The 144,179-nt window shown below is 42.9% G+C and overlaps 1 protein-coding gene and 1 long non-coding RNA gene across 2 annotated transcripts; both read right to left on the reverse strand.

Annotated features, from left to right (window-relative positions):
- Positions 1-8,976: 8,976 nt before the first annotated feature.
- Positions 8,977-30,922, reverse strand: TSPAN1 (tetraspanin 1). The gene is made up of 8 exons (XM_087719732.1): positions 30,812-30,922; positions 28,629-28,693; positions 21,146-21,352; positions 19,762-19,836; positions 17,929-18,027; positions 17,078-17,236; positions 13,232-13,315; positions 8,977-9,845 (listed from the first exon to the last, which is right to left on the reverse strand). Exons 2-8 carry the CDS (start codon positions 28,683-28,685, stop codon positions 9,792-9,794), a joined length of 735 nt encoding a protein of 244 aa, XP_087575858.1. The 5' UTR covers positions 28,686-28,693; positions 30,812-30,922; the 3' UTR covers positions 8,977-9,791.
- A 20,130-nt stretch (positions 30,923-51,052) lies between these two features.
- On the reverse strand, positions 51,053-118,818 carry LOC148044610 (uncharacterized). The gene is made up of 4 exons (XR_015697389.1): positions 118,640-118,818; positions 58,539-58,704; positions 57,837-57,891; positions 51,053-51,332 (listed from the first exon to the last, which is right to left on the reverse strand). It is a non-coding gene; the product is annotated as an uncharacterized LOC148044610 (long non-coding RNA).
- Between the last annotated feature and the right edge of the window lie 25,361 nt (positions 118,819-144,179).

Raw genomic sequence — 144,179 nt, forward strand, 5'->3', positions numbered from 1 at the left:
CCACATAACACCTATCCTCCGCGAGCTGCACTGGCTACCTGTTGATCTCCGTGTGCGCTTCAAGGTGCTTCTTACTACCTACAAAGCCCTTCATGGTAGTGGATCTGTGTACTTGGGAGACCGCCTCCTGCCAATTACCTCCTCTCGACCCATAAGATCGCATAGATTAGGCCTCCTCCGAGTGCCATCTGCCAGCCAGTGCCGGCTGGCAACTACGCGGAGGAGAGCCTTTTCAGTAGCAGCTCCGACCCTCTGGAACGATCTCCCCGTGGAGATTCGTACCCTCACCACCCTTCAGACCTTCCGCACAGCCCTCAAGATCTGGCTATCCCGTCAGGCCTGGGGGTAAGACCATAGTCCGCCCCCACCCGAATGTTGTATGAATGTTGCTTGGTTTTAATTATACATTGTGTTTTTTGTTATTGTATGTCTTCCCCTTCCATACAAGTTGTTAGCCGCCCTGAGTCCCCTCAGGGAAAAGGGCGGCCTATAAATAAACTCAACTGAAACTGAAACTGATTTGTCAGCTGTGACCAGGGGAACATTTGCCCAGGTTCGCCTGGTGCACCCTACCTGAACCGGGAGGCCCTCAGTACAGTCACTCACGCCCTTGCAACCTCAAGACTGGACTACTGTAATGCGCTCTACATGGGGCAGCCCTTGAAGACATTCGGAGACTACAGCTTGTCCAGAATGCAGCCGCGCGAGCGATTGTGGGTGCACCTCGGTACACCCACGTTACACCTATCCTCAGCGAGCTGCACTGGCTGCCTATTGGACTCTGGACGCGTTTCAAGGTACTAGTCGTTACTTTTAAAGCCCTACATGGTATCGGACCTGGGTACTTGAGAGACTGCCTCCTGCCAATTACCTCCCTTCGACCAATCAGATCCCACAGATTAGGCCTCCTCCGGATACCATCAGTTAGCCAATGTCAACTGTCGACCCCGCGGGGGAGGGCCTTTTCTGTGGCTGCTCCGGCCCTCTGGAACGATCTCCCCGTGGAGATTCGGACCCTCACCACCCTTCAGGCTTTCCGCAAAGCCGTCAAGACCTGGCTGTTCCGGCAGGCCTGGGGCTGATGAGTTCCCAGCCCCACTCAAATTGTTGTTTAGTTTTTAATTTGTCTTTGTATCCTGTTTGTCTCGTTTGTTTTTGTATTGCCCCCTTCCCCATGTGTTTGTTCGCCGCCCTGAGTCCCCCCGGGAATAGGGCGGCATACAAGTATAATCAATACAATACAATACAATACCAGGTGAACCTGGGCGAAGGCCCCCCTGGTCACAGCCGACAAGTGATGTTCTAACCTCAGCTGTGGATCCAGGAGGATTCCCAAATTACGAACCGGCTTCTAATATCCAAATAGATCTTCAATTAATAGCAATTACTCAGATCAATCTTTGCTATGCTTTAAATTGGATTGAAAAGAGTTGGGATCGTTGCCTGGAAGAACATGCTAAGCAGAAGCTTCTTAAAGTAATGAGAAAGATTGTTCAATATACCAGTTGGAGACACCTATTCAGTGATTCAATAATAGCAATAGCATTTAGACTTCTATACCACTTCATGGTGCTTTACAGTGGTTTACTCTAAGTGGTTTACAGAGTCAGCCTATTGCCCCCAACAATTTGTGTCCTCATTTTACCCACCTCGGAAGGATGGAAGGCTGAGTCAACCTTAAACAATTAATGTGTAATTGTGGTTTAGTGGGTTGCCTAAATTCAATACTTGTAAAGTAATAATTGTCCAACTTTAACATAGTATTAGAATATTGTGGAAATTTTATAGGAAACATGGCTAATTATTATTTTTTATTCATTCAGAACTTTTACACTAAATTCCTTTGACTTTGATATTCTACTTAAAAAGAGTAGGCACAAGAGAATGATCTGTCAGAAGCAGAAATATTTAGGGAATCTTATTCAGCTGATGTCCGATCAGAAATAATTACATTTGACATTTTAATAAGAGAATTAATACATCTGTTGCTGAATCTGGCAGTTTTTCTGGGTGGAATAGTCATATTATGATATCTAAGAATGCCATTGTGCAGTGCTCAAGTCTGATGACTACCCAGACATACTTATTTGATTTCCTTGGCAACAGCACAACTGGGTTTTCTTATCTTAATAGGAAAATTTATTCTATCTATCTATCTATCTATCTATCTATCTATCTATCTATCTATCTATCTATCTATCTATCTGTCTATCTATTTATCCATCCATCCATCCATCCATCCATCCATCCATCCATCCATCCATCCATCCATCCATCCAATTATCTAGCTATTTACCTAAAATAATCATCATCTAGCTAACTATATAGCTGCCCATCTCACCAAATATTTCTTTTGGTGGCATATAAGAAAAACCCCTATAAAACAGTAATATAAAAATCAATCAACAATTAAAACAATAATAATTGGTTAGAAAGGCAAGACGAGAGCATCAGATCTTACAGATAATGGAGTTATCTCAGTACTTCACTTTTTCCTTGAGACCCCCAAGTTACAACCACATTTTGAGGAGACTTAAGGAAAGTTAGCATTCACTTAAGGGAGGAGGTCAGGAGGATAAAGTTCCAAAGGTTAGGTGCCATAATAGAAATGGGCCTGTCTCCTGGGTACTACTAGATATAACTCCTTAGTAAATGAAACTTGTAACCTATCATTTCTCCCCAGACCTGATGGAATGAGCAGATGTAATTGGGAAGAATTATACGTCTGTCCTTGCCATGATGTGTTTTAAAGGTCAAAAGCAGCATCTTGAATTGCATCCAGAAGCAAACTGGTAACCAATATAGTTCATGGGGCAGAGATGTAACATGCTATTCTAGGGGCATACAATAGCTGCCTGTGCCACTGAATTCTGTTACCAGTTGAAGCTTCCAGTCAGCCCCATTAGAACACATTATGGTATTCCATGCAGCAGATTACAGTAGTCCAGTATGATCAAGTTTGATAATTATTTTATAAACACCGTCTATATACACAACACTTTGCAAAGTCAAGCACAGTACTCCCTCCCCCACCCCTAGTCTTCCAAGTGCTTAAAATTAATTTTTTTAAAAAAGATCAAGGCAGGGAAGCCTCTGGGTAGCTAGAGAGAGAAAAAACAAGTGATGGAAATTGAGTGTGAAAAAATATGTGTCAGCCTGAGATGAGGCTATATAGTTTAAAGACCACTTGATGTACTTGATGTAGTGCCTCTACAGTTGAACAACCTGGGCCTGAATTTTGTTTAAAAAATGCTTTCTTTTCCCCATGAAATGATAAGAGATTGGGGAAGAAAAGGTATAGAGTCATTGATGGTTGGAGGTCCAGGAAAGTTGACAATCGTGTGCAAAACAGTAGCAAATAAAATGCGGCAACCTCTTAACGTTGGCACTTGATGGTCTTGGTAAGTATGTAAGTATACAAGATAACCAGACTTTGTGAGATTGTTGGAGCAAATCCAATTCACTCTTAGAAGATGAAAAACAACATTCTTGTCAGTGCTCCTGCCTTTTCTTTGGCATACACAGGCCTGGCAGAGAGGTATGTTAAGAAACACAAAGGAAGATGAAACTTTGGAAGCTTGTACTACCTAGCCCAGTGATAGCGAACATTTGTCTGCTCGGATGGTAAAAGGGCATACACCCATAATGCAATGCCTCCCCCCCCCAGTGCATGCGTACCCAGCCCTGCCCCCCCCCCAGCACATGTCTCAGGCCTCACTGAAGCCTCTGGACTTCCGGTAGGCCTGTTGGGCCATTTTTCATCATCCACAGGCTTTGGAGGCTTTCCTGAAGCCTGGGGACAGCGAAAACGGCCTTCCCCGCCAGAGGTGGGTTCCTACCGGTTTGGCCGAATAGGTAGTAACTTGGCCTGCCATGCCCCCGAACCGGTTCTCTCAGCAGTGCTATAAGTACCGCCATCTTGTTTTTTACTTCTGCGCATGCGCAGAAGCATTTTTTAACTACTGTGCATGCGCGCATGCATCCCTGAGCAAACTGGCAGTAGCAGCAGCAGGAGCCCACCCCTGTCCTCCATCCTCCAGAAGGCCGAAAATCAGCTGCCCAGTGCATGCATGCATGCTGGAACTGACATAGGGCAATGCCTCGCATGCCCTCAGATATGGCTCCACGTGCCACAGGTTCGCCATCATGGAGATAGCCTTATCATGTAGTCAGTCAGTCCCTCTGTATGCTTTACGATGAACATGCCTTTATTGGTGCCTTTCCTAAAATGTGGTACCTAGGTATGGCCACTATATTCTAGGTAATGTCTGATCAACACAGAACAGACACAAACAATTGCTTTTCTTTGTAGCTTCTGAAATCATTTATAAATATCTTGAAAAGCATAGGGATACAATGGAGCCCATGACATGTTAATCAATTTATCCCTCCCACTTGACGTGAAGCCATTGACATACATTTGTTGGGTATCTCTTCAATTGTCAAACATTTAGTAGCTGCCTGAACTGAAAGAGCTTTCTTCCAAGCAGAAATCTTCCCAAGTTAGCTAATTTTGTTAAGATAACAGAGTTGGTAGGGACCTTGGAGGTCTTCTAATCCAACCCTCTGGTCAGGCAGGAGATCCTAAACCAGGGATGGCAAACCTTTTTGTAAATGTGTGCCAAAATTGTGTTTGCATGCACAATAGCATGTGTGCTCATGCCCACACCCACAATGCAATGCACCCCACCCACTAGCACACGTGTGTGTAGCCCCTATGCATGCATGCAAGACACCACCCCATGTGCGGGGAAGGATTTTTATCCTACCCAGACTCCGAGGCGTTCCTGAAGCCTGGGGAAGGTGAAAAATGGGCCCAACAGAGGCCCTCTGGAAGCCGGAAACAGATAATTTCCGAACTTCCGGTTGGCCCGTTGGGGGCATTTTTCATCCTCCTCAGGGTCCGGAGGCTTTCCCGAAGCCTGGGGAGGGCAAAAACAGCCTCCCCCAGCCCTCTGAAGGCCAGAAATTAGCTGGCCGGCACATGCATATGTGCTGAAGCTGATGGCTCGCATGCCGGCAAATATGGCTCTGCGTGCCACCTGTGGCACGTTCGCCATCATGGTCCTATACCATTTCAGACAAATGGTTGTCCAATTTCTTCTTAAACAATTCCAGTGTTGGAGCATTCACAACATCTGAAGGCAAGTCGTTCCACTGGTTAATTATTCTGTCAGAAAATTTCTCCTTAGCTCTAGGTTGCTAGATAGGTATATATTGCTCCCCATATAATTAAATGAATAGAAGCACATATGGATATATGGATATATGCATAAGTACATAGTACATAAGGACATAAGTCTTCTTTTCTGATAAAGGAGGAGCCTAAGCAGGGGTGAGTTCCTCCCAGTTCTAACCTCTTCTATAGAAGAGGTTCCACAAATCTACAGTGCCATTTAGAACCAGTTCCAGCTCCCTCCCTCCACCTGTCCGCACATCATCAAGATGAAGAGCGAGAGGAGGAATTCTGGGAATTGAAGTCCACAAGTCTTAAAGCTGTCAAGTTTGAACACCCCTGGGGATTTTTTTATAGAGGGTTAGGAATGCAAGGATCTTGTAACTTGACAGCTTTAAGACTTGCGTGCTTCAAATGCCAGAGTTTCTGAGCCAACATTTTGGTTGCTAAGCAAGAGCGTTGTTAAGTGAGTTTCACCACATTTTACAAGTTGGCCACTCCCACCCAGTCACATGGCTGGCAAGCCACTCCCACCCAGTCACATGGCTGGCAAGCCACTCCCACAAAGTAGGCCACACCTACACAAGAGGTTCTAAAAAAATTTGAAACCCACCACTGAGCCTAAGATGTATATGGTTTACATAAAGGTTGCTTAAATTAGACAAAACCAAATCTCACAGTATTCCTCTAACACAGTGTAATCCATAGCCCACATTTTGCCATATTCTGTGGTGGGATCTCATGAACAATTTAGCTGAATGCTTTGATGAAGCAAAAATACATTATGAATATAGTATTCCCAAGGCCAATTAAACTGGACAATCTAACAAAAAGGAGAGCAGGTTGATTTTACATGTGCAGAAATAAACTGTAAGAGATTGAAACCTTTAGTTTTATGCCCAGAGTAGTAAGTCATATTCAGGCAGTCCTCGACTTACAATAGTTCATTTAGAGACTGTTGAAAGCTATAACAGCACTGAAAAAAGTGACTTATGACCTTTTTTTCACAATTATGACTCTTGCAGCATCCCGCCTGTGCTCCTTACTGGTATTTGAGCTGTTCGGGGCTTCCACACACGGAGCTTACGGCGCCTGTGCGATGCTCTGTCAAAGCAGCTGGAGTGTCATGGAGACATCGCAGAGGCGTTGCAGGCGGTAAGTACGCATGAGCAGGCTATGCGCATTCATGTGGTGACCATACCGGTTGCAACAGGATCCGGAACCCACCACTGGACTACATATAAGGAAATAACTTCATCAATTGTCAGTATGCATCAGTGGTGAAATGCAAATTGTTTTACTACCGGTTCTGTGGGTGTGACTTTGTGGGCATGGCAGGGGAAGAGTACTGCAAAATCTCCATTCCCATCCCACTCTGGGACCAGCCAGAGGTGGCATTTGCCGCTTCTCCAAATTACTGAAAATTTCTGCTACTGGTTCTCCAACCAACTCAAAATTTCCACTACCAGTTCTGCAGAACCTGTCAGAACCTGCTGGATTTCACCCCGGTATGCATGTCAAGGAGGGTTCCAGATTGAGAAATGATCATTTGGGGTTTTTTAAATGACAACCCAGCTTTTAAAATGTCTTCTTAAGAAACTTATATGAACGATTTACTGCTTGGCCATTCATATTAGATAGCAGTAGCCAATGAAACAGATGTGTTGTGAATCTAATAAATACTGTAACCTTAGAACATGACTTACAAGACACGCAACAGAGTTAAATAATTTGTTCCAGAGTTTCGCTTAGTACTGATGTCAAACTGACTAATCTCTAGTTACTTGGGTCTGCCTTTGTCCCATCCCCACCCCACCCCTTTTTTTACTGTTGAATAGAAGGAAAAACATTTGACCTCCACCAGTCCTCTGGCCCTGTGCCACTCAAAAGTCTTTTTTCTTTGCCTGGCTAAATCCGTTCATTGTGTGCTACCAGGTACATAAGCTGAACATACAATATGCATCCTTTCTTTCAAGACAATACAGTAGTCTTTGTTTCTTACCTCCTGGACTTTTAGAAGAAAGATAGGTATAAATGCAATATGTACATTAAGTTAAATTGTTTGCTTTAGCTATCAGAGACTGCTTTTGAATAGGGATCCAGCTGTCATTACAAAGTTTATTGAGAAGTTAAGGGAAGGCGATTGCTTGCCCTATCAGTCTTGACTGACATTTCAAAAGGGAAAGATACAGCTATGGTGCCTATGTTTGAACACTTTGTTCGACTAGCATGGTGTACCAAGAATGCCTCCTTTCAGACCTGTTACTTAGACAATCAATCTGACATACAGAACCTTTTGAGTTAAATTATTTTTGACAGTCCATTAAGGAATAGATACGAACACCAAAATGACCATCACGATTGCCAGCCAGGTACAGAGACTAGTCTTTATCAATCAGTGTAGATCACCAGCATAAGTCACTTATGCATACAAGCACAATGGTGTTGATTTAGCTAATAGGATATGAGAACTCAGTGATGTTAAGAAAGATATTATGGGAAGGCATGCTCTAAATCCAAAATATCTTCTTGGTATTAATAGCAAGAAAGAAATATTGTGATCTTTAGAAACATACTGTTTGTGGACACCTCTAATATTTGCACCAAAGGAGAAAACAGATTAAATTCCGGTTCTGTATTCAAAGTAATTTCAGAAGTGGAGCGATTGCAAAACCAGAGTGACCTTTGTCCTTAAGCCTTGTATTTTTTTTTCTCCTGGTACTGCTTGTTGTGAAAATAGTTTTGATTAGGGTAACAATTCTTCTGTTTCTTAAGTTTATAGATAGAATAAGCATCTCAGCATATTATTTTATAGGGTGTAAAAAGAATTGATAATCTGCTTACTCTTGAAAGCTGCCATAATAATTATAATTAATGAAGAAAGTATTGTTTCTTGGGGGGAAAGCATTTTGGTTTCTTGTAGAGAAAGAATGTTGTATGGCTTTTTGGCTACTGTCTGAAATGATGGGACTCTGCAAAATTTGATTGGTTTCGTATGAACGAGGCTATAGTAGATAATTCCAGCAGCTGTGCTACAATTATCATCTTTGGGACCAGCAATGATTCCATTTTTCAGGTATGCTTGTATCTTCATCAAGAAAATATGTTGACAATTACTCCCTGATGCCTCTTGAATGTTAATACAATATAGGCAAGGTTGAGATCTATGTTAAAAACTGTATAATGAAAAAGGTCACATTACCTTTTACTAATTATTTTAAATGTAATTAGAATATGTGGGTTTTTTTGAATAATCAGATTATTTATATTGAAATTCCCATTTTACTATTACTCAATCTTGAAATTAATAAAATTTCAAAAGTAAAGTAAAAAATAAAAAATGCCATTTTTTTTGCCAAAAATAAAATCAGTTCCAAGTCTGTGGCATCCTGAAAGAATTATTATTCTCTCAGCAAAGGATGGTTTTACCTACAGAGCTAGCTTGGCTTTTATCTATCAGCTGGAATATTCATAAGTATCAGGAGTGACAGAAATAACCTGAAGGGCATAAGTCAAATGCCCACACACTTATACCTAGTCTTGCCTATTTCTATTGGGGATCTTTGCTGCAAGATATTTAGCCAGTGATGTAATTCAGGCAGTTCTATCTGGTTCAGGTGAACTGGTACAGGTGGCGGTGAGAGGTTCCGCCCACCCACCCAGACATCATCACGTCCCATTTTTGATGCTCTGCGCATGCACAGAAAGTCCTGCGCATGCGTGGAGGTGGCACGTGTGCTCACATTTGTGAACCGGTAGCGAAGGTAAATTTATTTCATCCCTGTATCCAGTGCCACAAGTTGTAATTCAAAAGTAGATTTTATTACAATAGTCCAATCCAGGCACAAATAATATGATTCCTTAGTTACATTATTATAAATTAAAGTATATTCACACAGAATAAAAAAATAGAGAACTACATCATGTACAATCACATTAGTTACAAAGGGAATTCCTTTCATACACAGCCAGCTCAATCAGACACCCTTTCAGTCCTTAGCAAGTGGCATATAACCAATTCTGTGGGGACAGAAAGGCAAAAGGGCTAAAAGGCCTCCAAGAAAGTCATTTTCTTTCCTATCAATTTTTACAGCCATGTTTTGCTCCAACAGGAGACCACAAGTGCTCATCTATTATTTTACGTCAAGAACAAAAACAATGTTGATTCACCATTGGAAATACACAGGTATTTCAATTAATCAACCCCAAACTTTTCAAACAAATTGTTCCATTCTGGATCATTTATTCTTAGAGATTTTCTACAACCCAGGGTGACCAATGTCAAAGCTAGCAGAAATTTTCACACTACATATATTAGAAAAGGCCATTTTTGAAGGCACAAACATTTCCAGGTTTACTTGTGTTCCCCCCCCCTCTCAATTTCTGCCTTTCAATACAAAGGGCCTTTCTGTTAATAGAGTTTTCTTATCATATTGCTTTTCACAATTTCATTTATGTACATGCTAAAGATTCCATCTGGGTAGAGTCAATAGGTTAATTATACATTCAGGCTTCAGGCCCATTAAATGTTTAATTGCTGTAGATATGGGTTAAGAAAGTGTTGTGTCATAGGCTTGGCTTGTGGGAAGGTAATCCTTTCCTTTGCCTATCCCAGTCATTTTTCATCCATTTTGCAATAAAGGTACATTGCCACTGCCATCGCTCCAATCTGAGAAAGAGGGAAATTAAATAAAAAGTGAGTTTATACTCTTTCCATTAGCACAGAATTAAACAGTTCTCATTATCTTCTTGAAGAAGTAGGCTATACTTTAAATAAAATCTAGCTCAATTGTAAAAGAAAAAATAAATCATCAAAACACCACCCTGCAAAGGAGTCTCCCTAGGTATTAGCTATTTTCTAGGTCAGTGATGGCAAGCCTTTTTCTTATGGCATGCCCACTCAATTTCCCCGCCCACCTGCGCATGCATGCGTGATTCCCCACGCATGCTTATATGACCCCTCCCCAATCTTCAGAGGCTTTCCTAAAGCCTGGGGAGGGTGAAAACGGCCTCCCCCAGTCCTCCAGAGGCCCTCAGGAAGCCGGAAATGGATCATTTCTGAACTTCCAGTTGGCCCATTGGGGCCGTTTTTCACCCTCCAAAGCCACTGGAGGCTTTCCTGAAGCCTGGGGGAGGGAGAATGATCAGTTGGCTAGTGTGCGCATGTGCACCGGAGCTGACGGCTGGTGCCATATGTTCACCATCACAGTTCTAAGTTGTACAAGGTTTGGTTTTTTTTGTTTAATATGATTTACAAGACAGCCAACTACGTCATGAACTATGTCATCCCAGTTTACGATGTTAAAAAGCATCAAGATTTAGCATTATGCATGAATGAAGTCATTGAAGGCCAAATCTACCATCGAAATGAGGAGTACCTCCCAAATTCTTCAATGTTTTTCCCATTGGCATGCCTATGCTAAGACAGCCTCTCCTGCAAGGGAAAAGAGCAGGGAGATTGGTTGCTCTTTACAGGTAGTCCTCGACGTACGACCACAATTGAGCCCCAAATTTCTGTTGCTAAGTAAGGCATTTGATAAGTGAGTTTTCCTCCATTTTACGACCTTTCTTGCCACAATTGTTAAGCGAATCACTGCAGTTGTTAAGTGAGTAACACAGTTGTTAAGTGAATCTGGCTTTCCCATTGACTGTCTGTCAGAAGGTCGTAAAAGGGGATCACATGACGCTGGGACACTGCAACCACCTTAAATAAGAGTCAGTTCTCAAGCATCTCAATTTTGACCACGTGACTGTGGGGATGCTGCAATGGTTGTACATCTAAAAAGTGGTCATAAGTCAATTTTAGTGCGTTTGTAACTTCAAACGGTCACTAAATGAACTGTTGTAAGTTGAGAACTATACTTGTTTGCACTTCCTATAAATTGCCTACTTGATATATTCAACAGTAATAATAATTTATTTATTTAGAGTCTTAGAGTGAACATCATCTTCCTCTTCTTGTGCCATATTCGTCATTGGATGTTGGCGATCATGTTGGCAATCCTATTTTTGTCAACAGCTCATGAAAAAGTGCTGCTGAGTTTTGGCCAAATTAGTCCCTTAGGTTTTGAAGCCATGATGTTCTTTTTTTGCCTGGATGTCATTTGTGAACATAATTCTCTAATATTACCTTTTAATAGCACACGGCAGATAGGACACTTGATATTCTTTGGACTACAGTTCGCATAGATCCTATCAGTATTAATGTAAAATCTAGACCTTAAAAAAATCCTGCTATGTGGGAAATAGGTAACCAGTGCTATTTCCCACATAGCAGGATTCAAACTAGAATATTTAAAGATACTACTCTTTACTACTACTACTACTACTACTACTACTACTACTATGCAAGATTCTAGACTTGTACGTAGTGGCTCTTTCAGTCCTCAAAGTTTACCACCTAAGAAAGATAGATGCTTTGGTCTACTAACTACTACTAGTAATAGTTCTTTTAGACCCAAGTGTCTATCTTTCTTAGGTAGTAAACTTTGAGGATTGAAAGAGCCACTGCATGCAAGAGTAGAAACCTATCTGGAAGTGATGTGCCAGTGCCTGGAAGCTGTCAGGGTCTGGATGGGAGTGAACAAACTTGCACTCAATCCTGACAAGACCGAGTGGCTATGGATGTTGTCCCCCAAGGACAGTCCAGATATTCCATCCCTAAGCCTGGGGGGGTGAAACTTTGCACCCCTCAGAGAGGGTCCACAACTTGGGTGTCCTCCTGGACCCGCAGCTGACATTAGAACATCACTTGTCAGCTGTGACCAGGGGGGGCCTTTGCCCAGGACCACCTGGTGCACCAGTTGCGGCCCTACCTGGATCGGGAGGCACTTCAAAAGGTCACTCACGCCCTCGTCACCTCAAGACTTGACTACTGTAACGCGCTCTACATGGGCTGCTACAATTGGTCCAGAATGCAGCCGCGCGAGCGATATTGGGTGTAGCAAGATACACCCATGTTACACCTACCCTCCGCGAGCTGCACTGGCTTCCTATCGGTCTCCGAACGCATTTCAAGGTGCTGGTTATTACCTTTAAAGCCCTACATGGCCTAGGACCCGGATATCTGCGAGACCGTCTTCTGCTGCATACCTCCCAATGGCCGATAAGATCACACAGGGTGGGCCTTCTCCAGATGCCGTCGACCAGACAATGCCGTCTGGCGGCTCCCCGGGGGAGGGCCTTCTCTGTAGCTGCTCCAACCCTATGGAATGATCTACCCCCAGAGATCCGGATCCTTCCCACTCTCACGGCCTTCCGAAAGGCTACCAAAACCTGGCTATTCCGGCAGGCCTGGGGCTGTTGACCTCATGAATGAGGTCCAGCCCCGCCTAGATTGAGTGCATGAAGTGATCTTTTAATCTGTTTTTTTTCCTCTATTTTTAACTCTTTATTTTTTTAAAAAATGTATTTCAGTAAGCCGCCCAGAGTCCTTCGGGATTGGGCGGTCTATAAATTTATTAAATACTTAAATACTATCTTGTATCTGTGCATACAAGAGCATCAGCAGAGAAGACACAACATGTGCTCAAATCCTTGTCTCTTTTTACAGGTCCTTCTCATGGCTGCCATCTTGACCTTTTTGACTCCACCTGAGGATACCCATGGATGCATGCTATCATAGGGTGCATATCATGAGAAAGTTTTGTTAAAGAAAAGGCATCTATTTAAAGCCCATCACGAATAGAACAGAAAAGAACAGAACAGAACAGAACAACAGAGGTGGAAGGGACCTTGGAAGTCTTCTAGTCCAACCCTCTGCTTAAGCAGGAAACCCCATTCCATTTCAGACAAATGTTCTCCAATGTCTTCTTAAAAACTTCCAGTGTTGGAGAATTCACAACTTCTGGAGGCAAGTTGTTCCATTGATTAATTTTTCTAACTGTCAGGAAATTTCTCATTAGTTCTAAGTTGCTTCTCTCCTTGATTAATTTCCATCCATTGCTTCTTGTCCTACCCTCAGGTCCTTTGGATAATAGTTTGACTCCCTCTTCTTTGTGGCAGCCCGAGATGGATTAATGCTAGATGTCTTCTTACAAAGTTCAATGAACATACCTCTAAGGCCCCAATTCCAGCTGCAACTCCACCCACTACAGCTGCATTCTTATGAATTTCAGACAGCATCTGTTCGAAGCAGCCCTGGAATTCAAACAACAACAAAAATCAGTTAAATTGAAAAAGAACTAGTTATCTCTAGAAATTCCAAACCCCATTTGCCTTGGAAGAGTTCAAAGGTGCCATTGAATTTGGCTGGTATTCATCACAGTTCTTTGTAGAAGAGTAAGTCCTGAACTTATTTTTTAGATCCAAATTTTTAAAACTATGCTATACTGCGGCAGAACTTTATTCCCTTCGGGAACTCCCCCTTTCCCCGGGATGGCCTTCTTGCCTGTCAAGACGCTTCCTTAATAACAGATTTTGGGATCCCGAGAAGTGGCATGCGAAGAAGAGATTTCTTAGGGGTTTTTTACAGGGTTTTTTAAATCAAATTTTAAGGGGAGGGCGGGTGGGGTTGATACGGATTGCTCAGACAGGCTTGGGGAGGATCTGCCAGGGCACAGGCCAGAGCTAACTAATGGGCATGGGTCAGGAGTGCTGGGAAGGGTTGGGATTCCAGGGGAGACATTAAGCCATTCAATTGGGGGGGTTCACCATCTTTACTGTTTGTGGGAGAGGCAGATATGGTGGGGGCCAAGGGCCAAATTATGTTTGGGGGACACAGGTCCGCTGTTTAAGAGCGATCGCGCATTCCGACCATCATCACCCTTCTCACACCCCTGGGTGCTCGGGACTACAGACCCTGGTCTCCGGCTGGTGTCGCTTAACGCCAGGTCCATGGTACATAAGGCTCCCCTCATTTACGACCTCATACAAGAGGGTAGAGCGGACCTGGCGTGCATTACGGAGACCTGGTTGGGCCAAGAGGGGGGTGTTCCCCTTAGTGAATTATGCCTTCCAGGCGTTTCACCAGCCGAGAGCCCAGAGCAGGGGGGGCGGGGCGGCGGTGGTTATTAGGGAAAGTCTCAGACCTCAGGAGGTCACTGTGCCTCAGATAGGCGGGTGTGAGTCCCTTTTTGTGAAATGGGGCCTTGGAGTTCAGATGGGCCTTTTTGTTATGTACCTGTCTCCCTGCTACGTTTCATCGGCCCTGCCAGAGCTGCTGAATGTGTTAGCTGGATTGGCGGTTGATTTCCCCAGGCTTATGATCCTGGGGGATTTCAATCTGCCTTCCATTGGCGAGACATCTGAGTCAGCTCGGGAGTTCATGGCTTCCATGATGGCTATGGACCTAACTCAGTTAATTCAAGACCCCACCCATAATGGGGGACACACGCTCAACCTGATTTTTGTCTCTGGGCAGTGGATGAATGATCTAGATTTAGGGGGTATTTCTATCCAACCCTTGTCATGGTCGGATCATTTCCTCATCAGGCTTGACTTCCATACTGCTACCCTTCACCGCAGGGAGGTGGAACTGACTAGATGGTTCTGCCCCAGGCACCTGATGGACCTTGAAAGGTTCCTGATGGAGCTTGGGACTTTTCCTGAATCCCTTGCTCACAACTCGACCGAAGCCCTAGTGGAAGCCTGGGATAGGGTGGCCACTGAGGCTTTGGATCGTGTTGTCCCTTTGCGGCTTCTGACCAGGTGTCAATCCCGGGTAGCTCCCTGGTTTACCGAGGAGCTCCGGGAAATGAAATGCCAGAAAAGACGCCTAGAGAGTGATTGGAGGGCCAGCCGGTCTGAATCTGATCGAACGCTAGTAAGAATTCATATTAAATCCTACTTAGTGGCGATAAAAGCGGCAAAACGGCAACATTTTCCCACTCTTATCGCGTCCGCAGATAACTGCCCAGCCGCCCTGTTTAGGGCAATCCGCTCCTTACTTAACCAAGGAGCTGGGAAAGACCCATTGCAGGGTAGGGCTGAAGAATTTGTTCAGATCAGATCCGGACAGGCTTGGACTCTGACTGGGTAGATTCGGGGGAGTTGACGGGGATGAATCTTGTGGAGACCATCTGGGATGAGTTTGATCCTGTGATCCCCGAGGGCATGGACAGGATTATGGGGAGACTCAGTGCTGCCACTTGTGTGCTGGACCCGTGTCCCTCTTGGTTAGTCTCGGCTTCCCGGGAGGTGACACGAGGCTGGCTCCAGGCGATTACCAATGCTTCGTTGAGAGAGGGGTTCTTTCCCACTGCCTTGAAGGAGACGGTGGTGAGGCCCCTCCTTAAGAAGCCTTCCCTGGACCCAGGTTCTTTAGCCAAATATTGTCCTGTCTCCAACCTTCACTTTGTAGCGAAGGTTGTTGAGAATGCAGTAGCACATCAGCTTCCCCAGTCCCTGGATGAAGCTGTCTACCTGGATCTGTTTCAGTCGGGTTTCAGGCCCGGATACAGCACGGAGATGGCATTGGTCGCATTGGTCGATGATCTCTGGCGGGCCCGGGACAGGAGCTGCTCCTCTGTCCTGGTCCTATTAGACCTCTCAGTAGCTTTCGATACTATCGACCATGGTATCCTACTACGATGACTCGAGGGGTTGGGAGTGGGGGGAACCGTTTTATGGTGGTTCTCCTCCTACCTGTCAGATCGGTCGCAGTTTGTGTTGACTGGAGGGCAGGGATCGACCCTGAGGCGCATCACTTGTGGGGTGCCCCAGGGGTCAGTTCTCTCACCCCTCCTGTTCAACATATATATGAAACCAGTGGGTGAGATCATCCGTGGTTTTGGGGTACGGTATCATCAATATGTTGATGATACCCAACTTTTCATCTCTACCCCAAACCACCCAAACAATGCCCTCGATGTGATGTCCCAATGCCTGGAGGCTGTGCGGATCTGGATGGGGAGGAACAGGCTCAAGCTCAATCCCTCCAAGACAGAGTGGCTGTGGTTTCCGTCATCCCGATTTGTGCATCTTGTTCCATCTTTGATGATAGGGGGAGAAATTTTAGCCCTCTCAGAAAGGGCCCGCAATCTGGGCGTCCTCCTGAATATGCGGCCTAGTTTAGAAGAACACCTGACGGCCGTGACCAGGGGGGCCTTTTACCAGGTTCGCCTGGTACGTCAATTGCGCCCCTTCCTGGATCGGGATGCTCTGTGCACAGTTCACTCATGCCCTCGTCCTTTTTCGCCTGGACTACTGTAATGCTCTCTACATGGGGCTGCCCTTGAAGAGCACCCGGAAGCTTCAACTGGTCCAGAATGCTGCTGCGCGGGTTATCATGGGGGCACCTAGGTGCTCCCATGTTACAGACCTTTTAGGCGGCCTGCACTGGTTGCCGGTTGTCTTCCAGGTGCAATTCAAGGTACTAATTATGACCTTTAAAGCGCTCCACGGCTTAGGCCCAGGGTACCTGCGAGACCACCTACTGCCACCGGTAGCCTCCCATCGTCTAGTGCGATCCCACAGAGTTGGCCAGACAGTGTCGGCTAGTGACCCCCAGGGGGAGAGCCTTTTCTGTGGGAGCGCCTTCCCTCTGGAATGAGCTGCCCCCCGGAGCTTCGTATAATCCCCGACCTCCGGTCCTTCCGATGCGCCCTAAAAAGTTGGCTTTTCCAGCAAGCCAGCCTGGCCTGAACATAACAAAATAAATTATTGATCACTGTTAATTTTAATTCAAATTTTTTAAAAAAATGTCATTGTCAATTTTAATTGGGTTTGGGATATTCTATTTAATTTTTTTAAACTTTTGTATTATGTGTTTCTTTTAATGTTGTACGCTGCCCTGAGTCCTTGGGAGAAGGGTGGCATATAAATCTAATAAACCTAAACCATAAACCTAAACCTAAAACACTGCATCAAAAATGCCAAGTATAGAATCTGGGTACTAGATCACTGAAGGTTATTCCACTCAAAATCAGTGCACTTTCCTCCAGAATAGACATGCTTTCATACCGTCACATTAAATCTTTCAGCCATAGCTGTATTGCAAAAAGTGTCAGAGAGAGACGAGATGGAAGAGTTGCAGCATTGCCCTGGATAAAAGTTCTTTGATTCCTTGTAGAAATAGGAGTTGTTAAAGTCTGTGTAATTTGATAAACCGCAGCACTTCAGCTAAGGAGAAAAACATATATTAAGATTAGAGTTCACATTTACCCTCGGGGAATTGCATTAGAAGACCTTCAAGCAGGGGGGAGGGGTCCTGCAGTTACTACTGCGGGTTCGCTAGTGGCCACTCCATGCATGCCTGATGCGCACAATGCATGCATGTGCAGTGCAATAAAAATTATTCTGTGCATGCACAGAAGCAAAAAACAAGAAAGCAGTGCCTATGGCCAGGACAACCAGAACAGGAGCGTGGCAGGCCTGGGTCATTACCGGTTCCAGAAACCCAAGCTGCCAAACCACTACCAGTTCAGTTGAACCAGTCTGAACTGGTAGGAACCCATCACTGCCTTCAAGGATCCTTCCAATTCTATTACCTATTCTGTTATTTATTTATTCTATTTCAACATACAATTTTCAATAAAAACTCCTTACCCACTAAGAATCCCACTGCAATTATCTTTTCTTTTATATTAATGCTTGTCTGTTTATAAGCAAACCTTACAAGCATTAAGATGACCCTCAATAAACTATCATACAACTATTAAATTTCTGAGATGAAGACAATCTTCCAGCTTTGAGGTAAAACTAACTGGCAGCTGTAAAGAAAGCAACATCGTTTCTGCTTAGGCATAAGGGAGATTTCTACCTTTTCTCATAAAAATCTTGCATATAACATGGAGATTGGAATACCAACTTACATTAGTCATTGTAACGTTCCATGCTTCAGTAAGTGGGTTAGGTTTCCCATAGTCATCTTTTAGTATTTTTGCCACTGTTGATTGCAATATAGTCTGTGCCTGAAAAGAAGAAAAGAATTATACAAAACATATGAAAACATATAATAAGCTTTCCATATAATTAAAGGTGCAAGGCCATCCTTTCATCTCAGCATCTGTGGAATTATTAAGATTCTACTTTCCCTTCTGTAGGCCCTTTATATAGGAATAGATGGCCTTTGTGGGTTGCTAAATGCATATGGAATTGGGGAAATATCACTGTCACATAATGTCTTCCATAATGGGTACTCATGTAGTGATAAAGCTCACCGCCAACTTTTTTTAGGCATTCTAGCATCTTTGCTTATCTTGGGTGTCAATAGATACAAAATATGCAGCCATTCACCAATTTTATTTTCTAAAAATATTTATTGAGTCTATGTGGGAAAAGCCAGAGGTGGAGATATGGGTTGTGTTTTTATAAAATGATATTAAAGGTCAAGACAATACAGTATACCGGCTTCATTTATTCTGTTTCAATGAAAAAAAATATTTTTAAAATAAGGCCAAATACTCAAGGAGCCTGGCAAGTGGTCAAGGAAATTAACCATGGATGCACTGGGGCTAATGGGTTGCCTAGCCCTTTTCTTCCAATAAAAACCAAAATTTTGAGACACCTGAAAACATCTATTTTCTCTGCACTGTTGTTATTCAGTGATGAGCTTCTTAAGGTGATTCCATTTATCTCTATGTCACTTGGACATGCAGTATTGAGCTTCCATTCATAGCTATGTCACTTTTTTATCAAGTCAATCTCCTCTTAACATCACAGAAGAATGCAACGGGCACTGAAGAAAAAAGACTACTCATAACCCCTTAGGTATCACAGATGAGAGTGCTTGGAGTTCCAAAGATGTAATTCTACAGCAAAGAATTCAAGTCTGTGCTACAACTCGTTTTGTTACTGCCCATATCATGTTGTTAGTTGCGAAGTCATCATGACCCCATGGACAATGTTCCTCCAAGCCTTCCTGTCCTCTACCGTCCTCTGGAGTCCATTTAAGCTCACGCCTACTGCTTCAGTGACTCCATCCAGCCACCTCATTCTCTGTCATCCCCCTCTTCTTTTGCCCTCAATCTTTCCCAGCATTAGGCTCTACTCCAGTGAGTCCTTCCTTCTCATTAGGTGGCCAAAGTATTTGAGTTTCATCTTCAGGATCTAGCCTTCTAAAAAGCAGTCAATCCTCTAGGAGATCACATATCTTCTCACATATCATGGTGAGTGCCAAAAAAGGCAATAAAGCAAGACATCTTAATTTTCAAAAAGAAAGTAAAGAGCAAACCACAAATAAGTATCTATCGGGTTTTTCACAAATCAATGCTTTGTCAAATGGGGAATAGCTATTCTTCTCTACATATTTCTAAAGAATTGCTATTGGGATACATAATGCCAAATCTCCTTTACAATGCAGAGGAGACACTTGTTCAAGTCATGCAGCACAATCTTGCTTGTGCCCTGCTGCATTCAATAAACTTTCTTCCTCACCATTCCCAAGCCAGTGTGTTTAGGTCTCAATGGGTCTTGGGTGCAGAGCAAACATATGGTATAAGAAAAATAAAGATTTGGGGGAAAATAATAATAATAGCACTCTTACTGTATGCATTTTCCCCTAACAAGGACAGACCAATATTACACAAAAGCTAAGACATAAGCTACCTTAACCTAACATTTAGGGTACACTAAGCGGAATGTCAGTATTTACTTGAGATCCTGAAATACTGAAATAAACCTATCTTCTACTCCATGATACTTACGAGTGATGTGTAAACCAAAGCTACCACCGCACCAGCAATTTCAATTATGAAGATGATCAGGATAATGGTGAAGAACTAGGAAGGGGGACAATATAGTAATGAGTTTGCTTATTCCACAAAGTATTAATACAAAAATGAAGCATTGGATGCTCTTGGCCAAGTGTGTTCCATCTCTGGGAAAATAGCTGCTTATAAGGAGCTTTCTCAGTCTGAAAGACTGCTACGAGCAGATTTTAAAGGGAATTAGCCCATTTCATATGGGGTTTCTCATATAAAACAAGCTCCCTCTTCATATTCCTTCTTTTACTTTCACTGCACCTTCTTATTTGGATTCCTAGATTTTTCAGAAGAACTTTTTACTAGCCTAAATTGTTATTGTAGTGGCGGTGTAGAAGACCATTGATATTTTCATGAGTTTAGTGACATCATTTTGATTTATCCTTCATATTAAGAAAATTATTTCGAGCTCATTCTGAGCTAAGCTGTCTTTTGCTCTTGTTTACTAAACAAAGGAGAAGGGAAGTGGAAATCTTCATATAACTTCAAAGCTTTTCTTGCTGTTAAAGTCTCAGACTTGCAATTCCCATCCCTGAGTTATTTGCCATCAAACCAAGGTCAAAGTTTGTATTCTCCTGACCATACCAGGGCCTTGAAGTCATGGTGTCGTTTTAATAGAAAACTTGAAGTTGTTGTTTGTTGGGAGCTTCTGCACAAAACTGGTGGTGTTATTAAAGAGTTCCTAACAATCTGTAAGAGATCTGGATATTATCTTTCTTGCTATGCATGCTTTTTGTGTTATGCTTTTAAATCTGTTTGCTTGAGCTAATAATCAGGCTTAAAATCCCTTTATTTACTCGAGTGTTCATTGTTTCTGAGTCCAAAACAATCAATTGCCTGGGCAACCAATCGCTGCCCTGACACTTGGCAAAACAGTTAAGATTTAGCATGTTGTTTGAACAAGACCTTATTTCCTTGTTAAGTTATCTAACCGGGAAATAAAAATCAGCATTTACCAGCAATAGAACTGGAACTGGAACATGCACTTTCAAAAAAACCAATAACAACTTAGTTTTATGATACCAAACAGGAGGAAAAATATAATCACAAATAAGGAAAGATTGTATTTAAAAATATTGACTTGTTTACATAAAAATTAAGGGATCAAGAAAATAACTTTTTTAAAAAAAAAACGAACTTGTTACTAACAAAAAAAGATAGAAATTTTATCCCTAGATTAATGACTTCGGATCTTTTCCTTTAAAAAAAAGAGACCTCAATGAATAGCTTTCAATAATGCCTTCATCGTGCTGGGTTTCATTAATATACTTTAGCATCAATCAACACTTTTATGCAGCAAACAATGAAAATGCTTTGCAGAATTTACCATGATCAGAAGGCACTTGCTCTCTTTCTGAGCGCCACAGCATCCTAGGAAACCCAGCAGGAACAGAACGGCTCCAATGGCAATGAGAAGGTACCCAACATGCACAAATTGGAGGACAGTGACAGATATTGCACCAAATATATTGAGGAAGGATTTACTGTCAACAGTAACCCAGATGCCGATGCCCAGCAGCGTTGCTCCGCCAAGCTAGACAAAAAAAGAGAAAGACATATATGTCCACGTGTAGATAGTGGAGGTGTACGTGCACATCCATACATCCAGAATGGTTATCCTTTAGCTCTTGTATCTCATGTGATTCACCATATTGAAAAGACTTCAGACAAGTACAGGTGAAACTCAAAAAATTAGACTATCCTGCAAAAGTTCATTTATTTCAGTAATACAACTTAAAAGGTGAAACTAATATATGAGATAGACTCATTATATGCAAAGCAAGATAGTTCAAGCCGTGATTTGTCATAATTGCGATGATTATGGCTTACAGCTCATGAAAGCCGCAAATCCACAATCTCAGAAAATTAGAATATTGTGAAAAGGTGCAATATTCTAGGCTCAAAGTGTCCCACTCTTATCAGCTAATTAAGCCATAACACCTGCAAAGGGTTCCTTAGCCTTTAAATGGTCTCTAAAGTCTGGTTCAGTAGGAATCACAATCATGGGAAAGGCTGCTGACCTGACAGTTGTGCAGAAAACCATCATTGACATCCTCCATAAGGAAGGAAAGCCTCAAAAGGTAATTGCAAAAGAAGTTGTGTGTTCCCAAAGTGCTGTATCAAAGCACATTAATAGGAAGCTATGTGGAAGGGAAAAGTGTGGAAGAAAAAGGTGCACAAGCAGCAGGGATGACCGTAGCCTGGAGAGGATTGTCAAGAAAATGCCATTCAAAAGTGTTGGGGACTTTCATAAGGAGTGGACTGAGGCTAGAGTCAGTGCATCAAGAGCCACCACACACTGAGTACATATGCATGCTTATACTTTTCAGAGGTCCAATATTGTTCTATGTACAATCCCTGTTTTATTGATTGCATGCAATATTCTAATTTTCTGAGATTGTGGATTTGGGGTTTTCATGAACTGTAAGCCATAATCATCACAATTATGACAAATCACGGCTTGAACTATCTTGCTTTGCTTGTAATGAGCCTATCTCATATATTAGTTTCACCTTTTAAGTTGCATTACTGAAATAAATGAACTTTTTCACGATATTCTAATTTTTTGAGTTTCACCTGTATTTGGAGGCTTCAGTTTTCCCACATCCACAACTCTGCAGTCAAACATGCTTCTCAAGTTCTTGCTAGTCATTGCATATAACTAATAGACTGATTTCAGCAAGAATTATTATTATTCACCAGAAACAACTGTTTGTAATTAGGAATTTTTCATTTTTCATCAAAAAGTGATGTGAGAAAGCCAAAATATCATCTTAAATATCACCTTAGTCATAAGACTATGCATTTTATTTATGTATTTTTATTAAATTTATATGGCTGCTCATTTCCCCAGGGGCAACTCTGGGTGGCAAACAACAATCAATATAAAAGTATACAATGATTATTATTATTTTTTTTATTAAAAATCAATAAAAAATAAAATATAGAAACCATAAGATGGAAAGATAGTAAATATATCAACTCCAATAGCGGAGCGATCTTAGAGTACAGGTAGCCCTTGACTTACAACAGTTCATTTAGTGACTGGTTGAATTTACAAAAGTTCTGAAAAAAATAACTTATAATTATTTTCCACATTTAAAATTGTTGCAGCATCCCCATGGTCACATGGTCAAAATTCAGATGCTTGGCAACTGACTCGTATTTATGATGGTTGCAGTTTCCAGGATCATGCAGCCATCTTTTACGACCTTCTGACAAGCAAAGTCAATGGGGAAGTCAGTTTCACTTAACAACCATGCTACTAAGTTAATAACTGCAGTGATTCACGTAACAACTGTGACAAGAAAGGTCATAGTTGTTACGTGAATCACTGCAGTTGTTAAGTTAGTAACACGGTTGTTAAGTGAAACTGACTTCCCCATTGACTTTGGGGCAAAACTCATTTAACAATTGTCTCGCTTAGCAACAGAAATTTTGGGTTGAATTGTGGTTGTATGTCGAGAACTATCTGTGTATTACTAATTCCCTGGGATCCCCAAACCTAGTGACATAACTAGATTTTGAGGAACTTCCAGAATGTTAACAGAGATTGAGCTAAACTAACTTCAGGACTGAAGAATGTTCCATAAGGTGGGCACCATAGCAGAGATGGCCTACCTCCCGGGACATATCAAATATTTTTAGCAACTGATCTTATGGTCTAATCCCCACATACACAGTTGAACTAGAATTATGTCTAACTATAATCACAGCCTTACAGCTTGACAACTACATTTTAGACTGCATTTTGACATAATCCTTATGAAAACTACACTTATCCCTTAAAACGTTTTGCAATATTTCTTGGGCAGCTTCTTTTTACTTATTAAAGCATCACATTTATGTCCTTTAGTGTAAACATGAAATTAGCTTTTAAAAGGTTTTAAAAGTGAAAAGTTAAAATTGGAAAATAAGCTTAATATTTAAGCTAGGTTTATCATGGCCTACTCTGGAATCCTGATTTATTTCCATTTCTTATAAACTGGAGATACTTTCCTATTTGTGATTCTATCAAAAAATATTTAGGACCCAGACAAATATGCTTTAAAATTGCTAACATATTTAATCCAGTACTAAATATCATCAGACCTGTATGATTACTTTAAATTTAATTCTATTTAAGGAAGTTATATAGATTTTACTACTACAGTGAGACATGTACATATCTGAGAAACCAAACAATCACTTCAGAAACGCATAACACAACATAGGAGAACAATCCCATCAGGTCAAGATTCAGCTCTCCATCTGTATTTGAAACACAAAATTATACTTTTGAAGCAGCGAAGTCCACATTCTGGACAGAGAAGACCACTGGTTTAAAAGAGGGTCAAAGAGACCATCTCCATTGAAATTGATCAACCCTTTCTCAACAGAGAGGGAGGGATACACCACCTATCTTCTGTTTACAACATAGTCCTTTCCCGTAGTTCCACACCTATATGCACTGTTCGGGTGACCCTGAGGGCACAGATAAATCTCCAAGTGGCCTCAATGACTCAGAGAGATTGCTAATAACTAGATGACTGCAAGGAATATAAATCCTTCAATTTTCCACCATTCAGTCTGAAAAACCTTCTTGGATGAGAAATGAAACATCTTCAAGGAAAAACAAAGAACGTCCAGTTGCCCTTTGAAAAAAAACCACCTTTGGGACTATGATTCTATAGTACTAGCACAGGAAGAATCATTGAAAATTTCCCAGCCTTTCAAGGTGGTGTTATCAGAAGCTATCAAGCATTTCAACTGTGTAAATATTCCATTTTAAGTGAACAATGCCTGTAACATAATTCACAAACATTCCTAAAGAGGTCAAAGTAATTGTCCTTGAACACAGGTGCAGATTTTATTTGCCTTCAAACAAAAGGACAAGCCACAACCTGTATCTAAATATTGGTGCCAGGCTGAATACATGGTGTCTTTGGGATGAAAAGTCATTTCCTTTCTAGAAAAACCCAGATTTGTAGAACAGATTTAGAAAACCTGAAACCACGTTGCTAAAAAAAAGTTGCTGCCAGATTCATTTGACCTCTCAGAATTATTATCCAATAAACACCATGAGCTAATACACTAATTGCTGAAATAGTTGTATATACAGCTTCTCTAGGAAAGAAATGAGCATTGCCCTATAAAAATAATTCAGAAATGCAGGATTTTAGGATAGATCTGGCACAATTACATCTTCCTAAAAATGGGGGGAAAACAAGATATGCACTATTGTTCTAAATTAGTATTTTTTAAAGTGTCTAGGACTTTACACCTTCATCCTTATGAAAGCCCTATTTCAAGGAACTGACCTTTATTAAAAAGTAGGTAAATAATTCCAGTGATCCTAATTTTTCTAAGGAGAATTAGAAGGCAACCTTGCATTGTAGATTAATGTTGTTTTGTATTTTGTAGGCTGCTTTTTTTGTGTAATGAACAAACATAGGGTGAAGGTAAAGATGATTGTAGTCTCATTTTTTCCCCATAAATCTCTACTGCATAACAGTCTGAGAGGGGGTAAAATAAATCTCTCATTTATTTCTGATATTATCTTTTTTCTCACTTTTCAGTATATTTTCTTCTCAATCTTTCTGTTCCTGACAGTTTTCTCTCCTGTCGTCATCCCTCCCCCCCAAAAAAGGTAGATCATTAAAAGGCAGAGGTCTAATTTAAATGTTTTATAACATATTAAATTAGAACTAAACTGTAGGCCCACAGTTTACTCAGATTAAAACAGGGAAAAGAAACACAGGGATAGGGAGTTACTGGGGAGGGGCACAAAATGAATGCCACATTTTGAATTATGTCACAGATTAAAGAGACTAAGGGTAAGCATCTACAGACAATGCAAATATGTTGCAGCTGCATATGTGAGCCATGTAAAGGACAGTTGCATATATACTGCCTTGTTTCAAAGGGGTGCTTTGATTCAACAAAGAATCAAGCCAAGCCAACCAATCATAGTAAGTTGAAGGAGAGATCCAGTTTGAACCAAGTCCTATAGCCTAATCTCAACTCCATAGAAGCATACATATAGGAAGTGTATACAGCACAACAAAACTTAACTTGTTTAACCATGGTTTGTTAACCAAGTCATAATGACCTGTTCAAACATACAACTAAGTCCTAAACCACAATTTACAAGCCACATATTTTATCTGTACTTTTTGTGTTTTATTTATTTTATTGTACTTTCTTGTCAGATTGTTGTGAGACACTCAAAAGTTATTTAAACTAGGGCAGCCTACAGGTTTACTAAATTATTATGATTTGTCACACAATCACCCAGATGTTCAGACTGGATGTGACATTTTTGTCTACCTGTCAAGTCCTTTCCGAGGATCCGGGATAAGGCAGATACGGATGTTTTATAGTGTCACAGATATTGTTGCAGGATGAAAACTGTTCAGAGTAAAGACAGTTTTTGCAATTGACTGATGTTAATGCCAATTGTGTTCAAGTGGTGCTCCAGTTATTGTATTATGCCTTGATGCGATTGTATGGTTTTGGTGTAATATAATTTATGAGACTGGTCACCAATTACCACATATTATTATAATATAATTGTCATCACTTGGCCACATATCAAGCAGGCATAGTCAGGAAGATATGCCCTTCTACCTGCAGTCATCAAAAGTTTCTCAGACATTAATTTATATTGTTCCCCATAGAAGCCAAGTATGTGCTAGTGGTTAAGGTGTTGGAAAAGAAGTGAAAAGATCCCCACTTCTTCAACCGTGAAAATCCATTGGGTAACTTAGGGCAATCTTTCTCTGAGGCCAACGTACCTACTTAGCCATTGTTCTTGGGGGGGAATAGCTCTTGCTCCATGCTGAATTATAGCACCAAATAAAAATATTATGTAAATATTTCTTTTTATTTGCATTTTGATTTTCATAGTCAGATGAGTTTCCTAGTAAGCAGCAAGGACAGGAGGGAGAGGAGAAACATCCAAATATTAGCTCCAAACTGCATTCTTTCCCTTCAGCACAATATACACATGAACTACTTGCTTGCTCTATATAACCCTTTTGGAGGGATTGTAAGAGGGGGCTGAAACACCAATCTTTTTACCCTTTTAGTAGTCCAAACCCTTTGCAAATGGGAAGCATATGCATCTGTAGAATTAAGTGGGGGGGAAAATCAACCTGCAATTCTGGGACCCAGCCATTGTCCCTAATACTTTTCACCCCTCAAGGAATATTTTTTACTACTACTAAAAAAAATCAGTGGTACCCTTTGAGACTCAATATTTCACCATCTGAGGCAAGACCATTGTAATGTAGATCCTAAAAATAGTTTCAATGATGTTTCTTACTGCCCTCCCTTCAAAACACCCTTGTAAAAGACCAAGAAAAACTTCAAATGTATCACATTTCATTCATACCTGGGATACAGTTCCTTCCAAAGAAGGTCACTTGTGACTCCTGGCCTCTAAAAGGTAGCACACCCTTGTTATGGTTCTTAACAGTTTTGTGACCTCATTGATCTCCACTGTACGGTATATATCTGGGCCTCCTAACAGAGTTTACTTCAAATACAGCCACAGGATGTTTAGCAAGAGCTGTATGAGCAATTGCTCTTTCTTCAAGCTTTGAAATTAAGTGTATGCTAAAGGTATCAGTTCAAGTTGACATTCAAGACTTCCTTGAGAACATTAGCCAGGTATGGAGAAAGACGACTGCACTGCTTTTTGAAATAACATTTATAGAACAAGTATGACATCAAAGCCACACCCACAGAAACCATAAAACTGACTCAGTTTGTCCGAGAAACATGAACAGGTTTTAATGACTACCTTTGTCTTGAGCCACAATTGTACTCAAGTTGTCCATTATCAATTTGAGGCTTGGCCTTTCTTTGCAGAAAAGCATATTTCCTTAGAAGGACTTCCTGTAATACAACCTAAAACAACTTCACAGCAACACTTCTAGTTGTTCTACCAGTATTGCAGCCCAAAAAACCAGCTAGAAACACAGAAAAAAAATCCTACAAGCCAACCATACTATTAAATGACTTTCATGTTATTTTGAAATAGTTTAATCTGTAACTACAACTAATATTTGCAGGCAATCTTCAGTTTCACTGAATATATGATGCAACCTATACCTCATTAGAAGCCGCAACATACAAGTATGAAGAGGCCAGCAGATCATCTAATACAGCTTCTAAGACTGTTTACCATGAATTTATGGGACAAGCAGATAAAACAATAGTAGAATCATGACTAAGGGAGAAGAGGTTTGGGCACTGATCCTTCCTTCCTTCCTTCCTTCCTTCCTTCCTCATACTGTATGTATGTGTTCTTTCCCAAGGACTGTCACAATTTTGTCCCCCAGAAAACTTCCTATTTTGCTAACCAGGGATTATACCTATATTGTAGTTGTACCATCTCCTACCACATATTTTATAGTACCCAATGATTATTCACATGCTGCATCTTGTTTCTATTAAATCATTCATAGTTGACTGGTAGAACCGAGTTGGCAAAGGTTGCTACAGCATATGATCACCAGAGATTAATTGTAAGATAAAGACACAACTTGCCATAAACATGCTAATAATGTGCTGTAAACCGATACCTGCCTGATATGCTCTTATAGAGAAGAATAAACTTGATGGCCTAATCTGTCCTTCATTAGAATTCTAAATATGTTGCTTTGAGTTTGGGTTTCAGCTTCACATATGTCTTGTTTCATACCTATTAAACATACAGACATGGAGCTAAAAGGAGGTGAAAAAGGTTCTCTCATCCACTCATTCTTTTACAAGAATGCAAAGCATCTCACTGCTTATTTATAAAAAAAGAGGTAAGTACTCACAAATATGAGCAGGTTAAACAAAATCATCATGACCTTCAGGAATGTAAAGCAGCTCATCTTGACAGCTGTAAAAACAAATAACGAAGAACTTAACAAACAGCAGATCAAGAAACTTTTAGAAAACTAAACCCAACCAATATTCAAAAATATGGACACAAATTTCAACTTATGGTCTGGTAATTTACAAACTCTCAGTGTGACATTCAAAGGGGTTTCTTTGAGAGTAAAAGCCAATTCTTAATTTTATTATTATATGGATACTAGCTGGATACCCATGCTTCGCAACAAAACTATGTGATTGGGCTATGCAGGAGAAATTCAGTTCACAATCTGTTGGCTCAGTGGTGGTTGTTGATTGAAACACATAAGGGAATATTGCTCCCACTGTCTTGAGCCCAGACGTATTTCCATGGGTGGAAGGCATAGACATTGGTGAGGTACCAAGGTTTAATACTGTAAGGAGCCCCAGACCACTCCTAAGTGAAAGAGTGGAATGTCTGCCAGTTTGAACTGAGGTAATGGAATGTGAGGCAACGGACAGTTGGAAGAGTTCTTTTCAGGTGGGGAGGTGTAGTAGAATGTCTAACTCCTTAGCATCAGAACATGTTAATATAAGGCAACTGGCATTGGAACAGAGTTCTTTTCAGGTGGGGAGGGGAAGTAGAACTCCTTAACATCAAAGCATGTAAACTACTGTATAAGAAATACTAATGATCTCATGGTCATTTCAAAAAATCCTTTCTTAGTGAACACCCAGAAGCCAAGATAAACATATGTGCCAAATTTCAAGCTTGTAGGCATTACAGTTCTGGAGATTTTGTGATGAGTGAGTGGTACTTGGCTTTTATATATATAGATTGTTGGGCAATATTGGGGTAAGAGGCTTATGCATTGATCTAAAAGTAAAGATGTGTTGGCCTAAAAGGCCAGTGTCCCATTAATTCACATCACTTCCTCCTGGAGCCACAATGACCAAATTTATAGAAGCTGAGCTCCAGTATATGGAGCTCTGGTTTAGACTACAATCTTTTTAGACACCCTTAAGACCAATATCCATTCTGCAGAGCACTAGAAAGATATGCTAATTTAAAAGGAAATAATAAGAAAAACCCAGCAGACTTTATCCACTAATCTTTTTTTCTTCACCTGATGATTTTCATAGCAGAAGCTAGTTGATGCCATTGTCCCAGGTCAGCACTGGCAGTATCAGAATTGAAAAGAGCTTAACTCCCACTTCTTGCCATAATCCAGATTAAAATATCCCAAAAAGATTCTTGTCTAGACTCTTCTTGACCCTCAGAATTTGGTTCAACACTAAATTGTTCTTATTGTTAAGACTTTTCTTTCCAACATTTAATTGGAATCACTTGTCTTAAATCTAGGATTTGAAAGAGTGGGTTTTGCCTTTTTCAAGTATTATTGCATCATCTTTATCTTCTCAGTTTAAGGCTAAATTTTCCCAATATTACCAAGCTCTGTTTTTAGGACTTAATTTCTAGTCTCCTGATCATTCTTGTTGCCTTTCCTTGAAACTGTTCCAGTTTGTTTGACTGGTGTAGTACTCAAGGCAGGATCTTGTCAGTACAGAAATAAAACAGAACTATTCAAATCAAATCAAACAGTTATTTTCCTATGATTTAGAAATTATAAGTATAAAGTCTAAAACAACATTTGACTTTTTACATCAGCAGCAACAACACATTATTGATTCATATTCAGTTGCTGATCAATTATTATATCATATTTTTTTACAAGTTGAATTGCTGAATCTCCAGTTGCATTAATGGAAGTGACAAAGTGGTATGGACAAATAAGGTTAAAACAGATATGTTCCCCTACAACCTCACCTTTAGTAGCCTTGGTGTTACTACAAAAGAAGTTATTCTGGAGCTGATTTTTAAATCTTTAGAATTGTTTGATATATTGCAATAACAACAACAAAACAAAAGAAATTAGATATAATATCAGAGTAAATAGCACAGATAAAAAGGCAGTTAAAAACAACAAACAAGTCCTTTTGTTTTAAAGAAATAAATATTAAATAATCCTCACTTCCTTTTACTGAGGTCAAATTAAAAACTGAGGCTATGTCTTATGCATATCAATCTTCTTTTTCAAATATGCAAGAATTCTTAGAAACAAAGATCCTTTGTCATAAGTTCATAAATACACAAGGAACTTACCTTTAAGGGCACCAACTAACTCCAAAATCAATCTGGACTAGTCTCAATATCTTTACACTTGACAAAGCACTTTACACTCTTAAGTAATATGAAGAAATTGTTTCAGCCTATTAGATGAATCACCTTTTCAAGCCAATCAAATCTCTATAAGAGCTAAGGCCACACCTCAGAAATTCATTTCTTTAAAAAAAAAACACCACCCTATAGGACTACTAAACCATGTTCCTTTATTCTTTACTGCTCCCTTGTGGTTATAGGTGAATGGTTTTTTTTAGCTTTACAGCTGGTTTGAATAATTTTGTCTATAGGTATAATACAAGATTGGAGACAAAATAATTGGAAGTAGCCATGTCTGTGTACGTGCAGAAGAAATTGAAACTGATGCTATAAAGTTGCTTGGCTTCCGAAAGTGGAGATAATAAGGAGATAACCCAGACAGCACTGTGGGATGGGATGGTTTTGTCCAAACTGGTGCTGCCATCTCACTTCCACTCATAGTGCTCCCCAAACCTCCCAGGGATCAAAAAAACATTGAATCCAGATTAATATATATGCATTTCCCTTCATGCAAAAAACAATTGCAAAGTAAAGAAGTTGTTGTCCAAAAGAAGTTCTTACAAAATTTGGATGGGAGGAAGGTAGGCATGCATTACTCTTGACAGGATGCAAGGTACGGCAGCCATTGTGGTGACTTCCTCTGTCTTTCTCCTGGAATCACAACTCTAATAGCCTGGAATTTTCTTGGCAGCTAAGTTCTTTCTATTGATTAGCATCATGGCTCCTGGTGGCCAGAATGAGAAGATCATAATAATCAAGGATGATTATTTAATGGTGTTTTGGAGTGTGGGCTAGATGAGGTTGGCTCTGCCTTTTGCCTTCAACTGAGGAGTGGGGCGGGGAGGAAATTCTCCCTGCTGGGCCTGAGGTAACTCTGTAGTTTGGTTGAGGTGCCCCTATGCAGTAGAGGGCAGGATTGATAGTTGGATCAGACCAGCTCAGCTCTGGATGTCTTGCTCAGTGATTATTTTTCTCAGACTATGGTTCTAAAGAGAGAAGAATCTGGAACCAACATCTGGATCTTTGCTTACTTTTAACTGCATTAAAAAGAAATTGAAATAATATACCACAGGATATCTTGTCGGGTTCTTTTCCAACTGACAAGGTTTTTGTTCCCAGTTTTGAAATAAACGACCTTTTTTTTTCCTCTTTTCCAGATGAGGCAATGATTGAGTAATTGCCATGCCTGTGATATGTAATTTTATGGAAGATTCAGACATCATCCTTATCCTCATCATCTATTTCCTTTTTTTTTTTCATTTTGTCTTATTTTTCTTAAGGGGAAAAAATCTATTTAGGAGAAATATTTGGAATAGCTGCCCATTGACCTCTGATTATTAGAGCTTTTCTTTGCTTGTATCTAATTGCAGCACAAATATATATCAGCAACATCTTTTTTTATGCTCTTCTTCATGACATAGTCTTATTTGATTCCCAGCCTAAACAAATAGATTTACTTAGTGACCACATTTGTGACTGGAAACTCAATCTTAAGTAGTCACTAAATAAAATTACAGCTGTACTTTAACTTTCCTTTGCTTCACAGACCTTGAAGGGTCATAAATAAAAGAATACATTTTCATCACCATTGTAACTGCGAATTGTTGCTAAATGAAGACTACCTATACAGTATCTAAAGCAGCCTTAAGTTGTCTTTGTTTCAGAATTCACTGTACCAGTACTACTGTTTTCTTCCCATTCCAACATAATCTTTGTTATGGGTGCAGACTGACAGGCTTCACCAATCAATCTGTTGGTGGCACAGCTAAGTGACAATCACCGATGAGAGCATTCTATAGGCATATCATCTGCTTTCTGGTCTCTAACTTCCATGGATTCTCTGTAATGAATTCTTCCTCTGTAGCCTCCAGGTCACCTGAAACTGCTTCATTTTTATTTATTTTGAATTAAAAGTGGGTTGAAAATTACAGAAATGGACGACTTTTTGAAGAATATTAACCCTGCCAGATGTAAAACAATTACCTTGAAGAGTTTCAACACAATGCATATCTCCATACAGGTTTCAAGACCTGGATGCCAACTATTGTATGGAGAAAGGGGAGCACAGCAGTCTATAATTAACCAGAAAAAAACTGAAATTGTATTACCTTAGCAAATGCAGAAAGCGTCTTTCTCCAAATTAAAGGGAAAAAAATCCATGAAAAGGCAATCTCTTGCTTTTTGTATGCCAGACCTCTCACAAAGATAGAGAATACCCAATGTTTTGCTGCCTCTGATCATTGAGGTTGGACGCTGCTAGGAGGATTGGCCTATCTAAATAGCAAACTTGGTCCCTCCTGGGAAAAAGTGACTTATCTCTGGTTTCAGTTGGTTATCTTACTGGGTCAGATACATTGGCAGATCTTACTTTTTCTAGCCAGGATTTGAAGAAATCTCTATTAATATGCACCTGATTTTTTTAATTTATTTTTTAAAATACTATGTGCATCTTTTGACACCATTAATAGTCTTACTATTTTTAAAAAATATGCTGCCATCTAGAGGTCAAAACATTTCCCACTCGCTCCCAGCTCCAGCACTACACAGAATATTGGCTGAAACAATGTAGGCAGGTTCTACTAATTTTTCTTCACATGTTCTGTTTGCCTCCATTTGGGTAGAAGATGAAATTCCTGGTCAAAGACAGAGCCACGTGTTAGCAGTCCAAGCCCTGGTTGCTTTTATTTGAATGGTTGTCTTTGTTGATCTTTACCAAGCGAATAATGCTAATAACTTTGTTAATGTTATGCATGCAGCACAGTTTAAGAGAATCAGTTACAGTTTTTCCACTTATTCTATCATAGTTGGAGTCCATCAGGGACAGCAGAACCCTTAAGTAGCATGAAGGAACCTTCTAAAGGTAGACAAACACAATGACATTTCTTGTGATTTAAAAATGCTCTGACATAATGTGGTTTGTATGCCTTGTCACGTCATGCCATCTCCAAGAATTTTACAAAACACATCAAGAAATTGTAGCTTCCTGCAATAACACCAGTGGAACTAAAAAAAACTGTGCTATTTGGAACATCATATATTTTAAGAAGATACTTGATTGATACCTAGTACACTGGCAGCAACCTGTATCCACCATTAGCACCAGTCAATGGTATTTGTGACACATTTTTAAATATTCAGTTGACTGATTTTCATGTTTAATGAATAAAAGAGATAATAATAATAATAATAATAATAATAATAATAATAATAATAATAATATTAATAAAATATAATATAAATTATATATAAATAAATATATATAAATAAATAATATATATATAAATATATATAAAGTATAATAAAGATCAAAGGCGATTTATTATACGGAATAAAGTGTTTAGTGAAGTTGAACTAGAGGAAATTCAGGCAAATTGCAAAACCAAAAAAACAATATCACAAGCAGAAATAACTGATATTCAAGACACAACTAAAGACATTATAGTAGAACTCCCAGAAGAAGCTCTCGGGGAGGAAATAACACCACCACCACTAGAACCAGTTATCACTGAACCAACTGATGAACTAACTCAAAAACAAAAAGAATTGAAGGATAAGATCATGGAGCACTTTCTGCTTAATGAGGAAAGGCAACGTTTACCATCACTAAAAACTGTGCCTAAGAAAATTTTGGCCCCTATCATGAAAATGGTTAATGCAGTGTTTTCAACAATTGAATCGGGATCCATCTTGGAAACGAACTAGTTAATGTACAGCGCAGCTGTAATAGTCACTAATGAATTAGGCATTAAAATCAAAGTACCTAGTCACACAACAGAAAAAGCATCAAAGCCAAAGTGGAAAATCCGATTAGAACAAAAAGTCAAAAAATTAAGGGCAGATGCTAGTAACTTAAAGAACATGCATGAGCAACGGCTTAAAAACAACAAAACCATAGATCGGCTAATCAGAAGATATAGATTGGATACAAGAAACATCAATGAAGCTGTAGAGATTGTAAAACAGCGGATAACAGCAACAGCTAGAAAAATTGAAAGATATGAGGCATGAATCATCCAATATAAACAAAATCAGCAATTTCAGTTAAACCAACGGCGTTTTTATCAAAGTCTTAATGTGAATGGTGACACCAAAAGTGAAAAACCAGAAAAGCAGGCCACAGTTGAATTCTGGAAAGAATTGTGGGAAAATGCAAAGGACTACAATAAGGAAGCAAAGTGGATACATGACTTTGAGAAAAGCATTGGCAACAAACAAATGCAAGTATTAGAAATAACAACTGAGATGGTCAAAAATCGAGTTAAAAAGGTAAAGAATTGGACATCACCTGGAAAGGACCAATTACATGGTTTCTGGCTCAAATATCTGACCAGTTTACATGCAATATTGGCCAGGCAACTGAATGAAATTTTACAAAAGGGCCAAATTGATGAATAGTTGACAACTGGAAAAACATACTTGATTCAGAAAGATGCAACTAAAGGAACAACACCTGAAAACTACAGACCAATAACATGCTTGCCAACAACCTTCAAATTACTCACAGGCATTATTGCAGATAACATGATGGATTATTTGGAAACAAACAACATCTTGCCAGTAGAGCAAAAAGGCAACAAAAGAAGGAGCAGGGGCACAAAAGATCAGCTTCTAATTGATAAAATGATATTAGAAAATTGTAACAAAAGAAAAATGAACTTGAATATGGTCTGGATTGATTACAAAAAGGCATTTGACTCACTGCCACATAGTTGGATCATAAAATGCTTAGAAACAATTGGCATTAGCAAAAATATTACATCCTTTACTGAAAAGGTGATGAAACAATGGAGAACTGAGTTGGCAGTAGGGAATGAGATCTACGGAATGGTTAATATCAAGCGAGGAATTTTCCAGGGTGATTCACTTTCACCTCTTCTCTTCATCATCGCAATGATCCCACTATCAGTAATCTTTAAAAAAATGAAATTAGGCTACCAAACAGCCAAAGAAGCTGAAAAAATTTCGCATTTACTATATATGGATGATTTGAAACTCTATGGAAAGTCAGAAATAGAAATCCAATCATTGACAAACACAGTCCGAGTATTCAGCACCGATATTTCAATGCAGTTTGGCATGGAAAAATGCGCCACTGTATCCATAAAAAGGGGCAAAATCACTGCATGTGAGGGAATTGAAATGCCCAATGGCCAATTAATTAAATGCAAAGAAAATGAAGCCTACAAATACTTAGGCATTCTGCAGTTGGATAACATCAAGCATGGAGAAGTAAAAACTATTGTCAGGCGAGAGTACACCAACAGAGTTAGGAAAATTTTGAAATCTAAATTGAATGGTGGAAATACAATCAAGGCCAAGATCTTGTGGGATTTCTGTATACAAACCGACAAAATACTGGCGCATAATACACCAGACATCACACTGGTTGAGAAAAATAAGGTCACAATCATAGACATCGCAATACCAGGTGATAGCAGGGTCGCCGAGAAGGAACATGAAAAAATCGCAAGATACCAGGACTTAAAAATCGAAATTCAACGACTATGGCACAAACCAGCAGTGATAATTCCAGTGGTAATTGGCACACTGGGTGCTATACCAAAAGCACTGGAATTACATTTAAAACAGTTAAAAATTGACAAAATCACCATCAGTCAAATGCAAAAAGCCGCACTGCTTGGATCTGCACGCATATTACGAAAATACGCTACGACGTCCTAGGCCTCTGGGTGGGGCCCGACTAGTAACCAATGCCAAATCTGGCGAAACAACTGGCCGCTGTGATACAATTGTATAATAATAATAATAATAATAATAATAAATCAGATTTCTGGAAAAAATAAAAGATAAAGTGGACAGTGAACAAACTTGGTTATGGTTAACAACAGGTACATTAAAGAAAGAAAGAACGAGAGTCACTAATCCTGGCTGCGCAAGAACAAGCTATCCGCACAAATGCCATTAAGTCCAAAATCGAAAAATCCTCTGATGATGCCAAATGCAGACTTTGCAAAGAAGCTGATGAAACTGTTGATCACATACTCAGCTGCTGTAAAAAAATCGCGCAGACTGATTATAAATTGCGGCACAATTCAGTAGCACAAATGATCCATTAGAATTTGTGCAAAAATTATAATATTAAAACAGCAACAAACTGGTGGGAACATCAGCCTGAAAAGGTCACCGAAAATCAGATGGTCAAGATCTTGTGGGATTTTTGCATACAAACAGACAAAATACTGGCGCATAATACACCAGACATCACATTGGTTCAGAAAAATAAGGTCACAATCATAGACATCGCAATACCAGGTGATAGCAGGGTCGCTGAGAAGGAACATGAAAAAATCACAAAATACCAGGACTTAAAAATTGAAATTCAACGACTATGGCACAAACCAGCAGTGGTAATTCCAGTGGTAATTGGCACACTAGGTGCTATTCCAAAAGCACTGGAATTACATTTAAAACAGTTAAAAATTGACAAAATCACCATCAGTCAAATGCAAAAAGCCGCACTGCTTGGATCTGCACGCATATTACGAAAATACGTTACGACGTCCTAGGCCCCTGGATGGGGCCCGACTAGTAACCAATGCCAAATCCGGCGAAACAACTGGCCGCTGTGATACAATTGTATAATAATATGATCAAAAAATTTCATGGAAACGTGAGCAACTTGAAGAACCTAAGGCAAGGTCAGCTAAAGAACCAGCAGGTCAAAAGCAGCTTGGAAGTAAGATACGATTTGGAGAATAAGTGTCAGCCTCTGCTTTGCTGCTGCTTCGGCTGCCATTGAAACGGGGAGGGGGGGCATGATATTTGGGAAGGGAATCATTATGTGCTGAGGAAGATTCTAGATGCTGGTCTGACCATCTTATTGCACATGCGGAGGTAGGGAGTTTCCCGCCAAGGTTAACTGTCCAGCATTCCATCCTGTTGATGTTTTTTGAAGATATCTCCCACCTGACAGTTGGGTGAATTATAATTGGACTATGACTGGGGTGCCAAGGGGAGGGGATTGAATTATACATGATATTCTTTGCTTTCACGCCTAATTAACCAGATTCAGCTTAGCTTCACTACTGTTCATTTGTAATTAGTAAAAGTACACTTAATTTCAATCAAATGGAGTTGAGTGGTTTCTTTCCTGATTATTAAATGAAGTCGCACCTGACAATAAGCTGAATCTCACCTCGCCCCCAACCCAGAGCGAACAACTACTGAGGGGGATGCCCTCACAAGAAGAAAAGAAAATGTCTTTGCATGAAAGCGACCAGGAGGAAGAAGTGGGGGCAGCGGCGGGACCATCTCTAACAGAAAGACTAGCCAAACTGAGAGTGGAAGAACCTGCCATCCATCCCAGATGGACTTGGGGTATGGGACAGAAAGAGGAACCTGAGGAATTACAAACTGGAGTCACGAGAAGGAGGCCAAAGAAAAAGCCAGCTGCTGACTGGAGTGGCTCTGGAGAGGAAGAGTACAAAATCTCCCATGCCATGAGACTCCTCGAAGAGGCATGGAGTGAACGCCAAATTCGAGAGAGAGATGTGGAAAGGGAACCAGCAGAGGAACTGGAAAAAAGGTACTCGCTGCATAGCTTAAGGGAGACTGGAGGGGCCGAAGGGGGGTGTGCGCAAGAAAACCCAAAACCAGCCTCCCCCCCTGTGGCTAGAGACATTCCGAGAGCAGGGGGGGCAGGCGACGCCGGATGGCTAAGGTCCCACCCTTAAGCGTAAAATATGATGGAGAACCCAGAGGTCTCGGGTTGTTTATTATTCAGATCTGGAATTATATGGAAATATATGGGCCTGATTTAGTCACAGATGAATCTAAAGTAAGAATGGTGTTAATGGCCTTGGAGGAGAAAGCAGCCAACTGGATGGTCGGATTACATAATAGTAACTCCCCTTTCCTGAGGAACTTTGATGACTTTATGGCAGCCATGAGGAGAAGGTTTGACGACCCTTTGACCGAGCATCGCGCTAGGCTGAAATTAGACAGGGGAAGAAAACTGTGCCTGAATATGTGCAGGAATTCCAGGAGTTGTCGGCCTATATGAAGGGGTGGTCGGAAGAGGCCTTGCTGGATCGATTCGCTGATGGCTTGGATAAAGATGTTTACCAGCAATGCATAAACAGATGCCTTCCCCGTCGTTTGGAACCTTAGTATGAGAATGCTGCAGACATTGAGTTAGACTTAATCAGGCTTCGTTGCAAGGAAGAGGGAGAAGTTGAGAAATCCCCCCCACCAACCCCTAAAGCCCCCCGCCCAAGAAGTGAGGGCAGGGGAGGTTTTGCAGGCAAACCCAAGCCCTCCGCTTGTTTCCGCTGTGGAAAGGAGGGGCATCGTGCTGTGAATTGCCGAGTCAAGCTGACCCAGCCCGCTCCACCCCCCCGGATAGAGAGGAAACCTGAGAAGGCCCCAGGCAAGAGGAAGGAGGCCTCCTTCACTGCAGAAAATGTTTCTCGACGCTTCGAGCCAGAGGAGGGGGGAGACGGAAACCCCAGCTTGTCTGACCACACTGATGATGGGGATTCTCATCGCTGGGTAAGTTCCCGCTCTGGCCCTATGCTTATCCCAATCGAGTGCCCTCTTCTGGCGCAAAAGAAAAACTTATGGCTCTATTAGATTCTGGGTGTTCCCGTTACATGATAAGCCCTAAAATGGTTGAGAAGCTAGGTTTGAAACTAAAGACTTTAAAAATCCCTGTTGCTTTTTGCCAAATAGATGGCTCTATTGCGGGGTGGTGGTCCTGCTCATTTTTCCACTGAACCCATCGAGAGGTGGATGGGTACCCAGCAAGAAATAATGACTTTTATTGTGGCACCTGGCATGGACCGGCCCCTTATTTTGGGACTCCCCTGGCTCCATAGATGGAACCCACGCATAAACTGGAGGGAGGGGTGGTTGCGGATTCGAACATCCACACCCCCGGAGGGAAGAGTTGAAGCTCCAGCCTCTGATACTACTACCCCCTCACTGGCAGCCAGGGGGCAGGAGAAGATTGAGGGGGAGGAAAGGATACCAAGGGAATATTGGGACCTCAAGGATGTTTTCAGTGAAAAATCTTGTGATAAATTACCCCCTCACAGACCCACAGATTGCACCATTGATATTTTACCTGGAGTAAAGCTTCCAAAGCCCCAAATTTATTCAATGACCCCTAGAGAGATGGAGGAAATGAGGAAATTCATTGATAAAAACTTGGAAAGGGGCTTCATTGAACCAGCAAGGCCCAAGGTAGCAGCTCCAGTATTGTTCAGGGAAAAGAAAGATGGCTCTTTCAGATTATGTGTGAACTTCAAAAACTTAAACTGCATGTCTGCTCAGAACCTGTACCCCTTACCACTGATGAAGGACATGCTGGCCCAACTAGGGAAGGGCCGAATTTTCACTAAATTGGACCTAAGGGAAGCATACTATAGGGTCAGAATTAAAGAGGGGGACGAATGGAAAACTGCTTTCAACTGCCCCCTTGGTTGTTTCCAATTTCGAGTAATGCCATTTGGCCTCCAGGGGGCGCCAGCAGTCTTCATGCAGTTGATTAATGCGGTTTTACATGACCATCTTTACAAAGGCGTAATGGTCTATTTAGACGATATCCTTATTTACACGGAAACACGTGAAGAACACATGAAGCTTGTTCGCACAGTTCTGAAAAAACTCCGGGCGGCAGAACTGTACGCCAAATTGTCCAAGTGCAAATTTCATCAGGAGAAGGTTGACTACCTGGGCTATCGAATCTCTCACAAGGGAATTGAAATGGACCTCGCTAAGGTCAGAGCTGTCACCGAGTGGGAGGCCCCATGTACACGTAAGCAATTACAGAGATTTTTGGGTTTTGCTAACTTCTATCGTCAATTTATTCCCTCCTTCGCTAAGATAGCTCTCCCTATAACTAACCTCCTTAAGTTGAAAGGGGAGGCCAAGCCTAAACCTAGCAAACCATTGGACTGGACTATGGACTGTCAAGCTGCTTTCGAGAAGTTGAAACGCCTCTTTGCGGAGGAACCAGTCCTCAAACACCTAGACATGGATAGCAATAGCAGTAGACTTATATACCGCTTCATAGGGCTTTAAGCCCTCTCTAAGCGGTTTACAGAGAGTCAGCATATTGCCCCCAACAACAATCCGGGTCCTCATTTTACCCACCTTGGAAGGATGGAAGGCTGAGTCAACCCTGAGCCGGTGAGATTTGAACCGCTGAACTGCTGATCTAGCAGTCAGCTGAAGTAGCCTGCAGTGCTGCATTTAACCACTGCGCCACCTCGGCACCTTTTGTGGTCCAGGCTGACGCCAGTGATGTGGCAGTAGGAGCTGTACTATTTCAAGCTAATAGCCAAGGTAAATTATAACCCTGCGCTTACACCTCTCGCAAACTGACTGACACGGAGAGACGTTGGGCCATTTGGGAAAAAGAGGCTTTTGCTGTTCGCTGGGCTTTATCAACATGGCGCCATTTTCTGGAGGATGCGAAGCACCCTTTCGAGGTGTGGACTGACCATAAAAACTTGGAGGCATTGAGAACCCCCAGAAAAATTTCTCCTAAGCAGTTGCGCTGGGCTCAGCATTTCAATAGATTCAATTTTACCTTGAAATACATTCCAGGAGGGAAAAACTTTATGGCTGATGCTTTGTCCAGACTCCCTCAGTACAACTGTTCAAAGCTCAGTGTTGTCCAGCCTGTCATTCCCACAAAGAGCCTGGCTGCTCCTGTTGTTACTAGAAGTCAAACAGCTTCTAAATGAGAAGTCACTGAGGACTTTCTATCTAACCTAAAAAAGGCCCTTACTGAGGATGACTGGTTCCAGCAACACATGGATGAATGCACTATGAAAGATGGATTGGCTTGGATTGGGGCAAAATTATACATCCCTGTGTCCATTAGAACTATTGTACTTCAATGGGCTCATGACTCCCGGATGGCTGGACACTTTGGATTCATGAAGACCCTGCACCTTGTCAAGAGGCAATTTTGGTGGTCCTCACTGAAAAAGGACATTGAGGCTTATGTTGCTAGTTGTCCCATTTGTGCCGCTGCTAAACGCCCTCCGGGTAAGCCCCAGGGGTTGCTCCAGGTGGTGGCTCAGTAGCCCCGTGGAAGGAGATCTCCATGGATTTCATTGTTGAACTTCCGGAGAGTCAAGGAAACACAGTAATCTGGGTTGTTACTGACTTGTTCTCCAAGCAAGTTCATTTCATCCCTTGCTCCAAGATCCCTTCAGCTAAATCTCTTGCTAAGATGTTCATCTCGCATATATATCGCTTACATGGGGTGCCCGACCACATCATTTCAGATAGGGGAATTCAGTTCACCTCCCTGCTCTGGAAAGAGTTTCTGAAGCGGATTGGCTCCGCCCAGGGGTTAAGCTCCTCCCACCACCCTCAAACTAATGGGGCTTGCGAGAGGACTAATTCTGTGCTGGAGCAATATTTACGTTGTTTCATCAACTACCAACAAGATGATTGGGTGGAATTGTTGCCTCACGCTGAGGTGGCTTACAACAATTCCGGGCACAGCAGTACTGGTTTTACCTTTTCGTGTGGTGTACGGCCAAGATTTTGTGCCCATTCCTGAGATTCCTTGTGAGCAGCCGCAAGTGTCTTCGCTGTCCAAGTGGAGTGATCGCCTTCGGAACGTTTGGCCTTTGGCTCTCCAGACTCTAGATGCTGCGCACCGCGCTCATAAGAAACAAGCTGATAAGAAGCGGACTAAACCCCACGAATACAAAGTTGGTGATCAAGTTTATTTATCCACTAGATTTCTTCAAACGATGCAGAAGTCGAAAAAGTTGGGCCCCAAGTATGTTGGCCCGTTTCCAATTGTCAAGATCATCAACCCTGTCTCCGTCCGTCTCCAGTTACCTAAGCATCTCAACCGAGTTTACCCTGTTTTTCATGTTAATCTCCTGAAGCCTCACCTCACTTCTTCCTTGAAAGCACCTCTTCCTCCTCCACCTGCTCCACTTTTGATAGAGGGAGAGCAGCATTTTGAGATCCTTGAGATTTTGGACTCTCGTAAGCAGCGGAACCGTGTCCAGTACCTGGTGGCTTGGAAGCATTTTCACCCATCTCACGCTGAATGGGTTGACGAGTCCCATGTTTGAGCTCCTCATCTGCTCCGCAAGTTCTACTCTGCCCATCCTGACAAGCCCTGATTCTTGGACAGTCTGCTAATTTTGTGTGTGTGTGTGTTTTCTCCCTTCCCCTTTCTCTCTTTCATGTCTTGTTGTTTGTCTGTTTGTTTGTGTTCTTTTCGTTTCTGCAGGTCTGACCACCCTTTTCTGGAGGAGGGCCGGATGTCAGCTTCTGCTTTGCTGCTGCTTCGGCTGCCATTGAAACGGGGAGGGGGGGGCATGATATTTGGGAAGGGAATCATTATGTGCTGGAGGAAGATTCTAGACGCTGGTCTGACCATCTTATTACGCATGCGGAGGTAGGGAGTTTCCCGCCAAGGTTAACTGTCCAACATTCCATCCTGGTGATGTTTTTTGAAGATATCTCCCACCTGACAGTTGGTTGAATTATAATTGGACTATGGACTGGGGTGCCAAGGAGAGGGGATTGAATTATACATGATATTCTTTGCTTTCACGCCTAATTAACCAGATTCAGTTTAGCTTCGCTACTGTTCATTTGTAATTAGTAAAAGTACACTTAATTTCAATCAAATAGAGTTGAGTGGTTTCTTTCCTGATTATTAAATGAAGTTGCACCTGACAATAAGGAGTAATTGAAGAGCTGAAGCAGAGGGTTGTTGCCATTGCTGAAAAGATTAAAAGTTATGAAAACTGAGTAACTCAGTTCAAGGAAAACTCACAGTTCAGAGCAAATCAGCACCAGTTTTATAAGAGCTTAGAAAGTGAAGATGGAGTAACAACAAATGAAAAGCCTGATAAAGAGAAAGCTCTGAAATTCTGGAAGAATTGGTGGGAAAACAACAAGAGCCACAACAGAAATGCAAAATGGATCAAACAGATTGAGGATTCTATTAAAGTGCATAAAATGGAAGATGTGAAAATAACAAAAGAAATGGTGCAAAGACAGTAGAGTGAAGAAGTGAAGAACTGGAATGCACCTGGACCAGATGAGTTACATGGCTTCTGGTTAAAGACACTTACAAGCGTGCACAAAAGATTGGCAGCCCAAATGAACCAGATCTTAAAAACACTTGAAAATGTTGAATGTCCTGGAAGGACATTTTTGATCCAAAAAGATAAAGAAAAAGGAAAGGACCCTGGAAACTATAGGCCAACCGCCTGTTTGCCAACAACATACAAGCTCCTTACTGGTATCATTGCAAACCAAATTTATGGATACTTGGAAAGAAATAACTTGCTTCCTGTAGAACAGAAAGGATGCTGCAAAAATTCAAGAGGAACAAAGGACCAATGGCTGATTGACAAACTAATCCTAAAGAATTCAAAGAAAAGATGAACCAACCTGTTCATGGCTTAGATAGACTATAAGAAAGTGTTTGATTCAGTTCCCCATAGCTGGATCAAGAAATGCCTGAAAATCTTTGGCATCAGCGGCAACATACAAAAATTCATGGAAACTTCAATGAACCTCTGGAAAATGAAGCTTATAGCTAATGAAGAAGTACTGGTTGAAGTTAAAATTAAATGAGACATTTTCCAGGGCGATTCCCTTTCACCCCTACTTTTTATACTCTCAATGCTACCACTGACAATCATTTTGAAGAAGATGAACTGTGGATACGAACTTGCAAAGAAAGGACTGAAAATTTCGCACTTGGTGTATATGGATGATTTGAAGCTGTTTGATAAAACAAAAGCTGAACTGAATTTATTAATTGAAAGCACAAAAAAATTTAGCCAAGACATTGGTATGCAGTTTGGAATTGACAAATGTGCAACAATGGCAACCAAAGCAGGCAAGGTCCTAGAAGATGATGGAATAAAACTTGAGAAATGAAGAAATGATAAAGGCAGTAAAACCAGAAGAAGGCTACAAGTACTTGGGGATTTTAGAGACCTCTGACTTAATGCATAATAAAGTCAAGGAATTAACTTCAGCCAAGTACATTCAACAAATTTGCAAGATATTAAAGTCCAAATTGAATGGAGGAAACATCATAAAAGCCATAAATACCTGAGCTATATCTGTGATTCGATACTCTGTAGGAATAATTGACTGGACCCAGATGGAGTTGAACAATTTGGACAGAAAAACAAGGAAGCTTATGACAATTAAAGCAGACGTAAAGTGAGATTTGGACATTAAGTGTGAAACCTACTGGGTCAGGCTAGACAGCCTCTTAGAGCCCCTTTACTTCTATATTAAAGCCACATAGGCAGAATTGCAACTTGCAAAAGAACAGGAAGCCAGTGCCTAACCACAAGATGTCCCTATGTCAAAATCTATGTCAAAAGTCCAAGGTTCAATTAAAGTTCGTTAATGACACATACTCCATAAACAAAAGGAGAAGTAAGACCACATCTCCTTATAAGGGTTTCTCCTCAAGGTAACCACTAAGAAATGTGTTAAGTATTTCCGTGTTGCAATGCTTTTGAGAATGTATAAGAATGCGTGCTTTAATAATAAAGGTTGTTCAGAACTTGCAATGCTAGCCATGGGCTAGCTTTCTGAACCTGGCTGCCAAATAAACTTTTCCTGTATCCTGAGAAGTCTAAAGCCTGTCATTTTCTGCAACACAATGAATCATGCTTTGCACGCTAAAACCAGCAACCAGCCCCAAAGGCTGTGAATCTCACCAAAGATTAAGGAGGAGGAGGAGGAGGAGGAGGAGGAGGAGGAGGAGGAGGAGGAGGAGGAGGAGGAGGAGGAGGAGGAGGAGGAGGAGGAAGAAGTCTGGGGGGGTCCTTGGTGCTCTCTGAGCTTGCTTCTTTTCTTGCAGACATTTCATTATCTAACCAGGTAACACCATCAGTGCTAGTAAGGAGTGTCGTTTGCTGTCAGTTTACATTCTGGTAACTTGCCTGTCTGTTTGGGTGGGTGGGGGCAGTCTTAGAGATTATTTGGTTGGGCTGTTTATTGATGGCTCTTTGGCAATTACTTGATTGTTGGTCTGAAGTTGACCTTGGAGTTAATTTATGCTGATAAGTGCCAGGCGTCTAGAAATTTCCTGGGATTATTGGCTTGGTCCAACAATAATGTCTTCTGTATCTCTTCTCTCCTTCCCTTCCCTCCCCTTCCCTTTTCTTCCCTTCCCTTCCCTTCCCTTCCCTTCCCTTCCCTTCCCTTCCATTCCATTCCATTCCATTCCATTCCATTCCATTTATTTATTTATTTATTTATTTATTTATTTATTTATTTATTTATATGACACAGCTGCTTCCAATATCTTCATCTCCATAACTTGATTTCTCACACCTGCTTTTCCCACCTTGCTTCTCTGACCATAAAGCTGCCTCACACCATGGTTGATATTTTTCGGGCAGCCAGTGGTTCTGCTGACATTGCCAAACAAATCCTGTATAATGGCATGAATGGATAATGTGGTGTTTTTTTAGGCAAATGAATGAATGACTAAGTTAAGCATCTCGGAATTGGTCAGATGAAAGAGGAGCCCAAGAGCGTAATTAGCTACTTTTCATACCCTCATTCTCTTCCCACTGGCTTTACAAGGAGGCTGAAAAATTTCAAAAGAGCTAGTTTGGTTTAGTGGTTAAGACACTAGGCTTGAAAGTGGAAAGCCATGAGTTCAAGTTCTGCCTTAGCCATGAAAGTCAGGTGGGTGACTTGGGCCGGTCACTCTCTCTCAGTCCAATCCATCTCACAGGGTTGCTGTTGTGAGGAAAATAGGAGGCAAGTGTGTTGCGTATGTTCAGTGCCTTGAGTTATTTGTAAAAGACAGGATACAAATAAATAAAATAAAAATAGGGACAGAGTCGCATCGGAATGTTCAGTGGTAAGAAACATAGAGAATCTTTGCTCTCTTGTTTCCCTCCAAGTTCCCTCCAAGTTCCAACAGCATCATCAAAATTTGTCAGGTGACACAAGATGGAGGAATTTGGGTGATGGGAGCCTTTGGCCCTGTAATGCAGAGTTACACAAATATGATTTCTAAAGGTTTCCTTTCCATAGGATGACCAGACGTCCCGCATCTGGCAGGACAGGCACGACTTTTCATCATTTTTCCTGCGTCCCGGCCGGTTCTCAAAAAACCCCGCTTTATTTTGGGGCTCACTGGCTCCCCCGCCCATTAGCTGCCGCTAGCTCGCTTGTTAGTTCCCCCATCTATTTCTAAAAATCTAAGCCAGCCCAGCCTGCCGCTCACTGATTGGCCTGGACTCCAGCCAATCAGTGAGCTGGCTGGGATGGAAAACGCAGCGTGCTTAAAGTTTTCCACCCCAGCCAGCTCACTGATTGGCTGGAGTCCGCTTAGCATGCCACATGAGTCGCAGGAGTCTCCATTTCATTTCGCCTTCGCGGCCATTTGCTTTGTTTTGCTGCTTCACTGGTGAGTAAACCGGGGATTAGTAACCTGCGCGGGGTTAGTGAAACAGCTGCCGCTGCACTCCTCCCCTTCCCTGTGTGCAAGAAAGGCGCCCGCTTGCCAAGCGCCGCTGTGCTGGTTCCTTCATGCCCCTCCCACCCCTCTGCCTCCTCAGACCTCCACGCAAGAGCGGCGGAGTGAACGAGCGGCCACGACCATCGTTTTAAACGAGGCTCCGCTCGCTGCTCATCCCGCTCCGAGCTGGGAAAGGGGTGCTTTGGCAGGGCTTCCGCAGCGCCCCCAAGGACCGTCATGCAAGGTCGGCGGCGGCGGCGGCTGCTGCTGCTGCCACTGCTGAGGGCCTTTAGTAACCTGCGCGGGGTTAGTGAAACAGCCGCCGCCACCCTCCTCCCCTTCCCTGTGTGTGAGAAAGGCGCCCACTCGCCAGCCCGCGCCAGCCTGCTCACCCTTGGGCTCCAGGGGCAGCACCTTCCCAGCTCCGCCACTGCCGCGCTGCTTCCTTCGTGCCCTGTGGAGTTTTCCCTGTGTCTGCCAGGTCGCGCCCATCCTGTGTGCGAGAAACTCTGCAGGGCGCGAAGGAAGGTGCTGGGGAGGTGCTGCCCCGGAGCTCAAGGGTGGGCGGGTGGACTTTGCGAGCGGGCGCCTTTGTCTCCCAGGTTGCGCCCGTCCTGTGTGCGAGAAAGGCGCCCGCTCACCAGCCCGCGCCAGCCCGCTCACCCTTGGGCTCCGGGGGCAGCACCTTCCCAGCTCCGCCGCTGCCACGCTGCTTCCTTCTGCCCTGCGGAGTTTTCCCTGTGTCTGCCAGGTTGCGCCCGTCCTGTGTGCAAGAAAGGCGCCCGCTCGCCAGCCCGCGCCAGCCTGCTCACCCTTGGGCTCCAGGGGCAGCACCTTCCCAGCTCCGCCGCTGCCGCACTGCTTCCTTTGCGCCCTGCGGAGTTTTCCCTGTGTCTGCCAGGTCGCGCCCATCCTGTGCGCGAGAAACTCCGCAGGGCACGAAGGAAGGCGCTGCTCTTCTCCGCCCTCCGCGTGGTGTTGAGCCTTTTTTTCGCCGTCAGCGGGGGATCGCCGGAGATGCCCACCGGCAGATGGTGAGCGGGGTGCCTCCGAGGCAGGAAGGGAAGCTAGTCCGGGCGCAGAAGTAGGGAAGGGAGGGAGCGCAGCGCTAATGGAGGATGCTCTTTCTCCGTCGCGATCTCCTCTTTTTATCTGTGACCACGAGCCCGCGCCAGCCCGCTCACCCTTGGGCTCCGGGGACAGCACCTTCCCAGCTCCGCCGCTGCCGCGCTGCTTCCTTCGTGCCCTGTGGAGTTTTCCCTATGTCTGCCAGGTCGCACCCATCCTGTGTGCGAGAAACTCTGCAGGGCGCGAAGGAAGGTGCTGGGGAGGTGCTGCCCCCGGAGCTCAAGGGTGGGCGGGTGGACTTTGTGAGCGGGCGCCTTTGTCTCCCAGGTTGCGCCCGTCCTGTGTGCGAGAAAGGCGCCCGCTTACCAGCCCGCGCCAGCCCGCTCACCCTTGGGCTCCGGGGGCAGCACCTTCCCAGCTCTGCCGCTGCCACGCTGCTTCCTTCTGCCCTGCGGAGTTTTCCCTGTGTCTGCCAGGTTGCGCCCGTCCTGTGTGCGAGAAAGGTGCCCGCTCGCCAGCCCGCGCCAGCCCGCTCACCCTTGGGCTCCAGGGGCAGCACCTTCCCAGCTCCGCCGCTGCCACACTGCTTCCTTTGCGCCCTGCGGAGTTTTCCCTGTGTCTGCCGGGTCGCGCCCATCCTGTGCGCGAGAAACTCCGCAGGGCGCGAAGGAAGGTGCTGCCCCTGGTGTTGGGCCTTTTTTTCGCCGTCAGCGGGGGATCGCCGGAGATGCCCACTGGCATATGGTGAGCGGGGTGCCTCCGAGGCAGGAAGGGAAACTAGTCCGGGCGCAGAAGTAGGGAAGGGAGGGAGCGCAGCGCTAATGGAGGATGCTCTTTCTCCGTCGCGATCTCCTCTTTTTATCTGTGACCACGAGCCGTTTCTTGTATGCTGCAAGGAGATGCAGAAGCCAAGAAGAGCCGGGCCTGCCTTCTCGCTACCCTCGCTTCGCCCCGGTCACCGGGGATGGGGACAGCTCTCCGCTAGACTCGCTGCCAAACTGGACGGGGAAAGGAGAAAACTGTTCCCACCAGCCGAAGTCAGAACCATGCTGTGACCAAAGTTTGGAGAAAAATGGTTTGTGTGTGTGTGTGTGTGTGTGTTTGTTTGTTTTTTTGTTTGTTTGTTTGAGCGAGGGATCCGGTAAGGGAACTGCGCCTATTTAGAAAAGGTAAATTATTGCAAACATGATCAGTCGAAGATAAGTATGGGGACAGGTTGGATGGTAGAGAGAAAGTGATAAAAGAGTGGGAGAGAGGAAGAAAAAAGAGGGGAGAGAGACAGAAAGAGACAGAGAAGGAGAGAGAAAGTGACAAAAAAGTGGGAAAGAAGGAGAGAGAAAGAAAGAAAAAGAGAAAGAGGGTAAGAGAGAGAGAGAGAAAGAGACAAAGAGGAGAGAGAAGGGAGAAGGAGAGAGAAAGTGATAGAAGAATGGAAAAGGAGGAGAAAGAGAAGAGAGACAAAGAGAAAGAGGGTGAGAGAGAGAAAGAGACAAAGGAGAGAGAAGGGAGAAGGAGAGAGAAACTGACAGAAGAATGGAAAAGAAAGAGAGAGAAAGAGAAGAGAGACAAAGAGAAAGAGGATGAGAGACAGAAAGAGACAAAGAGGAGAAGGGAGAAAGAAAGAATAAGTGAAGGAAGAATGGAAAAGAAGGAGAAAGAGAAGAGAGACAAAGAGAAAGAGGATGAGAGAGACAGAGAGAGAAGAGAGGAAGAGGAAAGAGTAGGAGAGAACATCTCATTTCAACCCTGAGGTGCAAATATTCTCTTTGATTGGTAATTTTATTTGCCCATTTACTATCCAATACTTTACAATCCCCCAAATCCTCCCCACTCCAGGGGAAGGATACTATGAAATCTATATTTCCTCCCCACTCCAGGGGAAGGATACTATGAAATCCCCAATTCCTCCCCACTCCAGGGGAAGGATACTATGAAATCCCCAATTCCTCCCCACTCCAGGGGAAGGTTACTATGAAATCCCCAATTCCTCCCCACTCCAGGGGAAGGATACTATGAAATCCACATTCCCTCCCCACTCCAGGGGAAGGTTACTATGAAATCCCCCAAATCCTCCCCACTCCAGGGGAAGGATACTATGAAATCTACATTTCCTCCCCACTCCAGGGGAAGGATACTATGAAATCCCCAATTCTTCCCCACTCCAGGGGAAGGATACTATGAAATCCCCCAAATCCTCCCCACTCCAGGGGAAGGATACTATGAAATCTATATTTCCTCCCCACTCCAGGGGAAGGATACTATGAAATCCACATTTCCTCCCCACTCCAGGGGAAGGATACTATGAAATCCCCAATTCCTCCCCACTCCAGGGGAAGGAGACTATGAAATCCCCACTGTCAAAGCGCACCTTTCCCACCTCGGATCGTGCCGCCACTTTATCTTCCTCCTCCTCCTCCTCCCCTTCCGCCCTCAGTAGCAGCAACGGCAGCCGGGCCGGGGAAGGGGCACTTTGGCAGGGCTTCCACAGCGCTGTGGAAGCCCTGTCAAAGCGCACCTTTCCCGCCTCGGATTGTGCCGCCACTTTATCTTCCTCCTCCTCCTCCTCCCCTTCCGCCCTCAGTAGCAGCAACGGCAGCCGGGCCGGGGAAGGGGCACTTTGGCAGGGCTTCTGCCGCGCCCCCAAGGACCGCTGACCTCACGCCGCCGCTTCTTCTTCTTCCCCGGCCTTCCCAGTTAGCTTGCTTGAAGCTCCGAGGAGGCGGGAGGAGGGTCGCAGGAGTGGAAGTGGGGGGAGGTCTCCCCGGCCGGGAAGAGCTGAGAGGCTGCCGGCCCCTTTCGCAGGAAAGTTAACTTTTCTTGGCGAAATCCTGCCCGCCCCCCCGCGTGGGTGAGTGGTCGGCTGTCCTCTTCCCGTAAGCCGCTCGGAGTTACCTGTGTGTGAGGTGGGCTGCCCTATGCATTTGCGTGTGTGCGCTGGAGAGAGAGTGAAAAAGAGAGGGAGAAATAATTATATTAATTAGATAGATCAATCTTTCTCCACCTTGGAGACTTGAAAGTGTGTGCACTTCAACTCCCAGAAAGGGAGTTGGGAGAAAGGGAGAAAGGAGGAGAGAATGAAAGGAAGATGGGGGAAAGAAGAAAGAGGTAAGGAGAGGAGGATGGAAAGGAGAGAAAGAGGGGGAGATAGGGTAGAAAGGGGAAGAGGAAGAGCAGGAGTAGGAGAAAGGTAAGGGAAGAAGGAAGGGAAAGGAGAGGAGGAAGGAGGAAAGTAGAGAAGGGAGGGAGGGAGAAAGGAAAGGAAAAGGAAAGGAGGATGGAAGGGAGAGAAAAGGAAGGAGAGAGGGTAGGAAGGGAAAGAGGAAGAGCAGGAGCAAAGGAGAGGTAAGGGAAGAAGGAAGGGGAAGGAGAGGAGGAAGGAAGAAAGTAGAGAAGGGAGAGAGGGTGAAAAGAAAGAGGTAAGGAGAGGAGGATGGAAAGGAGAGAAAGAGGAGGAGAGAGGGTAGGAAGGGGATGAGGAAGAGCAGGAGTAGGAGAAAGGTACAGGAAGAAGGAAGGGAAAGGAGAGCAGGAAGGAAGAAAGTAGAGAAGGGAGGAAGGGAGAAAAGAAAGGGAAAATAAGGTGGTGTTATAACAGGAGGAAGGGATGGTAAACAAAGCAACCCAAACTGTATATTATAACCTATTAAATGAAATAATAAATGTATAAGAATGATAAATGTTAAAACACTTGTAACCAAATGACATGCTATATGTGATGATGGGTTTTTTTCTTTTTGTTTTGTTTTGTTTTTATTGTTGTGGGTATGTGTCGTCTATGTAACAAAAAAAAATAAAAAAAGTTGATAGGCAAGAGGAAGGAGGAAGGAAGGAAAAAAGAAAAAGAGGGAGAGAGGAAAGAAGAAAAGATGGAACTAGAAAGGAAAGAAGGGAGGGAGGGAGGAAAGGGGAGACAGGGAAAGAGCAGAAAGACAGAGAAGGTGAAGGTAGATAGGCAGAAAGAAGGAAGAAGGAAGAAATAGGAAAGGAGGGAAGGAGGAAGGAACAGAAGCGAAGAGGAAGAGAGAAATGGAAAGAGCAGAAAGACAGAGAAGGTAGATAGGCAAAAGAAATGAAGCTGAAAGAATGGAAGGAGGAAGGAAGAGAAAAAAGGAGGAAGGGAGTGAGTGAGGAAAGAAGAGAGGATGGAAGGAGAAAGGAAGGAAGAGAGGGAAAGAGCAGAAGACAGATAAGGTGAAGGTAGATAAGCAAGAGGAATGAAGGAAGAAGTGAGGAGTCTCGAGGAGGGGGAAAACATTTAGTGACCAAAGTTACAATGGCATTGAAAAAAGTGACTGATGACCATTTTTCACACTTAGCGACCGTTGCGACCATTTTTCACACTTAGCGACCGTTGCAGCATCCTCATGGTCACGTGATCAAAATTTTGTTTGGCAACAGATTCGTATTTATGCTGGTTTCAGTGTCCTGGGGTGACCTTTTGACAAAAAAATTTTTTTTTAGTCAAGTCCCCCCCCCCCCCCCGGTCAAAGGCGTCCCTCTTTTCCAATCTGAAAATCTGGTCACCTTATAAATACATGCATGTAACTTGTTCCATGTAGTTTAATGTAAAGTAGGTATTGCTTCTGATACATTTCAACAATATGTAATCAAAAGTTGCTTTCTGTAATTGGTAAACCAAATTATACAGAGAGCTGTTGTTTTATTTTTGAAAGAGAATAAGGATATGGAGCCAGAGACTCTGAAGTGCCAGTTTAAATCTATTGGGATTGGGACCAAATGGGTGATTCAGCACAAAAAGAAAAGAAAGAATGCCTGAGTTAGCCTAGACCACTGTGCTGTGTTAAGGAAGGGTCATATCTATGCTAAAAACCCTTTTGTTACTGAAAACTGTTTTGCCAGTCATTTTTTTTTACATATTAGTAAATACAGCAGCATCTCTCTTTATTTTCCGCCCCACTCTGCCTGCCTTTGTCTATTCCTGTAGTTAAAAACTCTTCAGCCTTCCTCAAGGCACTACTATACAGTCTCAAATGTGCTGTTCCCATTTCAGTCTCTATCTTTCCTCTAACCATCTGTTCTATTTTGCTGCCATGGTGGCATCCTGATTTAGGGTGTGCCGAGCATATTAAGCACAGCTATTGGATAAGCTTTGCTGTTGTCCCGCTCTCTCATTGGTATCCAGTACGAAGTCATCAGCCAATCATATCCTTGTAGGACTGACCAAGCTGCTATCCCAAAGCAGGAGGCAGAACCAGGAAGAGAGAGAGGTTTCTTTGCTAATATTGGCAGATAGTTTGGTGATGTAAAGAGAGAAAGATAATTTTCTCCATCTGCTTGTTGCTGTTTCTGTGTCTCCATGTTTTGTTTCCCCTCATCCAGTTGCTAACAGCAGTGCTTTTACCTTTCCTTTTATCTCTTGGTTTGCTTATTCTAATTTTTAGCTTGGCTGTGAATACAATTTAAATCCTGATCCTCTTTGGCTTCCTTGCCATTTACATTTGTAAGTACCCAGCCTTATCATTTTTAGACAACAGTTGCTTTGTGTAATTTCTTGCCTCAGGAGCAAAAACAGTAAAGTTCACTGGTCTCAGATAGGTAGATTCTGTTTCTAATACAAATGCTGCATTCCTCTTGGCTTCACTAAAAAAAAATACACAAGCTGTTTAGGAAATTGTGCCTTGTTCAACTAAAATATTAGATGCTACTGATCTGCATCTGATGCAATGCATCCATCAGGAACCCTAGAAAACTATAATACTAGATCTTTTCCAGTCATAAAGCTGGGCTCTGCTTTTGTGTTTAATTCACTTGCTGCCATAGTTGGTTTTTCTTGCAAACTCTTGCATCTCCAAATTAACTTGTCTCCCAATTGCTTCACTTAGAACTCTAAGGAAATAAGCCTTTGAGCAATGCTATTTCAACTGCTTTCTCTGACATGCTTTTTTAAAAAACCAGCCAGCCTCAGAATATACTGATATTCATTGTGCAAGGAAGAATTAAATTAAATTCCTTGTAGATCTGCATTTGTGATTGCCATGTTGTGGCATTTTCCTGGAGAGTTCAGTCTGTTATCGCTATGTGGGAAGTTATCATCCAGCCCTCTCCCAGAAAAATGAAATATCGTAGGAAATATTGAAAAGGCAGAATATTTCTCTGGATGTGAAAAGAAAGAAACATGTTTTAAAAGACAGAATAGTTGCCTGTAGCTTTCTGCCCACCCCCACTTTGTCAATGGGCCATTAAGATGGCCAGGCTAGCCCACTTTACATAATAAAGACTTCACCAGAAGCTACAGAAAGGCATGATAATATACTCCACTGACCACAAGGCAACTGAGAACTCATCACAGCCTAGAGAGTAGCCCCCTTCATGGCATCTTGGGAGTCTGACAACCAGTCAGAATACATTTCTTACACAGGAACAGGAAACAGAGAGGTGGGACTAAACAGGGTATAAAAAGCCTAGCAAGCCCCTTCCTCAGCCCTTCTCTCTTCTTCTTCACCAACATTGAACCATGTGATCACCTTTTCTGTACAGGGCTCAAGCCATGTGGCTCTGTCCAACAATAAACCATCTTTCCAAGCAGCCTCCATGTCTCCAGTGTCTTCTTCCCCACTTGGAGCTGAACCCAGAAGGACATTTCTTTCAACAGCTATTTTCTCAACTTGATACTTCACAGTGTTGTGTCAAACCGGTCCATTAACTGGCGACAGCTTTCAGGACTCTTACTGTCAGTGAGTGTTTCCATTCCCTTTATGGCTTATGAGCAGCATTGTTGCATATCCTCTTTCATTTAAAGTTCTGACTACACTATCCTTAATGCAGAATGGAAGTGATTTGCGATGTGTGTTGCCCTAGTAGCAGTTCCCAAGCAGTTTATAGCTATTGTCAGGGTTGCACCAAGAAATGTTATTGGACTGATCTTTGTTTGACCTGGGAAAAGGTGGTGGGTGCATTTTATGACTGCATCATTTTTATTTATGTGAATTGATTATTCCTACCAATCCTCAGGCAGTTGCAGGGTGCCAAATAATTATTAATGAATTAGGCACATGTGCTTTCTAGTTTTTATGTAGCCTCTAAAGCATCTGTTTTGTGAAGCACATTAGGCTTAAAATGGTCTGTTTAATTAAACTGGAGGAAAAGTTCTGGGGCTATATTTTAATTGACTTTGACAACATTTCAGGAAACCTAATAGGAGAATGCAGCCCAGAGACTACAAGACATTTTTGCTAGCTCTCTGGGGATTTAAAGCAACAAATTATATTCAGCAGCCAGATGGGCTTGTTCCAAATTGAAAAAGCTACTGCCGATGAAAACTTTTGATTTTTATATAGAGAAAATAAGAAAGATTGCTCTAATTTGAGTGTTGTTGGAGAACAGGCTGTCTCATTTGACTCGCAAAATTGTAAAGTAAACAAAAGCAATTTCAGGAAAGACCTTTATAAATGTCAAATGTTCAGTGGCAAGGAAAAATATAGTCTTAGGAAATAATACTTGAACTAATATCCAATTAAGCATTTCTCTAGAAGAGTGCATGAAATGTTTTTCTATTTCTCATTCCATAGACTTCTTGGTTACTATAGCTGCGGTGTGTCATACAGTACTGAAAGTATTTCCTTGAAGAATTTTCATGGAAATATCATGGAAGCATTTCAGGTTGCTGTCTATACAATTAATTTATGTGGAAAAATCCAAGATTCTTTGGTGTACTGTCTGCTGCTTCATATGATGTCTGCACAGATTTTACTGCTTTCGTACTAAACTGCTTCCATTAGGGAAATATGACAGTTTTGAGAAAGCAGATACATTATTTACTGTGTGTTTATAATTCTATTCTGTGACAAATCCCAAACCTCTTTCAAGAATGCAATTAAAAGTATAAATTCTTCAATGACAAATTGTTATCATATTATCACAGATATTTGTAATATTTTTAACATTTTATATTTCAAGGGATTGCTTTACACATGTACAAAGTTTTGCCTGTTATAAAATCCGCAGCACTCTTGGGCCACCATATGAATGTCTTTATTGTTGGCCTCCTCAGACTCTTTCTTCTTCCCATTGAGTTGGCTATTGTTCCTCCAACTCATCAGTAGAAAGATTAGAAAAGAGTTGGCCAAAACCTTTCCCTTTCTTGCACTTGTCTTGTGCTATTTCCTTTGTGCAATGGGAAAAAAAATGATAAATCTTATTTCCCTTACCAAGTTATATGAAGGTGGGTGGTGGCTCAGTGGATAAGACACTGAGCTTGTCAATCAGAAGGTTGGCAGTTCAGTGGTTCGAATCGTAACGAGGTGAGCTCCCATTATTTTAAGGTGACCAGATTTTCAGATTGGTAAAGAGGGACACCTTTGACCGGGGGAGGGGGGGGCTTGATTAAAAATTTTATACGGAGCAACAAAAATTTTCATACAATGCAAAAATAGTATTGTAATTTTTTTTTATTTCAACATAACTACAATTTACAAATATAAATTGTAACTGTTGCCAAACATCAAAATTTTGATCACGTGACCATGAGGATGCTGCAATGGTCGCTAAGTGTGAAAATGGTCGCTAAGTTGAAAAATGGTCGCTAAGTTGAAAAATGGTCATCAGTCATTTTTTTCAATGCCATTGTAACTTTGGTCACTAAATCCATTATACTACCTTTCTTGCCACAGTTCTTAAGTGAATAACTGCAACTGATAAGTTAGTAACATAAGTGAATCTGTTTTCCCCATTTGACTTTGTCAAAAGGTCACACAAGGCATTACATGACCCCAGAACACTGAAACCATCATAAATACGAATCTGGTGCCAAACATCAAAATTTTGATCACGTGAGGATGCTGCAATGGTCGCTAAGTGTGGAAATGGTCGCTAAGTGTGAAAAATGGTCATCGGTCACTTTTTTCAATGCCACTAAACTTTGGTCACTAAATGAACTGTTTGAAAGCTAAGGCTAGCTTGCATTATAATGCCTTATGCTAGCTTACATTTTCAAGAGAGAGAAGCTAAACTCCTTATTAGAACTGAAATAGAAATGAGTAGAGGAGTAGAGTAGAGTAGAGTAGAGTAGAGTAGAGTAGAGTAGAGTAGAGTAGAGTAGAGTAGAGTAGAATAGTTTATTAGCCAAGTGTGATTGGACACACAAGGAATTTGTCTTTGGTGAATATGCTCTCAGTGTACATAAAGAAAAATAAAATAGAATACATTCATCAAGAATCATAAGCTACAACACAGTGATAGTCATAGGTTACTAATAAGCAATCAAATTATACTAGGAAACAAATTATTGGATTTTCTTTCAAAGAAACTCAGTATGTGCTTCCTGATTATTAAAAGTGCAAATTCAGTGTCAATGACTCCTGACTATTTAAAAAAAGATTCCACACAGAATAAAACTATTTTAAAAAATCCTATGCACAATAAATAAAATATTATTTTAAAATACATAAAAAATAAAAGAAAAAAACCCGGCTCACTTACCAGCAGGCAGGCACCCCAAGTCAATCCAGAATGATGTAGATGTTAATACAAAGAACTGAGCAAATTAAAATGGTGAAATTAGTCCCAGGGAAATATTTTTCAAAGAAACCTTGTAACATTTTTCCCACACGAGCCGACCTCCAACCTCCGTGCCCCTCCTCTCCGGGAAATCCAGGAAGGAACAGTCACTACTTCTCTAGCCAAAGTATTTCCTGGAGCTCTATGGTACTGGGTCATCTTTTCTTATAAAAGGAAGTAAAAGGGGCGGGGTGGGTTCCGTTTTGTTGCTTTAACCTTTTAGTATCTTCAATGAAAGTACTGAGACATAGAGAGGGGTTATACAGAGTGTCTTTTGTCTTGCCCCGGTTAGGATTTCTTAAGCAAATCCACTGCGCTGCTAAATTGTTAGAAATTGTGACTGTCCCGCCAAAATCGGGACGTCTGGTCACCTTACATTACTTGCCCCAGCTTCTGCCAACCTAGAAGTTCGAAAGCACGTAAAAAATGCAAGTAGAAAAATAGGGATCACTTTGGTGGGAAGTGATACCACCAAAGTGATCCCACTCCCCACTCTTGGTCATGCTGACCACATGACTGTGGGGACATCTTTGGACAGTGCTGGCTCCTCGGCTTAGAAATGGAGATGAGCACTTCCCCCTAGAGCGTGAAATGACTAGCATGCATGTGCAGGGGAACCTTTACCTTTAAGCTTTACTCCACCAGTAGATGTTCTTCTCTCTGGACCTGTGTGAGATATTCCTGTCTCTTTCCTCCACTTTTCATTGGAATTGACCCAGTTTTGTTTCATGATGACTAAGATATCTAGATTGCAACTTCAAACATTGCTTGCCTCTCCCTTTATTTTTTTCTGAAATAAACAGAAATACAAGTAAATGATGAGAATTTAGAATAGATTTTGGCAACAGGGCGCAACATATTGATCAGTATGTATAAGCTTATGGAATTAAACTTGAAACTAGTCACAATGATTTATTTCAGTGTGATGCATAACCTGATGAAAGCATTTAATAAAGTTTGTGCAAATTTTAAAAAGTAACTCTAACAGAAGCACAAGATCATTTTTTAATTTTAGTGTTGAAGCATCTTTAAAGATTTATTTTTGAAATGCAATTCTGTTTTGGACTGCCAGCCACACTGATCTTCTTTGACTGGAATTTATTTATGTTTATTTATTAAATATTAGCATGCTGCTTCTCATTTGTGTACATTATGAATAATACTTTTAATGTTGGGAAATGATGCAACACTTTTGTTTATTACAGATGGTTTTTTCATGGTAACTAGTAGTTCACAGCTACGTAGTTAAAAACCACATTGCTTTCTCTTTACATTTCTTCTAATAATTGGAAACAGTAATTCAGCTTATCCCTTATGTTATTTTCAAAGATGGGCAATACTAAGCCTCCATGGCAAATGAAGACATGCAGAAGATAGGGTAGATGCTGCTGCTGCAAACAAATGTCATAGCTAATATGGGTGTTAAAGTGTCTCTGTTGGTTTCTCTGTTCTTAACAGGGCCCCTTGGACATATGGAATTTGCCAAACACTTAAATCTCCCTAAACTGGAGAACTGTAGATTTAGGTTGTAATGAGACTTATAGAAATTGGGGGGGGGGGGGGGGGAACTATCGAACTTCTATTGATGCTATGTTTTCTTTTTTAACATTCATTTTCAATTCACAAATCAGTATAGATTGTCATTTTTATAAATCAGCTTGTCCTTGTTGAGAACATAGTGTGCATATCCAAATATTAATTGGAGAGGATATGCACACTTAATTGCATGTGCATAGCTTATAATTTGCTTCTCTTCAGGGGAGGAGGTGCTTTGACTTTTAAATATTCTAACCAGCCTGTGTAACACTTTGAACATCAGTATAAAGAGAGCAGGGAAAGTAATGTGCTGGGATCGTCAACTGTCACGCCTTTTGCTTCGTTGGCTTGCTTTTAACCAAAGAGAAGCAGAGAAACTGGACAAATCGATCTTTCTGAATTCCCATGTGCAATTATCTCTTCAACTAGTGAGCAGCCAAGAGTTTAATGGTTAGAGCTGTGTGTAAATCCTCAAAGAGAGTCTGGCTTCAATTGAGCCTTTGCCAAAAGGTTCTTTCAATGTGGCTCTACAAAGCAAAGCACGTTCATATGCAGAAGACATTTCAGTTGAAGTGAAGAGGGCGGGTAAAGCTTTGATTGGTGACATCAAGTCAGAACACTTTGCTTTTCTACTTCCACTCTCCATTTTGTTCCAGCAGTTGCAGTTAGCGTGGCTCTGTAAAGTAGTGTCACTTTGCGCAACTTGGTTAAACTTTCCCCAGAATATGTTGCAGTTTCTATTAATCAGAATATCAAGCGTATTTTGAAAAAGTGAATAGCCGGTATTAGAAAGCCAGTTTGGTGCAGTGGTTTAAGTCACCATGCCAGAAACCAGGAAACAACAACTTTAATTCTGCCTTGAGCACAAAGCCAACTGGGTGACTAGTGACTTTTTCCTGGGGTGGGCTTCAAAAATTTTAGCAAGGGGTTCTCTGCCCAGTTGCTAGGTGGGTGTGACCATGGTGGGCGGGACCTAGTCGGCCTCTTGCACCATGGTGGTGGGGGGTGTTTTCGCCCTCCCAGGGCTTGGAGGCTTTCCTTGAAACTCTGGGAGGGTGAAAACAGCTTCCCCAGGCTCTGGAGGCCTTCTGGAGGCCATAAACAGGCCCGATTCCGGCCTTCTGGAATTTCTGGTAGGCCCGTCAAACTGAAAATAAGTTAATCAACTAAAATGAGCAAACTACCTCAAACCCTCAAATAGTAGAGCCGAGGTAGCGCAGTGATTAGAGTGCAGTACTGCAGACTGCTCAAGGTTGACTCAGCCTTCCATCCTTCCGAGGTGGGTAAAATAAGGACCCAGATTGTTGGGGGCAATATGCTGACTCTGTAAACCACTTAGAGAGGGCTGTAAATGCACTATAAAGAGGTATATAAGTCCAAGTGTTGTTGCTATTACTATTGCTAAATAGATTACCCCAGTGGTGGGTTGCAAATCCTGTTCCAACCGGTATGGTGGGAATGGGGCTGGCGGCATCCTCATGGATACGTGCAGTGCGCGCATGCATCCTAGTGCCTCCGTGACGCTCCAGCTGCTCCGCAGAGCATCACGGAGGCGGTGTATGCGCCATGCACCTGCGCAGAAGCCTTTAAACACTGGTAAGAAGCACGGGCAGGGGGGTGGGCTCTCTGGAGCACTGTACCAGAATGGTATCCAGTGCTCCAGGCTGGCTCCGGTACGCCCATACCGGGACATACCACCTGCAACCCACCACTGGATTACCCACACCTAAAACGCATATAGAAAGATAAGGCCTAAAAACACAGACACAGTTAATTAAATTAGGTCTCCCAACGGAAATGCATCTTCACAAGAATAAACACCATAGACACACATACAGACACACACACACACACACACACACATCACCCTAGAATCAACACATAGACACTTCCACACCCTGGACAAGCTTCCCTATCAAAATCTGTTTTTTGTTGTTAGTTGCGAAGTTGTGTCCGACCCATCGCGACACCATGGACAATGTTCCTCCAGGCTTCCTGTCCTCTACCATCCTCTGGAGTCCATTAAGCTGACGCCTACTGCTTCGGTGACTCCATCCAGCCCCCTCATTCTCTGTTGTCCCTTGCACCCCTTTTGCCCTCAATCGTTCCCAGCATTAGGCTCTTCTCCAGTGAGTCCTTCCTTCTCATTAGGTGGCCAGTTTCATCTTCAGGATCTGGCCTTCTAAAGAGCAGTCAGGGTTGATCTCCTCTAGGACTGATCGATTTGATCACCTTGCAGTCCAAGGGACTCACAGGAGTCCTCTCCAACACCAGCACCATTCTCCAGCAAAATCTGCTACTGTGCTCATTTCTCTGCAGCTGCCCCTACAGGCAAACTGTTTTGCTTTTAGGAATAAATATTTCTTCTTTCTTCACAGCTGTGTGGATCTCATTTTGATTTATTCTTGCCAGCCCCGGCTCGAGTTGGAACCCCAAATTATTCTTCTGACAGTGTGTTAAGTCTGATGCCATTTTGTCTAGCTCAGATATTGTAGCTAAAAGTCTTGAGCCAGCCTTGGAATATAGGGAGATGATAAACAGATCATCTCCTTGAATGATTTGAAATCTTAAGAATACTTTTGCAAGCCAGCTGAAATGACAATTGTTATCAATATTTTCATCTTCCGTAATACACTTTGAGAACAGGGAAGCCAGAGGTATCTTCTGGTTTATTGATTTGAATAATTTTGTATTTAACTTTTGTTCTTTTAAAAGTGAAAACAAAATGTGAAAATGTCACCAGCATTTTAACATTTGGCATTTAATATTTCAACTATCCTAATTTTAGCTTTAAAATGCCGTTAGGATAAAGATCCTACCCATGGCCTGTGACATGATTTGGCCTCATTCACTGACCTTCCCAATTGCTAAGTGTAGCCCTTGGCTTTCAGGAGAGGCTGATTATTTTTGCTTCGTGGCAAAGCAGAAAGCACTTCAACAGGTCCCAGGCAGTAGGTAGCAGAAGGGCAAATTGTTATAATGGAACAATAAACTGGGCTACAAGACAGTTGTAAAGAGCTTGAGAAAGGGGAATGGAGAGGAAAATGGCCTGAAAGAAATGCGGTAAGATGCGAGAGGCAAGATCAGCCTTGGACACTGATACTTAAGGATCGCGAGGGAAGTGGTCAGCCTAAGGATAATCAGAGCAAAAGTGGGAGAGCTGAGATTTTGATGCTGGTAGGCTGCTAAACTCAAAGAAATGGGAAACAGGAGAATTAGGGCAATGATGGCTAAGCTTTTTCTAAAGGTAAGCTATCATGCACGTGTGCGTGCCCACCCATCTGCACAGGTGCAAGTGAGCCCCCATCTGAGTATGTGCAAGTGACCCCACCACCATGTATGCGCGAGCGACCCCTGCATGCGCAGGGGGGGGGACTTTTGCTTTCCCCAAGATCTGGAAGCTTTCCTTAAGCCTGGGGAGGGCGAAAAACAAGCCCAATGGGCCAACTGGAAGTTTGGAAAGGAACTTCCGGTTGATCTCTTGGGCCTGTTTTTTGCCCTCTCTAGGCTCCAGAGACTTTCCTGAAGCCTGTGTAAGGCAAAAACTGCCTCCCCCGGCCCTCTGGAAGGCCGAAAATTACCTGGCCAGTGTGTGTACCAGCTCTGAGAGCTGCCAAGGGCTGCCGTGCCAGCAAATATGGCTCCGTGTGCCACCTGTGGCACACATGCCATAGGTTTGCCCTCACGGAACTAGGGAAAAGAATTCCTTAGCCCTGTGATCGGGGCCAGAAAGTTATTGGTGAGAGGGTCATTGATGGGCCCTAAAAATTGAGAACAAGAAGTACTGAGAAAAGAGCTACTTTCTTTAATTCACAAAAAACTGCCAATCCAATTAGGTCAAAGAGTGTTTATCATGAGGTAGTCTCAAGCTCTTGGTGTCTGAGCTGAGTTTTAAAATGCCAGGAAGTGACAGTGAAGCAATGAAGGAAAACCTTTGAACTGGAAAGCCTGGTTGTGCTCCATCTGCATGTGACTGTTGTTTTGAAGTCCCTCTTCCTAAGCAGAAAGAGTATAATGGAGCCTCTCATGGGGGAAATCATGCAGTGATAGCTGGGATCTGAGCCAGGGGTGGGTTACTGCCGGCATTATTGCCGGTTCAGTGTGTGCGTACTTCGCGTGCACAGTTGCCTGTAAATAGGTCTGTGCATGTGCAAAACAATAAAACATTTAAAAATGCCAGAAAAACATGCTGCGGTGACTGGGGAACTGGTTTGGAGGCATGGCAAGCATGGGTCGCTGCTGGTTCTGTGACACAGGCCAACATTCCACCATCAGTTAGCCCAAACAGGTACGAACTGGTAGCAACCCACCTCTGATCTGAGCAGTAGGGAGGCTGAAACCTGGCCACTCAGTAGACACTTTTTAAGTATGTTCTAATCTCATTTTAGCCCCTGGTCAGGCACCAGGAGCCTCCTGTGCCATCCACCATTCTTGATCATGATTTAGTTGTTTGGAAGCTTTTGCCTCTTAATTATTTATAACATATTTAACAATTTATGTCTTCAAACTTCAGAATTTCCCCAAGCTTGCATGTACTTGCTTCTTGCATGTCAGTGGTACCGTCTGCTGCATAAAATGAAAATGAATTTGCTATTAGTAAATGGGATATTTACACATTCAGTGAGTGCAGAAAAGATGTATGCCCTTCCATTTCCCCCTCTTCAAATTGTACCAACTCATTTTGAATCTAGTAACTCTTTTCCCTGATATTTCTTTTCCAAAGGCCACACTACACACCATTTTAGTTACTTAATTCTAGCCTTGGGTACAGGAAGTTGATCTCCTCAAATAAAGTGATTTCCCTTGTTCAGGGGTGTCAAACTCAAGGCCTGGGGACCGCATCCGGCCCTTGGGGTGCTTAGATCTGACCCGCAGGGCCACCCTGAAACAGCCCATTTTCGCTCGTAGAGCTCTCAGGCCACCACAGGCACCCCTGACACAAGTGACATATAGCTGGCTACTCCACCCTGCCTTCCGAGGTCAAACACAATGCTGATGCAGCCCTCAATGAAATTGAGTTTGACACCCCTGCCCTAGATAGAGGAGTTGGGAATCCCTTTGACGGTGTTTTCAGTCTTGATTGCCTGTTTGCTTGGCCTCTATTTGTTCCTTGGTCCCCCAAAAGTAGCCTATTAAGACAAACCATGCAATTTGTGAGCATAGGACCCTGATCAGCTGAGTGCAGTCTCCTCTGCTGGTGTTTTATTTCTTAATCATGTCCCCTAACAATGGCAATAATAATCTGTTGCCCTTTCAATTTCAAACTTCATCTCCCTTCAACCAAACTAAGTTACTTGCCTCCAGTTCCAGATAGTTGGAAGGCTCTCACAGGAATCTTGATACCAATGATTTGAGAACTCTCAATATGGCAAGGAAAGAATCCGTAGACATATTGAAGCTTGTCAGATACCTAAAGGGCTGCCACAAAGAAGGGGTCAAACTATTCTCCAAAGCACCTGAAGGCAGAACAAAAAGCAATGTTAGAATGGTTAATCAGTGGATCAGTTTGCCTTCAGAAGTTATGGGTACTCCATCACTGGAGGTTTTTAAGAAGAGATTGAGCAACTATTTGAAATAATATGGGATCTCCTTGTGAGGAGAGGGTTGGACTAGAAGACCTCTGTGGTCCCTTCCAACTCTATTATTCTATTGGTTCTTTGGATTTTTAAAAAAATATTTTGCTTCTAGTTGCTCTTTTGGGGCTTAGAAATCATTGGTATCAAGCTGGAAAACTCATGGAAATGTGGGAAAAGAGTTACTTGGTAGTCCAAAAAGTGCTTTTCCCCCAAAAAAGCAACTGGACTTTGTCAATTGGACAACCGTGACCTGGATGACTGAGAATCTCAATACACACAGAGTTACTTGGTGTTCTGACCTAGGCTTCCAAGAGCATGAAGCCAACTCCTCGTCTGTCAGCCTCTGCTTTGCTGCTGCTTTGGCTGCCATTGAAACGGGGAGGGAAGGCATGGTATTTGGGAGGGGTTTACTAATTGTGCTGGAGGAAGATTCTGGAGTTCTGCTGCCTGTCGGACTGCGCATGCGGAGGAGGTTCCTGCCAAGGCCAACGGCACCGACATTCCATCTTGGTGATGCCTTTCGAAGTTATCTCACACCTGACACTTGGGAGAATTATGATTGGATTGCAACTGGGATGCCAAGGGGTGGGGAATGGGTTATTTTATATATCACTCGCTTTCGCGCCTAAATAATCAGTCTTCGCTTTGCTACGCTTCTAATCATTTATAATTAGTAAAAGTACACTTGATTCCTATCAATGGACTCTCGTGGTTTTCTTTCCTAATTATTCAATGAAGAGGTGCTGACAGTAAGCGAAGACTCATTCACACCCCACCAGGAGGTCTCAGCCTACCGTGGGGGGTGTACTCAAAAGAAGGAACGGAGAAAAAGATGTCATTGCAAGCGAGCGATGATGAGGAGACTGGAAGAGAAACTGCAGAACCATCTTTACCTGAAAAGCTAGCTGGGCTGAGGATAGAAGAAACTGCAGTTCGGCCCCGATGGACTTTGGGAGTGGGGCAAAAGGAAGATTGTGAGATTTTGGATGCTGGAGTTACCAGGAGAAAACAAAAGAAAAAACCAGCCAACTGGGAAGAAGCCATGACCGAGCGGAGGTCCCGAGAAAGAGAGCAAACGGAAGAATTTGAACAAAGGTACTCTATGCATAAATTTAGGGAGGGTGAAGAGGCCGAGGGGGGATGGGAGCAAGCAAACCCAGAAACAGCCTTCCCCCCCCAGCCAGAGCTGCTGCCAGAGTAGCCCCCCCCCAGAAGACACAGAATGGCAAAAGTCCCTCCCTTGCCAGTAAAATATAACGGAAATCCCAGGGACCTGGGTCTCTTTGTTATACAGATTTGGAATTATATGGAAATTTATGGGCCCGATTTAGAAACAGATGAGATGAAGGTGCGAATGGTTTTACTTTCTTTGGAGGGAAAAGCGGCCGATTGGATGGTCAGCTTACACCAATGTAACTCCCCCCTCCTGAGGAATTTTGATCTCTTTATGACTGCACTAAAGAGGAGATTTGATGATCCGCTGATTGAGAAACGAGGGAAGGTGAAATTTATGGCCCTCAAACAGGGAGATAGATCGGTGGCTGAATATATTCAGGAGTTTCAACAGCTTTCTTCTTATATGAGAGGCTGGTCTGAAGAGGCGCTGCTCGACCAGTTTGCATTGGGATTAAATGAGGACATTTACCAACAATGCGTTAACAGAGACCTTCCCAAGCAAGTTACAGCTTGGTATGAAAATGCAGCAGACGTTGAGCTCGACTTGATTAGACTTCAACGTGTGAAAGAGGAGAAAGCAGAGAGATCACCCCCCCCCCAGCTCAAAGGGCCCCATTCCGCATCAGGGGTGAAGGGAAGGGAAGCTCCACCGGCAAGGCCAAGCCTTTCACGTGCTTCCGTTGTGGGAAAGGGGGCCATCACGCCATGGATTGCCGCGTTAAACTTCCTGCAACTGCCCCGCCCCCTGCCAAGAGGGAAGGGAAGACTAGCAAGGCCCCAGAGAGGAAGAAAGAGGCTGCTTTCGCTGCTGAAAACACCCCCCAGCGTTTCTGGCAGGAGGCGGAAGAAGAAGCGGATGTGACCACCAGGTCCTCTGATGACTCCGATGACAACTCCTCGCCTCATTGGGTGAGTTCGAATAAAGGCCCCATGTTGATCCCAATAGAGTTAAGGGTGCCACCCGATGGGGAGACAGAACAGCTTCCCGCCCTCCTTGATTCGGGCTGTTCTAGATGTATGATTAATCCTGCAATGGTTGAAAAACTGGGCTTGAAATTGAGGACTTTGAAAACCCCTATTGTTTTTTGCCAAATCAATGGATCCATTGCAGGGGGTGGCCCAGCCCATTTCTACACTGAACCTCTAGAAATGAAAATGGGCACCCATGTAGAATTGATCTCTTTTATTGTGGCTCCTGGAATGGACAGACCCCTTATTTTGGGACTCCCCTGTCTTCGTAAATGGAACCCTTGCATTAACTGGAGGGAGGGGTGGCTGCGTATTCGGACCAGCACAGCCCCAGACGGGGAGGCCGATGCCCCAGAGCCTGCTGGCTCCAGCCCCGCATTGGCTGCCAGGGGCCAGGAGAAAATTGAGGGGGAAGAAAAGATTCCAAAAGAGTATTGGGACCTGAAGGGGTTTTTTAGTGAAAAATCTTCAGTTAAACTTCCACCCCACAGATCTACTGATTGCTCCATCGATATTTTGCCTGGAGTAAAGCTTCCAAAGCCCCAAATATATTCAATGTCCCCTAGGGAAATGGAGGAAATGAGGAAATTCATTGATAAAAACTTGAAAAGAGGTTTCATTGAGCCAGCACTGCCCAAGGTGGCAGCACCTGTGTTGTTCAGAGAAAAGAAAGATGGCTCCCTGAGATTATGTGTTAATTTCAAAAACTTGAACTGCATCTCAGCTCAGAACCTATACCCATTACCACTGATGAAGGACATGCTGGCCCAACTGGGAAAGGGCCGTATTTTCACTAAATTGGACCTCAGAGAAGCATACTATAGGGTCCGCATAAAGGAGGGGGATGAGTGGAAGACGGCTTTCAACTGCCCCCTGGGTTGTTTCCAGTTCTGGGTGATGCCCTTTGGCCTGCAGGGGGTGCCTGCAGTTTTCATGCAATTAATTAATGAAATTTTGCATGACCACTTTTACAAGGGCGTTATCGTATATTTAGATGATATCCTTATTTACACTCAAACATATGACGAACACGTCAAGTTGGTCTGCACTGTCCTGAAGAAGCTCCGAGCCGCTGAACTTTATGCCAAGTTATCCAAATGTGAATTTCACCAAGAGAAGATAGACTACCTTGGGTATCGTATCTCCCCCGCTGGTGTTGAGATGGACCCCGCTAAGGTCAAGGCAGTCACTGAGTGGGAGGCACCCTGTACACGTAGGCAATTACAGAAATTTTGGGGTTTTGCCAATTTCTATCATCAGTTCATCCCTTCTTTTGCCAAAATTGCGCTTCCCATCACTAATTTGTTGAAGTCCAAAGGTGGGCCTAAACCTAAGCCTAGCAAGCCGTTGAATTGGACCATGGAGTGTCAGGCTGCTTTTGAGAAGTTGAAACGACTCTTTGCTGCGGAACCGGTTCTGAAGCATCCGGAGATGGACAAGCCTTTTGTCGTTCAAGCTGATGCCAGCGACGTGGCAGTAGGGGCAGTCTTGCTTCAGACTAACGACCAAGGTAATTTACAACCGTGTGCATACACCTCCCGTAAACTCACAGACACGAAAAGACGTTGGGCAATCTGGGAGAAGGAAGCATTTGCTGTACATTGGGCTTTGGCCACGTGGTGCCACTTTCTGGAGGGCGCTAAGCACCCGTTTGAGGTGTGGACTGACCATAAGAACTTGGAAGCTTTGAGGACTCCCAGACGCCTCTCCCCTAAGCAGATGCGCTGGGCTCAGCATTTCTATCGGTTCAATTTCACATTCAAGTACATCCCAGGAGGGAAAATTTTTATGGCTGATGCTTTGTCCAGACTTCCTCAATACAACTGCTCTAAGCTCAATGTTATCCAGTCCATGGTTCCCACGTCCAGCCTCGCTGCTCCTGTTGTTACTAAGCAGCAGTCATGCTCAAAGGTGGAAGTGTCTCAAGATTTTCTCTCCGATCTCAAAAAGGCCCTTCCCCAGGATGATTGGTTCCAGCAGCATCAAGGTGAATGCACAATGAGGGACGATTTGCCATGGAGCGAAACTTTACGTCCCTGCTTCTCTTCGTCTCGTTGTCCTCCAACGGGCTCATGATTCCAAGTTAGCGGGGCATTTTGGATTTGTGAAGATGCTGCATTTGGTGAAATGGCAGTTTTGGTGGCCCTCTTTGAAGAAGGACATTGAACTTTATGTTGCCAGCTGTCCAGTCTGTGCAGCCGCTAAACGCCCGCCGGGGAAACCGCAGGGTTTACTCCAGACTGTAGCTCGCCCTGTCGCCCCCTGGAAGGAAATTTCTATGGACCTTATTGTCGAACTTCCTGAGAGCCAGGGGCACACTGGGTGGTTACTGACTTATTTTCCAAGCAAGTTCATTTTATTCCATGCCATAAGATTCCTTCTGCAAAGGTACTTGCTAAACTCTTCATTTCTCACATTTACCGTTTGCATGGCGTGCCTGATCGCATCATTTCTGATAGAGGTGTGCAATTCACTTCTGTTTTTTGGAAGGAATTTCTTAAGTGCATTGGCTCCGCCCAGGGTCTAAGCTCCGCCCACCACCCTCAGACTAATGGGGCTTGTGAGAGGACTAATTCTGTTCTGGAACAATATTTACGTTGTTTCATCAATTACCAGCAGGATGATTGGGTGTACTTGTTGCCGCACGTGGAAGTGGCTTATAATAACTCTGTACATAGCAGCACTGGATTCACTCCTTTTTGAGTTGTATCTGGCCAGGACTTTGTTCCTATTCCTGAGGTTCCTCTTGAGCAGCCACAGATTTTGTCCGTCTCCGAATGGAGTGAGCGGTTGAGGCATATTTGGCCTTTGGCACTTAGTACTTTGGATGCTGCGCATCGTGCGCATAAGAAACAGGCTGGTAAGAAGCGTGCACAACCTTATCAGTACAAGGTGGGTGACCGAGTTTATTTATCCACAAAGTTCCTTCAAACTACGCAAAAGTCTAAGAAGTTGGGGCCTAAGTACGTGGGCCCGTTTCCCATAATCAAGGTCATCAATCCTGTTTCGGTTTGCTTGCAGCTACCCAAGCACCTCAGCCGTGTTTATCCGGTTTTCCACATTAATCTCATTAAACCTGTTCGCTTCTTGTCTTTACGTCCACCTGTGGACCCACCGCCTGCCCCCCTGTTGATTGATGGTGAACAGCATTTTGAGGTCCGGGAAATATTGGACTCTTGGCGGCGGCGGAATCGGATTCAGTACCTAGTGGCTTGGAAGCATTTTCCTCCATCTCATGCCGAGTGGGTGGACAAGTCCCACCTCCGTGCTCCCCAGCTGCTCCGCCAGTTTTATTCTACTTATCCTGACAAACCCTGATTGACTTTCCTTCCTGACTTTCTCTTCCCCCCCTTTTTTCTTTTTCTGTTTTTGTTGTTCATCTGTTTGTTTGTGTTTTGTCATTTTCCAGGCCTGACCGCCTTTTTCTGGAGGACGGCCGGATGTCAGCCTCTGCTTTGCTGCTGCTTCGGCTGCCATTGAAATGGGGAGGGGGGGCATGGTATTTGGGAGGGGTTTACTAATTGTGCTGGAGGAAGGTTCTGGAGTTCTGCTGCCTGTTGGACTGCGCATGCGGAGGAGGTTCCCGCCAAGGCCAACGGCACCGACATTCCATCTTGGTGATGCCTTTCGAAGTTATCTCACACCTGACACTTGGGAGAATTATGATTGGACTGCAACTAGGATGCCAAGGGGTGGGGAATGGGTTATTTTATATATCACTCGCTTTCGTGCCTAAATAATCAGTCTTCGCTTTGCTACGCTTCTAATCATTTATAATTAGTAAAAGTACACTTGATTTCTATCAATGGACTCTCGTGGTTTTCTTTCCTAATTACTCAATGAAGAGGTGCTGACATCTTCCTTTTATTAATTTACTGTGAATTCTGCTCACTCACATCCAGCAAAGTCTTTCAAGGGAGGATTTACAGTCACAGACCTTATCTCGCTCAGAGATCTGCTAGGCTGATATTTACAAAACTTGGCAAGGACTCTCGGAGAGTCACAAACCGAAGCAAACGAATTGTCTCCTGCAAACTCCACTCCTCTTTCGTTCCTCTTTTATTTCCTCTGGGAGCGAATTGTCCACCTGTGGCCTTACTCCCAAGTCAACTCCTGTTTTTTGGCTGTTCCCTTCATCTGGCAACTCTGTGCATGCACACACTGGGAACAGGCTCGTTCGTCTGCCTCACTGATGTCTGACGCTGAAGCAGCTGATTACTGGCATACAGCTCTGGCCTCCTGTCTGCCTCCGACACAGAGCCCTCATCAGAGCCTTCCCCAGACTCTAGGTCTGGCCCTTGTTCCCCCCCAACCTCCTCACTGTCTGAATCTGCTGCCAGCTCTTCTGGCCACTGGCGGGCCACAACACTTGGTAGTGAGATTGGTGGTATATGCATTTAATAAATATATAAATTAAATAAGATTAGACTTGATGAAAATTGGAACAAATGTATACATTTGTTGAAATACATTTGTCAATACTTCCTTCCCCCAATTCACCATTGTATTAATTTATTGTAAATTTACTTACATTTGGTAAGAAAAATTTCCTTTCATTCTGCTTACAGGTTTGGATAATGAAGAAGCTTCCCTCCTTGCTTTTTTTTTTTTTTAGTTTTTATTAAACATTTATAGGCCGCCCTTTTCCCTGAGGGGACTCAGGGCGGCTTACAATAATAGGGGAGGGGAGTGCAGGACAAAACACAAAAAGAAAATGTGAGTAAAAATAATTAGCAGTAAAAACACAACATTCATTCAACATTCGGGAGGGGCGAGAGTAGAGTCTTATCCCCAGGCCTGATGGGATAGCCAGATCTTGAGGGCTGTGCGGAAGGCCTGGACGGTGGTGAGGGTGCGGATCTCCACAGGGAGATTGTTCCATAGCATCGGAGCTGCAACTGAGAAGGCTCTCCTCCGCGTAGTCGCCAGTCGGCACTGACTGGCGGATGGAATTCGGAGGAGGCCTACTCTATGCGATCTGATGGGACGGAGGGAGGTAATTGGCAGAAGGCGGTCTCTCAAATAGCCAGATCCACTACCATGGAGCGCTTTGTGAATGGTAAGTAGGACCTTGAAGTGCACCCAGAGATCAACAGGTAGCCAGCGCAGCTCACGGAGGATCGGTGTTATGTGGGCGAACCGTGGTATGCCCACAATCACTCGTGCGGCTGCGTTCTGGACTAGCTGAAGTCGCCGGATGCTCTTCAAGGGCAGCCCCATGTAGAGCACATTGCAGTATTCCAGCCTAGAGATCACAAGGGCTCGAGTGACTGTTGTGAGGGCCTCCCGGTTCAGGTAGGGCCGCAACTGGCGCACCAGGCGAACCTGGGCAAATGCCCCCCTGGTCACAGCTGACAAGTGATGGTCGAAACTCAGCTGTGGGTCCAGGAGGACTCCCAAGTTGCAGACCCTGTCTGAAGGGTATAAATTTTGACCCCCCAGCCTGAGTGATGGAACGTTGGCCAAATTGTTGGGAGGAAAACACAACAGCCACTCGGTCTTGTCCGGGTTGAGTACCAGTTTGTTAGCTCTCATCCAGTCTTTAACAGCCTCAAGACCCCGGTTCATCACGTCCACTGCTTCATTGAGTTGGCACGGGGCAGACAGATACAACTGTGTATCGTCCGCGTCTTGGTGGTATTTTATCCCGTGCCTCCGAATGATCTCGCCCAGCGGTTTCATGTATATGTTAAATAGTAGGGGGGATAAGACCGAACCCTGCGGCACCCCATAAGTTAGGGGCCTCGGGGACGATCTCTGCCCCCCTACCAACACCGACTGCGACCTGTCCGAGAGGTAGGAGGAGAACCACTGCAGAACAGTGCCGCCCACCCCCACCTCCCGCAGTCGTCGCAGAAGGATACCATGGTCGATGGTATCGAAAGCCGCTGAGAGGTCAAGGAGAACCAGGATGGACGCATGGCCTCCATCTCTGGCTCTCCAGAGATCATCGGTCAATGCGACCAAAGCGGTTTCTGTGCTGTAACCGGGCCTGAAGCCGGCCTGGAAGGGGTCAAGGTAGTTAGCTTCCTCCAAGGTACGCTGAAGATGGAAGGCCACCACCTTCTCAACAACCTTCCCCACGAAGGGGAGGTTGGAGACTGGACGGTAGTTATTAAGAACGGCTGGATCCAAGGATGGTTTCTTCAGGAGGGGTCTCACCACCGCCGCCTTGAGCGCGGTGGGGAAGTGCCCCTCCCGAAGAGAGGCGGTAACAACCGCCTGGATCCAGCCTCGTGTCACCTCGCTGCTGTTGGCCACCAGCCAGGAGGGACACAGGTCCAGTATACAGGTGGAGGCACTCACAGCTCGCATAGCCTTGTCCACATCCCCGGAGGCAACATCCTGAAACTCAACCCAGAGATGGTCTGCCAAGTCATTCCTTTGTGTCTCGGCTGGATCTGTGGGAGTGGAGTCCAGGTCCGACCGAAACCAAGCAACTTTGTCCGCCAAGAACTGAACATACTCCTCGGCCCTACCCTGTAAGGGGTCCCCCGTCTCCCTCCTATTTAGGAGGGAGCGGGTTATCCTAAACAGGGCGGCTGGGCGGGACTCGGCGGACGCTACCAAGGTGGCAATTCTTTGTTCTTTTAGCTGTTCTTAATGCCCGGATGTATTCCTTGGTGCATGCTGTCAAAAGTGCCCGGTTCGGTTCGGACCTATCGGATCTCCACTGGTGCTCTAGGCGTCTCCTCCGGCGCTTTATCTCCCGGAGCTCCTCGGTGAACCAAGGAGGCCTCCGGGATCCGCCGCCTCGGAGGGGCCGTAGTGGCGCAATCCGGTCCAGAGACTCTGACGCTGCCGAGTGCCAGGCAGCAGCAAGAGTCTCCGCCGAACTGTGGGCGAGAGTATCAGGAATAACCCCAAGCTCCGTCTGGAACCTTACAGGGTCCATAAGTCGCCTGGGGCGGAACCACCTGGTCAGTTCCTCCTCCCTACAGTGGGGGTTTGGCCTCCGGAAGTCTAGCCTCAGTAGGCAGTGGTCTGACCACGACAGGGGTATGATCTCATTACCCCTCAGACCAAGATCATAACTCCACTGCTCCGAGAGGAATACGAGGTCGAGTGTGTGACCCGCTGAGTGGGTTGGGCCTCGAATTACCTGGGTCAAGCCCATGGCTGTCATGGAAGCCATGAACTCCTGCGCTCCGTCAGAGCGTTCACCGAGCGAAGGCAAGTTGAAGTCCCCCAGAACCATAAGCCTAGGGAACTCAACTGCTAGCTCGGCTACTGACTCGAGGAGCGAGGGGAGGGCTGCTGCAACGCAGTTGGGAGGCAGGTACGTTAGCAGCAGACCCACTTGACCCTTGAGGTCCAGCTTCAACAGTAGGGACTCACACCCGACAAGCTCCGGAGCAGGGATCCTATGAGGTGCTAAGACTCCCGGACTACAATAGCCACACCGCCACCCCTTCCCTGGGCTCTCGGCTGATGAAGCACCTGAAATCCGTCTGGGTACATCTCTACGAGGGGGACTCCTCCCTCCGTGCCCAGCCATGTCTCAGTAATACATGCCAGGTCTGCCCCCTCGTCTAAAATCAAGTCCCGGACGAGGGGAGCCTTATGAACAACAGACCTGGCATTTAGCGACAGCAGCCTGAGACCAGGGTCCTGATTACTCGTGCCATCTGACCTTGGAGTGGGACTCCTAGGGCCAGAAGGAGGGATCTCTGTGATATAGCGAACCCTCCTTCCCCGGTAATGGCCTGCCCTAAAGTCCCCGTCGTATCTGCCCCTCCCTGTTATGACCGCAATGCCCCGACCCTCTCCCGTGGATGTAGTTCCCCCAACCACCCCGGTGACCCCTGCATACCCTGTCAGGTCCTCCGAATCAGTCATACCCAAACTCTCACACAGACAGTCCTCACTAAAAAGTTAAAACACAAATACAGCAATATTAATAGTAAAAAGTGAGTTCATTCATACCATCCCATACAATCCCATGCACTCAACATACCTATTTAAAAATAAAATTAGAAAAATTGCGCAGGTTCAATGATGTTAAAATGATAGCCACTAGGGGGAGTCCAAGTTCATAACAATCCAAGTTAATCCCCAAAGGTTCTGCAAACCGGGCGGGTGTTAGCAAATGATGTTGCAGGCAACCGATGATAAGATAAGGCGCCGCCATCGGGTGGGGGGGAGAGGCAGCCTGGGAAACTGAAACGGTGGCAACAAAACCTGCCATCCAGTCCCGACCACTCTGCTGTTGGAATCCAACCACCCCTTCCTTAGGCAAGGCAAAAAGTGCCTCGTGTAGCACACCGCCCAGCGTCCAGTACAGTCCAAGCACAGTCCAGGCACAAGGGGTCTCAAACCACCCTCGTGCCGTCCCCATTCGACTGGGGGGGGAAGGCCATTCTGGATGGCTACCAAACGCTCCTCGCGCTGTTCGTGCCACCCGTGCTGTCAAGGGGGAGGGGGAGGGGGAGGTGCTCATATGTTTCTTCCTCACCGACTCCCAGGTCTCCCAGGTCTCAAACCAACCCGCAGCAGTTCTTCGGCTTAAAAAGCTTACTCGAGCCGTCCGTAGCGTCTCGGAGGGGGGGGGGCTCTCTGATAACCACCGTTCTCGGGTCCTCTCCAGTTCTTCTCGCCCAGGCTTAACTCCCTGGGTGCTAGATGCCACTGCCGCCGCTATCGCCCCTATCAAGCTCAATTTTGTGATCTTTAACTCAAGCGGAAGTTTCTGACAGGTAAAATTTGTTTATGCAGTTTTATAAACTGGGGGGGGAGGGAGAGTTGGGAAGGGGTATATTTATTTATTAAAACTAAATGGGGGGGGGAACCCCCAACCTTAGGTTTTGAATGGGCCTGATTCCCTTTTGATACCTCTCAGTAGATTTTTCTCCCTTGGTCCTGTACATGTATTTCACTGTTGGGACAGAAGGTGGCATGAAAGCACCTCCTGAGTCAAAGCAGCAGATAAAGGGGTTGATGAGATTCTTTCCTCCCTGTAAGAGAACTGACAGTCAGATGTTTTTCTGAATGAAGACCTTTAGGAATTAAATAGAGAGGTGCTTTGAATTGTAGCTTGGATGTGATACTGTTGTTTTTTACCCATAGTGCAGCATTTTTTAAAATGTTAAATTAGTTGCATCTTGCAGGGCTGTTCCAAGTGCTTCAAAAGCTGTCTTGGGATATCTACATGTGTATTGCAAAGGTAACATATCCATTGGGACCAATCGTGCATCGACACCCATGAGGAAAGCAGCTTGTGAGCTTTCAAAAGCCAGGGCTGCTTAATGCCTTGAAGAGAGATGCTTTATTTGGGTTTTGGGAAATACCCTTTTCTAATACTTGTGCAATCCTCTCTAGATTAGCTTTATATGTATTAGGTTCCTGGCATTTGTATCATTTTAATCATTATTCATATATATTCAATATATGTTTGAATTCGGTGACTTTTATTTTTTCACAAAATAAATTGCCTAGTACATTTTCTGGCTAGTTTTCTTCCTACACGTATGTGCATATGTCTGCCTATCTTGTTAAGTATCTGGAGAGGGTATACATACCCTATATAGACATTTAGGAAGTATTTTGAGTATTTATCCACCAGAGGGCACTATGAGATAAGGCATTATAAAATCATCTGTTGGCAGATTGTGTCATGGGCAATACAAAGCACTGAAGAAGTCTTCTTACCGCCCCCCTTTCCTCCCCCCTCCTTCTTCTTCACCTATGCTAATTCTCTGTTTTGTTGCTGTTGAGGGGAGATTGTTTGCAATGATGGAGAGAATGCAGAATCAAGCGTAAGCAGCCAAGCTTTTTGACAGCGCAGCCCCAGAGGCTGTCATGCCAGGACATGTTTCTATGGAGAGAAGTCTGACAGGATATCTATATAAAGAAACATGAGCTCATCTATCCTCAGCAGAGCTCAGAAACTGAGATATTTCATTTTCTCTGTAAGGCACACAGATGCAGTAGTGAAACCTTCACACATTCAAGTGGAGAGTGAAGTACTAGCCTGCAAGCCAAGTCATGCAAGACTTTTCAGGCTGGATCAGTCTTTTGCAATCCTCCAAATCAAGATCCCAAGCTTTTAGTTTTAGCAGCTCTTTTAGGAGCTCCTCGTACTGAAGGAGCACTTTATATACAAGAAGATCCCATACGAGAATTATTATCCCTGAAACAAGAGTTTCATAAAGTCACTTGTTTGTAAGATTAGATGCTCTTTTGAATGGGCACGACTCTATTATTTCTTTTAATAGATCAAGTTGCAATAGATCAAGTTGATACGTTTTTTTTTAATCCTCTGTTTCTCTCAATAATTTTGAAAGTATGGGGTGCACGCTAGAGCTGTGGTCTAAATCTGTGGTCTGCAGACCCCTGGGGGCCAAGATGTCATCACAGGGGGTCTGTGAAGGCTTGAAATGTTATGAGTTAACCTTGGGGGTCTGTGGCCACAGCCTGTGACTACAAAATGTATTTTTAAAAGGGCCATGATGGAAAAAAAAGTTGAGGACCACTGCTCTAGAGCAATTTAATGTTCAAATATTACAGAGACTATTTTCCTGAAATAGATTCTAAAAATCATAAACTTTTGTGATTGTGTATTAAGAATTGTGTATTATTCCCCCAAAACTTAAACCATTTTTCTAATGTTTAGCATAGGCTATCTGATACTGTATATTCCTGAAATTTATTAATTTAATTGCTTTTAGATCTCTCCATGACCTTAAAAGAAACATTTTAAAAAGAAACATCTTTTTATTTATAACAGGCTTTTAAATATTATTTGAATACCTGAACCATCAGCATAGACTTCAAGTGCAAACAAGGATACGTTTTTCTAAAGTTTATATTGTTCGGAAGCAATGGGCTTATGCAAACGTGTTATGCGAACAAGTCATCCATGAAACTTGGTCCTCTGAGCCATAACAATGTTCTTGACAGCATGTAGCTTGGTGGTGGTTTGTGAACAAGTTGCTCAGATGACCAACACCTAAGTGCCTTCAGTCCCAGGAATCACTCCAGCTGCAGAATATTACATTGGAACTGGCCTTGAGTTCATTTCATTAATAAAACTAAATGTGGTTCAATGAAGTTGTGCAACTAAACTAATTACACTCAACTTGGATGAATCCAATGAATTTTGACCTCATTAAATGAGGACACTAAATATATCCAATGGAGCAGAATTGTATTGTGGGTATTCAGAGAGACAATAAGTTCAGTGAAAAGTGTGGTTAAAGGCAGCTTGCACTTGAATTTGGACCCACAGATTGTAAAAGCCTCTTTTGTTTATTCCAATACATTCAGACCTCCCTTCATTCAGTCTGCTTCAAATGGAGGCTCACACATGCATTCATCTAACATCATAAACAGAACATTTTGTGGCTAGATGGATTTGCAGTTAACACTTTTCTTGCTACACGTGCAGAACCCTTGAATCAACATGAAACAAAATTGGAATTAATTCTGTTGCGAAACAGAACTTAGCTAAATCAGGTAGAATTTTGCAACAATAGAAGTAGTGCAATGTCATGTACTGGGCATGGTGTCAGAACTGGTTTAAATATTAGTATGCATTTTGAAAATGCATTTTGACTTGATATCGCAATGGGTGAGATAGTAGTGGACAAAATAAATGGAAGAAAATTGCATTGTTTAGGTCAGAATTGGCAACCTTAAACACTCAAAGAGCCAAAAAGGTCCTAACCAGAAGCCCCCCTGTTCAATTTTGGAGCCGACTAGAAGTCTGGTTTCCCTACCATCGAGTCTCCTCCTAGCGCGGCATTCTTTTTCCTCTACCTGTCATAACTGAAAGCCCTATCAATTGTGGAGCTGAGCGGAAAGCCTGCCCCTTGTCATAGAATCTCCTCCTGGCATGCCCTGTCCCCCCCCCCCAAACCGGAAGCTCCTCTCAAAATTTTGGTGCGGACTGGTGACAGGGAGCCACAGCAGAGGGATGAAAGAGCCACATGCGGCTCCAGAGCTGCAGGTTGCTGACTCCTGGTTTAGATTAAGAAGAAAATCATAAGGATGCTCATATTAATATTAAGACTCATGGAGTCATAAAAAGACTTGTATGTCCATATCTTATTCCACATGTACATTTTCATGGAGGTTTTGATTTTACAGTTCTTTATTTACTTTTTCAAGCTGAGTGTAACACATGGTTTAGACCCGAGGTTGCGCAGTGGTTAAATGCAGCACTGCAGGCTACTTCAGCTGACTGCAGTTCTGCAGTTCGGCTGTTCAAATCTCACCAGCTCAGGATTGACTCAGCCTTCCATCCTTCCGAGGTGGGTAAAATGAGGACCCGGATTGTTGTGGGCAATATGCTGACTCTGTAAACCGCTTAGAGAGGGCTGAAAGCCCTATGAAGTGGTATATAAGTCTAACTGCTATTGCTATTACTATCAGATAGTTGCTCTTTTAAACTAGTCACATCATAATCAACCAAGATATTGTATAAAATGGGACAATAGAAGTGATATCTCTGTATATATGAACTTTTATTTATTTATTTATTTATTTGTTACATTTATTTGCTGCCCATCTCATGGTGCAGCTACTCTGGGCAACTTACAATAATTTTAGGGAAAAAAAGATATTTTTTCATTTTCACTGTCAATTATCAGTTCAACAAGAGTGGCAGAGGATCAGATCAAAGTTAATGTATATTTAAATCAAGGTCACTATTTATTTAAATGCTAGTTGTTTGTATATTGGTACAAAAGACCTATGTTTGTAGAAGGTTCTCATTCAGCACAAATCTTTCCCTAGTCATCAGTATGAAGTGTTGTCATAAGTATGTTTGCTTTGGTTGCTTAAGTCTTGAAGATAATTCTACTTGGAGGCTGATCTGCACAATTTCAAGCTTATATCTCTGTACTTCTGGTTAGATCAATAGACTTTGCCTAGTTGAGTATCAGATGTTGCACTGGATTCACCATAATAGACTTACTAGAGACCATTTCTGTTTCAAAAAAAGCTATGAACCTAATCAGTTGGATGGGGGTTATTTTTCCTGTCAGCAACTTGTACTAACACTTTTGCACTCCTTCCCCCAAATCCCAAGGAATTGCCTTTTGTGTTATGAAATGGCATTAACATTATTTGTAACATAATTATTTTAATTCTTCTCTGAGGAAGAGGTCGCCCTCTGAGAAACGTTGCTGTTATCTGCCCCCAAATCTCTTGACACCTAAATGTGGAACAAGTTAATAGTACATAGTGAGACTCTGGTGTGAAAGAGATTGCCTTACAGTCTCCCTGGTTTATGGATTATAGTAATTATTGAGGTTTTCTCAATCCTCTATTGAGTGCAGTTGTAATTCTCTAAGATCTTCCATGTAAAAGAAGTCAGAATAGATGTTTACACTAGTAGGTAATAATGATATGTGCAGAATTGCCACACATTTTCATGTCTAAAGTACTTAATAGTAGAGACACTAAATAAAATATCACCCTGTTTGACCGACAGGCAGCATGCATATGTGATATCATTGACTGAGATGGTCAGCCATAGAAATTGTGCAAACAAAGAAACAAGAAAACGTAGCATTCATCATGTTTGCAATAATTGACACGTATGAGATAAATTCTAAAACCTGATGGCCACTATTAAGCAACAAGCAGAAATTTTCATCATGGAAAAAGTAGTTATAAAATTCTGGGTAGGCAAATGGTGGAATTTCTGACAGCCATAGGAAATGGGAAGTTGTACACTCATGTATGCTAAAGCTGATAATGTCTTCCCTAATATTTTCTTTACATTTTATAGCAATAACAATAGCCTTTAGATTTATATACACTTCTTTTGCCGTACAGCACTCTCTAAGCGGTTTACAGAGTTAGCATATTGTCCCCAACAATCTGGTTCCTTGTTTTATCATCCTTTAGAAGGATGAAATGTTGAGTCAACCTTCAGCTGGTCAGGAACGAACTTGTGGCTGTGGGCAAAGTCAGCCTGCAATACTGCATTCTATCCACTGTGTCATCATGGCTATATCCATCTACTTTTCCTATACTTGTTTTAATTCTTGCTATTTAGTATTATCAACATTACAATTAATGCTATGATTGGGGTTGGTCCACCACACCAAACCATAAACAAATCATAAAATACTAGTTATACATAACACTGAAATATAAAGCCTTTTTGCATTAAATCAAAACCAAATATTGGTATTGGTATTTATTCGATTTGTAAGCCGCCCTATTCCCCGAAGGGACTCAGGGTGGCTGAACAAAAACCAGGGGAAGAGGAAAAACAAATACAGAAAGTAAGACAAACAGGGCAGTGATACAACAGTTTAAAAAAGCACAGCAAGCACAGCAAATTCGAGTAGGGGAGGGAATTCGACCCCAGGCTTGCTGGGACAGCCAGGTCTTAACAGCTGTCCGGAAGGCCTGAAGGGTGGCGAGGGTCTGAATCTCCACGGGGAGCTCATTCCAAAGGGCCGGAGCAGCCACAGAGAAGGCCCTCCTCCGGGTGGTCGACAGCCAGCATTGGCCAGCAGATGGAATTCGGAGGAGGCCTAATCTGTGGGATCTAATGGGTCTATGGGAGGTAATTGGCAGGAGGCGGTCTCTCAAGTACCCAGGTGCAATACCATGTAGGGCTTTATAAGTAATAACTAGCACCTTGAAGCGTATCCGGAGACCAATAGGCAACCAGTGCAGCTCACGGAGGATAGATGTGACGTGGGTGTACCGTGGCGCACCCACAATCGCTCGCGCGGCTGCATTCTGGACCAGATGAAGTCTCCGAACACTCTTCAAGGGCTGCCCCATGTAGAGCGCATTGCAGTAGTCCAGTCTTGAGGTCACAAGGGCACGAGTGACTGTTGTAAGATCCTCCCAGTTCAGGTAGGGATGCAATTGGTGCACCAGGCGAACCTGGGCAAATGCCCCCCTGGTCACAGCCGACAAATGGTGATCTAAGGTCAGCTGTGGGTCCAGGAGGACTCCCAAATTGCGAATCCTGTCTGAGGGGCGTATAATTTCACCCCCCAGCCTGAGAGATGGAATACCTTGCCAATTTGTGGGAGGAAAAAACACAAGCCACTCGGTCTTGTCAGGATTGAGGGCCAGCTTGTTAACCGCCATCCAGACCCTCACATCCTCCAGGCACCTACACATCACGTCAACTGCTTCACTGAGCTGGCAAGGGGCGGACAGATACAATTGAGTATTGTCCGCATACTGGTGGTATTTTATCCTGTGCCGTCGGATTATCTCTCCCAGCGGCTTCATGTAAATGTTGAACAGAAGGGGGGACAGGACCGACCCCTGCGGCACTCCATAGTTAAGGGGCCTAGGGGTCAACCTCTGTCCTCCAACCAACACCGACTGCGACCTGCCTGAGAGGTAGGAGGAGAACCACCGAAAAACGGTGCCTCCCACCCCCACCTCTCGCAACCGCCGCAGAAGGATACCATGGTCGATGGTATCGAAGGCCGCTGAGAGGTCCAGGAGCACCAGAACGGAGGCCTGGCCCCCATCTCTGGCTCTCCAGAGCTCATCCATCAGTGCGACCAAAGCAGTTTCCGTGCTGTAGCCAGGCCTGAAACCAGATTGGAAGGCATCTAGATAATCGGCTTCTTCCAAGGACTGCCGGAGCTGAGAGGCCACCACTTTCTCAACAACCTTCCCAACAAAGGGGAGGTTGGAGACTGGACGGTAGTTATTTAAAACGGCTGGATCCAAGGACGGTCTCTTCAGTAGGGGTCTTACCACCGCCTCCTTTAACCGGGGGGAAAGGACCCTTCCCAGAGAGATGCGGTCACTATCACCTGGATCCAGCCCTGTGTCACCTCCCTGCTGTTCCCGACCAGCCAGGAGGGACACGGGTCCAGTACACATGTGGAGGCACTCACTGCTCTGATGGCCTTGTCCACTTCCTCAGGAGTAACAGACTGGAAATCAATCCAATGATGTCGCTCAAGACCCTCCCCCGGTACCTCGGCTGGCTCTGCACAATTGGAGTCCAGGTTTGCCCGAAGCCGAGCCACTTTATCCGCGAGAAATTGGACGAACTCCTCAGCCTTACCTTGTAAAGGAGTGCCCAAATCCCTCCCTTTAAGGAGGGAACGGGCTATCCTAAACAAGGCGGCTGGGCGTGACTCAGCGGAAGCTATCAGAGTGGCAATATGAGTTCTTTTTGACGTCCGAATTGCCCGGAGGTAGGCTCTGATGCAGGATTTATTAGTGCTCGGTCTGACTCGGACTTACTGGATCTCCAGCAGCGCTCTAGGCGTCTCTTTTGGCGCTTCATCTCCCGAAGTTCCTCAGTAAACCAAGGAACCCTCCTGGATCCACTGCCTCGGATCGGCCGTAAAGGCGCAATCCGGTTAAGAGCCCCTGCTGCCGCCGAGTTCCAAGCAGCGACCAGCATCCCAACCGAATCACGGGTGAGAGTATCAGGTATAACACCAAGCGCCGTCTGAAAGCCCATAGGGTCCAGAAGGCACCTGGGGTGGAACCACCTAATCGGTTCCTCCTCCCTACAGTGGGGGATCGGCCTCCGAAAGTCAAGCCTCAGTAAGCAGTGGTCCGACCACGACAGGGGCAAGATCTCAATACCCCTCAGACCAAGATCGCAATTCCACTGCTCCAAGAGGAATACGAGGTCAAGTGTGTGACCCGCCGAGTGAGTCAGATCCCGAATTACTTGGGTCAAGCCCATGGCTGTCATGGAAGCCATGAACTCCTGCGCCCCATCAGAGTGCTCGCCGAGCGAAGGCAAGTTGAAATCCCCCAGCACCATAAGCCTGGGGAACTCAACTGTCAGCTCGACTACTGACTCGAGGAGCGAGGGGAGAGCTGCTGCAACGCTGTTGGGAGGCAGGTACGTTAGCAGCAAGCCCACTTGACCCCCAGGGTCCAACCTCACCAGCAAGGACTCACACCCGACAAGCTCCAGAGCAGGGATCCTACGAGGAACTAAAGACTCTCGGATAACCACGGCCACTCCCCCACCCCTTCCTTGGGGTCACGGCTGGTGAAGCACCTGAAAACCCTCTGGGCACATCTCGGTGAGGGGGACTCCTCCCTCCGGGCCCAGCCAGGTTTCAGTAATACATGCCAGGTCTGCCCCCTCGTCTAAAATTAAGTCCCAGACGAGGGGAGCCTTGTGAACCACAGACCTGGCATTTAGCAACAGCAGCCTGAGACCAGGGCCCTGACTACTCACGCCATCTGGCCTTGGAGTGGGACTAATAGGGCCGGAAGGAGGGATCTCTGTAACATAGCGAACCCTCCTTCCCCGGTAATGGCTTGCCCTAAAGTCCCCGCCATATCTGCCCCTCCCAGTTAAGACCATAATGCTCCAGCCCACTCCTGTGTCCATAGACCCCCCACCCTCCCCCAGGTCTATCGACATCCCTGGCAAGCCCTTCGAACGATACATTCTAAGGCTGGGGATTAAACCAGCCCCCCTTAACACTTCTGCAAAGCACTCAGTGTAGGAGGTACCCGGTTGTAGTCCCAGCCTTCTCAAACGTACTCACTCATCCAAACAAACACTCCCCCACAACAATTTAAAAAACACAAATACAGCTATATGATAAAAGTGGGTACTTACATACATCACAGTCACACCTCATGCACTCACTATACATTAAAATGCACGGAGCACTGCAATAGTGCGATATCAAACAATGATGTAAAAGTGGAGAGGGAACTGCTCCGCTCTTCTCTCTCCTCTATGTCCCGGAGAGACGTCCACGGCTACCAGACCAAAAGTCGATAGTGTACAGGGTAGCCGTACGTGGGAAAGGGTAAGGCATGAAAGTCTGATATTCACAAGTAGCAACCGGTCAGTCTCACCCCTCTTAGAGTCCAAAAGAAGGTCAGCGCACCGCATGCACAAAAGTTTCTTTCCTGATATTAAGTCTGGGGGGCCAAAGTCTGAAACTGGCCTGAGCTGCTCTAAGCGGGGGGGGGGGAGCACTGATCTTTCCGAAACCAAGTCCTCGCCCTTGCAGCCGCCATCCTCTATCGCTCCTAATCTCAACCCACCCCCAACCCTACTCCTAAACCTAATCACTAATCTAAACTAATCTAACACTAACCTAACGCTAACCTACACCCTAACCCCACCCAATCTTAGCCCAACACCAGCCTAATCTAATACTAATCCTACATTAACCCAGCCCTAGCCCAGCCCTAACTCCATCTCAAGGCCTGACCCTAGCCCTAATCCCTGCCATTCAGTCCCTCCCGCCCCCCCCGGGTGCAACCAGCTGTTGCCCTCGTAACTATTTCTAAACTATATCTAACTATCTAACTATACCTATGCCTATAACTAACTATATCTATCTCTTATCTAAACCTATCTAACAAACCAGAGCAATGGCAGGCGGCAGGCGGGTGGGGGAGAGCAGATGTTACAGGCAGGACATCGGACACAGGCCAGGTAGAGAAGAGACAGAGCGGCTAGGGAGATGATAAAGGCTTCCTGATGGCTGGGGAGGAAGACAAAGGAGTAATGCCTGGAGGCGGCTATGATGACACGGAGACCAGAAGTTGGAAAAAAAGGGGGGGCATCCAGGCCTCTCGCTTCCTCGACTGGAACACGGAATTCAGAGCGTCATTTTTCCTCTTCACCCGAGCAACACCAGTCAGACGAACGGCCAGATCTTTTCCCCAGAGGACCGCAGGACAGCAAGGCAGCAGGCAGCGAGGCAAGCAGAATAGAATAGGGGAGGGGGGCGTCTGGGGCGGCTATGGCAGCGGCAGGCACAGCCAGCCGTCCGATACGCCGCTCCATGATCTCAAAGTTTGCAACGCCGCCACCTTCTTCACAGCTGAAATTGAGTCCCCAGGCTCACCGCACCATTCGGATCAGTCAGTCAGGCAGGCAGGCAAGGGGGGAGGGACGCCGAAAGATTTACAGTCGCTGCAATTCAGCAGCCTGGCGCTGCCATCTTCCCCCTCACACCGCAATCGCCGTTCCAGGCTGCCGCAGTTCCGCTGCTCAGGAGACAGCCACGGATAGCTACCGGATGACAGCCGGGCCTTACGCGATTCTTGGGACCAAGCCCCACCGGGAAGGTTTGTTAAAAATGTAGAAGGGCTCCGGAGGCTCTCAAGATCTTCTATATTTAGCACTGGCTTCTATAGAGCGAGAAGCCAGGCAGCCATCCGAGTCCCGCACATGCGCAAATAAGCTATACTGTAGTTTATAATGGCATATATGAGCTTAGCAGTAGTTTAGTTGTATTGAGAGTGGAGTGATACAGTCTTCCCCAGATTTTCCACCTCATTTGTATGCAGTAAATTGGATAACTCCTGTCAAATATGCTTCAGTGGGGAGAGAAAGTCTCCTGTCTTCTCAGATTCTGCTGCTAGAATTGTTCAACAGTAGTAACAGCATGGCATTTCCCTTCCTCCATCCCCACCCCACCCCACCCCACTTCCTCTATTTTTCTGCTGCAGTAATAGCCAACAATCTGTTGGCTGCCTGGAAGACATTTGTTTCCCTTATACTGACCCATCATTCTGGAGCGCTATACAGAAGCTGTTCTTTTAAAAAAAGCAATGACACTGTTCCAATCAAAGAAAAAAATGCCTTTTATAAGGTGTGATATCAAAGTGTTGAATCCTTTCTATGTATTAGGATGAACATGATTGCAATTTCAGAATTTCTGCCATGATACAATGTATAAATAGATTAGTGGTTTAGGGCAATCAATTATGAATGATTAAATCGGTTAATTTTGCATTTTTCCTCTCATAGCAGGAGAGATGTTTTGGAGATTATTTTAGGAAGCGCAACATAAGTTGGTTAGCTTTGTATACTGTATACCATAATTTGATGGTATGGGGTAGATTACCATCCCAGGGGACGAAATCTCCTGATTCAGTTCTCCATGGCTGAATAATTTGACTGAGTGTAAAAGGGTACAATTATGAACTTCATACCAACTGAAAGTAGAACTTCAAAACATGTAGGCAGTGTGAGAATAAATCAGTTTTATGTATTGGACAATATCTACTATCATGATCCAACAGAATAATTGGCCAAGAAAAAAAAAATCCATATATGTTGGAATATTAAAAATACGTAAATACTAGAAGAAAGATTAAAACATTATGCTATTTCTTAAATTTGATGACTACAGTATTTGAATAATAAACATTAGTTTCCCTCCAAGTGACAATTTAAGAATGTGCACATCTTAAAACTTTACTGGATGGCACTTGACTTTGGGTTATAGCAGTACAACTCTTGGCTTCCTTTGAACCTGATTTCAGAGGCATTCAAGCTTTGCAGGGGGACAGGGTAACTTGCAAAAATCCCAGGTTGAACCTGCTGAAGAAAATGAAGGCTTTAATGTGATAATGGCATCTAGGGCCTGGCAAGCAGAAAGACGATGTAAAATTAGATTGAATGCTGAAGGATGGAAACCATATTCATGTCTGCCTCTTGGGGGCATAGCAAGGACAGGATTCATCAGCATGTTGTCTATAAATACTGTGTCTTCTCCCAGATTGAGATAAGCTGACCAGGTTTCCAGACATCAGTAATTTAATAAGATGCTCTTGGGTTCCTTTTTGATACAAAAGTAAGCACGCAACGTACTGTCTAATATAAGGTGACCAGATTTTCAGATTGGTAAAGAGGGACACCATTGACCGGGGGGGGGAGGGGGGGGGCTTGATTAAAAATTTTATATTTTGTCAAAAGGTCACAAAAAGCTATTACATGACCCCAGGACACTGAAACCATCATAAATACGAATCTGTTGCCAAACATCAAAATTTTGATCACGTGACCATGAGGATACTGCAACGGTTGCTAAGTGTGAAAATGGTCGCTAAGTGTGAAAAATGGTCATCAGTCACTTTTTTCAATGCCATTGTAACTTTGGTCACTAAATGAACTGTTTGAAAGTTAAGGCTAGCTTGCATCATAATGCCTTATGCTAGCTTACATTTTCAAGAGAGAGAAGCTAAACTCCTTGTTAGAATTGAAATAGAAATGAATAGAGTAGAGTAGAGTAAAGTAGAATAGAATAGAAGTAGAGTTTATTAGCCAAGTGTGATTGGACACACAATGAATTTGTCTTTGGTGAATATGCTCTCAGTGTACATAAAGAAAAATAAAATAGTAGGATAGTGGGATCCTTGCTGCACCAAGCTCAGAAAGCAGCGATCCCACCATCTCCCCCACACCACCTCGTTCTGAAAGAGGAGGTGTGGGGTGGGGGATCCTTGCCCACCAAGCTCAGAAAGCAGCGATCCCACCATCTCCCCCACACCCTCTCGTTCTGAAAGAGGAGGTGGGGTGGGGGATCCTTGCTCACCAAGCTCAGAAAACTTCCTCTTTCTTCCTCTCATTCTCTTTTTGGGGGGGAAGGAGGAGAAAGGACAAAAAGGAGAAAGAGGGAGAAATGGCTGCAGGGAGAGCGGTGCCCAAGAGAAGCAGGCAAAAAAAAGAAAAGAAAAACCTTCCGAGGGCTGAGCCGCTTGGCCTGGGACCGAGCCTCCTCTTCGCTGCGCTGCTGCCGCCGCCAGAAAACCATTGCTCTCCCTGCAGAAAAATGGCGTGCGTCGGCGCGTGCACGCACAGGAGGAGAGGGAGCTTCGCCCCTCGTCAGGCGCTGCAAGCGAGCAGAGCAGAGAGAGGGAAACCACTGCCCTCTAAAGGCCACATCGGGAACGACACCAGAGAAATAAAAACTTTTTTTTTAACAGCGTCCTTTTTAAAATTGTTTTCTTTCTTTTGGAAAATAGGGACTTTTTGAACACGCTGTGGAACACGGGACAAATTATTAAAAATCGTGACTGTCCCACCAAAAGTGGGATGTCTGGTCACCTTATCTTAGCTTAGCATCTTAAGACTCATTTGCCAGGGGGTAAGCTCTTAGAATTAAAATTTTTCTTATTTCAATTTCCCCCACTTTTTGGTTGTTTAATTTCAACTTCTTTAGCAACTGACAGTTAAATTAATCTATTTTAGTTAACCTTTTCTCTACCTTGAAACACAATCCCTAAATAGATTTGATTTAACTATATGAGAGGACTATATACATGTGGCTTGCTTTGTGATTCTATTTTGTCTTTGCTGGTCCTTTTTGAATTACACTAGGAACTTGCCTCTGTTTTTATCCTAAGAGAACATGTCCTCTTGATACTGCCTTGGTTTCTTCACAGAACAGTGTTGAGATAGCTTACATTCATCCTGAGTTGTCCCCGTGTAAAAGATAGAGTTTTTTCCTGACATGTGAAAGCTCCATAATGTCTCATTGATAGTTTGCATTCAGAGGCTAGGGTTTTCCACTATAAATCAGGGCAGGTTTGCCCTGCCTGCTCCAGTTGCTTGGCACTGCCCTCCACAGCTTTTTTGGCTTGGACTAAGCAGAGGAATAAATACAGGAAGGAGCGATAGCAGTAAATGAACTGGATTTAAAATAAATAAATAGGTGTTCTATGCATCACCTTGGAAACAGACAATATACCTTAGTGGGAAAGAAGGGATGTATACCTCTTTTGTTTCAAATGAATCCATTTCAGATTTAGGAAGGCCAGGTTCAATTAAAAATTTAACCTTTTAGTTTGGACACAGAAGGAATGGGAGAGGAAAGGGATGGGCAGGATTGGACATTTTTTGTAGATAGGGTGAGGCAGCTCTTGCAGAAAAATCAGGGGGTTCGGGGAAGCTAGTGCTTGTCCCACTACAAACACAACAGACAAACAAAATGGCTTACACATTAGAAGGAAAATCTACAAAGTGCCTTCCTCAGTCTGGTTGTCCACAACTGTCTGACCTTCAACTATCAGAATTTTCCAATCTGCAATTCATATTAAGAGTTTACAAGAATGTCTACTTGAAGAATATTCTTGAAGATGTGGCTTGCCTTTCCTCTACATGAGGCATTTCCCCATAGTCTTCTCATGTCTATAGTAATTCAATATTGCTGACCATGCTCATCCATTATTCTTGGTTGAAGAGAATCATAAAGCTGGAAGATACTACATAATCAGGTTATCTAAGCTAACCCACACTAAGAATTTATCATGGCCAACAGGAGAAGGAAGGATTATTATTTATATAAATCACTGCCTTGATTTATTTATAAGGTAATAGAGACAGGATAAAAGAAAGCTAAAATTAAAAATAATTTAATGGAACACAAAAGGTGTCTTTAAAATCCTAGATAATATTTTAATGATTTAATATTTATGTTGATTTCCTTACCCTGAAACAAAGATAGTTGATAAATTCAAATCAATCTACCTCGATTATGTGTTCTCCCCGCAAAATCTATTACTTGCAAATAAAGGGCAGTAAATAGTCCATATACAAAATATAAAGGCAACAATCCAGTAGAGAGTAAATGCTGACTAAAAAAAAAAGGATCACTTACTTTAAAAAGATTAAAGTGATTGGCATCACATTTCAGTGAAAGGACCAGTTTTTCTGGTAATTGTTACATCTGAAGGTAGGATTATGAGGCAAAACCCTTTCCTGGTATAGTATATGCTATTTTCAAGTTCTTTATATTTTTTCATTAATATTGCCAAATTATATCTTGCCATTTTTAATATATTTCTTCCTCTGAAATAGAAGCTTTTGTTTTCCTACCTTACACTCATGTTGTAGAAGTCATAGAATCATAGAGCTAGAAAGACCTTGGAGGTCTTCTGGTCCAACTCCCTGCTCAAGGCAGGAGACTAAATGGTTGTCCAGTCTTTTCTTGAAAAAACTCCAGTGATTGAGCACCCACAACTCTTGAAAGCTTGTAATGTTGCTTCAGAATTTATTTTAACCTTTTCTTGGTGAAGTTTTGAGCTTCTTACTGGAAGTGGCAGAAAAGTACTACTGTTGGTAATGTTTTCTGTTACATATCTTTCAATCACTTGGAAGCCTCCTTAGATATCTATACTTCCCAATCTAAAAAAATGCCCAATAAAAGGAATTCCCAACTTCTCAATGGCGTTTAGGTGAGGCCTGAGAAGACAGAATTGCAACTACACCATGCTGGGAGCTATTGTATGATGAACAGTAGGCATTCACAAATGTTTGTTGTCTACCTCAAACCTATATAAGTGCAAAGGTGCCTCAATCTTTCATCTATGAAAATTTCACATATTTTTTTTAAGATAGAGTCTCCATCAACTTGAATGAGAACTGTGGATTATCCACAGGATAATTTTCCTTCATGGAGACAGTTAACATGAAAAATAACACCTTGACTTATGTTCAAAAGTTATATTGGTAGCCAAGATGGATTCTCATTAGATAAAGTGATGATTTCCCAAAAGTGATGATTTCCCTTGAATAAAGCTGCATTACTTTTGCAGTTCCAATGGGAAAAAAGATTGTGCTAATATGCCCCAATTCAGAAGTGGATTGTGATTGCCACAATTCGTATATCTTTAAAAAAAAACAAAAAACCTAAGACACTCCTGAGAAGTGGTTATACCTGACCGCCTAAGAACCAGACTGGTTATGATGTCAGAGATTCATGATAAAACCACCTTTGGAGCTTTTGGTAGTGGTTCTTAAAAGAAGCTCCTTGCACTTTAATTTAATTTGGGACAGAGCTCCAGGAAAAGAAAGAAGTTTAAGCCTTCCCGGTGTGCAATTTATGCTATATAACTGTACACTTGGAATAGAGTTTATTCATGAGTCTGGAATTGCCTCAAGGGCTGGTGAAGTTCTGAAGGCTATTTGACCCTGTTCTTGGCTCTTTTTGACCTTTTCACTAAATAATCATATGCCACTATGAATGGTTAATGGTAGGATTATCTGATGCTCCTCCACTGCAGTGTCTAACTGTGCTACTGTATCCCTTTTTCTACAAAGAACAAGAACAATAGGAATGTAGACAAAAAAATTAATATTCCCATGTCTTTTGTGTCATACTTTCCATATTAACGGCATAACCTAAACAGGGGCGGATAGGTTTTTGGCATTAGTGGACATATTCTAAATTGTGAAATCATGCTGTGGGTAATCTTACAAAATGGTTCCCATGGTGGATATGATCACTCACAAAAACGTCAATTTAATAGAAGACAGACTAATTAAATTGCTTTCTTCTATCGTCTCGTCTCTGCTACCATCCCAGATCTTTTTTCTATTTTTTTTAACTGATAGGTGAACACACATCACCCATTTTATATTCCAACTGGAGGCCACAGTTAATCCTGGAAGGATTATTCTAGAGATTGGTGCTTTGCTGCATGATACTTCCCATTCCCATATGTTAAAGGAATATACATATATAAACCAAATAAACCAAATCTAATTCAGATAAAGCAGAATGCTTAGCATGCATAAACAAAGATTCTGTGCCATATTGATACCTATTATCTATTGGTGCCATAAGAAGTGAATCCACAATGCATCACAGCCTTGCAATATATTTATAGCATTATTTGTCTCATATTAGAAGAGATGTGCTAATGTTTGTGCATGCTACACCCAAGCTGCTACAGTGCATAGCTTGACTTCTTACCCTGACATTTCCTTCGTGTGTTCATTTCTGCAAAAAATGAAAGATTTGTGTCCTCTAGCCACCACTTGAAGAAGAACAAGTACTAAACAAGTAGGGAGATGTAAAAATTAAATAAAAGAAAAAGATGTAATTAAGCAAGGAGCAATAAATGATAGAGTAATAAATGGATAATGATGCTTTTTCTTATCTGCAGATTAAATCAATAGCCTGGGGGTTTTGATGTTCCCCCTTGGGCATATCAATGTCTATTGTAACTAGTTCCCAGCTCAGAACTTCTGTTCTTCTATTGTTACTTCATGCTCCAGATTAAAAATATTTTAAGAACAACATGAATATGTGAAATATAATGGCACTTAGTTGCTGAATCCTTTTGATTTTTCAGTAATTCTACATACATATCAGTGGTGGGATTCAATTTTTTTACCAATGCTTCTTTGGGCATGGCTTAGTGGGTGTGGCTTGACTTGGTGGGCGTGGCTTGGTGGGCATGGCAGGGGAAGGTTACTGCAAAATCCCCATTCCCTCCCAATCAGCTGGGACTCGGGAGGCAGAGTATAGATGGGGCAGGGCCAGTCAGAGGTGGTATTTACTGGTTCTCCAAACTACTCAAAATTTCCACTACCCATTCTCCAGAACTGGTCAGAACCTGCTGAATACCACCGTTGATACATATTGTATGACTTAAAAAGTGATCAGTTCTCCACACAGGTTCTAAAACTAGATAAAGAAAATCCAATTAAACCACAATACTTGTTCATTTATTTATTGAGGGAAATTATCCAAAGCGTGCCTATTTGTGGCAAAAGTATATGAATTCTTTGCTTTCAGTAACTGGTCATCCCTTGGTCATCATATGCTACCGTGCAACCTTTTTTCCAGAGCAGCTAGATCAGATTAACTGCTTCTGGTTGTGTCTATCCATAATTGTCATATCAGCTTCCCTCCTGGTTATTCTCCAGCATAAGCTGATATCATTTCTCCTGCAGTGTTTACTTTTCAATGATTCCATGTTGTCCACCTACTCATTTTTACAACCAAACAGTAGGCTGCTTAGCTGTATATAATTCCCATCCTTTTTATAACCTACTTATGTGTTTGTGTTTTTTACTACCCCCAATCCACCTCCTGTTGCTCATCATCATAACACTCTAAAAAAAGAGATGGCTTTACAAAATAATGAAAAGTTGAGTTGAAAAATCCAGACTGGAGAGAGAAATCTTTAAAATGTCCAAAACTTCCTGGCCTGATTCCAATAACGTGCCTTAATGCAGCCGAAAAAAATTCATTTTTCACAGTCAATCCCTAAATCCCCCTGAGATTTGGATGGCCCCAATCCTACTAGCCTTTGGAAGGCTTCAAAACATGGCTTTTCCCACAGGGATGGGGCTAAGATGTACATTATGTCTGCAGCAGTGGGGGTTCCTACCAATTTGGACTGGTTCGGCTGAACCATTAGTTCGCCTGTGAGCGAACCAGCAGTGGTGGCTGCTGAAACCCACCCCTGGTCTACAGTATGTTTGGGATAAGTTTTACTTAGAGTTTTGGTCATATTACATTGCAATAATTGACTTACAATTGGTCCTCGCACTTACTACCATTGCAGCATTTCCATGGTTATATGAGCAAAATTTGGGCACTTGGCAACTGGCAAGTATTTGCAATGGTTGCAGCATCCCAGGGTCATGTAGTTGCTATTTGTGACCTTCCCAGCCAGTTTCCAACAAGCAAAGTCAGGGGGCCAATCCAAATTCACTTAACGGCTGAATGACTCACTTAACAATTGCAGTGATTCACTTAACAATTTTGGCAAAGAAGGTGAAGAAATTCAATGCAACTCAATTCTGGTCCCAGTTGTAAGGAGCTAAAATATGCTCAACTGGGCAACAAAATTTCGGATGCCATTGTTTCTTGCTGACAGCTGGTACAAAGAGATGAGGCAATGTTTAAAATGAGGAGAACAGACAAAGAGGAAGCTGACAGAGATGAAGATGTATCTTTCAGAGGTGGAGAGAGCAATAGACCACACTGCATAGCATAGAAAAAAGTGTCCTTAAGTTTTCTTAAGAGCTCTTATTTCTAATCCTTTGTCCTGGCATCACCCTTAGAAAGAGGCAGAAATAAATTGGTTTAAATTGTGACTTTTACCTTACTTCAAGAAAAGAAAACATCAATCCTTTCATGTTGTCTAGCAGCACAGCTCGGGACAAGCATTCCAATATTGCCTTTTCTGTGCTGCACATGTAGCAAAACTCATACTTAACCATTAAAGAAGTGGGGACTTTCCACCTAGAGATGCTCAGGATATCCTTCTTTTTTTATTTCTAAAAGAAAAAAAATACAACCAAAAAGAGAATATATGTAGAATGATGGGTATATCCTATTAGCAGCTGGGTGCGATATCTAAGATGGACACACAAGCCTGAAAAATTTGTCCTCTGTTTCTATAGCCCACATCAGAATGGCTAGTGTAGAAATCCCCCTGGACTTCACTGAGAACAAATTCTAAAATTCTCCTGGGCCCTAAAATTCAGACAATAAGCCAGGGAACCTAGTTCTCGCAGCCCGTTCCACTTTTTCTTGCTTTATCTTGACTACCTGAGGAAAAACAAAAAATTGGTTCCTAAGAGCCCCTCCTGTCTGCAACCCACTGCAGCACTGATCTTAGACCCATACATGACTTGGGTAAAGCCACTCAGCTTCTTTCTATCTTCTTTACTTCTTATTTCATTTGCATGAGAGACTTTGGTTGGCTGGCAATGATGTCACCACACCAAAGAGTCAATAAGCAATTAACACTATGGATTTTGCGGTAAAAGGAGTTGAACCGTACACTTAAGCCGTTTTCTATTACAGTAATTTACTCTTCAGCTCCCTTTCAACAGGCAGACCTATTTATCAGTTTTTTGATTCTGCTTTTCAATCAGAGCAAGGAGGAATCTTATAAGAGAGAGATCCTGATTCCGTTGCTGTGGCAGATCTTTCTTTTCCTCAAGAAGGAATACTACGATCATGCATTTGGTGCCCCAAAGATTCTCAAGCAGATTTTTTAAAAATATATATAAAATGCCAACATTTGATGACAAAACACAAAGGCTGTTTCTCCCCCATCCCACCCACCCCTTTTAAACTTCCTGCCTGCAGAAAATAGATGGAATAAATGTGCTAGCATAACGAAGCTAAAGATCTTTATGAAGAGAGGGAGGAAAATCAGCCTTCAAACATCTTTGTCTAAATCTACTGCCAAATAAGTTGTAACTCATTGGCGAAATCATTGGAGAGAGCAAAATATTATCTGGCTAAGAAATGTTTGATCAACTGAAATGCTCATTGGGACTTTAAGCAGATTTCCCCCCCCCCTCGGCTGCAAGAAAATCTTTCCAACCAGTTGCCACTCCTGTCTTGGTTACGAAGATAGTTTCCCATATTCCCAGCCTTTTGTTGAGCACATTATATTCTATAATGCAGTTCTAGGTTGCATAAACAGAGGGATAGAATCAAGATCACATGAAGTGTTAATATCACTTTATAAGGCGTTTGTAAGGCCATGCTTGGAATACTGCATTCAGTTTTGGTCGCCATAATGTAGAAAAGATGTGGAGACTCTAGAAAGAGTGCAGAGAAGAGCAACAAAGATGATTAGGGGACTGGAGGCTAAAACATATGAAGAACGGTTGCAGGAACTGGGTATGTCTAGTTTAATGAAAAGAAGGACTAGGGGAGACATGATAGCAGTGTTCCAATATCTCAGGGGCTGTCACAAAGAAGAGGGAGTCAAGTTATTCTCCAAAGCACCTGAGGGTAGAACAAGGAGCAATGAATGGAAACTAATCAAGGAGAGAAGCAACTTAGAACTAAGGAGAAATTTCCTGACAGAACAATTTATCAATGGAACTACTTGCCTCCAGAAGTTGTGAATGCCCCAACACTGGAAGTTTTTAAGAAGATGTTGGGCAACCATTTGTCTGAAGTGGTGTAAGGTTTCCTGCCTAAACAGGGGGCTGGCCTAGAAGACCTTCAAGGTCCCTTCAACTCTGTTATTCTATTCTATTCTATTCTATTTGTAGAATAGTCTATTACATTAGCAGTAAATGTAATCATGCAGGAATAATATAGACTACATATTCATGCTTTTGCGAACTCTCAGGAACTCACAAAACTGTGCCAGCCCAGAGAAACCACAGTTATGGAAGCATGAACTACAGCCATTGATTCATTATATTTTGAAATAATTTGAAGTTCCCTGTCTCCTTTGATGTGACCCACAGCTGGGTTGCTCACAGCTGGGTAACCATGGGCAAGTGACTCTTGGCCCTAGGAAGGAAGCAATGGCAAACCCCTTCTGAAAAACCTTGTCCAGAAAACTTTTGGGACAATTAATATAAATAAGTACACAAATACTTGTCAAACTTTCATGTTTTATTTTCAGTAATAATTTGTATGTGTGATTGTCCTCAACTTATGATCACAATTGAGCCCAAAATTTCTGATGTTATGTGAGCCATTTGTTAAGTGAATTTTGCCCTATTTTACATCCTTTCTTGCCACAGTTGTTAAGTGAGTCACGGCAGCTGATAAGTTAGGAACTTGGGTTGTTAAGAGAATCTGGCTTCCCCATTGACTTTGCTTGTCAGAAGGTCACAAAAGGTCATCACATGACCCTGAGACAGAGCAACAGTCATAAGTATGAACCAATTACCAAGCATCTGAATTTTTGATCACATGATCATAGGGATGCTACAAAGGTTGTAACCGTAAAAAACAGTCATAAGTCACATTTTTTCAGTGCCGTTGTAACTTTCAATGGTCACTAAACAAACTGTTCTAAGTTGAGGACTACCTTTATAAGCATACATATTGAAATGACTGCATGCATTTCTGTCTAGTCTGAAGTAGGTGTTCTTGTCTTTATGCAGTCTTGATTATGCATCAAGTGAAAAGGTTTTCACTCAGCATTTCCTTTATGCTCTGTGCATAGATACTACAAACAAGCAACTATTATCTTGACTCTGCTGTCCTAGCTACTTTTCCTCCCTCCTGCATTTTCCACCAATAAAGTCCTTCTTCCCACAGCCAATCAGAGCACTAGGCAACAGATGATATTTTGGGATGAGAGCTATGGTATCTAAACAGCCTCTCAGGGCTGTGTCTGTGCAGAGAATTCAACAACTCATCTGAACGTCAAGCTGAGATTAAGAAACAAAACAAAACTCTGCACAACCTTTGTTTCCTTGCAACTAATCACATTAAATTTCGTCTGAATTAATGTCTAAATGTTAGTGGATGCTGCAGCAAAGGTGGTTTGCTTTTGAATTTGAGCCTGTTGATTTCCCTAAGATCAGTAAAGGGCTACGTTGCTATTTTTAATGTGCATTGATACTTTGTGGATTCACAACATGCCTTTGAAGATTTCAGACTTTTAACAATGCTAACGAACCTTGTCACATGTATAAGCCTTAGCTCATGTTGCTTGCCACTTTACAAAATTAAGAGCATATTTCCCTTTTTGACATGAAGGTCATTTATCTGCAGCAGAGTGTCAAACCTGTGGTGTCCCGTTGCTGTCCTATGATGTTTTGCAATGTTTTTTTCCCTTTACGGAGCTGAGGTGGCCGTGGCCTGCATGTAATGCATCCGGCCCACGGGCCACCAGTTTGACACCCCTGGCCTGCAGCATTCACATCATGCACAAGTTGAAGTCAACTTTGTAATATTTGTATTCCTGAGAAAAGGGTGAATGGGGTTTTTGTTTTGTTCTTTTTTGGGGGAGAAAGCACTCAACTGAAATGGAGGAATAGTAAATTTTCTACTTTCCTGATCTAATGTAGTTTATCAGTCTGGATGACAGCTAAAGGTTGCGCCCAATTCGCCATCTTCTAACCTGCTTTTAAGAGACAATTTCAAAATAGTAACTTTCCACTGGGATCATATCAAGTTGGCAGAAACCTTTGTATTACCATGGACTAATTTTGTGTTAGAATTGCTACAGTTTACTGCTTGAAGATTGAGGCTGCAAGATAAACAAAGACAAAGGGAAGACTGAGTCGGCATAATTGTCACTCCTAACAAATACTTGCTTGGAAGTTATTAAGTGAAAAACTATCTGCAACTATCTTGAAGCTTCCCTGTGGCTTCATTTCCAGCTCTGTGAATTTGCTGAAGTTGACAAGTTTAATATACAGACCCGAACCTAAACTTGCCAAAAGTATCAGCCTGAAGCAGTTTGCTCTCTCAGTTTGTCAGTTGCCATCTTATAACTAGGAAGAAAAGACAATTCCAGATGGATTGCATCATTTGCTCCTATGTATCTTTAGATGCTCATTTGGCTTTGGATAATTAATAAAACTTGCATCTAACAATTATCCATATTCAGAGGTGGGTTGCACTTATGTTCATAAACAGTTCGTTGATTGTGAGCATGCGCGTGTGTGCTAGCTTCAGGCGCATGCGCTCCTTTGGGAGTGAAATGGAGCTTCAAAGAAGCCGGTAATCAACTGAGGCAGCTCGGCTGAGTAAAGCAGGGATGGGGCAAAACTCAGCTGGGCAGCGAGGGTGGAGGAAACGAGCCAGAAAGTTAATTATAAATGGATAACTTAGCACAAGGGCAGGAGGGCAGGCCCAGCCAGTGATCAAAGATAAGGGTTCCCCCAAAGCTTCGCGACCATGCAACAGCCCACCACTACTACCCATATTCCATGTTTGTGTAGGTAATATATGTATTTATGTAAATTTTGGCTGATATGTGAGTCTACTTTCAAGCAGACATGCCATGTAAGATGGAGGAAAATGTGTTTAGTTTGAAAAATCCATCTATGTTTTGAGCTTGCATGACGTTTAATATCAAAATTCTAGAAATTTAAAATTAAAGATGCTACTTTTGAAACCAGGTTTTCTGCTTCTCTATTCAACTTTCATGTCCAGAGTTTAAGGAACACTTTTGTTTGTAGGTGCAGGCAATCTGCTTCATGGGTGTCAAATTCGATCACGTCACGAACCGGATCGTGATGTATTGTGACAGTTTTTGCCTTTGCCGTTTTTTGCCAGGGTGGGCATGGCCTGCATGTGACGTACCTGGGCCATGGGCCACCAGTTTGACAGGCCTGATTAAAGGAAGTCTGTTTTTAAGAGTATTTTGGTCATTGAATCAGCAATTCATGGATATTTAATTGAGCTTCCAGAACAAAACAGATTTCTAAGACCTGTAAGTTTTGATTCAGTAATATTATTATTATTATTATTATTATTATTATTATTATTATTATTATTATTATTATTATTATTATTATTATTATACAATTGTATCACAGCGGCCAGTTGTTTCGCCGGATTTGGCATTGGTTACTAGTCTAGTAACTTCCAAGCAATTATTCAACGACTATGGCACAAACCAGCAGTGGTAATTCCAGTGGTAATTGGCACACTGGGTGCTATTCCAAAAGCACTGGAATTACATTTAAAACAGTTAAAAATTGACAAAATCACCATCAGTCAAATGCAAAAAGCCGCACTGCTTGGATCTGCACGCATATTAAGAAAATACGTTACGACGTCCTAGGACCCTGGGTGGGGCCCGACTAGTAACCAATGCCAAATCCGGCGAAACAACTGGCCGCTGTGATACAATTGTATAATAATAATAATAATAATAATCAAGGCCATAAATACCTGGGCAATACCAGTTATAAGATACACAGCTGGTATAGTTAACTGGACACAAGCTGATTTGGACATTTTGGACCGAAAAACCAGGAAACTAATGACAATGCACTACAGTTTACATCCACGTGGTGATACTGATAGACTGTACCTGCCCCGAAAATCAGGTGGCAGAGGATTATTACAAGTGAAGCAAACAGTTGAAGAAGAAAAACATGCACTGGCTGATTATTTAAAAGAAAGTCAAGAATATCTATTAATTGAAGTAAAGAAGAAAAAAACTACTGAAGGTCCAACAGACGAAACAAGAATACAGAAAAGATGTGATAAAATCAAGAATGGAGAGTTGGCAGAACAAAGCACTGCATGGCCAATTTCTGGAAAAAATAAAAGATAAAGTGGACAGTGAACAAACTTGGTTATGGTTAACAACAGGTACATTAAAGAAAGAAACAGAGTCACTAATCCTGGCTGTGCAAGAACAAGCTATCCGCACAAATGCCATTAAGGCCAAAATCGAAAAATCCTCTGATGATGCCAAATGCAGATTTTGCAAAGAAGCTGATGAAACTGTTGATCACATACTCAGCTGCTGTAAAAAAATCGCGCAGACTGATTATAAATTGCGGCACAATTCAGTAGCACAAATGATCCATTGGAATTTGTGCAAAAATTATAATATTAAAACAACAACAAACTGGTGGGAACATCAGCCTGAAAAAGTCACCGAAAATCAGATGGTCAAGATCTTGTGGGATTTTCACATACAAACAGACAAAATATTGGCGCATAATACACCAGACATCACACTGGTTGAGAAAAATAAGGTCACAATCATAGACATTGCAATACCAGGTGATAGCAGGGTAGCTGAGAAAGAACATGAAAAAATTGCAAAATACCAGGACTTAAAAATTGAAATTCAACGACTATGGCACAAACTAGCAGTGGTAATTCCAGTGGTAATTGGCACACTGGGTGCTATTCCAAAAGCACTGGAATTACATTTAAAACAGTTAAAAATTGACAAAATCACCATCAGTCAAATGCAAAAAGCCGCACTGCTTGGATCTGCACGCATATTACGAAAATATGTTACGACGTCCTAGGCCCCTGGGTGGGGCCTGACTAGTAACCAATGCCAAATCCGGCGAAACAACTGGCCGCTGTGATACAATTGTATAATAATAATAATAATAATAATAATAATAATAATAATAATAATAATAATAATAATAATAATAATAATAATAATAAGAAGAAGAAGAAGAAGAAGAAGAAGAAGCAACAACACAATGTAAAAATGTCTTGTCCCTAGACATAGCAATGCATTCCACTGAAAACAAAGAAGTTTGAATTATAACAATTCTAACTCAAGCCTCTTGTTCCTGATCTTGCAGTGATGAAGCAACTGAATCTCCTTCATTACTGGATCTTATTGAATCAATCAAGGTATGTATTTGGAACAGAGCATAAAAGGAGAGAGTATGTCCAGCTTAATGCATTTCCCCTCATTCTTTCTTATTGTTGAAGAATGAATAAACAGGTAGGAGCAACCATTTTAAAAACAGATGTTTCTCTTTTGGGGGAAGTAAATGGGGAGTTTTCCTAATATTTCTGGTCATGTATCTATAAGGACTGTAAAATGCATAATTAACTGCTTCATCTGAGAGATGGGAAGAAGCAAAAAATTCCCAGAATTAGGCCTGGTATTGCAGTTATAAGTCTTGTGTTTTAGATCTACCATGTTTTCCCGAAAACAAGACCCATCTCAAAAATAAGCCATAACTTGATTTTTACACATGCACCCAATATAAGCTCTACCCCCCCCAATGAGCCCTAGTTAAGACCCTACCCACTCCATTGCACCTGGTTGAATGGGATGGGGTGAGGTGCACAGGTAAAAATCAAGTGAGGGTGGGGATGGGGGTTGAGCTGCTTACCTTCAGACAATTGCAGCCTGGTCTCACACCCTCGCCTAACTGGCCCACTTCTTCTGCAGCTGCTTGCCCGCCACTCATGCATGTTGCCCCCTGCTCCATTTCATCATGAAAGGCCTTCTGGAAAGGCCTCTGATGGCGAAATGAAGCCGGGGGCGCCACATGAGTCAATTAGGAGCCCGTTTCTCAGCTGCAGAGGCCTTTCTGAAGGGGTCTGACAGCAAAATGGAGGCCAGGGGCAAGCAGCGAGCAGCAGAAAGCGGCAGTAGAAGAAGCGGGCTCTTGGGTGGGGGAGTTTGCGCCACCACCTCGAGTTGAGTCTCTGGAAGACATCCCCCCAAATAAGGCCTGGTGCTTTTTTTGGTGGCAAAAATGTATACGACTGGGTCTAATTTTCAGGAAAACATGGTAGTCTAAGGGCAGAGATTTCCCACTGCACAAATAGTCTGATTACACCTGAGATTCATTTTCTGACAACCTAAATGGCAGCTGTTGTCTAGATTTCTTGCTTTGAGGAAGGCATATAATTTTCAGGGTAGGAAGAGATCAAGCTATGAATATCTTATTTGCAAGTTCAGGGCAGAAGCAGCAACCAAACTTTTTAAAAAAAATTATATTTGAAGAGGATTTTACACTTGAAGGATTTCCTGTTAATATTAAGTCAAGTTCAGCAATTTAACATCTTGTATTTTGAATCACAGTGACTACAAACCTTGATGATTAGATAATAAGTCTACCATATTCAAAGAAAATTAGGTTGTCTGTTCCTGATCAGGGGATATTTACATAATTGCATGCCACAAAAAACTACCCTTTGGTTTTCCTAATATAAAAAAGTTCTGTCACATTTTCTCTGTGGGTGTCCACGTAAGATGTGGGTCATAGTTGACTTTATGTTTTCAAAAGTGTTGTCACCCTTGAATATTTGTACAAAAGTCCCATGAGAAAATGTATTCTATTTAATCCTTTCTACATAGTTTTAAAAAGCTAAAATATACCTAAGGGAAAAAAACATACTGAAAGTTTCACGGCAGGAAAAACCACCTGCACGATTGATTATCTCTATTATACCACGAATGCAGCCAGAGACAAAATATAAGAGCCCTGTTTCTTCTCAACAGGTCTTTTGAAGTGAAAATTGGTATTCAGAATTAAACAGCCTGTTGGGCAACTGTCGGTGGATCTGATGCAGCTTTCTGCTGACCTCTTTCTTGCAATACTTAGCAATCTGCCTAGAAACAGCCTTGTATTTGCAAGAAATAGGTCATGGCTCTTTAAGGATTAGGAAGAGATCTGGTAGGCCATTGTCTTTTGAGCTGCAAGGGCACATTCCTATTGGCTCGGCTAAGCGCTGTGGCCAGGCAGAGAAGTCTGTAATACAGCCATAGTGATAGGCTAAGAAAAGCCAGCCCACTCTGCAATAGAATGACTTTGTGCTAAGTTGCATCAATTATACTGTGAAGGAAGTCTATGGCACATATAAAGCAAAGTCCCTCCCTATTGATTGTTAACCAATATGTTGTGTAGCTGACTACTCAAAAAAGCTACAAACATTTCTGTTGGATTACGATTTGAAGATTTTAACATCAGCTATTTCTCACCTGAGGGATGCCAGAACATTCTGTGAATAAAGCATAAGGTGACCAGATTTTCAGATTGGTAAAGAGGGACACAATTGACCGGGGGGGGGGCTTGATTAAAAAAATTATATTTTGTCAAAAGGTCACCCCAGGACACTGAAACCATCATAAATACGAATCTGTTGCCAAACAAAATTTTGATCACGTGACCATAAGGATGCTGCAACGGTCGCTAAGTGTGAAAAATGGTCATCAGTCACTTTTTTCAATGCCATTGTAACTTTGGTCACTAAATGTTTTCCCCCTCCTCGAGACACCTCACTTCTTCCTTCATTCCTCTTGCTTATCTACCTTCACCTTATCCGTCTTCTGCTCTTTCCCTCTCTTCCTACCTTTCTCCTTCCATCCTCTCTTCTTTCCTCACTCACTCCCTTCCTCCTTTTCTCTTCCTTCCTCCTTCCATTCTTTCAGCTTCCTTTCTTTTCATTTCATTTCATTTCATTTTATTAGCATTTATAGGCCGCCCTTTTCCCTAAGGGGACTCAGGGCGGCTTACACAAAATAAGGAAGGGAGGGTACAGATAATAGACACAAACAATACATAGAAGTAAAATAGTAAGCAACATTCATTCATCATTCGGGTGGGGACAAATTATCTTTATCCCCAGGCCTGACGGGCTAGCCAGGTCTTAAGGGCTGTGCGGAAGGTCTGGACGGTGGTGAGGGTACGAATCTCCACGGGGAGATCGTTCCAAAGGGTCGGAGCTACTACTGAAAAGGCTCTCCTCCGTGTAGTTGCCAGTCGGCACTGACTGGCAGATGGAACTCGGAGGAGCCTAATCTATGTGATCTAATTGGTCGCAGGGAGGTAATTGGCAGGAGGCGGTCTCTCAAGTACGCAGATCCACTACCATGGAGGGCTTTATGAGTGACAAGTAGCACCTTGAAGCGCACCCGGAGATCAACAGGTAGCCAGCGCAGCTCGCGGAGGATAGGTGTTATGTGGGCGAACCGAGGTGCACCCACAATCACTTGCGCGGCCGCATTCTGGACTAGCTGAAGTCGCCGGATGCTCTTCAAGGGCAGCCCCACGTAGAGCACATTGCAGTATTCCAGCCTAGAGGTCACAAGGGCCCGAGTGACTGTTGTGAGGGCCTCCCGGTTCAGGTAGGGTCGCAACTGGCTCACCAGGCGAACCTGGGCAAATGCCCCCCTGGTCACAGCCGTCAAATGGTGGTTGAAAGTCAGCTGTGGATCCAGGAGGACTCCCAAGTTGCGAACCCTCTCTGAGGGGTATAAAATTTGACCCCCCAGCCTGAGCGATGGAACACTGATCGAATCATTGGGAGGAAAACACAACAGCCACTCGGTCTTCTCCGGGTTGAGTACAAGCTTGTTAGCCCTCATCCAGTCCATAACGGCCTCAAGACCCCGGCTCATCACGTCCACCGCTTCATTGAGTTGGCACGGGGCGGACAGATACAACTGAGTATCGTCCGCGTATTGATGGTATCTTATCCCGTGCCTCCGAATGATCTCGCCCAGCGGTTTCATGTAGATGTTGAATAGTAGGGGGGATAAGACCGAACCCTGCGGCACCCCATATGTTAGGGGCCTAGGGGTCGATCTCTGCCCTCCCACTAACACCGACTGCGACCTGTCCGAGAGGTAGGAGGAGAACCACTGCAAAACAGTGCCTTCCACCCCCACCTCCCGCAGTCGTCGCAGAAGGATACCATGGTCGATGGTATCGAAAGCCGCCGAGAGGTCGAGGAGAACCAGGATGGAGGCATGGCCTCCATCTCTGGCTCTCCAGAGATCATCGGTCAATGCGACCAAAGCGGTTTCTGTGCTGTAGCCGGGCCTGAAGCCCGACTGGAAGGGGTCGAGATAACTTGCTTCCTCCAAGGACCGTTGAAGCTGGAAGGCCACCACCTTCTCGACAACCTTCCCAACAAAAGGGAGGTTGGAGACTGGACGATAGTTGTTAAGGACAGCTGGATCCAAAGATGGCTTCTTCAGGAGGGGTCTCACCACCGCCGCTTTAAGTGCGGTGGGGAAGTGCCCCTCCCGAAGAGAGGCGGTAACAACCTCTTGGATCCAGCCTCGTGTCACCTCACTGCTGTTGGCAACCAGCCATGAGGGACACGGGTCCAGTACACAGGTGGAGGCACTCACAGCTCTCATGGCCTTGTCCACATCCCCAGGGGCAACATCCTGAAACTCAACCCAGAGGTGGTCTCCCAATTCATCCTCTTGTGCCTCGGCTGGAACTGCAGGGATGGAGTCCAAATCCGACCCAAACCGAGCAATTTTGTCCGCTAAGAATTGGGCATAATCCTCAGCTCTACCCTGCAAGGGTTCCCCCGTATCCCTCCTATTTAGGAGGGAGCGGGTTATCCTAAACAGGGCGGCTGGGCGGGACTCAGCGGACGCAACCAAGGTGGCAATATGAGATCTTTTTGCTGCCCTAAGTGCCCTGATGTACTCCTTGGTGCTAGTTGTTAGGATTGCTCGGTTCGATTCGGATTTATCGGACCTCCATAGGTGCTCTAGGCGTCTCCTCCAGCGCTTCATCTCCCGGAGCTCCTCGGTGAACCAAGGAGGCCTCCGGGATCCACCACCTCGGAGGGGCCGTAGTGGCGCAATCCGGTCAAGGGTCTCCGATGCTGCCGAGTGCCAGGCAGCAACCAGAGTCTCCACCGGACTGTGGGCGAGAGTATCAGGAATAACCCCAAGCTCCGTCTGGAACCTCAGAGGCTCCATAAGTCGCCTGGGGCGGAACCACTTGGTCGGTTCCTCCTCCCTACAGTGGGGGTTTGGTCTCCGAAAGTCGAGCCTCAGTAGGCAGTGGTCTGACCACGACAGGGGTATGATTTCATTACCCCTCAGACCAAGATCACAAGTCCACTGCTCCGAGAGAAATACGAGGTCGAGCATGTGGCCCGCTGAGTGGGTTGGGCCCCGGATTACCTGGGTCAAGCCCATGGCCGTCATGGAAGCCATGAACTCCTGCGCCCCATCAGAGTGTTCACCGAGCGAAGGCAAATTGAAGTCCCCCAAGACCATAAGTCTAGGGAACTCAATTGCTAGCTCGGCTACCGACTCGAGGAGCGAGGGGAGGGCTGCTGCAACGCTGTTGGGAGGCAGGTACGTTAACAGCAAACCCACTTGACCCTTGAGGTCCAACTTTACCAGCAGAGACTCACACCCGACAAGCTCCGGAGCAGGGATCCTACGAGGTGCTAACGACTCCCGGATAACGATAGCCACACCCCCACCCCTTCCCTGGGCTCTCAGCTGGTGCAGCACCTGAAATCCTTCTGGGCACATCTCTACAAGGGGGACTCCTCCCTCCGGGCCCAGCCAGGTTTCAGTAATACATGCCAGGTCTGCCCTCTCGTCTAAAATTAAGTCCCGGACGAGGGGAGCCTTGTGAACCACAGACCTGGCATTTAGCGACAGCAGCCTGAGACCAGGGTCCTGATTACTCGCGCCATCTGGCCTCGGAGTGGGACTCATAGGGCCGGAAGGAGGGATCTCTGTAACGTAGCGAACCCTCCTTCCCCGGTAATGGCCAGCCCTAAAGTCCCCGCCATATCTGCCCCTCCCTGTTACGACCGTAATGCTCCGGCCCTCTCCCGTGTCTCTGGTCCCCCCAACCACCCCAGTGCCCCCCGCATTCCTCGGCAGGTCCTCCGAATCATACATACTCATTCACTCACCCAGGCAATCCCCACGTAGTAATTAAAAACACAAAAAATACAACAATAATAGGTAATAAAAAGTGGGAACATTCACTCAATCACATACATATCCCATGCATATCCCATACAAAAGAAAGAAGAAAAAGGAGAAAGAAAAAGAGAAGAAAAGATAGACTGCGCAGTTATTAAAGGTGTAAGTTCAGGTGGCAATTAGCTGATAAAATAGTTAATAAAATAATTAAGAGTCCAGCTCCAATCCATTGAGGGTATACAGGGGGGGGGAGGGTGGCGTTTCCCCCCCTCTGGTAAGGTCGAAAAAGTCCCAAAAGTCTAGATGTTTAAAAGGACCGCCAGAGATGTTGGATCCGGGTAGCCAAATGTGTAGCAGGGCGTGGGGTCTGGGTGGCCGGAGTAATGTCTCTAGGGCAGCAAGGGGTAATGCTGGTTGAGCCGGTATGGTTTGTTCATGGATGTTAGACTCTGAAAGCTGCAATTGTAGGCTGGGTGGATAAGTGCCAATTAAGAAGATGGTAGAAATGACACAGCAACGACAAAGACGTAAGAAAGGTACCAGCGGTGGCCACTGGGGGGAGTCCAAGCTCCAAATACGTTGCCTCTCCGGAGTAATGGTGACTGATATAAAGTGACTCAGTAAAAGACAATAATACTGGTCAGCACAACACTCCTGGGGCAATGGTAACAATTGATGGTATTGGTTGCCACAGAGGGCCTGTCGTTGAGATTCTAAAGTTCCAGTCCCATTCCCAGCAGGTAAATAGTCCGGCAATGTGAAGCCCCGCAGGAATAGCGGTGAGGTGGAAGAGAAACGCCGCACCAGGATGCAGGGGGGGGGGGAGTTATCGAAGCTGCAGTGGGGACAGGAAACTAGTTCCTCTGTCTCCCAGTCCAGTCTAAGCATCTCTCCTGGGCTCCCCACCCCCTCTTCGGGGTACAAACCAACCCCTCGATGCTGCCCAGTCCACAAAAGAGTTCGGCGTCTCTCAAAGCAGCGGGGCCGAAGCCGCCGCCTCTCACTCAGAGCTGCCACCGCCGCTCCCCAGCTGTTCCAAAGGGCCGGCGTGGGAAACCGCGTCGGGGGAGATAACGCCGTCTTGGAGTCGCTCAGAGGCAGCCCCCTCCTCAGACAGCCACCCCCCTGGGCAGCCCGAACGTTGGCGCTCCGCAGGAACCCCTCAATTACCATTTCAGAGGTCCTGGTCGCCAAAACCGGTCTTTTTCTTTCTTCTAACGATCGGAGCAACGAGGCTCGGCAGCCATTCCTGTTCTCACGCATGCGCATCTTTTGCCTATCTACCTTCTCTGTCTTTCTGCTCTTTCCATCTCTTTCTTCCTCTTCGCTTCTGTTCCTTCCTCCTTCCATCCTTTCACCTTCCCTTCTTCCTATTTCTTCCTTCTTCCTTCCTTCTGCCTATCTACCTTCACCTTCTCTGTCTTTCTGCTCTTTCCCTGTCTTCCCCTTTCCTCCCTCCCTTCTTTCCTTTGTAGTTCCATCTTTTCTTCTTTCTCTCTCCCTCCCATTTTCTTTCTTCCTTCCTTCCCCCTTCCTCTTGCCTATCAACTTCATCCTCTTTGTCTTTCTGCTCTTTCCCTCTCTTCCCCTTTTCTTCCTACCTCCTTCCATCTTTTCTCCCTCCCTTCTTCTTTTTCTTCCTTTCTTCTTCCATCTTCCTCCTTCTCCTTCCTCCTTCTATTCTTTCTCCTTCCTTCCATCTTTTCTCCTTCCACCTTCTCCCCCCTCCCTTCTTCTTTTCCTCCCCCCTCCCCCCTTCCTTCCTCTCCTTCCCACTCTCTCCTTGGGAGGGGTTGGGGGTGGGGGGGCAGCAGAGACCAAATAAAATCAGAAAATCTTATTAAAACTTTCCTATTTGTTGGATCGCATTGCTGCGAACTTATAAACCAAATCAGGGGAACATTTTGCAACCGAGGGTGCTGCAAGGAAAGGGGGAGGCAACCCACCTTTGCATGGTTGTGAGAACATAGGTAAAACAAAAACAAAAAAAGCACAGCATCCCTCTGCCCTCTGAATGGGACTCAGCGTGACTCCGATTTGAATAGAAGGACATGGAGCCAGGCAGGGAGATAAGCACCTTCATTTGCATTCTCTGCGACCATGATGCTTTGCGAGGAACAATCCCAGGGGCTCCCTGTGACTTTTTGCAGATTTTTCCTTTTGTGCTTAAAAAAAAGGGACTTTTTAAAAACGTCACAGAATGAGCTTTCAGTCTGACAAAAATGCAAACCTTTCCTTTGTCCTCCTCCTCCTCCATCACTAACAGCTGGGGGCTCAGAAATCCGAGCAAAAAGCCAGTCCTCCATATCTTCCCTCTTCCTGGATTCACTCCAAAGTTTCTTAAATCCCCCCCTCTCACTCTCTGTATGGCTCTTTGCCTCTATCTCCCTCTCTCTGTCTCTCTCTCTGTCATTCTCTGTGTATGTCTGTCTCTCTCTGTCTCCCCTCCCTTTGTGTGTGTGTGTGTGTGTGTGTGTGTGTGTGTGTGGATCCCTGCCCCCGTGGATGGGCTCCGGACTAGCAGAGCCTCCTCTTCCTCCTTTTTAACCAGGCGATCTTCGACTGCTGCACAATCCCAAGGGCACGTGCTGCCCGGTTTGCTGAATCTGGCGCAGCTTCATGCGGCTTTTACACGCTTCTGATGGGCCGCTCATGCTTGTAGCCGAATGAGAAGAAAGGACACCGGACAAATCCTTCTTGTGATAAGCTCTGGCCCCGAGCAATGCCCGGGAGGCTTTTTTATTAGTCCCAAACAAAGGAAAGGTGTATACAAAATTACATCAACAGGCACATGACTAAATAGTCCAATGATAATAATACAGCGTGGCAAAAAGCTTCGTCTCTGGGCAAAAGAGGGGGTGAGTGACAAGGGGGGCTGCTTCTTCCCTGGGCAGGAGAAGTGAGATAAGGAATAAGGAGGGGGGAGTGGAGGAAAGTGAGCAGCTCGCATTCCTGCCTTTGAAATGCTAACTGCTAGATAGATGCTGGTACAGAAAGGCACGCTAATTAATAGGAAGACTTACGTATTGCTAACAAGAATGTTTTTGTTAGCATCCATCTCTGGGCCTGTGTTTTCCAGACAGCCTTAGCCGTCCTATACACAGAAGTGGCAATGGATCTCAACATCTCCTCATTTTTGTTTTAAAATGAGAAGGAGGAAAGCAAACATATCAAAATGCAGATTCTTCATCATCACTGGTTATAGCAAACACCTTTACAAACAAATTGTTGTCCAACTCATGGTCGTTCTCAGCATCCAGAAGGGACTTAGTTTCGTGGATAAGCACGTTCTTCCTAGCTGAGGAAAAAAGGCCTTTGAATAGCTGAAAGAGGGAGGGTAGGCATTGAATGCAGCAGCAAAGTGACACAAGCACTACTATAATACATATAATGGAGGAAAAAATGCTTCTTAACCAGGAGCCATCCGGTAGCCAGGACCACAGACCATCCCACCAGGCTGGCAGGATGTCTTCTCGAATCTGGGAAGCCAACTCCTTTAAGGAACTGATCTGATGCTTAACCAATTGAGAGGTGTCTGACAGGTAAAAACAACACATGTTTTTGACAGATTCACAGCCTAGATGATGTACCAGTAACAGAAAATCAATGGCAGCACGGTTGTCTAAGACAGCATGTCTGATCTCTGCCTGTTCCATATTCAAGGCAGCTATGGCTGCAGATGTGATGTTTATAGTTTTTGCAAGGGAACAGGCAATGCGATGGGCTGTCCTGTGGTTATGCATTGCTAATGCCGGAACACCAACTATAGAGGTAGCAAGGGAAAGATATTCAGCCTCGTTAAAAAGATTAATTGAGCTGTCACATGTTTCATCAAGGACTACCGACCTCTGTGGTCGTGGAGTGAGGTCCTGTTTGGTTGGTAGAACCGCAGTAAGGCGACTCAGACAGCAACGTGTATCTGATAGATTAGCAGGTATGTAATTAAAAGTTTTTTGACCACATGTGAAAAACCAACCAGCAGGAAGCAGAACGTGAGCCCAATTGTAGGAAATGTTCTCATAGGTGGAACAGTTGGCAGGAAAGATTCCCGTGGGCATACAGGATTGTGTGAGAGAAGCAGTACAATTTTGAATGCATGCACATGTAACGTTGGGTCCACTAGCTACAAAGGGTGTGGTGAGAGACATGGCATCAGCTGGGAGCCATCTTGTGAAAGGGCCCCACACCATAGAGTCACCGTAATTAACTTCCTTTCTTTTTTTAAACATTGCTAGCTGGGTGTCTTTTAAAATAACAGAAAGAGGTGTGCAAACTGGTATTAAACAATTCCCTAATAACATGTTCAGGTCCACAGCTTCGCTTAGGCAAAAATTGGATACGTTTGCCTGTTCTGCCAAACGCATCCACAGGTTGTATGTCATTCGAGTGTGCAGACCGTGAGAAGCAGCTGACCTTTTCACCCTGTGTGTGAGAGATCTAGTAGGCACATGTAATGGTTCCTGTAACTTGTAAGAGGCACGATGGGAAATTTCACAGCGTATTAAAAATGCAAGCAATACTAAAACTATGCCACACAGTGAAAAAATAACATAATGATATGAGAAAGTTCTAAAACTGAAGGGTTTCATACTCTCCTGCCACCGTGACAGGGGATAACCTGGAGGTCTTCTTCGAAATAAGGGACATCCTTCTGGTGGCGAATATGGTGGAGGGTGTCCTTCCCCGTTTTCCTGGTCGGGGCAGGAAACAGCCTCTGTGGTCTCATATGGTGGAGGGTGTCCTGGCCTGTTTTCCAGGTCAGGCCAGGAGGCAACCTCCACAAGCTGTACCTCATTTGGGGACTGACGGACGATCGCCATCCCTGGAAGTGTGTGGTGGTGATTTAGGAAGAAAAGGTCTTACGTGTCTTCCTGGCACCCAGAGCACCTTGTCTTTTAGCTGGATGGCAGCGTAGCCCCGTCCCCAAGTGATCAGGTCAGCAGGTCCTCGCCACGTCAGGTCAGGCAGGCAGCGATAGTAGACAGGTGGACGAGGGGTGTCTGCAGGAGGTGGAGCTGCAAAATGACGAGTCGCTGCTGAGGATGGTGGGCTGCCGGTAAGATTTAAAAAATTCAGGGTATAAAGGCAGAGGTTAAGCATGTCTTGCACTGCTGGGAGGCCAGGGGGCATTTTTCCCCTATTGCCAATATATCTGTCCAGGGCATGTTTTAATGTCTGGTTGGCACGCTCAGCCAATGCCTGACCCTGGCTGTTATAAGGAATGCCAAATTTATGTACAATGCCCCATTGGTTACAAAAGGCAGCGAAGGCTGCACTTGTTTAAGAAGGGCCATTGTCTGTTTTTAGTTCTTTTGGGCGTCCCAGCGATGCAAAGGTCCGAATACAATGATTAATAACATGTTTGGTGGCTTCGCCCCTTTGGGGGGATGCCATAATGTAGCCTGAATACGTGTCAATGGAAACATGTAAATATTTCCAAGGGGCAAATGAAAAATATTGGGTAACATCCATTTGCCAAATTTGGCAACACTCTGTCCCCCTGGGGTTTACCCCCATAGGGAGAGAGTTTGCATGCTGGCTACAAGAAGGGCACTGCTGAATAATAGCAGAAGCCTCATTTGCAGTAATGCCAAATTGTTTCATGAGCGCTTTCTTGTTCTGATGAAAGTAAGAATGACTCTCCCATGGCGTGGGAGCTGTCAAAGTTAAAAGAGAAGAAGAGTTGGCAGCAGCCGCTGCCGCAGTGTCGGCCACATCATTGCCTTCCTGGAGAGGCCCAGGGAAGGGCTGATGGCTTCGGATGTGGGAAACATGAAAAAAGTGGGTGCGGGCAGAAATTAACTTCTGCAAAGATAAAAAGAGCGAGAGTAATTGTGGTTCCAATGAGGGAGAAAGATAGGCCTCATAAATTGATTTCACAATCTGAGTTACATAGAGGCTATCCAAAATCAAGTTAAAGGGTGTATTTGGAAAAGTTGAAAAAGCCAAAATAGAGGCAGCAAGCTCCGCACGCTGAGCAGAAGTCTGTGGGGGGGGGGTGATTTTTGTGCACCACTGACCATTCTCCTGCCAGGCACAAGCACCATAGGTTTTGCTTCCGTCAGCAAAAATAGTCATGGCCTGAGGAAGCGGGAGGGGGGAATATGGAGTGTGCCATTGCAGGGGAACAGTTTTCAAAAGAGCCAATCTAGGGTCGGGGGGGTGCATGGCAAGAAATCTCACCTGGCCAGTCAGCGAGTGCAAATTGAAGGTTTTCCGAATTAGCAAATAAGGTCTCCCAAGTTGATAAAGAACAAGGGACAAAAATCGTGGAAGGTTCAATTCCTGCCAACAACTTTGTTCTGACACGGGCTTTTGTAATTAGAGCTGCAAAAAGTGCAGGTTTCTGAGAAATTGTGGATTTTGGGGTGTGAGACAAATGTACCCATTCAATAATTAATAATTTTGAAGTTTTTTGTACCACGGCTCCTGTTGGGAGCCCAAGAGTGTTACATATATTGAAAGCTAAGGGAGTGTTATCCTGAAAACGATCCACCCAAATTTGAGAAAGGGCCTCATTTACCTCTTTTAAAACTTGCTGATGTGTTTCATCTAATTTAATAACATCTGCAGGGTTTTTGCCCATTGTTAATGCAGAAAACAACGGAGCCAATTGAGGGGTTGTGAGCCCCATATATGGGCGTGCCCAATTAATGGAGCCCAAATATTGCTGTAACTGTGGGAGTGCAATTTTGGCATTGCAGGTGCAGCATGAGAGGCCAAAAGCTTATGACCCAGATACGAAAAAGGTTGTGCTGTTTGAACCTTTTCTGGAGCTATGTGCAGGCCATTTTTATGGAGAAGATTAGTCAAAAAAGGTAATGTTGCTAAAACCGTGCCTGGGGGCCCACATGCTGCTACCAAGATGTCATCCATATAGTGGTAAATTAAAAAGTGAGGATGTGCCGTCCGATACGGCTGCAAAGTTTTATCTACAAAATATTGACACATGGTGGGGCTGTTGAGCATTCCCTGAGGCAGGACTGTCCATTGAAAGCGAGAAGCAGGTTTGGAGTTGTTAAATTCTGGGACAGTAAAAGCAAACAGCTTGCGATCTTTTTCATGGAGTGGTATAACAAACACTGGGGTAATGTAAGGGCTGTGGGATATCTCTTTCCTCTTTCTCTCTTCTCTCTCTGTCTCTCTCATACTCTTTCTCTTTGTGTCTTTCAGTCTCTGTCACTCTTTTTTCTTTCTTCCTCTCTCCCACTCTTTTATCACTTTCTCTTCACTCTCTTTTCCATTCTTCAGTCACTTTCTCTGTTACTCTCTACTGCCCAACTTGTCCCCATAATTTATCTACTTTCCTAGTTTCCTTACTGGAGCCCTTGCTCCCTCAAACACACACACACACAAACACACTCATGCATGCACAAAAGCATTTTTCTCCATTCCAATTCAGATCCTATAAATTAATTGCTCTGTGAAGCATCTGTGAAAAAGATTCAGGTGCTCAGGCAGGACAATGTCATCAAAGCAACAGAAAAGAAATCAGAAGAGTCAGTAAGAAAGGGAGAACTCCTTGAGACATGAAATCACGATGAGGAAAGACCAAAAGAGGCATTGTAGGGGGTAATGGAATAGAAGTAGCCGGGATCACTGGAAGGAAATAGGAAGAGCCAGGCATTGAAGCATCTATAGATTCACTTGCCAAGAGATTGAAATAAGAAGGAAGATAAGAAGCAGCCTTTTTTGTGAGGCTGGCTTAGTTTCCTGACTATGAGTCAGGTTGGAAAGCAGGCAGAAGCTTCCTCTAAAGGGATGTAATGCCGGGGAGCTTCAAAGGCTGAGGGTGACAAAGGCATGCATATAAGGGAAGAGAAAGCCTTGGATTCAAAGTGTGAATTTAGTGAAGAGGTTTCCAAATATGGCAGGGGGGGGGTCCGGTCCCCCCATCATGGCCTTTTCATGAACTTTTAAGCATTCCATGACGATCTGCCAAGTGGAGAGTATTTTCGCTGGTGCCCTTGGGGGCTGGAGAAAATACTTCCCTAATTTTGCCCAAATGGTTATTCGAATTGAGCCCTTCTCAGGATAGGTGGGACAAATTTGATAAATGTACCTGAGAAAATTAGTAAGATCTTTTTTTGAAGGGATGGGGAGAAAGTTCCCATTGTTTTTTAAGATTAATATTGAGGATTTGGCCAATTCTCTAAGGTCGAAAAGGTGTGCAACCCGGGGCTTAGAGAATTCTGCCCCCATAACTCACGATTCTGGGAGGATGCTCCGTCTGCGACGGCCGGTCCTGTTATGCAAGAGGCGTTCCTTCGCCGGTAAGCAATGGGGGTGCCAAATGAGACGGATGAGACGACGTGGTTGATCAGCAAGATCACGTCAGGGTCACCAGTTACGGCTTTTACACGCTTCTGATGGGCCGCTCATGCTTGTAGCCGAATGAGAAGAAAGGACACCGGACAAATCCTTCTTGTGATAAGCTCTGGCCCCGAGCAATGCCCGGGAGGCTTTTTTATTAGTCCCAAACAAAGGAAAGGTGTATACAAAATTACATCAACAGGCACATGACTAAATAGTCCAATGATAATAATACAGCGTGGCAAAAAGCTTCGTCTCTGGGCAAAAGAGGGGGTGAGTGACAAGGGGGGCTGCTTCTTCCCTGGGCAGGAGAAGTGAGATAAGGAATAAGGAGGGGGGAGTGGAGGAAAGTGAGCAGCTCGCATTCCTGCCTTTGAAATGCTAACTGCTAGATAGATGCTGGTACAGAAAGGCACGCTAATTAATAGGAAGACTTACGTATTGCTAACAAGAATGTTTTTGTTAGCATCCATCTCTGGGCCTGTGTTTTCCAGACAGCCTTAGCCGTCCTATACACAGAAGTGGCAATGGATCTCAACAGCTTCAGAGAAAGAAGGCGTGCGAGAAAGCCCCTCCCCCCCATCCCCGCTGCCTGAACATTTGAATGAAGGAGGCTGCAGGCTCCTTTGTCCTCAGCTATGCAATTTTCTTTCGTTCTCTGTGCCCGAATGAGTGAATGACCGGACCCAGAAGTAAGCCTGCCCCGCCCCCAGCCCTGTATATCCGTCCTGTATTTTGTCCCTTCTGTCTCCCCGTTGCTCAGAAAAGCAACTCCGGGAAGGTCCTTTGGTAGCAGCAGGCGTCCTAGAACCTGCCTGCTAGCAAAGGACCTTCCCAGAGTTGCTTTTCTGAGCAACGGAGAGACAGAAGGGGCAAAATACCGTCCATTTTCCCCATGCTCAGAAAAGCAACTCCAGGAAGGTCATTTGTTGGCGGCAGGCGTCCTAGAACCTGCCTGCTAGCAAAGGACCTTCTCAGAGTTGCTTTTCTGAGCAACGGGGAGACAGAAGGGACAAAATACAGGACGGATATACAGGGCTGGGGGCGGGGCAGGCTTACTTCTGGGTCCGGTCACAAAAAATTTTTAAGAATGCCCCGGGACGCAGGACAAATTGTGCAAAATCGTGACTGTCCCGCGAAAATCGGGACGTCTGGTCAACTTAATAAAGCATGCTATGAAATTACTACATTTATTGCATTTTACCAAGAACAAATTATCTATTAGTTTTTGCATTGTTAGTTGGTACATTGGTAAGGAAAATAGACTTGAAAATCAGACATTTCTAATGCTTTGTATTGCTAAATGTTAAGGCTTAGCATTAGCTTGCAACAGAGCTTCAGTTGTAGATTGTAATCTAGACATATCTTGCTTAATGCTGGCAAGGAAGGAGCTAAATGAAAGATAATTAAGACATATTAAACCAGAGCTGCTAGTTTCCTTGTGTTTATCTTGCAAGCCTTTTTTTTTTTTTGCAAGATCTTAGCATAAACTGAAAGAAATTATTGAGTGAGATGTTTAAACTGCAAACTTAAAAGCCACACCTTATATCAAACTTTGCCACTGACTGGAATTAACCTTGCGTTTTCCATGCTTGTAACCTATAAAACTATAACCCATATAGTTCAGGAAGAAATGGATTATAAGACATTATTTCCATCAAAAAATGATAGGTTTTACAGAATTTTGTATGGGACTTTTAGTTATTTAATTGCAAGCAAGTTACAAGACTTCATAGCTGTAGCAGAGTTGTTATTATTCTTCATCAAGATTGTTGAAATGGAAAAGGTTTCAAATTGGAAAGTCAAAAGCAAAAAAACGCAAAAGAAAGCAGTGGTAAGGTACTTTCCTTTAATTGTGAAGACTACTATTTGTAGTCCCAAAGACAACAGGAAGGAATCCTTTATCCATAGTCATCTATTAAAATCATAGTCACATAATTATGTTTATTTTTGCAATCATGTTATGATAAATGTGTAACAAGCCAAGAAAATAAAACTCTTTAAATAGTGAACCACTTATTGGGCAACAGTGTATCTCATATTGGGCAAAAATATTCGTTGAACAGAATGTGTCCTAATGTTGTATGCTTAACAAAGCAAAGAGAAAGTTAAGATATGTAATATTGCATGGAAATTCCCATTCAATTTATTATTCCACTTTTCCAATGTAGAGTGGAACTGTATTTTTGAATAGTCAATTGCAGCTAGTATATGCATAGCTATTCTTACTTTCTTATATCTGCATTTTTGTGTGCAATTTTATTGCGAACTGTCACAGCATTCTGAAAAATGAATTTCAGCTCTATGCATATCTCAAATTCTCCTATATGGTTAGAAAAATGAAAAATATTTATTCATCTAAAACTCATAAAGCAGATTTTTCAATTTCCCCAAATCTCTGTATAGATTTTCTCCTTCAGCAACACCATATATACCTCTATCACATATATTGATATAGGGTTGGAAGTAATGCCACTGTCGTTCCAATGTAGTGCCACTGTAGTGCCACTATATCAGAAAATACTGATATAGGATTGGAACTAATGCCACTGTAATTCTATGGAGGAGATTGCTATAATTTCTCCAAAGTTACAATACCCACCACAAGATCTCTTTGCATAAAAACATGAACTCAGATATCCTGACAGAATTTTAGCATTGAAAAAAACTGAATGTGTCCTACCTCTTTTTCTGCATTTCCAGTTTCATATTTTTTATTAAGAAAATTACTGCCCAGAGTATTCTTTGTAAGATGCATAATGGTAATAGGGCAAAAACGTAGTTTCACTTAAAAGCATTTCAGCGAATTATACTTACTTTTATGATGAGCTCTAACTGAAAATTACATCATTTCCCAGGCAACAAATCATGCACAAAGCCAAGATATGTCTGGGTGCTGTTGCAAATCTGTATTAGTAGTTTCACCTTTGCTCCTAGTAATGGAAACCCTCTGTAGAGGCTGGTGGATATTTTTTTTTTTTGGTACCTGTTGTTGTTTATTCACTCCACAGTTTTGTCCACTGGGGTTAGCTCACTCTGAAATGCATGGTGTCTATGTATCTAACTGCCAGCTTTTTATTTATACCTTCTGCGTAAATAAAGCTTGAGACCATCAAAGCCATGAGCTCATTTGTTATATTTGGTGATGGTGAATGAAGGGTAAATACATGGGTATGCCTTGGATTCATCTTTCAGACACAATGGGGCCAAGCACCACACATGACTCATGCTTTCTCCTTGTCATTCTTGGAAGCAATTTCAATCAGGTCCATAAGATCCTTGGGGTGGACCTGGCATTGGGAGAAATTTGCTTTCTCTCAATTTAAGTAGCATTATGTCAGCTTGAATTGCAGAACATGCCGTGAATGTTGCATGGAAAGCTCTCCTACGTATCGGTCTGTAGGTCAGGAAAGTTCGCTCTCCCAAGAATGGCTTCGGATCTCCCCACACTTTTTATTTTAATCCCAAAGTAAAAACCAGAACAAGATCTCCAGTTTCTGATTCCACAGTTAAAAATGGCAACAACTCATTTCAGCTATTGCAGGCATAGTAATTCCTGGCTTGGAAAGGTGACCATTTTGCAGTTAATTTTCTGTTTCTACAGCTTCTAATCCAATTGCTTAATTTAGGCATTTTATAGGGTGATACATCTATTCCTCAGGATTTGAATGTAGTTTGAAGCAGGTTTATCGATTGTCTTTGCTTCTGCCAACTTTGGAGACCTAGCTGACCATAGTGTGTTTCTATTGACCAGTTTTGTAATCTTGTCCTCTATTTTTACTTGTTCTTTATTTATCTGGGGTTTTCCCTGGTTTTTTTAATGAATTTTATTCTGTTTGCCAAATTATGAGTTGCTCAGAGTAATTCCAAAGTTAGGCAGCAAACAAACAAACAAACAAACGTACTTGGATTTTAAAATTCAACCAAACAATTACCTGCAATATTAACCCCACCCTTAACAATTCTGGATAAGAAAAAACAAAAATGTCTAGATAGTGGACACAGCAGTACCTAAAAGCACAAGATCTACAGGACTTCATTTTGCTCTTACTTTTGTGGGAGCGTGAGAGATTTAGGTTTGACCACAAATAACCCAAAATAGATTGGCTCAGCTGCCAAATTCATCCAAAACTGTGGAATCACAAAGGTGATTTTAAAGTTCAGTGTCCCTGATTAAATGTAATTTTTATTTACATTTATAAAAGGTAGAGAAAATAATATAAAGGGCAACCTATTTCAAACCATTCAATAAAAATCTGTATAGCTAAAGAATACTAAAGAATACTAAAGAATACTAAAGAATACTAAAGAATACTAAAGAATACTAAAGAATACTAAAGAATACTAAAGAATACTAAAGAATACTAAAGAATACTAAAGAATACTAAATAATACAAACTAAAAATAAAAGAAAGTAGCAAAGAGAAAAATTAAAACAATATTAACATGAAAAATGAAAAAGTACACTCCACTGAAATGTTTGACTTTTTCAGCAAATAGAAACAGACAGAATTTTATCTTAATTTCATCAATATTAATAAATAAATGGGATGTAATATAACAAACATCATGCACCTTTTACAATTTGTAGTCCATAGTGTAATTTAAATTAATGAAAATTTTCTGGGTGGAATAACTGTACCCCTTCATTTTTCACCACTTCAAATGCCTAAAATTAGAATCAGGTGCATCAGATCAGGCGCAAATGATTAATAATAATTTATCAAATGTATATGCCACCTGATAGAATATTGTTAGAACGGATCTGGGAATAACTTGTCATTTAAACCTCAGATATTGTTTGATTTTCTCCTTGCTATTGAAGTATGTGGTGACACCATGTTTAGATTGAAAGAATCCATGTCGTCTTCAGAAAGGTTATACATGCCTATGAATTTGGGAAGGGATTTTTAAAAGATTGCTAAACTATTGGACATCAATCATTCTATTATATGGAAGATCATCTACGAGTTGAGAAAATTTTAAATGACCGCCAACTTGCCCAGGCCAGGCTGTCTCAGCAACTTAAGCCCAAGAACAAAATGCAAGATACTTAAAAAAAAATATTTTAAACCCCCAGAATTGAATCACACAACCTACAGGTAGCTCTCACTACTATTTATGTCAAAGTGCATGAGTCTACAATTAGGGGGAAAAACCCATCCAAATTAGATCTACATGTGAGATGTACCAAGAAGAAATTGTTGCTGTCAAGGAAAAATATCAGGATAAGGCTAAAGTTTGTTTATGAACACCTAGAGTCCTAGACAAACACCAGGATTTCTGGAACAATGTGCTCTGGAAAGACAAGGCAAAGAGAGAGTTTGGCAAAAAAACAAAGACAGCATTTCACCACAACTGATACCAGCTGTAGAGTATGGTGTTAGAAATGTTAAGGTTTGAGACTGCTGAAGTTCACGATTGTAGAACCCGCTCTGAATTCTCCATTGTATAAGAGGGTGCTAAAGGATAAAGTGGAACCATCTACAGTATAAGAAGACTGACAGTTTACCAAAAGTGGATCTTGCAACATAACAATGACCCATCCAAATTAACCATCCAGTTAATCCATCAAGAATGGCAAAAATAAGAAGTGGGTGGAGATGAGATGACCAAGTCAGAACCTGGATCTAGATCCCATTGAGATGCTGCCAGCACAGTCCAGAGAGATGCCCAAATTAAAATACTGTGCAATCCTAAAATGGAGAAGTGAGGGGAGGGGAGGTTCAGAGTAATCACACCCTAGAATCTCTCAGGGTTTATCTATTAGGTTAAAAGGCTATAGTTTTAGTCTGGCAAGATTCCATCTATTAGATTTAAGCAATCAAAGCACTGAACTTGATTGGATTTCACTGTGTCATCTTTGGGTTTAAGCCAACGCATGAAATGCTTATATCAAAATATATGAAACTGGTGAATCTTAACTATTTGTTGTAAAAAAAATCAGATTCTTTAAATAATGAAATCAGAAAAATGATGTTGGGCTTGGGCACAGGGACTGGAATGACAAAGGGATATTGCACCATGTGGTGATGATTTCACTATGCAATGTTGTTGTTTTGGTTCCATTGTGTTTACTAGAGGCAGGGCTTCTGAGGTATATTATGATATATGTCTAAACACATCTTAGGTAATATGTACATGCAAGGTTAATAATTCTTCCTCATAAAGTTTTTTTTTATAATTTCAAGATTAATATCTGCACGTGTGCTACTTTCTTGAAAATTACTTACTACTGCCTTTTTAAAGATTTGTTCCCCCCCCCCAACTTCCTACACTAACCAACATGTCAGGTATTAACCATGGCTGGCTTTGCTTACTTCCAAGATCAGTCATTGTCAGCCACATGCCACTACCATCTGCTGCCAGAATATCTAAATAAGATTTGAAGTAATTCTCATACCCACTGAAGGGTTACTTAATTTGCCTCTGACTAAAAAGGAGGAAGTAAACTGTCGGAAGATTAACATGGATAACACTCTGACTTGCCTACAGTTTTGTCTACCAGAAAAAGCATAATTAATTACTGAAACAAGAACTGTATCCTTTAATAGTAATAGTGACTAATTACTATTAGTATTGCTGTATATTAACTTTGACATCCTATTACGATAGTACTTAGAAATGGAACCATGATATAATTTTTAAAAAATATGGAATATAATTTCAGAATTTCTACAGAAACGTATGTTTCATGAAGCTATTTGGAAGGAATGGACTGATGGCATGCAACTTCTCATCCAAGTTTGTACTGGGCCTAAAAATTATGGTGATGTGCCATGACTGTGGCGGGCTGCAGATTTAATCAAAATCAGATTCTCTATTGTGACTAAGGAGGTGGAAGAGATGGATGTGTTGATTTCCGTGGGAGTGTTTTCACTTATACCAGCACTGTGTAGGTATAATGTGATGCTGTCATTAGGATCAAACTGACTCCTCAGCCAGTAGAGAATGCTGATATCTGGTTTCCTCTCCTGCACCATACTCCGAAGTTCACCAGCTATCCCCACTTCATAAATAGCTTTCTCTAGTCCAAAGTTATTTATACAGCAGCAGGTGTATACATAAGGTGACCAGATTTTCAGATTGGTAAAGAGGGGCACCTTTGACCCGGGGGAGGGGGGGCTTGATTAAAAATTTTATACGGAGCAACAAAAATTTTCATACAACGCAAAAATAGTATTGTAATATTTTTTTTATTTCAACATAACTACAATTTACAAATATAAATTGTAACTGTTGCCAAACATCAAAATTTTGAACACGTGACCATGAGGATGCTGCAATGGTCGCTAAGTGTGAGAAATGGTCATCAGTCACTTTTTTCAATGCCATTGTAACTTTGGTCACTAAGCCCATTATACCACCTTTCTTGCCACAGTTCTTAAGTGAATAACTGCAGCTGATAAGTTAGTAACGTAAGTGAATCTGGTTTCCACATTTGACTTTGTCAAAAGGTGATTATATGACCCCAGGACACTGAAACCATCATAAATACGAATCTGTTGCCAAACATCAAAATTTTGATCGCGTGACCATGAGGATGCTGCAACGGTCGCTAAGTGTGAAAAATGGTCGCTAAGTGTGAAAAATGGTCATCAGTCACTTTTTTCAATGCCATTGTAACTTTGGTCACTAAGCCCATTATATCACCTTTCTTGCCGCAGTTCTTAAGTGAATAACTGCAGCTGATAAGTTAGTAACATAAATGAATCTGGTTTCTCCATTTGATTTTGTCAAAAGGTGATTATATGACTCCAGGACACTGAAACCATCATAAATACGAATCTGTTGCCAAACATCAAAAGTTTGATCGCATGACCATGAGGATGCTGCAACGGAAGGTAAGTGTGAAAATGGTCGCTAAGTGTGAAAAATGGTCATCAGTCACTTTTTTCAATGCCATTGTAACTTTGGTCACTAAGCCCATTATACCACCTTTCTTGCCACAGTTCTTAAATGAATAACTGCAGCTGGTATTTTATATTTTGGATAGAATCTTTTTTTAAATAGTCTAAGACAATTTAAAAAAAGAATCCACACAGAATAAATTGAAGTAAAAGATTTCAAACTATTCTTTCTATGCACAATATATTTCAAAGTATTGTGCATAGAATTTTTAAAAATGGTTTCACTTCAATTTATTTTGGATAGAATCTTTTTTTAAATAGTCTAAGACAATTTTAAAAAAGAATCCACACAGAATAAAACTATTTAAAAAATCCTATGCACAATAAATAAAATATGATTTTAAAATACATTTAAAAAATAAAAGATAAAAACCCAGCTCACTTACCAGGAGGCACAAGTGAGCACTCCAAGTCAATCCAGAATGATGTAGATGTTAATACAAAGAACTGAGCAAATTAAAATGGTGAAATTAGTCAGGGAAATATTTTTCAAAGAAACTTTGCCACCATTTTTCCCACACGAGCCGACCTCCAGCCTCCGTGCCCCTCCCCTCCGGAAAATCCAGGAAGGAACACTCACGGCTTCTCTAGCCAAGTATTTCCTGGAGTTCTATGGTACTTGGTCATTTTTTCTTATAAAATGAGGTAAAAGAGGCGTGCGGGGGGGTTCCGTTTTCTTGCTTTAATGTTTTAATATGAAAGTACTGAGACAGAAAGAGGTATTAGACAGGGTGTCTTTTGTCTTGCCCTGGTTAGGATTTCTTAAGCAAATCCAGTAGGCTTTCAACATGAAGCCAGAAAATCGGGACTTTTTAAAAATGCCCCGGGACACGGGACAAATTGTTATAAATCGTGACTGTCCTGCCAAAATCAGGACGTCTGGTCACCTTATGTATACATTCAACTCACTCACTCTGGTTACACATATACACTATTTCACAGAGGCTTAACTGAGTGACCAAATTGTTCTGTTGGAACCATAAGGAGTGATGTACTAATAGGTACAGGAAAGAGTTAAGTATTTAGAAAAAGAGAGATTTGGAGGGGAGGTTGTGAAAGACCGAATTTGTCTTTGAGCAAATTTGTGTTTAAAATTGGAAAGGAAACAGGAGTATATTTACTAATGCCAAATGGAATTGGAAAGCATCAAATCCAAATGTGGGTGTCACGTCACGCTGCTGTGTTTTAAGATATTTTTCCTGCAGCTGTTTTTTCTCCTTTGCCACCTTTTCTAACTAAACATCTTCCCAGGTTACCAAAAAGGAACATGGAGCTCCTAAAACCACCCTGCTTTTGTATGAGTCACGCCACAGCTTCTCTGGTCCGGCCCCTGTTTTATTTCTAATGGATGGCAGAGGTTTAATATCATTTCCTGCCTGGTTTGAGTCAGCTGAATTCCATGGCTCACAACCTCCATGCATCCCATGAGGCAAAGGAAACACACCAGAGATGCCTGTTTTCCTGTTCTACTTCTTGGACTTTATCCCACAGAAGCTCTGCATATTGATCCCCCCGCTTTGGAAGAGCCATGCAGAAATGCCAACTATTATTAGGAAAAATATTAATTTGTCCTCCCTCTCCCCCACAAAAAAATACTTTCACAGGGGCCTAATATACGTATAAAATACTACAACTTCTTGTTAGCTAGTTACCTTTTTATTTCCTTTTTCTTCTGGCCTGGCTAAAATATTCTGCTGGTTCAGTAATTCTGAAGGTTTCTGTTTTTTAAAAGGGATTTTTCCAACCCACCAAAATGTGAGAAAGAGATTGTGTAACAGGGTTCTGGGTTCTATGAGAATAGAACTACAATTGGTATGATGGGAGAAGCTGCCAAAGAAAAGAAGGTGTTAAAAATGGGTCAGAGCTGGCTATTGTTTGCAGAGGGAAAAATTCCCTTAGTATAAGGTAAAGGTTCCCCTCGCACATATGTGCTTGTTGTTCCTGACTCTAGGGGGCAGTGTTTCAAAGCTTAAGAGCCAGCACTGTCCAAAGTCGTCTGTGTGGTCATGTGGCCAGGATGACTAAACGCTGAAGGTACACAGAATGGTGTTACCTTCCCACCAAAGGTAGTTCCTATTTTTCTACTTGCATTTTTACGTGCTTTCAAACTGCTAGGTTGGCAGAAGGTGGGACAAGTAATGGGAGCTCACTCTGTTATGTGGTGCTAGGGATTCGAACCACCGAACTGCCAACCTTTCTGATTAACAAGCTCAGCATCTTAGCCACTGAGCCACTGCATACCTTAGTATAGCCCTATAGAAAAGCAGCTGAATAGCAGCTTGGAATGTTTTCTTCTTTACCATTCTAAGCCTTTTTCTTTCCTGTTCATGTGACCCAGAGTGGCATATATGAAGTCTGTCTGCAAGGTACATAAAGTATGTGCACAAATGTTGATGCAACACTGGGTCCTAATTTCTCCACTTAGAATTAGTTCTATGGATTTAAAACATCCCACTATCCCCCAACGTGTCTACAATCTACATGTCTTAGCACAGGTTTAAATTTAGGACTTTCACATCCAAGTATAATTTAAAGTGAATTAAATTCTGCATTCTCTTTCTGTGAAAGACACTTAATTTTTCTGCCAGTTCTCTGATTCACCTCTTTTGTGAGCTTGTAAAATGCAATATTTCAAAACCTTTCTAATATTCAGTGTGGTTTGCGTAACACAGTCACATTTCCGCTTTCTCGGTTGTATGAGAGCCTGGAATTAAAGTCATAGGTCATTGAGTTCATAAGTGGAAGTATCGTATGACCAGATGCAAAGTTACAACCGTTTTTTTTATAATGGTTGTTAAGTAACCCACTGCCGTTAAATGAATCAATTTTCCTCAATGGTTGTTTCCCCCCCCCCCAAAACTGAAAATGAATGCTGGAAACTGGCAAAAAACATCCATTGGGAAAATGATGTGTCCTAAAAACTCTTAACGCAGCAGGCAAAGAATGTCAAATGACTCCTATCATCCCTGCCCTTTTCAAGGTGAAAGCACATAGTCAGCTATACAAATGATATAACTTCGAGTGCTTCTATCAACTTCTCTCAGTCGATGCCTTCTTACTGTTAAACATGTAGTAAGCTGTGAATTCCTTGGCTCAAACCACAATCTTCCCCAAGCTTGGTTGGAAATTTTGGTTGTTATAATACAGTAATCATATTTCATGGAACCTAGGTTAGGAAAGATTACATTAGATGGACATGGGACATAGGTCAGCTACGTCAAGGAGCAATGCCTTAGTCTACTCTTCTTGGAAGTCATAGCAGAGGAAGGCAACTATTGTATACCCTTTACCAAAGATCAATAAACCCCTTCTAGCCCTCTTCTACTGAGCGTGCAGCTTCAGGAGAGGTGCACATGGAGCCAAATCAACTGAATCAATCCTAGCAATCAATGAGGTGACAGATGTTGCAGCCAGATTACTTTCACCTCTACAGTTTGGATGATATAATTATTATGCAGACATCTTGTAAAGATTACTGAGATAATGTACCTGAAATCCTTTCTAAGTAGAATCTTACTAGTGCTCTATGGGGAAGTTGGTGCTTAGCATAATGGACAGTGCCCCAGTGATGTTACCAACTGTCGGAAGGGGCAGTTTACTTAATTTCCCAAGTGAAACCACCTCTGAAAATGCCCTGCATCTATATCAAAAAAGCAGATATACACATGCCACTACAATGGTTAAGTAGAAGGTCAGCAACACAAGTAGAGATCACAGATACTGTAACTATGTTTCTGATCCCTTAAATTAGATCCATATGACTATCCTCTGAATGTATGTCAAGAAAGAAGGAAGGAGTTATTAACAACTATATTCAAGTTAAGCATACTAGGTTTTTTATTTTTTCAGAATAAAGGGTTCATAGCACGTGCACTTTTAAAGCATGCTATTTTTTCAGAATGAAGGGTTCATAGCATGTCCACTTTTATTTATGAGTGAACAATTGAAAATAGCTTTGTCTTAAAGATCAGCTTTAAAAATTCAATTTTTGATATTGTTTGGGAAGCCAAGCATGTTTAAGACTATGCAGTAAAGCCCATCTATCTTTTCCATGGTCTGAATGGTGAAAGATAATGCAGATTTTTCCTTTTGAATGTCCTGAAATGTTTCTGGAAGAAAGGCTGCTGCGGTTTGATTTGATTTTAGTTACTGTAGGTGATGGCCAAAGAGCTACTCAGCTTTAACAAAGCTGTTCCTTAAATCCTAAACAAGGCAGCCCAGCCAATTCCCTGGAATCCATAGTACAGAGGGCGTAATCAAATCAAATTCATCTGTGCTTAGGGCTTATCTCTTCCCACTATATGCAGTTATTTTAAGCTGCTCAGGAAGCAGTGCTGCCTTTTCATCTTTTTTTATTGTGCGTGGGATTTTTGTCTCTCGCTTGACTCACTTCTTCCAAGTTTCATGATGTAAGATACTGCTTTTCTTCTGAAACTGGACAATCAACAGTGTTTGGTACTTGCTGAAAGAGGAAATATGACATGCCAATTGTGCTTATTCCGTCTACCTTCTGACACTTCAAAACCATAGATGTTAATCCATTACCCTGCAGCCCAAAGAACAGAATAGGAGTGAGCAGGATCAGCACAAGCAGCAGACTTGTATATGGCAAATCACACCAGGGGGCACAATTCCCCCCCCCCCCTGCTATTCTCCATGCTCACTCCTTCTTTCCACACACTGTTTAGATTTAACGCTATAGGTCAAGTCAGTCTTATGGAAAGTTATGCTGTGAAATATATCCTGAGTAGATTCGTTTTGTAGAACATTCCAGTGGCTATTTCAGCCTCCCCCCAATTTGGCACCTGCCAGATTGTCAGGAATGTAGTTCGTATGGCTGGCAGAAAATTCTGAAAGTTCAGTCCAAACATCTGGAGGGTCCAGCTTGGAAAAGATTAGTCTACTGTATCGCATTTCCAAAAAAAAGCCTGCTTAATTTCAGCACATCACCATTGTACTATGGACATAATTCCTTAGGCAAATTTATTGGATTGTAAATATGAGTTGAATAGTTCAAACTGTATTATTATGCACTAAAGTGGCTGTGGGATTGTTCTGACAGATATCCAACTGACTATTTGGCCGATATATAACATAGGGTTGTGCCATGCATCCAGCTACATAGGAGATTTGCAACGGCACAGCAAATATGTATTGATTGGGCATGTGCTTGAGCAACAGAAACAGCTCATTATATTTTCAAGGGCTGCTTTTATTACCCTCCAAAAAGCTATATAGAATAACGCTCAGGTCTGTTCTGTCCAGGGAGCTCATTGGATGATTTTGAGCCAATCGCTGTCTTAGAGACACACTGTTGTGAGGATAACATTGGAAGAAGGAATACTATTACATTGCTTTGAGCTAGCTCTCTATTCATGGTTTATTTAATCTAAAAAGATTTGAACCTGACATTTCTTTTTCACATTTCAGAGATGGAGAGAATATGTCATGACTCATAGATATTAGTGTTATTTTTTCTAAATCCTCATATTTTCACTTGTCTGTCTACTTTTATCATCCATAGGGCTGAATGAATCTCACAAACAGCTCCGTTTTGGTTTATTGAAGGAAAAAAAATGGCAGGTTGCCAATTCAGAAAGGCTTTCCCTTTTTGTGTCATCTGATTCAGAGAGACTTCTAACTCCTGCCCTTTAAACTAGCAGCAAAAATATTGGCACTTAGCTATATCCCCCAAGGGTGGATGTTTATTTCTGGACAGAGATAGAGAGAGCTCTTGCACGAAAGCATGAATGATGGGATATCTGGGCTATTTGAACAGCCCAGAGTATATTTTATTTCCATTCTATAATTTTTTTATTGTAATCTAAAACAGCCTTTTAAGAAAACCTTGCCAATAACCATTTCCCCCTCACTATCATTGTCAAAACAGACAGTGGCTCTTTTTAAAAAAAACTATAGTATGGACTGTCTTCTTGAGACATCTGGAGAGCTAAAGGGGAGACGTGACTCAGCTAAAGCATCATTAACTTATTATAGATAGCTATAATCTCAGTCTGATACCTGCAGGAGAATCAAGGAGAAGCTGGGGAAGTAATTGGAGAGTGGATACCTCCAAGGTCAACTCTTCTATTCCAGTTGGAATATAGTAATGCAGAGCTGTACTACCAAGAAGTGCATATTGAAATCTTTTCTCATAAAGATCATGCCATAGCAATTTTATGAATTCAAAACTTTAATGTGTTAAAATTGACAAATTTTAATCCAAAGAATAGCCGAATTCATCAGTATTACACTCTGCCAATGACAGGATATGTCTCATACAATGAGCAGTGCTGTGAGTTAATCCTGGTGCACTCCATTGCATGACGCTGTAACCAAAAGATTTTTCATGAAAGCACATCGAGTTTCAGTCTGTTGTTAATTGGATTCAGGCAGATGTAAAGCACTCATCTTCAGCCCAAGCATACATATTCCTCTAAGCACTTTCACAGAACCACCATTTTCTCTCCCTGCCATGTAAAACAATATATTTCCACAAATTTCCTCATCAGTGACTGCTAAGGAGCTTCACACCCAATCCACCTGTTTTCTACCAGCATATATTCCCATCATTTTTGCTATGATTGGAATACATTAGGGGTGTCAAAATCAAATCACATGGGCTGAATCCAGCCCATGGGTTGTTTAGATCTGGCCCGCAAGGCCACCCTGAAACCAGTGAAGAACTGACCTGCAGTGCCTCTGCCAGTGAAAATGGGCTCCCAAGCTCTGTTTTTGGCTGTGACAGCCTCCTGCAACCCTCCTCCAATGAAAACAGAGCACAGGCAGCCCTCCTGAGCTCCATTTTCACTGGCAGAGCACTCGGGCCACCACAGGCGCCAGCACAAGTGACGTTCTGGAGCAGTAGCTGAGCTAGAAGTTAATCAGCTGAACTGCAGAAGACCAATAGCATTATGGGAACACAAATATGATACCAGTTCCAGATTTGTTCAGTCCATGTTATGTGCATTTGTATGATGTCAGAATTTCAATTTCTGGACTTCAGGACCATGTTTTTCTTGGATAAATGTTGTTGCTGGAAACTGTAGTTCACTGGCAAAATATCATCAGCATATTATGGAAAATATAGTTCCTTTTTCAAGAGCTAAATAGGTAAAAGCCAATGTTATTCATATATTGGATATAACAGAGCAAACTCTTCTGCTTCTATCCATATACATTGGGATGACCATGAATATTTTGTCTCTAGTACCTGAGATGAGATGAAACAATGAAATGATGAGTAGATTGCAAGAAAATGCACAGAATGATGAAGTTATAAGAGCTTCACCTTGGCTAAGCTGCTGTCAGCCTCTGTTTTGCTGCTTGCTTTTCAGCTGCCATTGAAACGGGGGGGGGCATGGTATTTGGGTGAGGGAAATAATCTGTGCAGGGGGACTGTTAATTGGGAGTTGTTCTCCCCATTCGTTTGCCCATGTGGAAGGAGGGGAGTTTCCCACCAAGGCCAACTGTCCGGCATACCAACCTGATGATGATTTTTGAAGTTGTCTCCCACCTGACAGCTGTGGAGATATATGATTGGACTATGGACTGGGGTACCAAGAGGAGGGGAATGAATCATGTATTGATATCTAATGCTATCGCACCTTTTGCTCAGATCCAGCTTTGCTTAGTTCCTAATTACTTATAATCAGTAAAAGTACTCTTAATTCTGCAAAATGGAGTTGAGTGGTTTCTTTCTTGGTTATTAAGTGAAGAAGCTGTGACATTAAGCTGGATCTCACCTTGCACCCATCCCGGAACTGACATCTTTCAAGGGGGGTGCACCCAAAACCTGAAGAATGTCCCACCAAGGCAGTGATCATGAAGAAGATATGGTAGCAGCTGCAGGCCCTTCAGAGACGGAGCGGAAGGCTGGCCTGCAGTTGGAAGAACGATCTGTTCGACCCAGGTGGACTTGGGGAGTGGGACAGAAAGAGGATCCTGAAGAGCCTTTGACTGGGATTACTATGAGGAGGCCCAGAAAACCAGCAGCTGACTGGCGGGATCCTGAGGAGGAAAATCTTATGATGTCCCAAGCCATGAAACTTTTTAAAGGAGCGTGGGAGAGACACCGGACTTGTGAGAGTGAAATGGAGAGAGAAATTGAGGTAGAGACAGAGAAAAACTATACCTTGCCTGACCTGAGAGAGACTGGAGGGGCCGAAGGGGGAGTTAAACAAGATGACCCAGCGCCGACCCCAAACTCTGCGGCTAGAAACATTCCAAGAGGGGGGGCGCAGATGCCGGATGGCTAATGTTCCTCCTTTAAGTGTAAAATACGGAGGAGAACCAAAAGAGCTAGGTCTCTTCCTTGATCAAGCATGGAACTACATGCAATGTATGGTGATGAACTGGATTCTGATGAAGTGAAGGTAAGGGTTATATTGATGGCTTTGGGGAAAAAAGCAGCAGATTGGATGGTGGGATTGCACAACGCTGATTCCCCGCTTTTGAGAGACTTTAATGGGTTTATGGCCACTTTGAGGATCCCCTCAGAGAGCGAAGAGCCAGAATTAAGTTTACAACTCTTACCCAGGGGAAACGGCCAGTAGCTGATTATATACAAGAATTTCGGGAGCTGTCAGCTTTTATGAGGGGGTGGTCTGAATAAGCATTGCTGGACCATTTTGCTGATGGGTTAAACAAAGAGATTTACCAGCATTGTGTGAATAGGAGACCTCCCCGTAGATTGCGGCCCTGGTATGAAGCAGCCGCTGATGTAGAAATTGACCTGGCCAGGCTGAAGTATCAAGGGGAAGGTGAGGGCGAAGAATCCCCTCCCCCGCCAAACCCCTCCCAAGAGTCCCGAAAGGAGGGAAAGGTGGATTTGCAAGTAAACACAAACCCTTCATGTGTTTCCGCTGTGGGAAGGAGGGGCATTGTGCCGTGAATTGCCGGGTCAAGATGAACCAAAAAACCGGGAAGAAGGCGGGGCTTAGCAGTGAGAAGATGGAGTTTCAGGCTATTCCGAAGGAATTGGACGGGTCGTTTCAGATCCTAGCTGTCCCGGAGAGACAGTGAAAGGTTAGGGGAGATCCAGTGACCTCAGAGACGTTCGCAAGTCTCTGGGGGGCTTGGAATTTAACCCCTTTTGCCAGCTCCTTCTGGATTAGCTGTAAGCTAACCAAAACTGCAGGTTGCCCCTAAGAATGGTGGAAGTGATTTCAACTGGTAAGCTGATTTTATTACTCAAAGAGATACGGTCCGCATTAAAATTTAAGCTAATTGAAACCAAAGAACAGAAGAATCTAGTGGCGAATTGGTTTTTTTAAAAAATGGATTTATGGCCGGTGGTTACCCTATTTCTTAAATGTTTTAAAGATTACTTCAACATTCCCTCTGACTCTTCTTAAGTGGGCTGTAAACTAATCTACTACAATTTGGCTTCTTACGATCTGACACTTTTATTGCTTGGCTGTGTTGGTCTAAGATCAGATAAGATCGCACATCTCCCAGCGTGTTCTTGCAAATATCTTAGAGCTTCTAGCTGCATCATAACATGGCATCTATACATGCTTCAAGTGATTCGTTTCAAATGATTTTCTCTGCATTTCAAAAGTTGTTTGACACATATGAAAGATTTGAAAAAAAGCTGGACTATTTAACATTAAAATATGAAGAAAAAAGTGAGAACGTTGAATGTTTGAATGTTCCTGAAATACAAATGAAGAATGTCAGAAATGAAGTTTTTCAACTTGCTGACACGCCGGGCGTCTGGTTTACTTCGGAGGGAGAAAGAGATGCAACGCTTGAAAGGGGGGCAGCCATACAGAAGATTTATTTTAAAAGACAGAGCGCAGGAGGAATGAGAAGCATTAAAGAACCTATACTTTATGAAACATCATTTGCAGAATTTTCGATACTACCCTTGAGAATTAAAGACAAACTGAAAAGTGCAACAAGCCTGGGACAATGTTATTATTACATCAGAGGCATCCTGAGCAAAAAGGTGCGAAGATATTCCTGTTTGGACTTGCTTATAAAAACATTTGGTAAATCTGTTCCACGAATGGCAATAGGACTAAGGAGGTTTTGTTATTGGAGAGACATAGGCTGATAGATGGAAGAATACAATTTAAAATTAGCTAAATCTAATTACTCTTATTTGTAATAGACATAGCTGAATAATAATTGATATTGATAGTAATGCATATAATGTGGAGTTGATATGATAAATAATAATTGGATATGAGAAGGGAAGGTTGGAAATATTTTTGGACCATATACAAAGGTTATTAATCACAATAATTATCACTATTAAAAAATAAAATAAAATATATACAGTTAAATGTTAACTAATATGGGGAAAATGTTATGATATATGATATAATTACATAAAGAAGGGAGAATGATAATAAACTATACTGCATGGAAGATGGAATTCTTGGTATTAAATATTATGGATGTTCAGCTAAAATAGGATATGAGGATTTGATGTTAATAGAGGATTTTACAAACAAGTAAATGAAATGTCAGCATGTGGTTATGGATTAAATCTTTGGCATAGTTAAGGATGAAGGATGTTTAAATAACTGTAGTCAACTAAAAGTGGAGGTATAATGATGTCAATATAGTAAACATTTGAGTTAAGATATTTGAATTAATATGAATTAATGGAAGAGATGCACAAAAACATGTTGTAACCAGCTGATATACTTTTTTTTATAATATATACCTGTGTTCTTTTTTTTTGTTTCTTTTTTTTTTGGTTTTTCTTTTGTTTTTCTTTTTTTCTTTTCCCTGCCTTGTTTTTTGTTCTTTTTGTCTTCTTTGTTTTTTTTCCCCCCACTGGTGTGGGCATGTATTGTTTAAGAAACAAAAATTATTATTATTATTATTATTATTATTATTATTATTATTATTATTATTATTAATAACAATTATAGTCAAATGAAAATGGATATATGATGATGGTGACATGTATGAATATTTGAGTTAAAATGCTCGAGTTAACATGAACTATGTTTGTTGACTGTGGAAGAGATGCGCAAAAGTCTATTTGTAACCAACTGATACACTTTCTATAGCATGTAAAGAAGGATGTTGTATTTGTTTTAATTAAAAATTAAAAAATTTTAATTAAAAAAAAAAGCTGAACCAAAAAACCCCACCCCCCTCAGAAAGAGAAGAGGCTGGAAAAACCTCCCAGCAGGAGGAAAGAACCTGCCTTGCAAGGGGAGGAACCTTCTCAGCGTTTCAACCCTGTGGAAGGAGGAGAGGAAACCCCCAGCTCTTTGGAAGGAAGTGACTCTGATGATGACCGATGGGTAAGTTCCCGTTCGGGACCCATGACTATTCCAGTTGAGCTTAGAGTGCCCTCTTCTGGCACACAAGAGAACATTCTAGCTCTTTTAGATTCCGGTTTTACACGATGCATTATGAGCCCGGAAATAGTAGAGAAATTGGGATTGAAGCTGAAAACTTTGAAAATCCCAATTGCATTTTGCCACTTGGATGGCTCTATTGCGAGAGGGAGCCCTGCCCACTTTATTACTGAGCCTATTGAGATATGGATGGGAACCCACCAAGAGACAATAAGTTTTATTGTAGCCCCAGGAATGGACCGACCCCTTATATTGGGATTGCCCTGGCTGAGTAAGTGGAACCCACACATAAATTGGAGGAAACGGTGGTTGCGCATCCAGTCTGCTATGCCCCTGAAAGGGAGGAAGGGGTTCCAGAACTGAATAAGTCAGACCCCAACCTAGCAGCCAGAAGACAGGAAAAAATTGAAGGGGAGGAAAAAATCCCAAAGGAATACTGGCACCTGAAAGATGTTTTCAGTGAAAAATCTTCAGATAAGTTACCCTCACACAGATCCACCGATTGCAGCATTGACGTTCTCCCTGGAGTAAAACTCCCCAAACCTCAAATTTACTCAATGACCCCTAGAGAAATGGACGAATTGAGAAAATTCATTGACAAAAATTTAGAAAGGGGTTTCATTGAACCAGCTAGACCCCGAGTGGCTGCCCCAGTCTTATTCAGAGAGAAGAAAGATGGTTCCTTCCATCTATGTGTTAATTTTAAAAACCTGAACTGGGTGTGTGTCCAAAATCTCTACCCTTTGCCATTAATGAAAGACATACTGGCCCAGCTGGGTAAAGGAAGAATTTTCACAAAGTTAGATCTACGAGAGGCCTACTACCGGGTCAGAATTAAGGAAGGCAATGAATGGAAAACTGTGTTTAATTGCCCTCTTGGTTGTTTTCAATTTCAAGTTATGCCATTTGGACTGCAGGGGGTGCCAGCTGTTTTCATGCAATTAATTAATGAGGTTTTACATGACCACCTTTACAAAGGTGTGATGGTCTATCTGGATGATATCCTTATTTACATGGAAACACGTGAAGAACACGTGACGCTTGTTCGCACAGTTCTCAAAAAGCTTCATGCAGCAGAACTGTATGCTAAATTGTCAAAATGCGAGTTCCATCAGGAGAAGGTAGATTACCTGGGATATCGCATCTCCCACGAAGGAATAGAGATGGACCCAGCGAAGGTCCAAGCAGTCACCGAATGGGCGCCCCCCCCAAACACGCAAACAATTGCAAAGTTTCTTGGGTTTTGCTAATTTCTATTGTCAATTTATTCCTTCTTTTGTCAAGATTGCCTACCAATTACAAACCTCCTAAAGTCAAAGGGGAAGGCAAAACCCAGGCCGGGATCCCTTGAACTGGACTATGGAATGCCAGGCTGCATTCGAGAAATTAAAACGGCTTTTTGCAGCTGAACCAGTTCTAAAACACCTGGACATGGATTCACCTTTTGTGGTCCAGGCGGATGCTAGTGATGTTGCAGTAGGGGCGGTGCTACTTCAAACGAATGCACATGGGAAGTTGCAACTCTGCGCTTATACCTCTCGAAAGCTAACAGAGACTGAGAAACAATGGGCTATTTGGGAAAAAGAGGCTTTTGCTGTCAGATGGGCTTTGATGACCTGGTGTCATTTCTTGGAAGGGGCAAAACATACCTTTTGAGGTATGGACTGATCACAAAAACCTAGAGGCATTAAAAAAACCTCCGGAAACTATACCCCAAGCAAATGAGGTGGGCACAACATTTCAATAGATTCAATTTCACTTTGAAATATATCCCAGGAGGAAAAAAAATTATGGCTGATGCTTTGTCCAGACTTCCTCAGTATAACAGTTCAAAGCTTAGTATTGTCCAACCTGTCATGCCAAGGAGAAGCCTCGCCGCTCCAGTTGTCACCAGGAGTCAGACCATTTCCAATTTGGAGGTCATGCAAGACCTTGTTGCAAAACTCAAGGAAGCCCTTGAGGTTGATGAATGGTTTCACCAACATACAAATGAGTGCACCATGAAGGATGGCCTGGCTTGGATTGGAGCTAAATTATATGTTCCCACGACTATTAGACCCATGGTCCTTCAGCGCACTCACGATTCTCGCATGGCTGGACATTTTGGGTTTGTAAAAACCCTGCATCTCATCAAAAGACAATTTTGGTGGCCCTCATTGAAAAAAGACATTGAATCTTAAGTAGCTAGTTGCCCCACTTGTGCTGCTGCGAAACAACCACCGGGAAAACCTCAAGGATTGCTCCAAGCAGTAGCCCATCCTGAGGCACCGTGAAAGGAAATCTCTATGGATTTCATTGTTGAATTACCAGAAAGTCAAGGAAATACAGTTATTTCGGTTGTTACCGACTTGTTCTCTAAACAGGTTCGTTTTGTTCCTTGCTCTAAAATCCCTTCTGCTAAATCCCTAGCTAAATTGTTCATTACACATATCTATAGTCTACATCACCGGATTGCATCATCTCGGATAGAGGGGTTCAATTTACCTCCTTGTTTTGGAAAGAATTTTGGAAGTTAATAGGCTCCGCCCAGTGCTTAAGCTCCACCCACCACCCTCAAACTAATGGGGACCATGAGAGGACTAATTCTGTACTAGAACAGTATCTCCGGTGTTTCATCAATTACCAGCAGGATAATTGGGTGGAATTGTTACCTCACGCTGAGGTGGCGTATAACAACTCGATACACAGCAGCACGGGATTTACGCCCTTCAGGGTGGTGTACGGACATGAATTTGTGCCTATCCCCAAAATACCTCAGGAGAAACCGCAAGTGCTGTCCCTTTCCGAGTGGAGCGACCAACTTCGTGAGATGTGGCCTTTAGCTTACCGGGCGTTGGATGCAACACATCAGGCACATAAGAAACAAGCGGATAAAAAGAGGGCAAAGATGAGGGAATATAAAGTTGGTGATTGTGTTTATTTATCCACCAAATTTCTCTGGACCTCTCAGAAGTCTAAGAAATTGGGCCCGAAATATGTTGGCCCATTCCCAATTGTCAAGGTGATCAACCCTGTGTCCGTACGTCTGGAACTGCCTAAATACCTCAGCCGTGTCTACCCGGTATTTCATGTCAATCTCCTGAAGCCAGAACGCATTTCTCCATTGTGGGGTCCTTTGGCAGCTCCACCTGCTCCGCTCCTGATTGAGGGTGAACACATTTTGAAGTCAAAGAAATTTTGGACTCTAGGAAACTTAGAAACCGTGTTCAATATCTTGTGGCATGGAAGCATTTCCTTCCATCTCATGCTGAATGGGTCGATAAGTCCCATGTGCGGGCTTCTCGACTTCTCCGTAAATTCTACTCTGCCTACCCAGACAAGCCTTGAACTCGAATGATTTCTCTTGTCTTTTCCCGTCTCTTTTTCTTATATGTTATGTTGTTTGTCTGTTTGTCTGTGTTCTTTCATTTCTGCAGGAGTGATAGTCCTTTTTTCTAGAGGAGGGCCGGATGTCAGCCTCTGTTTTGCTGCTTGCTTTTCGGCTGCCATTGAAACGGGGGGGGGCATGGTATTTGGGTGAGGGAAATAATCTGTGCAGGAGGACTGTTAATTGGGAGTTGTTCTCCCCATTCGTTTGCGCATGTGGAAGGAAGGGAGTTTTCCCACAAAGGCCAACTGTCCAGCATACCAACCTGATGATGATTTTTGAAGTTGTCTCCCACCTGACAGCTGTGGAGATATATGATTGGACTATAGACTGGGGTACCAAGGGGAGGGGAATGAATCATGTATTGATATCTAATGCTATCGCGCCTTTTGCTCAGATCCAGCTTTGCTTAGTTCCTAATTACTTATAATCAGTAAAAGTACTCTTAATTCTGCAAAATGGAGTTGAGTGGTTTCTTTCTTGGTTATTAAGTGAAGGAGCTGTGACAGCTGGCAAATAACTGTTGCTCCTGTGATCACATCCAATAATGGAAGATCTCAAAGCAGCTACAGCACATGGAAAGCATTCTACATTCTCCAGAGGTCAGGTTCCTCCAAGGCTTGGCTGATCACAAAAAGAGTTAGGATCTAAGTAACTGCAAAATGAGTAATTACAGCTACATGGGAAAAATTATATCACGTGGATTAAAGATTAAAGGGTCATGCAAACAAAGAGGTGATGGGCAGAACTTAAGCATTGTCCTCTCAGTAAATGCTTTGTATTTCATTTCCTCTAGATTTCATTTTGAATTTATTAACTGAAATTATTATTTTATTAGTGGAAATGTTAACTGCTCTTCAAAATGATTGTTATGCACTAGCTGTATGAAAAATTGGAAACCCCTCCCCCCAAAAAATACTTCTAATACAATATGCAAAATGTTCTGGCTTAATGGAAGTGAACGCTGCTGAGCTACGTAAGAGCTCCAGTCTCAAATCCTTCTTTATATCAGAAAAATTATTGGATTGTGTATGTTTCTTTGAGAAGCGGAAAACATTTGCTGGAGTTATGTCTCTTTTGCCCATCCTTGTGAGCCAGACAGCAACAATGACACTTTTTGAACTGATGCTTACTGATCTTTGTGCCAAGGGTGAGGAAGTCAATTACTACCCTTGAGTGTTGCCTAATTTTGATAATGGGCTTTATGAAAGAGAACAAACAAAAATTAAATGCAGACAGGAAAAGGGGTACTTTGATTAAGAGAAAGCTGGACTCTGAAACTAAAGTGAAGTCCCTCTGGATGTAGCTCCACTCCACCAGAAAAAGCAGTTTGCAGTTTGGGAGTGATCTTTGGTCCTCAGTTGATCCTGAATTTGCAGATGGCAGCAGTGGCAGGGAACACACTTGAGCCAAACATATTTAATAATACATGTCCATCCCTTGCTTTGAATCCAAATCAATGTTTTGCATTATTTTTGTTATGTTTCATGTTTTATATTTCCAATACTTGAGTGTTGGAATAAACAGAAGGGCTGGATATAAATTCAGTAATTTATGACATAATCCATATGGAGGATTGTAATTAAAAACTCTCTACAAATCTTCCTTTTTTTTCAAGTGCAGCTTTCATACTAACAGTTTAAAATGCCATGGCTGCAGTCCTATAATCTATTCCTGACAATAAGCCCTACTGTCAGTGGGTCTTGTTTTTAAGTCAACTTGCATGTGATTGCACTGTTAAACATCAAATGGTTTGGAAAAAAAGTGCTGCTTTCTGAGTAAAACTTATTAAAATTATGTAGCTATACGGATTTTTAGTTAGAAAAGTACACATATGTCTCTATCATAGATGTAAAGGCATACATAAAAATGTGCTTGGCCATACATGATAATGCTATGAAATAAGTGTAAGACTCTTAAATGTTGAAAGACATTTTTCTTTACAAGTAAATACTTTATGAGTAGAAAATGCATAATATTTGAAGGAACCCTGAATGATGGATTCATGGGCAACATCTTAAAATGTGGTTAAGTCACAATTATGAATAAGCTTGTAATCCCTGACTCTGGCTACTTTTTCAGGGGCTATGTTATTTGTATTGAGAGGAATTTTCCTTTAGATGGAAAAGGAAATAATATACATTTTTTTTTAAAAAAAACCAAATGCAGTATTTTTCTTTGAAATCCTTCCCCTAAAGCCTTATTATGAAAAAAATATGCAAATGCTCCAATTAGTTGAGGGAGGGGAATCCCCAGGGCTAATAGCCTGAGGGCTAGACCAATTAGAAACAGCTTTCCTTAGTTCACAAGCAGACTTCTGTTGCTTCTTCTCTCTCATTCAGTCAGTTTGCTAAACCAGGATCCGGTGCTGCCTGTCATTCTGGATGAAGAGCCATCTTGCTCTTCTTCCTATCTTTCTGGCTGCTTAAGGATTAGATTGCTATTTGGGGGCAAAACAAGCTAAGCTTTGGCTCCTGAAGAACACTTCCCTGAAATACAATGGAAATTCAGATTCATGTTGTCGCCGGTTCACTGACAATACCGCAAAGCCCTTATCCGCGCCGACATAAACGCGAAGGGCTAATCCGCAGCGTCGGAAGCGCTAAATGAAATGCGACCCTACCACGCCGACATAAGCACAGAGGGCAAATCTGCGCCTTCCCAAGTGATTAGCAAAATACGACTCTAAACCTAACCCTAAACTAAACCCCTAAACCTAACCCTAATCCTAAACCTAACCCTAAACCTAACCCTAACCCCTAAACCTAACCCTAAACCTAACCCTAAACCTAACCCTAACCTCTAAACCTAACCCTAAACCTAACCCTAAACCTAACCCTAACCCTAAACCTAACCCTAACCTCTAAACCTAACCCTAACCCTAACCCTAACCCTAACCCTAAACCTAACCCTAACCTTAAACCTAACCCTAACCCCTAACCCTAACCCTAACCCTAACCCTAACCCCTAAACCTCACCCTAAACCTAACCCTAACTTTTATTTATGTTTCACTGTTTCAAAACATTCAAAATACAAAAACCTTTCTTCCTTCGCGCTTTCGTCGTCGCGCTGATATCGACGTGGTAATGTGGGCGCACTAATGATGACACGTACTTGTCGGCGCTTATTTGTTGCCGCTATTTTGACGAGCGCGGTTTTGTCGGGCCACGGTTGTCGCCCACCCACACCCTGGAATTGTCCACCCACATCATGGATTAACTGGACCTGGGAGGCATTTACTGTCATATTAGCCTTGGCATTTCTCAGAGTGATGGGGAATGCTCTTGTATCTGTTTCTGAAGATCCCAGCAGATGTAATGTCCTTCTCCTTTGAATATCTTTTGGGCTGCGTGCTCTTATTAAAGTAAAAGAACATAAGAGGAGTCACAAATGGAATTAAAGTCCTTCTCAAAATAAGTGACCTCCTTTGCTTTTTTTTTGTTATTGTTGTTTTCTTTTTCCTTTTTTTTTGGAATGGCTAATATTCAAATATGCCTTTCAAGAAACTTTTATTTTCAAGGCAGAAATTCTATTTTTCCATGGGGGAAGCCCTTCATTTCTTCAGTTGTTAATAACTGATTCATAGAGAATTCTCTTCAAATTAATTCAGATGAACACAGAAAGCTGTCTTGTTTGTCAATCCATTGCTTGTTCCTTCAACCTCCGGTGCTGTATATTCCAGTGACATGTGGTTAGGTTTATGGCTAGTGAGGCACTGACACAAATGTTTTTAGACTTGTGGACTTCAACTCCCAGAATTCCACAGCCAGGCATGCTCAGTTCCGATTTAAAGCAACAGCATTTGTTTTTCTCCTTTGCGAAATAAGTTTCCTTCTTTATTTTTATTTTTCTTCTCCCTTTCCCTCCTTCCTCCCTCTCTTCCTCCCTCACCCCTCTCAAACAAGCACACACACACACACACACACACAAAGTTGGATTAGAGGGAGTCAGGGAGACCACAGGAGGAGGCAGGAAGCCAGTCAAAGAGCCATACTGGAGCACACACACTTTCCTTCAGCCCCAGAAGGAGCCAGCCCAGCTTCACTGATTACAGGTTTGAAAAGACAACGTGGCTCTGCCTGCAATCAAACTACACTTGGGGAGGGAGAGCACTTCCCTCCAGCCTTTGCCCAAAGCTCCGCACCAGGAGGATGAAGTTTGAATTCCTCCCCCTCCCTCCAACCCACACGTACCTTTTCCAGAGAGGATTTCAACTCTGCTCTTGTCTGTCATCATGAAAAGAAAAGAAAATGTAAAAGGAAAAAGGCAAGAGCTGAGGTCAGGCTGAGCTAGTTGCTGCCTCACTGTGGATGACTCTGCTTAACTGTTTAAAAAAGCCTCTAAAAAAGTGCCCTCTACAGGAGGAGGCAGGAGAACCACGTGATTATGTTCTATTGCTTGTGACTGCAATAGAACGTAATGTGCATCCAATTATATTCCAACATTAAAATGGGCGTGGTCATTCTGGCCCAAAGTTCCTGCAATTTCAATCCTCTCTATTATTTATTCTGTTAGAAAGAATTAGGTCCAGTATAGCTGTCCCTCTAATTCAGTGGGTCTCAACCTTCCTAATGCCATGACCCTTTAATACAGTTTGTCATGTTGTGGTGACCCCCAACCATACGATTATTTTATGTTTTCCATTTTTTTTGAAAATATGTGTTTTCCAATGGTCTTAGGCAACCCCTGTGAAAGGGTCGTTCAACCCCCAAAGGGGTCCCAACCCACAGGTTGAGAGCCACTGCTCTAATTCCTTCCTCTTGTCAGCTAGGTTAGTCAAGAATCTGTTTTATCTCCCACTTATTGCAGAGTTTGTCTCCCGGTTGATATCAGGGTAGTTAAAGTTCCCCCATTACTACTGTGGTATATTTCCTACATACATGCCTTAACTAACTAGCATAAAGTTCATCTGGTACTTCTGTTTGGCTTGGTGGCCTGTATTATATACCTATGTGGCAATGTTATTCTTTTTTCCTTTTACATTAACCCATCTGCAGTCTTTCATCCTTGATTTTATGCATTTCCGTAGAGATGTGGTGATCTCTTACATAAAAAGCAACTTCACCTCCTTTTTTGTCATGTCTGTTTCTTTTGAATAGTTTATATACTTCTCTCAATACATTCCAGTCATGAGTTTCATCTTATCAAGTTTCAGTAATAGCAACTATATCATAACTGCCCTCATATACTAGTACTTCAAGTTTACCATGTTTGTTCCCCAAACTTTGAACATTAGTGTACAGGCATCTGAGTCCTTTATGACTGACCCTGGGTATGCTTCCTGCATCTCCAACTTTGTATCTAAGCTTTTCCTTGTTTGATTGATTGACTTGGAGTTTATGCTTGGGATCAGGTCCTAAAGATCCTATACATTTGGCTTCCTCCCTTCTCAGTTTTAGTTTAAAGCTCTTCGGATAAGTTTCATCTGAAAAGCTAGTGATTAATCCCTTTGAAAGACAGCCCCTCAGTTATTATATCTGCTGCTAGATGTCCACATGTTGTCTCACAACAATCAGCAACAGATGTATTTGTTCAAGGAGAGATAGCTTCAACATTTCCAGCAAATGCAGCAGATTGCAGTGTGCTGATGGGCAGCCTCTTAGTGGCAAACTTAGCCATAAGATCCCTGTTGGCTGAAATATACAATCATGCAACAATGTGATTTGATGAAATGAGATCAGAAAACAACTCTTAAAAGCATTTTAAACAGAAAGATATCATGAGGCTTTTCTTTATACTAACTTCTGAGCTT

This window comes from Thamnophis sirtalis, unplaced genomic scaffold (assembly GCF_051295495.1).
Source record: "Thamnophis sirtalis isolate CommonGarterSnake01/CBP01778 unplaced genomic scaffold, rThaSir2_p1.2 scaffold_7, whole genome shotgun sequence".
NCBI classification, from domain to species: domain Eukaryota; kingdom Metazoa; phylum Chordata; class Lepidosauria; order Squamata; family Natricidae; genus Thamnophis; species Thamnophis sirtalis.

Bases quoted from the DNA above. Each gene is read 5' to 3' on its own strand.
- TSPAN1 (XM_087719732.1), bottom strand. From the start codon at position 28,685: ATGAGCTGCTTTACATTCCTGAAGGTCATGATGATTTTGTTTAACCTG. The intron at 21,353-28,628 runs GTGAGTACTTAC...TTTTTTGTCTAG, and splicing joins TGTTTAACCTGCTCATATTT to CTTGGCGGAGCAACGCTGCT. The intron at 9,846-13,231 runs GTATGTTCATTG...CCTCTTTCTCAG, and splicing joins CTGGAATTGGGGCCTTAGAG to ATTGGAGCGATGGCAGTGGC.